General features: G+C 37.2%; 1 protein-coding gene across 4 annotated transcripts; it reads left to right on the top strand.

Moving 5' to 3' along the window:
- The first annotated feature begins 24,300 nt into the window (after nucleotides 1–24,300).
- On the top strand, nucleotides 24,301–133,630 carry axo (axotactin). 4 transcript variants are annotated; one of them, XM_089237144.1, is made up of 34 exons: nucleotides 24,301–24,433; nucleotides 80,821–81,011; nucleotides 84,082–84,242; nucleotides 85,903–86,073; nucleotides 86,455–86,721; nucleotides 87,949–88,055; nucleotides 88,178–88,335; nucleotides 89,345–89,496; nucleotides 89,619–89,923; nucleotides 94,311–94,453; nucleotides 94,856–94,968; nucleotides 102,952–102,996; nucleotides 104,098–104,328; nucleotides 104,681–104,856; nucleotides 106,835–106,977; nucleotides 107,090–107,373; nucleotides 108,897–109,070; nucleotides 109,177–109,399; nucleotides 109,765–109,869; nucleotides 113,538–113,680; nucleotides 115,876–116,127; nucleotides 116,963–117,115; nucleotides 118,351–118,545; nucleotides 118,647–118,787; nucleotides 119,419–119,572; nucleotides 121,097–121,164; nucleotides 121,579–121,673; nucleotides 127,355–127,502; nucleotides 128,212–128,393; nucleotides 129,556–129,664; nucleotides 129,815–129,967; nucleotides 130,099–130,284; nucleotides 131,282–131,373; nucleotides 133,347–133,630. In XM_089237144.1, exons 1-34 carry the CDS (start codon nucleotides 24,317–24,319, stop codon nucleotides 133,500–133,502), a joined length of 5,493 nt encoding a protein of 1,830 aa, XP_089093270.1. In that variant the 5' UTR covers nucleotides 24,301–24,316; the 3' UTR covers nucleotides 133,503–133,630. The 4 variants fall into 4 exon arrangements, with proteins under 4 accessions (XP_089093270.1, XP_089093278.1, XP_089093293.1 ...); XM_089237158.1 differs by lacking the exon at nucleotides 24,301–24,433 and adding an exon at nucleotides 37,222–37,293; XM_089237152.1 differs by lacking the exon at nucleotides 102,952–102,996.
- Nucleotides 133,631–140,316: the final 6,686 nt, after the last annotated feature.

The following is a 140,316-nucleotide window of genomic DNA, read 5'->3' as shown; positions in this document are numbered from 1 at the left end:
TCATTTCTTTCATTTATTCTGGATTTTATCAAGTCTATGGGGTTTTTTTCCTTATACCCATTTACATTACATTTCCATTTCTTTTCTCTTCAATTTTAGAAGAAAATATTGAGATTGATACGAATTTTTTTTCTTTGCAATTGATTTGCGTTGAAATGGAGTATTTTTCCATCATTTTTGAAAAATCTCTCTTTTGAGTTCTTACTCTTCAAATGGCATTGAAATTAACCTAAACGATTATAGTAACATATAAAGGTATATAATCATAGGAAATTTTAATTTTTTTTAAATATTTTTTGCATAGAAAAATAATGTTTTTTCGTCTGGGAGGGCATTTTGATGGCAAGATGAGGTCAAAAAGGGCTAAAAAGTTGCTGACGTAATACTGAACGGCCCATTATAGTGTAAATCCAACTCAAAAGTACCTTCGAATTTCTCTCCAAACACCTCCTTGCATTCCATTGCTTTTAACGCATCTCCACCTGCAGCCATCTTGAATTTTGTACTCTTTATAAAATATGCGATTTTCGTACCTATTAATTTACCGTCCTTTTTTTTTTCCACTGTATATAACTTTAATTTTTCAAACGTAGGTAAAGCATTACACACAGAACACTTAAAAATGAATATGCGGGAAGCTATGTCTAGTACATACTACAGTCAAACCTCGTTAGTCCGTCACCGGGTTAACGCGTCACTCCGCTTACCGGATCACTTTTTGAAGTCCCAATTATCCTCAGGCAGGAATAGGCACAGCTATGGCCTAATCCGTTTAACGAGTCACTCCGCTAATCAAGTCATATTTTTGCTCTAAGATTAGGTTCGAGGAACCCCCCCCCCCCTTTCCCCGCTCAACCCATCTGATAAGAAGGGAGTCCAGCGCAACTGACCCTCGTCCGACGAATCCCCTCAAAAAAAAGATAGCAGAATAATAATATGCTCTTCAAAACATCGTCACTAAAGAGACCACCAAAAAAAATATTTGGGCCCTGAAAATTGTGAAGACAACCCTCTGGCCCACTAATATTTTCTCACCAAGCCCTGTTGAGGGCAGCCATGTTTTCTAAAATGGAATCATGAATGATGACCGAAGAGGTGGGAGAAGGGGAATCGGACGTCGAGATGGCCTTTGAGTGATGGTCAATATGTTATCGTGCGTGGGTGGCCATTCACTTTTTTCTTGCTGCATCCATCATCCCTCGTCTGCATGGCAGGTGCCCATAAGTCACGAAATTGTCCTTAGTCAGTTAGTGACTACACAATTCTTAAGGACCAGACGTTATGGTGCATTTTTAATAACCGGCTCGGCACCACGACTCGCAAGACGTGAAAGAAAAAAATTACATTTTCATTCTTCTTGTTATTGAATTAATTTCGCTTGATTGTGGTTTTCGGAATGAATATGACTCCCACTGCGAGACGTATTTTCCGACGCAGTTTTGATTATGGGTTACCGTATATCCGTTAAACGTTTCAAGTATTCCGTCAGCAAATTTTCAGCCATTTTTGAACCCCCCTCCCCCCCTTGTCAGCAAAAGTCAGTAATACTCAATGCTATTTGAAGGCTAACTCTCAAAGCCATATATATGGTAGACCCCCCCCCTTTACCCGCAGAACAAATGTTGCTCTCGGGGTTATGCGATGTGGCCTTCCCCCCCCCTCAAACCTAATTTTGCGGCACATTTATAGATCGCTTAAGTGACCCCGTGACACAATTCCAGAGCATTTAAACGGCTCGTAGCACATTTCTGATCACTCAAGTAGCCCGTGGCACATTCACAGATCACAGATGGTACAGTTTTAGAGCACATAAGCGGCCTCCAGTGTGGTTCTACATCCCTCAAGTTACCAGCGGCACATTTCCAGATTACTTAAGTGATCCGCGGCATAATTATGGATCACTTGAGTGATGCGTGGCACAGTTCCATAGCACTTGGATCCACGAAACATTTAGGGGGGTTAACAGAACGCCAGGAGACCTTCTTAAGAAGGAAACCGAGCGTTCTATTCGATTTTTTTTTGACCACCGCTGAACAATGTTCAGAAAACTTACGCCGCTCGTCAATAAGAATTCCCAAATCGGTCACCCTAGTTGCACATCTGGGATATAGTTTTCCCATTTCACTCGTAAGTGAATCGTGGGTTGTTCGAACAAAAATGAACGACCATGCACCTGTCAATGCTCAAGGTGATGTCTAGGCTGCGAACCTATTTAGGTTGACCTCGAGCAGCTCTCTATCGCCTTGATTCCCAACTACACCCATTAATTTAACGTCATCCGCGAATTTACTAACGACCCCATCAATTCCCTGATCGAATTTGTCGATAAAAATTGAAAAGAGTATGGGTCCAAGGCGCTACCCTGAGGAACTCCACTAGCGACGCCTGTCCAATCAGAAAATTCCCGGTTGACCATAACCCGCTGCGACCTATCAACCCCGATTCTATCCAGTTCAATATGTTGCCCCCGATCCCAATCTCCTGTGAACGCTTCAAGAGTTTGCCATGTTGGACCCGATCAAATGCCTTCAGGAAATCATGATAAACGACATCGATGCTTTTGCCATTTATGCCTTAGTCACGTGATCATAGAAGCAAAGCAGGTTAGTTACACACGACTTCTCCTTCCTGAACTCATGCTGATTATCCGATAATACGTTAAATAATTAAAATTATAAAAATATAAAGATATGTGGCGGATGTGAAATTTCTACTAGACCAACAGCTAAACCTGATACAGTTTTTAAGGTATGGAACTATGTGATTTTATGAAGTACAGGGTGTCCCATAAATAGCTTTAAAATAGTTTGTAAATAGTTTAAAAATTAATAAAAACTAAAGGAATTAGTATATTTATTTGATTGCGGTTTGCAAATGAGTGATTCTCACGAAGGGATTTTTTTGGTGCAAAAAAAAAAAAAGTTCCAATTTTTGTCGATAGAAGGCCTGCCAAAGTGATTGGACCTGAACCTTTCTTCAATCTCGTCTGTATCCGAAACTTTCCAAAAGCTTCAGCTGGTGATTCGTGGCTGCGGCAAAACAACTTCACCAACAGTGGTTGTTGGTGAATGTCAACATCAATGTCAACATCCTTATGTAAGTGCAAGTGGCAGGAGAATTCAGAAATGAGTTAATAATCGTATACCTTGCATTTTATAGGACTCTGATTTAAATATTCCCAGTGATTTTGCTTTCGTGCAGTGCCCCGTATAGACAGAAATTTGAACTAATTTTTCTTTCTTCCTGTACCAAAAAAAAAAAGTGTGAGAATATCTTTTTCCGCAAACCGCATTCAAATTGGCCAATTCCTTCTATTTTTACGAATTTTTAAACTATTTACGAACTTATGGGACAGTCTGTATATATACGATCGATTTAACGATACTTACATAATGAAAAATTCAGGCACGCTCTATTCTTCCTTCAAAATATGTAAGACAAATCTCAGCACCAGCAGAAAATGAAACATGCATAGCTCTGCAACACAAAACACTTTAGGGCCACCGAGAACACACGTTCCAGCATGTACCGATTCAAGATTCATTGAAGGACTGATTATTTGTGGAGATTACAAGGAAGAAAAATTCATCACTGCCCCCACGGGGACTCGAACCCCGGTCTCTCGCTTGCCGGACGGGTGCTCTACCATCTAAGCTATGGAAACAGACAGAATGCTGCAACCTTGGTGCGTATATATATGTTGAAAGGCTACTTACATAGACTGCGGCAGCAATCAACTAATAGCTCGTGAATGACATAGGCCACCAGATAGCCACATGCATATAGAAATGTCCTCTCTACTTGTTAATACAAGGTTCATTGAAAGGCTGATTATTTGTGAAGATTACAAAGAAAAAAATTCATCACGGCCCCTACGGGGACTCGAACCCCGGTCTCTCGCTTGCCGGACTGGTGCTCTACCATCTAAGCTATGGAAACAGATATATTTCACCGATATATTTCACAGATATATATTTCACCCTTGGAGTTGATATATTCTATCTATTAGTTTGATTTATTCTAAGCTATTAGTTGATTGCTGCCGCCGTCCATGTACGGAGCCTTTCAACATATATATACGCTGCAAGGTTGAAGTATTCGATCTGCTTCCGTAGCTTAGATGGTAGAACACTCGTCCGGCAAGCGAGAGACCGGGATTCGAGTCCCCGTGGGGACAGTGATGAATTTTTCTTCCTTGTAACCTTCATCTCCACAAATATCCAGTATTTAAATGAATCCTGTATTTAACAAGTGGAGAGGACATTTCTACATGAATGTACCAATTCATTAGAAATTCCTCAGAAAAATGTTTACGAGGTGCGCGTGTACGAAAGAGTTATTAGTAGTACGATATTCGCATGCTTTTACCAAATCACGACAATGTGAATTTTTTTTGCAATTTCTGGTAAAGGTGTCATTCAAAATTAACAAAAATATATCGTGCTGATAGATTGGTAGATAATTATTGAGAATTATTATTATTATTATTATTATTATTATTATTATTATTATTATTATTATTATTATATATATATATATTGTGGAGATCCTTATCGGGTCTCCCCGATCAGTTTTTGGTAAAAATAAAGAAACACAAGCTGCTTAGTTTCACGAAAATGGCGAGCAAGTAAACACTCAATCAAAACACCAGCCAGTTAATCACCTTAAAAGATGAAGGAAAAACAATTATTATTATTATTATGTGTACAGTGTTGGAGAAGGATGGGGGGGGGGGGGGGGGTGGGGGCTTTTCTCCCGGAACACATGCACACCCACTTAGACGTCATAATAAAACGAATTATTTCTCGAGCAGATGTTGGAGATCACGATCTTCTTGAGATTATTCCACGAGTCATTTTCTTTCTCGTAGAAAACATCCTCTCTCTCTGTTCGTCTTCCTTAAACAATTTTGAACATTGGAAGATATTTCGAGCCCCCAAAGGGGTTCAATCACCCAACTGTAAAGGCCAATGCCGGTCGGGTATGCAATGTTATAGAACAATGCATGCTCAACCCATGGCCCGCTGGCCAAATGAGGGTCCTCGGAGTCATCTGATGTGATCCGCGACATCAAACCTAATTTTGTAAAAATAAACTATATCAGAGGCACGTTCCAGATCACTTAAGGGACCAGTAGCGCATTTACAGCCCGAGTAGCATAGCGGTAAGGTGACGGTTACTGTCATATATAACATCAAACATGGCCCACGCTCTCTCCCTTGCGGGATATAAGCGGATTACCTTGCGGCTGGCCCATGGCATCTCTCCTGGCATCTGGGCCCGACGAACATCCCCCCGACTCACTAGCCCCCGCCGGGACCCTACTCCATTGCAAGCAGCAGATGGTTTTTGCCGTTCGTTCCCAGGTCCGAACCGGGAGAAGAATATAGACCACAAGATATTTTCCTTAACGAGCTTGATGCGACCACCGATATAGATGGAACCTTCATTTCCTACCCAACTCGTTAATGGTAGTAAGCAATGGTAGTTGCAATATAGCGATATGGCCCTAGTTAGTGTTTGATGAAGTAGTAGCACATTTATACAAATCACTTAAGTGATCTGCAGTGCAGTTTCACATCACTCAAGTAGACCGCAGCGCATTCCCAAATCACCTTAAGTGACCAACAGCACATTTCCAGATCACCTAAGTGATCCTCGGCACGTCTACAGAAAACTTGAGTGATCCGCGACAAGTTTAAAGATCACTCAAATACTCTGCGGCACATTTACAGATCACTCAGGGGATCCACACGACGCTGTTCCAGATCACGTAAGTGGCCCGCACTCTCCTGAATGTTGAGCACCCTTGTTATTGAATACGCGCCTCGTGTCCCTTGAAGTCCCAGAAACTAAAAGTCATCGGTTCTCTTTTCTGATTGTTTTTGACAACTAAAGAACTTTTTCGCGCTGGCGGTTGCGTGACACAACATGGAGATTTGTGATCACGAATTCCTAGAAAAACGATCGAGTAGTCTCCATGCTTCGAATTGCCACTACAATGACCGCGGGTGATGCCCATAAAATCGTCATTCTATTTAATTAGGAGAAAAATGAAGTAACAACCTGTGCGGCACTCCCGGGACAGAAACGTGGGTTGTTCGAACCAAAATGAGAGACCTATGCACTTTGTCAACGCCAAATGTTGCTCATTCTCCAATCCTGTTTAAGTTGCTCTAGAGCGACTCCCTATCGCTATGATTCCCGACTACCCCCATTAGCTTCACGTCATCTTGCGAATTTGTTAACATTCCCGGCGACACCCTGATCGAGTTTATCGATAAAAATTTGAAAAAAAAAGTATGGGGGGCCAAGGACACTTCCTTCAGGGACTCCACTCGTGATTCCTGTTTAACGATGCCGTCATAATGCATGGGCCCACCCGTGCACTCCCCGGGGGGCCTCAAGAGAAGAGGAGGCCTGGCAAAACTAAGATGAGGTTGGAATTTTCAAGAATTTACCTGGTAGGGCCTCAGAAAAATTCTTTGGCCAGGAAACCCATGATGCTCTTAAGACGGCCCTGCTGTCCAATCAGAAAATTCCCCGTTGATCATAACCAGCTGTGATCCATCCCTCAACCATACGATTCCATCCAATTCATTAAGTTGCCTCCAATACCTATCTCTTGTAAACGCTTCAAGAGTTTACCATGTTAAACTCGATCGAATGGCCTCTTAGATAGCAAGGGACCATGTCAGTGAGTGACCTGGAGAGTTTGAAAGCATGTCAGTGATCAAGAGTGGTCTAGACAGCGTGCAAGCATATGAATGATCAGAACAGTTACCTAGAGAGTGAGGGGACTAGGCCAGTGAGTGATGTAAGAGTGACGAAAAAAATTTGCTAGCATATGATTGATCCAAAGAGTAACTTGGAGACAAGATATGGGGGTGCCAAGCCAACACCATCTACAGCAGAAGGCCTCCACGTGAAGCTCATGGCGTTACTGAAGAAGTTATTTCGCCTGTAGCCATTGGATATAACAGAATGACGCATGAGATATCTTTACCCTTTTTTGCAAATATATCCAATGACTATAGGTCGAACCCCCCTCCCAGACTTTATTTTTTACACGACCGAATCTCTATTGACATCCCCCACCACAACTCATCTGCTTCTCGGAACTTTATCACACAATCAGTCATTCTGCGGAACCGGTTTTGAGAAAAAAGAAAGCGTTCCACTTCCTGTGACAAATTTGCTTTCCTCTCACAAAATTTCGCTACTTAAGTCCCTAAAGAAGTTTCAACTATCACATCCAGGGAGGACTGAGTCTTTAACATTGTCTCTATGGGAGAAATTTTGGTTAAGAAGGATATTATCTTTATAAGCTGCGGTATCCGTTACCCGATAATAGAATTGCAGGGCCGAGAGACTGTAATTCTATTTCATTGGATCTTCGATGCTGAAGAAAAAACCGGGCCATATACAGTCGCCCCGAAAGTTTTTTCGGGACAGTGCGAAAATCTGGGCACCTAAGGAATGAGCAGTTCACAAAATTCGACTGGAATGGATGAATTCGTGTTACCCACAGGCGGCAAGACCATAAATATATGCATTTGTCTATATCAAAACATTTCGTAAAATTAAAATTTTTCATTAAGGGACCATTCAAGTATTACGTAAGCAGATTTTCAGCCATTTTTGACCTCCTTCCCCCCCCCCCCTCTTGTCAGCAAAATTTCGTCAGCAGCTTAGAATATTTCAAGTCTTCAAAAAGGGGTGGTTGATGACGTAAGCAACCTTGAAACCCCCCCCCCCCCCTTGTCATCAAAAGTCAGCAAATCTGAAACCCCCCCCGATGCTGACGTAATACTTGAATGACCCCTAAATGAAGAATGTATGATATTAAAGGGGACCTTTATAAGAAAATTGAGAGCATTGAAGGATTTCTATGCCCAGACGCTAACGCGGGAAAATACAGGGTGTCCTACGAATTCATGAATAGTTTAAAAATTAATAAAAATTGGAGAAATTGGTATATTTGAATGCAGTTCACGAAAACGTTATCGTCACGAAGGGGAATTTTTTTCATACCGGAAAAAAACAATTTTGATTCAAATTTTTGTCGATAATGGGCACTGCACGGAAGCAAGTCACCTGAAATACGCAAATCAGAGTCCCACAAAATGCACGATGTGTGATTATAATATAACGGCTCATTTCTGAATATTTCTGCCTCTGTTACCAAGGTTTTGATTGTGGTGCTAACATCGGTGGATATTACACTATTGGTGAAATTGTGTTTTACATCAGCCACGAATAAGCCGCAGAATCTTTACGAACGTTTCGGACACAGAAGAGACTGAAGAAAGGTCCGGGTTCCAATTAAGCCTGCCGGACGTTCGCGCAGCACCCTCTATCAACAAAAACTTGAACTAAATTGTTTTTCTCGTATCACAAAAAAAAAATCCCCCTTCCGTGAGAATAACTTTTTCGCAAATCGCATTCAAATGCAGTAGAATCCAATTTTAACGAAATACCGTTATAGCGAAAAAAATCTCGTTTTAACGAACACTTTTCTAATCCCTCAGGTAAGTTTACATAAGGACATTTGTAAAATAACCTGAAATTCCTTTATAACGGAATTTCGTTAAAACGAAGTGATTTCTACGGTCTATTGGAATTCGTTATAACCGGATCCGACTGTATACCAATTCTTCCAATTTCTATGATAAATTTTCAAACTGTGTAAGAGTTTATGAGACACCCTGCAAAATGCTTCGCATTCCACCACACGACTAACAACCCAGCGTTCAAAAAACGGTTACGAAACCGACAAGAAAAAAGAAATGTGATGCATGCGAAAGGAGTGGTATGTACAGTATCATCCACAAAACGAAGAAAAAAGAGTGAAGAAAATCACCAAAAAAAAAAGCGAAAAGGGCATTTTTTCCCCGAAAATTCACATATGCTCAGCTTATGTATACGCACGTGCACGCTCGGTGTCGAATCGGACAGCCGTGATCAGAGTCACGCTTCTCCAGTGAGAATGAAATACGTGCTTATTCAATCATTTTTGTGCGGTGAGGTAGGTGGTGTCTGGTCGTTTCGATTCCGTTTGCAGTGCGAAAACAGGTGCCCCGCCAGTGTCTGCGCAATAAATATTTCCCATATGCTTAAAATGAAGAAAAAATAACACGCGATTTGTGAGTCAAATCCTACTGCACCCTCGAAAAAACAGAAAGAATCAATCAAAAATTTCTAACACATTTCATCATCAATTAGCCCCGTTCGTGTACGAACATTCCTCCCACGCGTAGGCCTACCTAGTTATGATCATTTACCACATTAACCCTTTCAAACCCTGGTGCCACTAATGTTCGGGTTGCTTTTTTCTCCTATAGAAAATTTTATTTCAACCTTAAGAAGTTGAGCTCTGACTTGAAGGATTGTGTAAATTTTGAGTCAAAATATGATGAATACGTGAACTTTTTGGGGGCTTTCATCAGATGGCAGCACTCAGAGTTGAACTTTCAGGGACTTTTTAAGATGGCTTCCAGGAAAAAAAATGATTTATTGTGTAAAATTTAGCAATAAAATTCAAGGAAAAGCATTATATGTGAAAATGAATGTGCCCTGCATCATCTTGGCTGAAGAAATCTGAACGAAGTGAACTATTTCTTAACGGGGAAAAAAAATTAATAAAAATTAAAAAAATGAAGATTTGCTGACATTTGTGTTCTAATATTTTTGAATAAAATGAAAGAAATGATTCCAGAAAACTGAGGAAAATTTAGAATGAACGGAATAAATGAAAGATGTTGATCATTTTTGTCGCACCACGGTCATTTTCTGCACACAAGGGTTAATTAGACCCCGGGACCTACAATTTATTGCCGATTCTGAACGGCAGGCTTGTTTTTATACTCATCGAGAGATTGGTAGCGCTAACCCCTTCGATGGGGGACTCCCTGCGGTAGCAATTTTTCTGCGGTCATGTCGCCGTTTCTGTTGTACCCCAGGAAAGTTTTCTGACAAGGACGAACCGGGTATCGAACTCGCGACACCTCTAAACATCCTTTGGTACTTTAGGCGAGTATCTTATCGACCTGGGCTACCGCGACCAATGAAGGGTATACTTCAAGAATTGATGAAAATTCAGAATGCACAAAATAAATATTTCTAGAATGGTGAAAATTTTTTCAATGCATGGAAGAGAGAGAGAGAGAAATAATTCCAGACCTGATGAAAATTGAGAATAAACAGAATAAATGAAAGAAATACTTCAAAAGAATATCAAGAATTCCAGAACTGATGAATATCCGAAATTGATGAAAATTCCAGAATTGATACAAATTCCACAGAACTGATGCAAATTCAAAATTCCTGAATTGATAAAAATTCCACAGAATTGATAAAAATTCCACAGAATTGATAAAAATTCCACAGAATTGATAAAAATTCCACCGAATTGATAAAAATTCCACAGAATTGATAAAAATTCCACAGAATTGATAAAATTTATTGTTTTTAAAAGAGCAACACACAATTCTGAATTGAATTTTCTCGAGGGATACTTCATCAGAACATGCCAGAATTTCCTCGTTAATGATGGAAGAAACACGCCACCTATTTCGTCAGCTTGGACAAGCTTTATTAACCTCAGTCGTGACAAAAATTTCAACACTTTGCAACAGATGGCTCCCCAATTCGCATCCAAAGACCACTCGGACGCAGCAAATACAAAGGTGAACTCTTCGGACGACCAGACGTAAACATCACCCCTCCACGACTGATTCGTGTGAATTCAGACCTCGAGGTCCTGATGACGGCTCTCCATTGAAGAGCCGAAACGCGTCGACCATTCGACCAATTGAATTTATTTGTCTTGAAAACGTGGCAATTTTTGTATAAATTCCAGAATTGACAGATCAGATGAAAATTTAGAATAAACAGAATAAATGAAATATTTCTAGAACTGATGAAAATTTTCTGCATAAATGAAAGAAATACTTCCATGATTGATGAAAAATTTCAGAATTCCAGAATTCACGAAAATTCAGACTTTACGAAAGAAATTATCATTACCGTAAGTGCGGTTCCCGGTGCTACCGCACCTGTCTCATACCCCCCCCCCCCTCCATGGACGACCTTGCGTTATATAGAGACTCGACTGTATAATATTTTACTCGCATGACACCGCGAGCGACGGTGGTGTAATGCCTCGATGTCTCCAGCAGTGACTTTTCAAACGACTCTTTTACAGCTTCAATAAATTACCGGCATTTCAATGAGCACCAGGAAGAGGTCGAAATCAAATGCAATTTCGAAACGTAATTAGAATAGTGGGTAAATGGGGCAAATATTGGGAAGTCGGTAAAGAATGAATGGCTCCTTTTACATCATCACTCCATCCGTGTGGCGCCCAACAGATGCCATTCGGTTTGGCAACGTTATACGTGAACATTTTATGACACCTTCTAATTTAGATAAATTTGAAACGTCTCACTATACTTTTAAAATTCCGTAATACATTGAAGTGCAACTTAATTATGTTTACCCCCATTTGGAACGAAATAATCTCTAGTCTAGAGAACGACTGCCACGCGACGAGTAATGGATTCAAAAACGTATAGAAATAGCGCATTTGCCACCACAAGATGCCTATTCAGAGTCAGGCAAGGTCGTTGATATGAGATGTGTGGCCAATACTGTACCTTCACTTCTATATAAAGTGTGTCAATGGGGATGAAGTGCGAGTTTCTGGAAGAAAATACATTTCAAAGAGGGCGTGTGACGTTCTAAATGAATGCGCGAGTGTCATTCGGAATGATAGAAAGGCGTAAATGAATTTACCTGTGACGTTCGGAATGACCGAAAGGTGTTAATGAATGAACCTGTGACGTTCGGAATGAACGGCAAGCGTAAATGAATGCACATTTGACGTTCACAAAGGAGTAAAAAGCGTAAATGAATACACGCATGACTTTCGGAATAAATAGAGACGCAAATAAATCCACGTGTGATGCGGCCTTGAGCAGGATCCATGGTCTCATGATTCGTAGTCTCAAGTTTAGTAGTAATGGTCTCATGATTCGCTCCCCCCCCCCCATATTCTTACGTATGTAAGGCAAAGGCGCCTCTTCGTAGGCTTACTCGCTTTGACTTTTGGGCCTCCTCATATGGGGTTACTGAAGTCTAGCGACTGATAGCAGCAGGGCCGCAACTAGATGCTTCGTCACCCGGGGCATACGCGCATTTTGACGTCCCCTTGTAATGTTGAAGGAGACGTTTCAGAATGAAATTAACGCCCCTCGGGTCTAGCACCCAGGGCACGAGACCCGTCTGCTCCCCTCTAGTTGTGGCCCTGGATAAGAGATTCGGTTTCCAAAGTGATCCAACACGTATTTTCCTGTGGTGTTACTCACGCGAGGATATTGGCTTATTGGCGACGACATATTCTACATAACGGAGTCACTGGTGACTTGGCGTGCTAGTCGAACAAAGCATTTGTAGCGCGACTCTATAATATTTCTCCATGTTTTCGTTGGTCTAGGTTGTAGATGGGTGACCACGCGTTGTAACGGCTATTTTCTCCCTGCTCCCTGATTCAGCCCCCCCCCCCATAAGCTCCCTCGTCCGGAATGAGTGTAATGTAAATATAGATCATGTACACACGCGTGTGTGGGATGATATAGCGAAAATGTAACAACATGGTCTTTTTATCGAATTAAAGCTTCATTTTATAGAACTACCCACTCGCACAAAATAATGGACATTTACTCTACGTGGATTTTACTTACCATTAAGTAATCGCTCATTTATCAGGGCTGATACACTCCGTGAATTGTGATGTCTCTTTAGTGCAGGTATGTCAGGAGTTAATTCAAGGTATTGTTTCTCATTTCCTGATTACGTAAAATGCGACGGAAGCGCCCTCTTAACGCATGGATCCAACCGGGCACGGTCCGGGGGGTGGAGGAACTCATGAAAATGAAATATGGGTCAAATTTTCGAAAGTTAACATGTTTATTTGAAGGCAGGCATTTCTAGCCAGGTGGGGGGGGGGGGAGAGAGAAGCGTCAGAATGATCACTTTACCCAAGAGCCCACGATGCTTTTAAGACGGGCCTGTGCGGAAACAAAAAGTCTACAATGAATAATTATTTCAATGTATGGATGTACCTGTATAATTTGTTTTATTTCGCATTTTATAGCGGAGATAATGGTGTAGGAAAATAATTATTTATAATATAATCATAATCATATCACCTTCATCACTGCCAGAATCGACAGAAATTTGATTTTTTTTCTATCCCGGTTTATGAGGTACAGGAAGATAAGTAGGAGAACTAAACACTGTGTCGTTTTTACTTATTTTTCCGGGATTTCAGATTTCTTTTTTTCAGTCGTGCCGTGTTAGGGAGAAACTCGTTCAAGTCAACTCGATTCTCCAGTCGAGGTTAAACGAGATCGATTGGAGAACCCCCCTTGTGAGGAGGCCCTTTAGTTAGTTCCCGTGGGAGGAGGCCGTGTCAGCAGGGATTTCCCAAGGGAATTTCAGGGAATTCGCAAATTCACTGTGCGCTTTTTGCTTTTTCTCCCCCACACGCAACCCGGTTTCGACTGCAGCCGTGGCTATAGAAAGCCAGAGACGTAACTCAAGTTCTTTGAGGAATCCATCGTCGGTGGGTCATCCCAAGTTTGACGTTCGCCTAGTGCACTTTGCTTTTCTCACGATGTAATATTTCGTGACAGCCATGCACACGGATGGAAAATCTCAGCAAACCATTCAAGGACAGCACACATCACGCGCATATAGACGCGACATTATCCTCTCATTGGTTTGGTGTAGTTGGAAAACTGGAATCATCATTCCATGTTATTTGCATCCAATCGTCAATGGTCAGTTCGCTGTGTTTTCGTGAAGAAGTAAGTTCTGGAAGTTTTCAACTCTGACTCGACAGTATTCAAATCACGTTTTATATTTTCGATCGCTCGTTGATGACATAAGCAACAACACTCTTACTCAACACTCCTACTGACACATTAGCGTTTGCTGCGGAATATTTCCTGGTTAGTTCCGTAATGAGTTACAGGCATTCAGCTGAATGCCTCTGGGTCCAGCTATATCTTGTTGAATATGTATTGTAATATCAACGGTGATAAATTCGGTCCAGATGTTTATGCACAGTAACGCGTGCTTACATACGAGTAATAACGAAGGACTCGTGGGGATAGTTTGCGTGTCGGGCTTTAAAAAACCTTGCGTCATTGGATCAATGTCTTTTTATTCTTATTTTTTCCTCAAGATATGCTTAGTCATTTTGAGCATATTGCCTTTGTTTGTTTCTGGTGGAATTTTTCGTGTTGACGTCAGATATTGTTCCGACGGATGTGAAATATTCCTTCACATGGAAGAATATTTCACATCCGTCGGAGCAATATCAGATGTAAACACGGAAAATTGTGTGCAGACGAAGAATAACACAACTATTCTTTCTCTAGTATTCCCAGCACGAGGACTGTCGACGTAGACATAAAAATGAACTAATTGTATTCAAAAAGGAATGCAAGGCAGGGAACATCAAACAAAAGAATTAGGGGTGGAAACCACTAATTTTCTCTTATTCTCTTATCACTTCTTCCGCGAAAGAATTCCTGTCGATTCTTCTTACTCTATCAATAATTCTCTAATCAACGAGGCTTCCTATTATAAATAACTGGGTGTAATTATTTCTGCCGGCCTCCGTTGCAACCTCCACGTTGAAATCGTCTTACATAAGTTTCTCCAAAAACTCTTCTTTCTTCGTTGAAACCTTAAAAACTCCACCCGTCAGTCACATCAGACATCTATATTTTCAAGCCTATATCCTTCCTGTACTCTATGAGAAATCTGGGACCCCCCCCCCTCCCCCATATTCTCTCCAATTTAGACAAACTTGAATCTATTCAAAATAAATCCGCCCGCTTCATTTTAAACTGTTGATCATCCTCCGTCTCCGTTACTGAACTCAAGCGCCAACTCAATATTCAACCGCCTTCCACCCGTAGACATATCTCTCGATTAACTTTTCTTTTCAAAGTCCTTCATGGCCATTTTCATATTGACACTTCCAATTTTTTATAACTCCAGCTTCATACTTTTCCAATATAATTAACCATTCCCAAAAATTGAAACCCATCTTTGCATCCACTGATTGTTTGAAATTTATGACATGAATGTCGCTCTCCACTTGTTAATACAAGATATACAGAAGACTGGATGTTGTGAAGATATTTATTATTTGAGATGTTAATTTTTTAAGGAAGGAAAAAACTCATCTCTGCCTCTACCGGGAGTCGAACCCGGGTCCCTCGATTGCCGGACGAGTGCTCTGACCACTAAGCTACATCTCTATCTCCTCTGTAGCTTAGTGGTCAGAGCACTCGTCCGGCAATCGAGGGACCCGGGTTCGACTCCCGGTAGAGGCAGAGATGAGTTTTTTCCTTCCTTAAAAAATTAACATCTCAAATAATAAATATCTTCACAACATCCAGTCTTCTGTATATCTTGTTTGAAATTTAGTTCCTTTCCTCGAACAATAACCGATTGGAACAATCTCCCGCCGAACATTATTGATTGCACAACAGTCTCCGGTTTCTTTTGTAACATCAACCGTCTTTTCTGTCACTTTAACACCGCATTCCCTTGTACAGGGATACAATCGGCCAAGCAATATTGAATAAATAAATAAATAAAATAATGGAAACAAAAAAGTGTGCCTACTGATCATGGGTGGAGATAGGGAGGGGGCGTGGGGGGAAGCATTGCCACCCCCCCCCCCACAGCGTCAAAGGTGGAGTCGGCTGATCTAATGTATATATGAATTTACATCATTATCATCATCATCGTGTCCCCCAGCAATAATGGCCGTGCCCCCCCCCAGACTTCTAAGTCTATCTCCCCCTATGCTACTGATGTCTCAGCAACATCATCATAGTCCCGAGGGTAAAATAAAACAAGACTTAGGCAACACCACTTCATATGCATATTTATTGTCCTAAATCATTGTTCCAGATCTTATCGTGGAAGCCCCGTGCAACGATGAGGTCCCCGCATCGCCCACACAAGGACGCTCTGTACTTATTTATAACTAATGAGAGGGCCTCGGATGCATAGGAGTGTCTCATGATTATTTAAGATTCGGTAGTATGATTTTCAATAGAAAGTATGTAAAACTGGTACGCTGTGAATTTCAACCAGATAGGGGCACCTGTACAATACTCGTTTGGGATGATCTCTTAATGTAGCTCTTAAGATAGCCCTAAAATCAATTCGTAGCTATGAGCCCTATGAGCATTTGATATCTCGATAGCTGTGAGAAATGACAACACAACATGCTACCTTATACAATATAGGGACGTAATTTATCTCTGCTCGCAAAAAAAAAAACTCTGTGTACATGGAAGCATTCTCAGTCATTTTCAGACTCTAAACGTCCATACTTTGTAAACTTATTCACCAAGAAAAAAATGGTGCCTTTCTTTGTTACTTCTGCCCATAACCAATGGACGAGAAAAAATAAAATATTATAAGTAAAAATTAGGACTTCTAGAAAGTATTGAAAATAAATACTGCAGAACAATATTATATCACATGTGAGAAATTAACTAAAACCCTTCTGCCACCTAATCAATAATAAAAATTTTACAATTCTTCGATTGAAATTGATGACTAGTTTTTGATTGATGTGCCGCATAAAAAAATTGTATGATATTAGTAAATATTTTATAAGAAATAATGTTTATTGCTTATGAAATATCATCCATACATTCATACTTGTTATGGGCATCTTTTTCTCAGCCACCTCGTTGGGCATTTTGCCTGTTGTGGCAAAAATTATTAAATTAGTTAAAAATGAATATTACAAGCAACAGTTTATGAAATGCGATACTAATAAAAAGAAATGGGAATTTATTAACAGTATTGTGAAAAAACAAAATAAAGCTATTGTGTTGCCAGATTCTACGGATACTCTAGAACTTGCAAATCAATTCAACACCCACTTTGATCATATAAGCCACGATACGTCTTTATTTGGTAACAATGATGATTTTAAAAAATACCTTGCGCCTACCATAAATTCCTTTGCCTTTTTTGATGTAGTCGATCTTGAGGTACATAGCACTTTAAATTCTTTTTCTAAAACTAATTCGTATGATTACGATGGAATTAATATTTACTTGATTAAAGAGTTTGCTGCAAATAATGTCGTATTTATCACAAAGTTCATAAATACATCATTTCAACTTACTGTATTTCCTGAGTCACTGAAACGAGCTACTATCACTCCTGTTTTTAAAGCTGGCGATAAAAATTCTCTGCTGAATTATAGGCCTATCTCAATTGTACCGGTTTTTTCTAAATTTATTGAAAAAATTCTTTCAATTAGAATATATAATTTTTTGTATTCTGTGAATTTTTTTGCTAAAAACCAATTTGGTTTTCTAAAGGGACGAGGTGCTGAAAATGCCCTTTTGGCCTTTTCGAAATTTATTTATAATGGCATTGACAAGAAAAAATTTACTGTTGCAATATTTTTAGATATTTCAAAGGCTTTTGACAATGTGAACCATTATATTCTCATTCAAAAACTTAATTCAGCTGGTATTCGGGGTCATATTTTAAATTGATTCACTTCATATTTATATAATAGAGAACAAAGAGTCAAAATACAAGGTAATTTGAGTAATTATGCCCATATAAATAGAGGAGTCCCACAAGGATCTATATTGGGTCCTTTACTTTTTCTGATTTTCATTAATGATCTTTGTAATTTAGAATTTGACGGTTCCATGATCACTTATGCCGATGATTCTGTTTTAATGTATTCATGTGATGATCTTGACAGCCTTAAGAATCATATTAACCACGATCTAATATTAATTCAAAAATTGTTCTATGCTAATGATTTAAAATGAAATTTACAGAAGACAAAATACGTTAATTTCAATCTCATGCAATCTGATTTGCATCTTAATCTAAAATTTCACACCCTCGCTTGTGATTTTCAACCTCATTGTCATTGCGATGCAATTCAAGAAGTTAATAGTATTAAATACTTGGGTTTAAATGTAGACAGCAATTTAAAATGGAAATCTCATGTTCATGAACTACTTAAAAAACTTCGTTTTGTTTTATATAATTTTTATAATATAAGTAAGAAAGTTTCCGCTAATTTCCTAAAAGATCTATACTATTCTTAGTTTTATTCACTTATAAATTATGGTACAATTATATGGGGCGGTGATTATAAAACTAATTTATTGCCTTTATTTTCAATACAAAAAATGGTTTTCAAAATTTTGAATCGGGGTCAGTTTCATTCTTCTACAATTTTTAGAAATCTTAATCTACTTCCTTTACGCCATAATGCTCTTTTTCGTATTATTCTGTTCTTAAACCGTAATAAAGGCTATTATGCAGTTTAAAAGATAATATTTCCCAGCGAAGACCTCATATGATTTACCGTATTCCTAGTTTTAGGAAAGGAATTTTTCGTAAACATTTTTATTATTTAGCTCCGAAATTATATAATTCACTAACACTAGAAATACGAAATATACCCACACACGCGGCATTTAAAAAAATCATTATTCAAATTATTAATTTCAATAGACGATGTAGACTCTTATTTTGACCTTTAGGAGGAGCAATAAAATTTATTCAATTTAGCTTTGCCACTTTAATTATGTGTATTTTTTCAATTAAAAGAAAAATTGTTTGTGTTTGTCTATGCATGTGCGAGTTTCATTTTTTTCCTCATATATTTTTTATCTATAATGTTTTGTTTTATTTTACATTTCTCGCCATGCATTAAGAACTTTGTCTTTTTTTGTGTTGTGTACGTTTTTTCGTTCTTGATTTTTTTTTTTTTATCTTTACGTATTTTTTTATTTGACAGTGATAATTTTGTCTCTTTTATGTTGTATATCTGTCTCTTTTTTTTTTCTTTAATGTTTCTGTTCATGTCGTATGTTTTTAGATATTTTATTCATTAATTATGTAAATTTTCAATCATCCGTACAGGCATCAGAGCCTCTGGATGATAAATATGTTTTGTTTTGTTTAAACTAATCTAAATCTCTGTATGTTGTAAATGAATAAATTGATTTGATTTGAAAAATTCGAATATTTTCCATAGTAGTGAAATAAACCAATTAGTTATTCGCGTGGAAATGCTTTGAGGAATGAATATATTCTCGGGCCGCGGCCCGGCGGTTGAGAAACACTGTTCTAGAGCAAGCTTTAGAAGGTATTGGTCTGAACCAGTGATGGTAACCTCGTCAAGCAAAATTTCCCTCGAAAATTTCCTTTTTGACTAAATTTTTCCCAAACATTCCGAAATTTGTGCTGCCATCTATCGGTGGAAATATGTAGTCAATTATTTTACACTAGAGAAGCATTTGTGTGTGTTGTGTTTTGCATTTATGTACAGGGTGATTACAAAAAACTATGCCGACATATGGGCCCCTAACTATCATACCATTCACAGAAACTGAATGAAATTTTGGCATAAGGTATTTTGATGTATGCGCTCAAGAATGATATGGAAAACAACAGTGTCACTCTAACAGTTACGGTTACAAAATTTCGAAAATATCAAATGGCAACACCAAGTTTTTTGTATTGGAATGTGATCTCCATTGTGAAAAACCCTAAATAGCGTTCGAACGGCAACTGTAGCATGAAAATCACCGGCGGTAGATAGGCTAAAAGTGAGGACAACCAATAAGGACAGAGAAGCAGCATAAAATAAAGCATTTTATTGTGTTTCACAAATTTTCCACATGACCATGTGGAGGACTAATCAGGCTGGGATCTCAGCCGAAGAAACGGTGTGACGAATGAAACGAACATTAATGCTCTGGTGCACGGCAAAGTCCTTTTTCCTTGCCTAGCTCCGGGGATTTTCGTGCTACAGGTGCCATTCCAACGCTATTTAGTGTTTTTCAGTATGGAGATCGCATTCCAATACAAAGAACTTGGCGTTGCCATTTGATATTTTCGAAATTTTCTCACCGTAACTGTTAGAGTGACACTGTTGTTTTCCATATCATTCTTGAGCGCATACATCAAAATACCTTATGCCAAAATTTCATTCAGTTTCTGTGAATGGTATGATAGTTAGGGGCCCATATGTCGGGATAGTTTTTTTATAATCACCCCGTATATTTTTCAACAAAAATTCTTTTGTTTGATGACCTCCCAAAATTTCCCATGTGGTCCAATTTTGGCCAATTTTTCCCACGAATATGGAAAATTTCCCACGAGTTACCATCACTGGTCTGAATCCGTTTCCTGTCTTGCTACGTCCGAAATATGCTCTTGTGTGACCAGGGGGTAGAAGCTGCTCGAAAACAGGTTCGCGTCCAGCGGGAAAACTCTCCCGTGTGTCCGTAGCCTTATAGGCGGGAAAAAACTACAACACCAAGAAGGCCAGAATGAAGCAGTATTCATCATGAAATCATATTCATTTTAACACTTTCGCTGCTAATGACGCATCATGAAGGACTTGTGCTAGGGGGCTCATGACGCCAATGTACAAAACTAGTTTTAATCTGAGCTACAAAAGCTAGCAGTAGGGATAGAGAGTTATCTATATTAGGTCCCGCAGTGTGAACGTGTTAAATGAAAAGTTATAAGCAGAGGGTGCACTTGGACGCTCACACTCATGAACTTCTATTCCCCCCCCCCCCGATTTAGAAGAATAGATTACAAAGAAATAATTGATTCACATCAGTGGTATCATTTCTGCATCGGCCTAGATATACAACCTCTGACAATAAAGTTCGGTGAATAGTCCTGTAACATTAACGTAGATGAAATGTTAACGAAAGTTACCTTACTGTCCTTCGAAACAGTCACCTCCCATGACTATGCACCGCTGAGATATCCTATACATGTCCTGGAAACTTTGCAAGAAGTCTTCTTTTGGGATGGAGTTCAAAAGCCTCGTAACGTTTCGTTGGATGTCAGGAATATCGTCAAATCTCTTTCCTTTCAAAGCGAGTTTGAGTCGTGGGAATAGGAAGAAGTCTGGAGGATTGAGATCTGGCGAGTATGGTGGATGTTCAATTTGCACCACCCCTTTTTTTTTTGCTAGGAACTGTTTGACGATATTGGCTGTGTGAGGGCGAGCATTGTCGTGAACAAGAAACCATGAACCTTGTTGTGCGTACTGAGGTCGTACCCTGCGTAGACGTTTCATGAAACGGGTCAAAATTTCAATGTACCTTGCAGTCGTTCGTCGTTCCCTCAGGTAGAAATTCCTTGTGGATAATGCTTTGACTATTGTCAGAAACGTTGTCAGAAGCACTTTCCCGGCCTTCTCTAAAACGGGCGAACCACTCGTACACACACTTCATAGACAGTGCTTGATCTTCATAAACACGCACCAGCATCGCGTGAGTTTCTTTCGGTGTCTTGCCAAGCTTAAAACAAAACTTTAAATTGATCTTTTGTTCGTTGATTTTCCTGTTCTCAGTTTAGAACCAACGCACTAAACAAGCACTTTGTAAAACAAGTCTTTCACGGAACACAAACGACGCTCAACTGAACAACGGTGGCGGCAGATGGTCAACACCTGCCTCTACGCATGTGCAGCGTTTTGCTTCGCCAGTGTTGCCAGATCGGCCGTTCTGACTTCATTCACCGAACTTTATTGTCAGAGGTTGTATATAAGAAAAACATACCGGCAGAGAAGCAGCATTCTTTGTCTTTCGCATCTTGGGAGCCCGTCAGTGTGTAGGGGGTTTTCTTCGATGTCTTCTTTGCTCCAGGAAAGCAGAAGCATTATTTTGTTCCTCCTCATTCGGAAGTTCAACCTCCAGAGGGGAGCTGACGTCACTACCTCCTATATACAGGAGGAGGTAGTGTATATTAAGACGCCTTTTCATATACAAGGGGTGTATACGTGGCCCCCCTCAAAGGGGGGGGGGCTGACAGGGCTCTAGCCCTGTGGCCCGGGATAGTTCTCATCATTTTTGATCTTTCACGCTATAAATAAACTACAGAAGGGGCCCGTAAAAAGTCTGACCTGGGGGGCCTGCGAAAGATCCCAGCCTAGGGGCCCCGCTCCAGGATGTGGGGGCCATGGGAGTATATATATAGGAAGTAGTGCTGACGTTGACTAGCTGAGGTGCAGTAAGATCAGATCCCACTGTTGGAGTAGGTGAATATGCTCTGGTGGCATATATATAAGTGGAAGGAGCACTAGTGTTCTCTCCTTCTCTTTTGCTTTTATTGTCCCAGTTGAATGGGACAATATTCTTAGCCCCTTTGCTTCTTGGCGGGGGGACGAAATTACCCCTACTAAGCTGATGGAGGAATTGACTCCTCCTCCAGAAGATCTACGGGGATTGTCATGCGACTTCCTCTGGCACAGCGGTTCTCAACCGGTGCTCCGTGTGCATTTCCCAGGGGCTCCGCGGTCGCTCGAGGAAAATATAAAAAAAAGTAAATTCGAAGAAAAGAATTATTATAAATATTTTTTATTCACAAAAATAAATCAGTAAATTTGATGAATAAATAAAAAATAGGCCATTGCGTCATAAAAATTATATACCAGAAAGGGCTCGCGAGTCAAAGAAGGTTGGGAACCGCTGCTCTGAGTTGTATCTTCGATCGCCTTTCTCAAAGCAAGCAACTGTTCTTCTATTCTGGAGATGCTGTTGAGTACATGAACTGCGGGAAGATTGCGCGCAGCGAAATTAGGAACGAATCCCTTATCCAAAGCGTCTTTAATACGCTTTGCCCTTATCCATTACAAGCCTAAGCGTGACGATGATGTCTTTTCCATCTCATGCACTGAACGAGGGTTAGTTGACGAACCACGAAGATTCACATTTTTGGATGTAAAATCATCAGGAAGATGATCCATCATCTCAATTTTTGTCGCATGTATGGCGTCATCATTATAGACATTAAGGCACATATGTGCAAGTTCGTCATTTGGCATGGAACGAATATGAGAACAAACAAAACAGAGAAGCTCATCTTGGCTGTGATATCGAAGAAAAAACTTCATGAGTAAGCCTTCTGGTTCAATGAGAGTTTTCGTATGTAGGAGAGTGGGGGAGGGGGGGGGGTTGCAGTGCCTTCTCAACAACATAGGCCCGTGGTCAAAAAGATGTTCTGGAGCCCCCTTACTTTAGCTCGAAGCAACGACTTATATTTACCTATCCTCGCAAATCATGGTACCAGATCTCTTCCTGGTAGCAGACTCACTATTGGCATCAGGCTCAGGACCATGCCTGCATGGGGGGCCCCCAAGTGTTAATATGGCCCTGGTTCTATGCAGTGTGATTTTAGCAACATATAGCCTCCCCCCCCCCTCCCGACTTGGTTGGGAGTACCTTTATATACTAGCATACTTATTCCCGAAGGAACCTGTGTCAAATCTCATTATCGTGGGGTCCTCCTACGCACTCAAGGTCCCAGACTGTGTCCGGTTGGATGCATTTGCTAAGACGACCCTGGTTTTATGGCCAGTTCTGCTTCATTCTGATAGTCGCAATTTTTCCCCCACCATATATTTCACTCGAAACTTCATTTCTTTACATCTGAATTTTTTTTTTCCACGGTGCTTTGTCAACAGTTGCCCTTTAGCTGCCTGTCGTGACTCCCTATTAACTTTATTTTCACCCTTGCCCCCCCCCCCCCCCTTCCTCTCGAAGTATCTCAGGACCACAAGGGATGGCTCCCAGAACTCCGAAACTTTAAATGTCTCAAAAAAAGCTTCCAGGAATCTCAAAATCTTGAAAGCATTGATTTGACATTCAGCGCCAACACAGAAATCTTTCGAGTCCATAAATTCCAAGAGTCATCATTATCCTCCGAAAAAGGACTCTAATATGTGCTTTGTTTCTTTGTACTAAACACCAACAACACAACTGGAATCGTATGTAGGTAGGTTGGACCCCGGGGATTTAACGAAGTGCGTCATAGCCATCTAGCATTTGGGAGCAAGATACGAGTCCGCCTGCCAAAATGACTTCTTGCCAAACTAAATCGTAAAAAAGAAAATAAAAATGTAGAGCAAGGTAGAGATGTAAAAGAACCTTAAAACAAAACAAAACGAAAAAAAAGTAGAATGGCATCAGCTGAAGGAATAGAAAGAAAAAAAAAATAGCCACAAACTTGAAATAAAACCTTTTCTTTCGCCTTTTCTTATAGCGGACAATGTCGAGAGAGAGAGAGACAGAGACACACACACACACACACACCGTAAAGATGGTGGGAAAAGTGTGCGTGTCCGCTCTTTTTCTGGCTTCGAGGCCATGTTAGCTATTAACAAGACACAGTATGTAGACTTTTTTTGTTCCAAGATCAAATGCGCTTCTGTACGGATACATACCCAAGTTGCTCGCTATTAATATTATACGTTAATTATGTCTTTACCCTGATGCTCGAATCATCGTGTTTGAAGCATGACTTCAGATACTTAAAGGTAAATTTGGCAATTTTCTTTGACAATCGTCAATAGGGTTTCGGTATCCATTCGGTATACGTTGAAAACATCATTTTTGAGAAGAAAATACCGATTTTATTATTTTTATTTTTTATGAAAACCTCATTTTTTTCCCAAAACATGGCTTTTGTTTTGTTTATATGACGCTTAGAACCGAAGTTATTCTTGCTTTAGTGTTGCGTTGTTACATTAAATTAACATGTGAATAAAGAACTTTGAACGCGTTTTAGGAAGAATGCTATTTTTGACATTTTACTTGAGTTTGATTTCTCTGAAAATGTATTGATTGTATCATTACAAATTTTTATTGATATTTTGCCGTATATTCTTAAGATTATGAACCAAAATCTAAAGCCGGTATTACACTATAAAAGTTTGATAAAAATTATTTTATAAAACTTGAAAAAAAAAACTTTAACCAATAAGCACATCTGTTACATTCGAGCGAACTTAACTGATCCACCAATTGGTTGCATTTTTGAAGTTTTATACGCGAACATTTATCAAACTTTTATAGCGTAATGCCGGCCTAAGATCTATCACTTTTATTAGTGTAAGGCTGTGATTACAAAATAAAAGTTTGATAAAATTTCTTTTATAAAATTTCAAAAATGCAACCAATAAACGTCTCTGTAACATTCGCTCGAATTGAATCAATAGGCTTATTGGTGTTTTTTTGAAGTATTGTAAAAGATCTTTTATCAGGCTTTTATAGTGTAATTCCGGCCTTATTGCCGAGATTATACTATAAAAGTTTTTTAAAAGTGCTTGTATGAAACTTGAAAAATGCAATCAATAAACTGATCGATTGAATTTGCTCGAATGTAATCGATCAGCTTATTGGTTGCATTTTTCAAGTTTCATAAAAGCACTTTTACAAAAGTTTTATAGCGTAATGCCGGCTTTTATACACGATATGCAAAATTAAATTTCGAAAAATTTACACCTCAACAGATTTTGGTGTAACTTATAAGCTTATTATACAATCCGTCAAATTTTATTACCAAGCAAACCTGCATGGTCGCTAAATATACTGTGAAAATGGCAAGACATTTCATTCGTATAAATTATTTGCAATCATGTTTCAAAAATATTGCATGAGTTGTGCTTAAAATTTGACATAAAAGTGATTTTTTTTCATGGAAAATGTCATAAGTAGCCCAAAATTTATTTATTTTTTCACTATTTCGAAACACTTTCTGTCAAAAAATGTTGTTAAAGCTCACTTCATTTTATAGAAAAAGTGAAACGGTAAGGCGAAAAGGGCAATCGAATACCTAAAATGACAACTATGTCTTTGTGATTAAGCTAAATTTTCATTTCTATTATTTAAGATTGCTATTTTAATTGTGTGTTTTTACGGTCGATTGCGATGTGTGTCGGATTATAGGACAGCCCCCCCCCCCTTTTTTTCATGTTTCCCAATTTCTTAGTTTTTAGTCGTTTTCCGGGGCCACCTAGATGGTCGTGGACGTTACTGTAAGGTAAGGCCATATCGCTTTGCTATTTGCATGCTTTTGTATGTTATCATCAGTCAGGGCAGTCTTCATAGCAAGCATTCCTGTCAAAACAAAAGGTGATCTGGAGCACCATTGAAAATATTGTCGTCAGACTGCCTCAATTTACACACTAATCGCCATAACAATATCGCGAATAGTTTCAAATAGGCCTTTCCCAGAGGAGCCCAAAACAGCCTTGTTTGTAAAAATTTTATGCATTTTTAATAGATAGTCGAACCAGTTTAGCTTATTTTACTCTCCAATTATGAAATTAGATTTTCTTCTATTCACACGTGATTGCTAAAATCCGTGGTTCCCGGATGGGGGGACTTGGAACACTGTGGAACAGTGCTGGACAAATCTCCAATAATTTGTATATCCCTAGTCGGGCACGTGACTTGAAACAATACATCCCCGAATCAATATTTTACATGCTTGAAAAATATTAGTAAACATATATATACTAGATTTACTTATTAGTTCATTGTAAAAATCATTCTCATCGTTGGAAAATAACTCACAAAACAGTTTCGTGTAATAGTTATTTGCATAATCTTTTTCTTCAAAAAAAATCGTAACGAATGCACAAATATTTTTAATATAAAGCATCATCTGAATCTGAGTTATCACTACTGTGACTGTTGATATGATTAAAACAGAGTTTCCCAATCTTATTAGACTCAATCCAATCTTATCATCCAATTATTGTTATTATTATTATTAGATCCCGGAAGTTCAGGCAAAATGCCATAAATACCTTTTCTTCCTATTTTTAAACTTTTGTTTGTAAAAAATTCCTTTTTTTTTAACTTTTGCTGCAGTAAATGCCTATTTTTACATAGTTCTAAGTTTATTAATGAATTTCAGAGGCCATAATCTGCAAAACTTGGATATTTTGAACATTGAGAACAAAAGGATTGCTTTTTTCTTTTTTAATTTTCAAACTCTTAGCATTAATTATCATCAGAAAACCCCATTTAAACGCAAATAAGTGATCTGAGAGGTAGGGACCTTTTGGTTGTTGCCATGCATTAACTTTGCTTTGATCGGATGTTGTTAGATCAGCACCTCTCTTAGGCCGGGATTACACTATAAAAGTTTGATAAAAGTCCTTTTATACAACTTGAAAAAGACTACCAATAAGATCATCGGTTGCGTTTTCTAGAATGTAACCAATAATCTTATTGGTGGCATTTTTCAGGTTTTATACAAATACTTTTATAAAACTTTTATAGTTTAATCCCGGCCCTAGAGATAGAAGGCCTCCGCACGGGTTGCCAAGTTTATCTGAACGTCATGAGAGTAGTCTGGTAAGACTACTTACCAAGTATGCCACATTTTGAACCACAGCATCTTATTTCATTTCTTCTTATTTTGCCGTAGAAACTTCCGGGTTGGCTCACAAATACCTCACGGTTATTGGATGTGGGGCATAGAAATCGCCAACTCTGTGCGCGATCGTTTCTTTTCCACACAACGATGATACTAGCACGTGCATCGGAATTTTTTTCTCTGAATATTTTGAGTGAGGATGGACTACTTGTGTTTGACGTCACTAGCAGCATGCGGAGGCCTTCTATCCATGGGTGGAGATACGGGTGGGGGAGCGTGGGGCATGGCCCCCACAATTGGTGGGCTAACAAGGCTCCAACCCTGGGGCCCGGTGTGATTTTAATCATTTTTTTTGTTTTTTCACACTATAAATTCATCATAAAGGAGCCCCGTGAAAGTCTGGTATCGGGGGCCCGTCAAAGATCCCAGCCTAGGGGCCCTGCTTCAAAATGTGGGGGCCATGGCGTGGGGGCATTGCCCCCACAGCATCAAAGGGGAAGTCGACTGATATAATGCATATATGTATAGATGAATTGACATCATCATCGTGTCCCCCCCAGCAATAATGACCGTGCCCCCCCCCAGACTTCTAAGTCTATCTCCGCCTATGCTTCTATCTCTAGGAGGTGCTGGTTAGACCTGAATGATTTGTTTCAGATGAACACAGCCCCTGTTAGAAACGCAAAGAAAAATTAGAAATTTGTTTCTCCGTATGCTTCACATAACATGTCTCGCTCAGGCAAAGATATTGTCATTGTACAAAAATTTCTGTATTGTACTGTATATAATATATATATTTAGCTGACCGATTGACCGATGACAGTCCCAAGAGGTCATCAGTTGACGTCATGTCTCACACAAAGCGGAATAGAAACAGACTGGAACCCAGAAAGACGCCATACAGCAGACAGGGCTCTTGGGGGGGGGGGGGGCATGTTGTTTTGATTTTATTTTTTACACCATAAATGCACTGCAAACAACTATGACTATTTATTTTACATGCACATTTAGTATTCGATTAAACTGACCAGAGTCGCCCTCAGGGGTGTGAGGCAGATGAGGCCACACAGAGTCCCGCATATGTGGCGATGTAAAAAACAAGTTAAATTTTTTTCACAACATAAGAACAAATTAGCTATGTTTCTACTATAGAAATAATAATGATTATTCCGAATAAAATTATTATTATTATTATTATTATTAACGAATAAACGAGAAAATTATTCACAACTCAGAAAAGAGCCCCCATAGGTCATTTTCTTTACTGGCTTCGCGACTGGTAATGGTGACCCTGGAATTGACCTAACCGTGATGAGTCAGTCCACAAACAGTTTGTTTTGGACTTGAAATAAATTTAACTTGGATAATAATGTAGTTAATATAAACTATAATTGAAAATGTAGATGGATTAAGTGCAACCAATTTTTCAGCTAGTTGTTGAACCATGGGTGGAGATACGGGGGAGCGTGGGGGGGCCCCCAGCGTCAAAGGTGGAGTCGACTGATCTAATGCATATATGTATATACGAATTGACATCATCATCATCTTGCCCACCCTCCAGCAGTAATGATCGTGCCCCCCCCCCAGACTTCCAAGTCTATCCCCGCCTATGTGTTGAGAACCCTTATAATACCATAGTTTTTAGTTATATTTTCTTCCCTCTATGAATTATAGATTTTTTTATAGCGCCTATTTTAGGCATTTTTAGTGCCTTTTTGCCCGTCTATTTCGACCATTTTAAGTGCCTAAACTTCCGGGCTCTAATTATCACAGTCTCTCCCAATCTTATTATCACCCCCCCCCCCTTCCCCGTTAACAAATTCGCATCGGGCTATTTTTCCTAAAACTTATATACCCAAGTTTCATATCTACTGAGGGGCCATTCAAGTATTACGTAAGCAAAAAGTTTTAGCCATTTTTTACCCCCCCCCCCACCCTCCTTGTCAGCAAAATTTCGTCATCAGCTCTGCCCCTCTGAATCCTAACTCATATTTTCATAAAGGGTGGTTGATGACGTAAGCATTATCCAAACCCCCCCCTCCCCCCTTGTCATCAAAAGTCAGCAAATCGGAAACCCCCCCCCCCCCCCATCGATGATGACATAATACTTGAACGGTCCCCTAATGTGCGATTATTAATAATTATTATTTCTACTACTACAGTGGAATCTTCCCCCTAACGGACACCTCCCGTTAGCGGACACTTTCTGATCCCCGGTCCAGTGGAATAGGGTTTCAATGTATTTGCTCCCCGTTAGCGGACATTCTCGATAGCGGACAGTAAAATCATTACTTTTTGGTCATAAACCGAGAATTTATCGCATTCAACTTAGATTATGTTTAATCCCAAGCTCGTGTTGGTAAGTGTGATAAATTGTCAATTAATTACTTGAATTAACCGAACACGACTATTGTCCAGGATGGTGTGAACTCGAATGCTAATGTTGGTTTCGTTTGTTAATACGTGTGAAGCCAACATTGCAATATTGGTAATGTTACCATATGATTGTTTTTATCTTCTTCCTCCTTATTTAAATTAAATTTAATTTAATTTTTAGTGCAAAATATGTGCAGTGCGCACATCATGTGCGGGTGAAAATGATTCATTGCATGAATTTTCATAAATTTTATATATAAATTTTTCCATATTTATCAGACTTTCAAACTTCATTTGGGAATTATTCATAATCGTTGGTAAATGTATTATAAATGTAGTGAAATTTTATCAAACTTTCTTTATATCAAGACGATTGGTGATTAGGGGCCGTTCAAGTATTACATAAGAAAATTTTTAGCCATTTTTGACCCCTTGTCAGCAAAAGTCAGCAAAACTCTGACCCCTCCCCCCTTGTCAACAAAATTTCGTCATCAGTTCTGACACTCTGAATCCTAACGCGTATTGGTGGGATCAAAGACGTACATAGGTGGGGGAGGGGTATAGGGGGCTCGTTCACCCCGACGATCAAAAATTTATTTTTTCAATGCAAAAATATACTTTTTTTAATTGAAATTTCGGAAGAAAATACCTATATATGATTATGTTCAATTTCTATTAATTTCAATGCCATTTTGAAGGCTATGAACTCAAAATTTATCTTTAATAAATTAATTTCGACCCACCCTCTAAGCCATATAATGATAAATCGCATAAAGGCCCTTGGCCCGCGGACCAAATATGGCCCTGGGGGATATCTGATGCGACCTACCCTCCTCAAACCTAATTTTGTAAAAATGAACTAAGCGGCACATTTGCAAATCGCTTAAGTGTTCCGTGGTACAATTCCAGAGCATTTAAACGGCCCGTGGCACATTTTCTGATCACTTAAATGACCTGGGACACAGTTTCAGAACACTTAAGAGATCCGTGACACATTTAGAGATCCCTTGCGTGACATGTGATGCAGTTTTAGAACACTTAAGTGGCCCCCAGTGCGGTTCTACATCACTCATGTTACCCGCGGCGCATTCTTAGTGTATTTAAGTGATCGGTATATAATTACGGATCACTTGAGTGATGCGTGGCACAGTACCAGAACACTTAACCGGCCCAGACACATTTCCAGATCACTTGGATCCGCGAAACATTTAGAGATCACTAAAGTGGCTCTGTAGGGCGCTTATCAATAGGGGGAAATGTTACTTCAAGTGCCCACAAACTAGAGAAAGATTTTCCTCGTTTTTGGAGCACCGAGTAAGATGCCATATTAAGAATATTTCATATTTTCATGAGGGGGGGGGGGGGGTTGATGACGTAAGCATTATCCCTACCCCCTACCCCCCTTGTCATCAAAAGTCAGCAAATCGGAAACCCCCCCCCCCCATCGATGCTGACTTAATACTTGAATGGTCCCATGGGTGTCCGTTATATCGGGAGGTTCTGCTGTACTTAAATTTATCAATTTTCGGACTATATGTGATGCATGCGCGACACCTACGATGAATTGCTTCGAGTACATTTTAGCAAATCATGATGTCTGGAATTTCGCTGATATCAGCACTGGAAAAGGTGATTCACACCGTGACGCGCACATTTCAGAGACCGTTTTGTACACGAGGACGAAGGTACCAACCAGTACCATAATGAAGGAAATTCCTAGTCGCCTTCGAATGGAATTTACGGTCATGCTTCCTTATGTGAAAAAATTGCTGATTCTTATATCCTCCCCAACATAGGCGAAGACAGACTTGGAAGTTTGGGGGGGGGGGGTGGGAGCGTATCTCCGTCCATGCTTCCCAACGCATAATTTTTACATGTAGTTATGTACTACTCCGTGTATGCAATCCAGATAACATTGAACGTTCAAGATCCTTCAATAGCAAGAGTGCTCAGCTAGGAGAGGGTGGGCCGCTTCATAGGTTTGAAAACGTGTCGCGGGTCACGTGTGATGTCGAACACCGTGGGTCACTCAAGTAATCTGGAAATGTGCAGCGAGCCATTTGATTGATCTGAAACTAAGTCGCGGGTCATTTAAGTAATCTGAGAATTTGTCGTAGGCCTCTTGAGTGACCTGGAAATGAACCGCAGATCGTTCAAGTGCTCTGGAAGTATTTCGCGGCGAGCTGCAAATACACCGCAGGTCAATTAACTTATCTGAGAATGGCCGCGGGACACTTAAGTGATCTGGATATGTTCCGCTTAATTTATTTTTACAAAATTAGGTGTGATGACACGGGCCACATCAGATTACTCCAAGGGCCCGCGGACCATGGGTTGAACATGTATGCTCTATAGTAGTGGTTCTTAACCTTTGGAAGCCCGCGGCCCGGTGGATTTATTTTATGTGAGTGGAGAAGGTCATGCCATATGCTCGCCTAATGGAGGTATAAATGGGTAAAAATGAATCGGCGAGCTATTCACGACCTGGTTTGACTGGTGTCAGGGCCGCTACCGGGCCGCGGCCGGGTGTTGAGAAACACTGCTCCATAGTCTATAGTTTCTAGCATCGAATTCGTTTCGACTTGAATGGACGACGACGGAAATATATATTTTGGCTCATAAAAGGAGAAGAACAGGGAGGAATAAAACGAAGGTGCAGTTCACGAAAGCGTTTTATTGACTCAGTTGCGCATATTTGCGACAATAAGATAAGACGGATGGGAGAAAGGAAAAAAATAGACTCTCTCTTATCTTCTTTTACAGTTCGTTTACAGAGGAAACTTCCGATTACGTAGATGCAGTCGGCAGCAACAACATAATACACATCCATCCAATGCCCTCTATATTCCTCACCAACGTCCCGCTCAAAACTGATAACAAACGCACAGAGAGAAAACCGAACGCCATCTGTATGATTAAAATTTGTTTACGTAATTAAAAAACCAGCCTGAAGTGATTTCTTCATCGCCATCTGTTCAAACATAAATACGCGAGTTGCTAATAAATTGTCCAACATGAGGACACGGATCCTATTAGCTACGATAATTATGGCGTTGATGGATGGCAATGACACCACGATGCGATTCCCAAGACATCCAAGATGGACAACGTGATGAGTTTGGAAATCGTATACATATTTCTCTATCATACAGGCCCGTACCTCGAGCCGAATGGGGATGAGGGGAGGAGAGTGCCCATAAAAAATGCACACTTGTTTTGCATAGTAAAAACTTCCAAAAGGCCTCAAGAAAAGATCTGCCCGAGGGTTAGATCCCCTAGGCTGGGATCTTTTCCGAGCCCCCGGTTAGACTTTTCACGGGTCCCTTCTGTAGTTAATTTATAGCGTGAAAAAGCAAAAAATGATGAGAACTGTCCAGGGCTACAGCCCTGTCAGCCCCCCTTTGTGGGGGCCATGGTCAGGAGCAGGCATGCTACGGCTCTGCTATCACAGTTATTCAAAATTTCAACGTAGAATTGATTTTTCATTTAATTTTCTATACTAATAAATCAAAAATTTTCTGAATCAGTGTAAAAATTAATTTTGTGTGTGTCGTTTGAATGAAGTAATACGCATTCAATTATACGTCATAAAAAGCCTTGAGTATTGGGAATATGCAGGGTGCCCCATAAATAGTTAAAAAATTCGTACAAGTTGAAGGACTTGGTGCATTTCAAGGCAGTTTGCGAAAAAAATTGATCTCACGAAGGGGGGATTTCTATCGGTAATGAGTTGTTAATCGCACAGCCTGCATTATATAGGACTCTGATTTGCATATTTTCCGTGATGTGTTTTCATGCAGCGCCCTCTATGTACAAAACTCGGAACAATTTTTTTTCCTGTCCCAAAAAAGAAAATCCCCCCCCCCCATCGTGAGATCAATTTTTTCGCAAACTGCCTTGAAATGTACCAAGTCCTTCAACTTTCACGAATTTTTAAACTATTTATCAATTTATGGGGCGTTGCTTTATCTCAACCTCGAATCCCCGGCTGAATCTTTACGAACGTTTCGGACACAGAAGTGATTGAAGATTGATTCTGGTCCAATCGGTCCTGATTTGCAGCGTACTCTACCGACAAAAATTTGAACTAATTTTTTTTTTCTGTACCAAAAAGCAAATCTACCTTCGTGTGAGAATTACTTTTTTGCTGACCGCATTCAAATATACCAATTCTTCAAACTTTTATGAATTTTCAAACCATTCACGAATTTATGTAGGCACTCTGTAATTTTTTAAAAAATTAGTGTCAGATATTTCTAGCAAAATGCTGGTTGAGTTTAATTTCACATCAAAGTATTTGACTATGTGCGGTCATTACCTTTCCGTTGATAACTTTTGAGGCTTTCAAAAAAAATTTGTGTAAGACACATATATGGGTCCGTTCAAGTGTTACGTCAGCAAATTTTCAGCCATTTTTGATCCTTTCCCCCCCCCCCCCTTGTAAGCAAAATTTCGTCCTCAGCTCTGCCTCCTAACGCGTATCAAAAATTATATATTTAAATTAAAATTTCGGAAGAATAATACCTTTATCTGTTATTATAGTTAATTTCAATGCCATTTGAAAAACTCAAAATTTATTTTGAAGAAATTCATTGCGACCCACCCTCTAAGCCATGTAAACCCTTGTCCATTTTCAGGTCACTCAAGTAGGGCCGTAACACGTTCATATGTCACTCAAGTAGGGCCGTGGCACATTCACAGGTCACTCAAGTAGGGCCGTGGCACATTCACAGGTCACTTAAGTGACCCGTGGCACAGTTACAGAACACTTAAGCTATCCGCTTAAGTGTTCACTCAAGATCCCTTAGGTTCACTCAAGATCCCTTAGGTTCACTCAAGATCCCTTAGGTTCACTCAAGATCCCTTAGGTTCACTCAAGATCCCTTAGGTTCACTCAAGATCCCTTGAGTGACATGTGGCATGGTTTCGGAGCACTTAAACGGCACCCAGCACGGTTTTACATCTCACTCAAGTTACCCGCGGCCCATTCCCAGATTACTTAAGTGATCCGTAACATAATTACGGATCACTTGAGTGATGCGTGGCACAGTTCCAGAGCACTTAAGCGGCCCGGACACATTTTAAGAGCACTTGAAGGATTCGTGGGACATTTAGAGATCACTAAAGTGGCTCTGTAGGGGACTTATCAATGGAGGAATTTTAGTTCAGGTGCCCACAAATTATCGTAAGGTTTTTCTCGTTTTTGGCGCACCGAATAAGATGCTATTAAAAATATTTCGTATTTTCATAAAGGGTGGTTAATGACGTAAGCATCATTCAATCCCCCCCCCTCCCGTCAGCAAACCCGAAACCCCCTCCCTCCCATAGATGCTGACGTAATATTTGAATGACCCCTATATAGTACTAAATACTATGGTTGTGTATATAAAACAATTTAAAGTTTGTAAAAAAGTTGTGAAATATATAAGGAGTCATTCAAGTATTACGTCATCATCGAGGGGGTTTCGGATTTGCTGACTTTGGATGACCGAGGGTTTGAAGGTTGCTTACGTCATCAACCACCCCTTTTTGAAGATATGAAATATTCTAAGCTGCTGATGAAATTTTGATGACAAGGGGGCGAGGGGGGTGTCAAAAATGGCTGAAAATGTGCTTACGTAAAAACACTAAAGTGAAAATCTGCAGAGACTTTTTGTGTAGTAAAAGTCTGTGGGAAATATGTGTATGTGTAGTCTTGTAGAGGCCTTTTAACAATTGAGGGAAATAGTGAAACGAAAATTTCTAGAGATTTTTCAAATAATTGTGGGGGAAATATGCTGTATGTGAAGCAAAAATATGTAGACGCCTTTCGAAAAATTTGTAGAAAATCAGAGGAGTGAAAATCTCTAGAGGTCTTTCAAAAAAAATTGTGGCTCATATCTGCATTAAGCAAAAATCTCTCTGAAGAAGCTGTCGAAAATAGATTTGTGAGGAGGACCGTACTAACAGCATCGTGGGGCTCACGGCCCAAGTTACTTTCCGGGAAGGGCCCTACCAGATGGAAAAATTTTGAGAATTAAGTGAATCAAAAATCTCTTTTAAGGGCATTGAAAAGATTCGAATCTCAATTTTCGATACAGAAAATTGTGTATGATGTCTCACGCAAGCATTTCTAGAAGCCGTTCTCAAAAATTTCTGACGGATATTTGGAGGCGGGGAAAATTTCTAAACTTGTCTGCAGAAAACTTTTTACAAGTAAAATGTTTATGATTGTTTCCAGAAATTTTTTATAAGATATAAAATTTTTTAGGACCTTCTAAAAATTTATTGTTATGAAATAAAATAAGAAAGTATTCAGAGGCTTCCCGAAAAGGTCGCGTTCTATGTTCACAGCTGAGTACTTTATACAAAAATTTTAGAGGCTTTTAGAAAATATGTACACGTTATTTAGTTTTAGGGCTTACAAAAAATGCTCACGTTGTTTCATCTGAGGAGGTTTTCTGAAAATATGAACATGATGCAGTATTTTGTTTAGAGGCATATTTGCATTTGTTATTTATACAAAAATTTTAGATTCTTTCAGAAAGTATGTGTATATGGTAGGTAGTTTCAGAGGCTTACAAAATGTACGTATATGTGTTTTTATAAAAAAGTTTTAGAGGCATTCAAAAACTATGTGCATGTTATTTAGTTGTAGAGCAGTGTTTCCCAATGTGTGCGTCCCGGGTCCTCGCCAACCTTCGTCAGGGGCATAGCGGCGAGCTGATCGATATTGATTTGAGTGTCTATTTATGCTTTGAAGTGGTTCTTTTATATTAAAATATATATGCGCCCCAAACTATTCTGGGGAGCCGCAGGTGTGAAAAATTTGAGAACCACTGTTTTAGAGGCTTAAAAAAAAATGTCGCATTCATTATTTACTTTTTATACAAAAAGCTTTCAGGAAATATGCGCATGTTATTTAGTTTTTAGAGGCTTACAAAAAATGAGCAATTTTTGCATAAAAATTCTAGAAGCTTTCAAAAAAATGTTATTTCATGCAAAGAAATCTCAAAAAAACGCTATACTTTTTTTTTAAACTAAAATTCCTCCAGAGGCCCCCTAAAAAAAATAAAACCAGCACAGACGAGTTCTGAACGCTCCACTAATCATCAGGTGCTTACACCCCACAAATGAATAAACACTAGTCCCACTGATCGCACCCACGATCGAAGAAATAAATAAAAACGATTCTTCACCCATCAGAGCACCTGCTGCTGCTCCGACGAGCACCTATCCGTGCGAAACACACACACACTCAAAAAAAATATAAAAAACTTTCTCTAGGAAAAAAAAACTCTTTTTTCACCCTCAATGTCGAGTTCTCACAACTTCTTGTCCGACAACCCCCCGTATCGTATTGGTTAAACAACGCCCGGATGATAATGGACCCTCCCGTCCTTCAACAGGTGGAAAAAGTGCTGCGGCGTGTGCGAGAGAAGACACTCATCGCACAGCAGCGACCGAACGAGCAACAAGTTCTTTTCTTTTTTTTGTTGTTTCATCGTTTCACTTAGTAGCCAGCAGCAGCCTTGCGATGAAGCGTATTCGGTCGTCGTCTTTCACGTGGCCATGCCGACTATAAAGCGTCAAAGAACTTAAATAATAAAATATATCATCGTAGAGTTCTGTGTTCAAGGGATAACGATGAAGGTAAGGGGAGAATTAATTCTTTTTTATTGTGACGTGTGTTTGTGTAGCTATTTCCTCAATAATTTACTCGGCATCCTGTTACATCACTGTTGTTTGTGCAGATGTTTCTTGTTCTTCTCTCCGCGATGTCTTGCGGTTTTTTGTTCTGCCGTGCGTCTTCGGTGCTAAAAGAAACTCGACTTTTCGTTACGTCCATTGTTGTCGTATCCCGCAACACTGAGAATGTTTATCCAGTGGTGTATATGATGCATATAAGTTGTCTGTTCTTCCTCTAATAAATTCGGTTGCCGTGTGTTGAATCGCGCCTCCCGTGTTGAAAAGCCCGGTTTTCATTGTTGCTCAGCTGCCGCATTGTTGTCGTATCCTACAACTCTCAGAATGTTTATCCAGTGGCGTATGTAATCTCTTGATCTTGTTCTCTCTGCAATGTCTTGTGGTTTATTCTATCGCGTCTTCAGTGCTAAAAAGCCCAATTTTCATTGTTGCTCAGCTGCCGCATTGTTGTATCCTACACCACTTTATCCGGTGGCTTATGTAATCTCTTGATCTTGTTCCTCTCTCTGCAATGCCTTGTGGTTTATTTTATCGCGTCTATGAAAGTCGAGCTTTTTTAACTCTGGAGACATGATAGAATAAACCGCAAGACATTGCGAAGAAGATTATACACAACAGTGGATAAACATTCTCAGTGTTGTAAGATACGACAACAAGCCCAATTTTCATTGTTGCTGTAAAGTCCAACTTCCATTGTTGTATCCCACAACAGAATGTTTATCCAGTGGCGTGTGATGTATATAAATTGTTTTCTCTTGTAAAATTCGATTGCCGTTTGTTGAATCGCGCCTCCCGTGTTGAAAAGCTCAATTTTCCTTGTTGTTCAGCGGCCGCATTGTTGTCGTATCCGACAACTCTCAGAATGTCTATCCAGTGGCATATGTAATCTCTTGATCTTGTTCTCTCTGCAATGTCTTGTGGTTTATCCTATCGTGTCTTCAGTGCTAAAAAGCCCAATTTTCATTGTTGCTCAGCTGCCGCATTGTTTTTGTATCCTACAACATTCAGTATGTTTATCCAGGGGCGTATGTCATCCCTTGATCTTGTTCCTCTCTGCAATGTCCTGTGGTTTATTCTATCACGTCTCCAGTGCTGCAAAGCCCAACTTTCATTCTTCCGTATCCCCAACACTAAGAATGTTTATCCAGTGGCGTATATAATGTATATAAACTGTCTTTTCTTCTAAAATTCGATTGTGGTTTGTTCAATCGCGCCTCCAGTGTTGAAAGAGCCCAATTTTCATTGTAGTACAGCTGCGACATTGTTGTAGTATCCTACAGCAGAGAAAATGTTTATCCAGTGGTATATGTTTACCCTGCTGTACATAAATCGTCTTTTCTTATGGATTTCGGTTGTGATGTGTTCGTGTCTCCTGCCTCCTCCCAACTTTCATTATTGTCGGTCGCATCCTACAACACTGAGAATGTTTATTACCTTGTTCTTCTGTCTCGCTGTTTCTTCTATCGCGTCTATATGGAATACCTTACCCCCGGGGGTAGTAAATTCCAACACAATGGACACGTTTAAAAAGAAATGCGCATGTTGGAGTAAATCGAGAAGCCATCCATACTTAAAATAAGACAACCATGTGTATTCTTTATGGTCATTGTATTATACTTTATCATGTGTATATATATATATATATATATATATATATAGTCTTTAGTTTTTATGATTGCATTTTTAATTGGGTTGCTGTATTTTAGAAACATAAGACATCCATATTTGTTATGGGCATCTTTTTCTCAGCCACCTCGTTGGGCATTTTGTCTGTTGTGGCGTTGTATTTGTATTTACAGTGCTAAACAGACCATCTTTCATTGTTGTCGTATCCTACAACACTGAGAATGCTTATCCAGTGTTGTGTATAATCTCTTGATCTTCTTCGCTCCGCAATGTCTTGCGGTTTATTCTATCACGTCTCCAGCGTTAAAAAATCTCGACTTTCATTATTGTCTGTCTCATTGTTGTTCATTGTAATTCAACGCTCAAAATGTTTATTCAGTGGCGCGTATAATGTTGTATATAAATTGTTTTTCTAAAATTCGATTGCAGTTTGTTCAATCGCGTCTCCAATGTTAAAAATGTCTAGTTTTCATTGTTGTCCAACTGTCGCATTGTTGCCGTATCCTACAACACTGAAAATGCTTATCCAGTGACGTATGTAATCTCTTGATCGGTGTGTACTCAAATTTTTTTTTTTCTGAAATTCGATTGCGGTTTATTCAGTCGCGTGTCCAGTGCTAAAAAATCCCAATACTTATTTTTGTCCACCTGTCGCATTGTTGTTGTTGTATCCTACAACACAGAGAATGTTTATCCAGTGATCATAGGAGGAGATAGACTTGTAAGTCTGGGTGGGGGGGCGCGATGATGATGATGTCAATTCATATATACATTTAAACATTAGATCAGTCGTCCCCACCTTTGTCGCTGGGTGGGGGGGGGGGCAATTCCCCCCACGCCCCCCCCCCCCCCCGTATCACCGCCCATGCCAGTGATATATAAATTTTTCTGGGTACTTTTAAGAGTAAGTGATCTATAATGTGAGAAACTTTTGTAACATGTCGTGGAATAATTCTTTTTCAAATTTAGAATGCAGTACAGTATATGGAGCTTTCTTTATTTGTCGACTCATTTTTGTGTAAAGTATTGTAAATTATAGAATCTATAAATAGAGAAATTTTTTTTTAAAAGTATTTCAAAATTTTTTTAGAAGTGCTTTGGAAGTTCCAAGCGTAGTTTCTCATTTTAAATTTAGTCAACCTGGATTTCAAGAAGAGAATCTATTTAGATTAGGCTCATAACCATTGTTAATTCAACAGTCTGCGATGAATAATTTGAGTTCGTAAATTTTCTTTCCTCCTAAAGATTCAAATTTTTAAATCATTACTGTCAAACCAGTCGGTGATAATTAGTAGTGCTTGTTCAACTCGATTTTTGAATTGTTTCAGTCATCACAGCAGCAAAAATACAACCCAGTCATCGGCGTACGTCAGAATTTTATCTTTGAGTTTCATCAAACAAAATTCATTGATAAAGTTTATTATAAAGTATCGGACCGAGTGTATAACCCTGAGGAACTCCTTTAGTTACAGTTGAATACGCATTGGAGAAACTGGAAAAATCGCGAGACACCCAGGCTTTATCGCAAGAAGTAAGCACTTCGACCACCGGGACAGGCGGGGGACCCCCGGGCATCTCCAGCCGAACCAGAATTTATTGATACGTCAAAGAATGCATATAATAATGCATAGTGCATCGTAATTAAAATTATGTGAATCGAAGAATCAAATGAATCAAGTTAAGTACAGTGTGTGTCTCAATCTCATCAGTCATTGTCAAATGCTTTCAGGGTATCCAGAAATGTAGCTAGAGTTTGTTTAACGGTTTCGGTGCTTTTATATCGACCAATTTACAGAACTTAATTAAACACCTTCCGTAATTACCATGTGTTTTTGCTTAGTAAAGGCTACGACCTACTGAAAAAATTAACGTCTCGCAATTCGATGTGAAATAACTTTTTATTTCATAGTTGGAGATATCAGTCGAAATTGGATTAAAAAAACAGTTGCTAGTATTTGAAGGATTCTAGAAATTGTATGTCCTCCCTATGCCTATACTTCTTGGAGGCGATACATTTTCCATGGATGGATTATAAGATATTATAAGCCGATACATTTTCCACCTTCGATAGCATGAAATCCTCTTGGCCGGATTCAAGCAGTAGAAAATGTCTCTCGGGAGCGTATTCGCGCTGTCCATGATTCTATAATAATTGATGATTTGTTTGGCAGTGTGAGAAATTAATGTCAGCTCACCTGCAATGTCAAGTCCGTAACTGATTCGACGGAAGGATGTTCAAATTGAGTCCTTCACACTTCTCCTTTTCTATGCATCATTGGTCTTAGTGGAATGTTAATGTTATTGATCAGCATATTCCAACAGTGATGAATTTTCTTCCTTGTAATCTTCATCCCCACAAATAACCAGTCTTTCAATGAATCTTGTATTCCAAACTATCGACACGAGTGAGGAATTTAAATGTATATGACCGCTTACAATTATTATTACATGATAGGGCCTATACATTTAAAAATAAGCAAAAATATCAAAAAAGAAATCAAAGTCAGTACTGAAGTTTCCGAAGACCGATACACTGGAGCTGTGGGAGGGTCTAAAAAAATATATGACGTCCGGAAACATTAATCATCGTAATTACAACAATTTATCGATCTTCAGAGTTGATATTTTTGTTTTGATTGTAGTAGCCGTCAATCGTTTATTGATGTCTTCTTAATGTAGTGATGAACTTGAATCGAATAAATGGCTTTAGAGCGTTAGACAATATAATGAATACCCTTTTTCAGCAGTGTTCTTGAGATGTCTGTTTCCCAGGATGATCCAACCGGAACCTTTATTTGATCGATTGATAAAACAAGAAAATGTTGCTCAAAATACGCACCAATTTCGTAATTCATGATCACGATTTTCCAGAGAGAGAGTCACAAACAATAAACCGAACAAAAAAATCTTCAAATCGATTTAAAAAAAAAAGGAAGAGATGTCAAGGAGAAGGTTGTAATAGTGCTTGCAAATAATGTTTTGTTACGAGAAGTTCACTGATGCATTAGGATTTTGAAGCCATCCACGGTTTACTGATTAGTAGAGCCCGGAAGTTCAGGCACTAAAAATAGTCGAAATAGGCAGGCAAAAAGGCACTCAAAATGCCTAAAATAGGCACTAAAAAAGGCATTTATAATTTATGGATGGAAGGAAGTATAATTAAAAACTAAGGTGTTACGGGGTCCAAAAACTATCTGAAAAATTGGTTGTTCATAATCCGTCTACTGTTTCAATTACAGTTTATAATAACCACATTATTATCCAAGTTAAATTGATTTCAAGCCTAAAACAAAGTGTTTCAGGCCCTTCGGGATTAGGTCAATTTCAGGGCCACTATTGCTGGATATGGAGCCCGAAAAGAAAATCGTCCGTGGAGCTCCTTAGTCGCGAATAATATTTGTTTATTTAATGTGTTATTTACAATAACCATTATCATTTCTATAGTTGGAACATAGCTACCTCTTGTTCTATGATGATGTATGTGTGTTTGGGGTAAATCGAGAAGCTATCCATTCTTAGAATAAGACAACCATAAGTATTCTTTATGGTCATTGTATAATATTTTATCATGTGTATATATTGATAAAAATTGTTTTTTCGGGTTCGAAGACCGTCGTCCGTTTGAGTTTGTTCTCAACGTTTCCCCAACACTAGTGGTTGGCATCATCAGGAGAATTGATAAACTGGATCAAAGTCAAGTTTTCCGGAGTCTCAGGTTGTATTTATGCACATAAGTGGCTTGAACTACACTATTGTTTTGCGATTGGTCAGTTGATTCTATGGCTGGCAGCGTATTGTAAACAGTTGTTATGCTGGTAGAACCTGATTGGCCGGGAGATGTGGAGTTATCTGATTGGCTGTTGTCATCATTCTGTTGCTGGACCTTGAAGGGGAAGGTTCTTGTTCTTCTGAGAGCTGGTGTCCAGGATCTGCTCAATTTCAAAGTTTCTTCTCTTAACGTTGAGAACAAACTCAAACGGACGACGGTCTTCGAACCCGAAAAAACAATTTTTATCAAATGATGGCCGTGAAAACCTTATAGACTATGTGTATATATTGTTTATAATTTGTGTTAATTGCATTTTTAATGGGGTTGCTGTATTTTTGAAACATATGACATCCATATTTTTATGGGCATCTTTTTATCAGCCACCTCGTTAGGCATTTTGCCTGTTGTGGCGTTGTATTTGTATTTGTATAAAAAAATGAAATCACAGTAACATGGGCCATAGAGCTCTGTCCGCTCCTACCCCGTCTAAGCGTGACCTACGTGAGTGACTTTCGAAGGTCACGGTCTAAGACGCCTTCATATACGAGCGGAACCATCAGGCATTCTGGTCCTCGCCGAAGGGTTGCTGCACGAAATCGTCGCTTTGGAAATGACCGCCAAACAGAGGGGAAAAAAAATCGCGTCGGTAAATCTGGCATAGCAACCTAACAGAATTCCCCGCGCGCTAAAAATGCTTGGCAAAAGCGTATGGAAAATTCAATTTGTGGGAGAAACGAGGAATTTCAAGGAACGGATTTACTATGGGAAATAAACCACGTTTCACGAAATTATGATTAATCACGAAATTATTGGTAAACAACAGGTTGAATTCGTAACAGTTCGTGTTATGACGATCAAGTAATTAATCTTAAACACAAAAGTATATAGCAAAAAAAAAAAAAATTCTTCAGTTTTTTAATGAAAATAAAATATTCCTATATATCCCTTACCCCGATCCTTAATTTCCGGATAAAAGTGGCATACAAAAATATATATAGTCAATTTAGATTACATTAAGAAAATTTCTTCTGGATATTAAATGATTGTGTGAAGTTAAGGATTTGATAAACGACTGCCTCTAGATATTGGAAATTTAGTAAAAACTTTCTTAAATATTTTGGGAGCATTTATTTTATCAGAATTTTCTTCAGTAAATTACAAATTCTGAATAGCACACACAGGTTCAATAATGTAAATTGACGAGCTCAATGAGTGAATAAATTTATTTATTAAAAAAATATTCAAACATAATGTACATAACTGATGAAAACAAGATTTTACAAATATCATTCACAATTTCACATATTTTTCTACACCATGTAATCAATTATTACGCTGCTTTAGAGTACCAGTAAACTTTGGGAATTACAAAAAAAATATGCTTAAATAATAGAAATATAGTTCTTTTCTTGAAACTGCGTGACCCAACAGCAATTAATCTGGAAAAAAAATATATATATATATTCAAAAGCAATACTTTACGAGAGCCAAGATAAAAACTCTACTGAAAATTGAAAATTACAATTATGGCAAAAAAATAGTCTACGCGTACATGGTAAATACCATATTTCGTTATCTTTGACCCTAGTAATAGGTCAATACAGGGACGCAACAAAATACTTTGTCCCCCGGGCAAGCCAGAATTTTGGTACCCCCTTGCATGTAGAAACAGTTAAAGGGTGAATTCTGCACCCCTTCTGGGGCACCAGACCCACATGCCCCCCCCCCCCCCCCGGTTGCAGCCATGGGCCAATAATAAGCCAATCTTAAAATCCTAATAAATGTATAAAAGCATCACTACATTAGGATAGATAATCACCAATAAAATACACACATTGATTCCTTTTAATAAATATATTTGCCTGTAGCTAGTATCCTCCGAACCAAGCTTTCTCTCCTCATCTAAAAAGTAAACAAATAAGCAATGACGAGTAAAAATGAAACACAAACTTTTCTTAAAAATATAAAGACACTGAGGCTCTATAACATTATTAGTGTAAGTGCATAATGTAATTTTTTCTGACACCACACAGTAATTCATTGTGTACAATAGATAGATGCCGATACGTATAGCAAACTATTTTCAGAATTTTACCATTACTCATCCAATAATTTAAAAGAATAACATAGAAATTGCAGGTGACTAAAAGATGAAAAAGACAAATTTATGTAAAGATATTCAGATAAATTACACTTAGTTTTAGAATCTTTCAAATTTCTCGTATTCAGAGGAATGAATGTGTGAAATGATGTTGGCAGAGTGATAAATAGTTACACCTGCGCACTCACTAAAGTGGGGGAGCCTATTTTATAACTTCAGTACCTAGATTGACTATATATATAGCTTAGTTACCATATAGCAGGTATTATATTTCTTAAGATAGTTTACTAGACCCAATAATTAAGAATGTCTTTCATTATATATTGGTCATATCAACAAAATATGACAAAAATATTTAAAAAAAAAAAAGTTATCCATATATAGGATGCATGCTTAAATGCATTTTTCTCAAATTGATTACTGGCGAATGATTTGGCATCGTTATGCAATTTTTCACACTTACTAAGCTATTATAGGGATATAGATAGAATTTTTGAGATTCATTGAAAATTTTAAAAATGTTTAAATTTAAGAAAAATTATAAAAATGTCTAAAATTTAAAAAAAATAGAAATTTTAAATTCCGAATTTGAAAAAATTACTTTCCATCATACTTTCTTGAAACCCCAAAGAAATTGGAATGTATTATTCTTGAGAAAGAAGAAAAACCAGTTTTTGCATGGGCAAAATTTAATCCATGAGGTATTTGTTTCAAAACTCATGCATGTAGTGCGAGGGAAAAAATTTAAAAACCTTTTTCCAAGCAAGATAATGATTTAAGCTGAACATGCAATTAATTTAGCGATAAATCGCCAAACTAAGAGCCGAGAAAGTGAGCATTCCACGATAAATTCATAAATAATTTGAATTTAAATTAGTTCTCTTGGTCAAAATTATGTACCTATGCATCTTTTCTCTTAAATCAAACGGAACAAAAAACCGGGAAAATGATTGAAAATCACCATAACTTTTATATCTAAACACAACACGTGAGCAATGGCGCCAAATATCGTCTGCTACCTCCAAACGATTTATTTTTTCATATAGTTCTCATTTAAAATCATTATCACAAATACGATTTTGAAAAAATGAAATTCACACAGAATAATTAAATTTAACTCACTTCACACAGGCGAGTTCCGTTTCCTGGTATGAAATCGTCTCTCCTGGAGTTCACGATCCACTTCTCGCGTCGTTCTTTTTCCGCCGGAAATCTAAACATTCTAAAACCATTTTTGTCGGAATTGGAACACTTTGGAGCCGAACAACAAGGCATTTCTGAAGTTATTTCACGAAAAAAATCGATAAAAACAACTAAAAACACAATAAATTTAACTAATATATAGGAGCGTTAAAAGGACCCTACAATGCGATGATAGTAAGCAGTGCTACAAAAAGGACCAGAATGCCGCATGCGCCAGCCTGTGTATTAAGGAGTTCTAACCCCGTCTTGTGCGAGCCATGACGTCAACTGATGACTTCTTCTGGTAGTCGTCGGTCAGCTATGCATATACAATGCCTGAACGAGACATACAGGGTGATTCAGGAAAGATGGGAAAAAACTAAGTGATCTCAGACACCAATACAAACAATTGTCATCAAAGAATGCATGGTCCAACTTAAAAGGCAAACGCGCTTGCGCGTTTCGAAACGGCCGCTCCGCAAACGTTGAAACGGCATTCCTGTTGAAATTTATCGGGAGAAAAAGAACACCACATGCATGCAAATGTAACCTGGGGAAGAAGAAGAAATTGTATGCAAATCTGCGTCACAGTGAATAAAAGGTGCGTGCGCCAGTTCTGTGATGTTATTCCAGCGTGCAACCGTTCTAACAGTTGTAACGTACGGGATGGCGTCCGTGCCTTTTATTCACTGTGACGCATATTTGCATACGGTTTCCTCTTCTTTCCCAGGTTACATTTGCATGCATTGTATATTTCTTTTTCTCCCAATAAATTTCAACAGGAATGCCGTTTTAACGTTTGCGGAGCGGCCGTTTCGAAACGCGCAAGCGCGTTTGCCTTTTAAGTTAGACCATGCATTTTTTGATGATAGTTGTTTCACTTCTTAAAGTTTCTGAATCACCCTGTATAATGTGAAGCATGTGGAGAAACATATCTCTGATTTTTCTCATAACATAGCTGCGTTCATCTGAAACAAAATCATTCATATCTAACACCATCCGTTCAAAGAAAAGTTAATTCATGACAAAGCTAAGTTCCCTATCTGTCAGATCGCTCATTCGCGTTTCAATGGGGACTTTTGATGAAAATTAATACTAAAAGCTGGTAAAAAAATTTCAAAAACCAATCCTTTTCGTTCTCAATGCTCAAAATATCCAAGTTTTGCAGATTATGGCTTCTGAAATTTAATTATAAACTTAAAATTACGTTAAACGTAGGCACTTTTACAAAAAAAAAAAAGCTGGAAAATAGGCAAAAAAGGGACATCTGGGATTTTGCCTGAACTTCGGGGTTCTAGTGAGAAAAATCAGAATATCCATTAATTGATTCATTCTATGAATACCTATGAGAGAGTACCTATGAGTACCTGATTCACACACACACGCATGCACTCGGAAATGAAAGAAAAATTATAAGTTGGTTTTTTTTTTTTAATTATTTTCACCAACAACAGTGGGATATCGTCATGGACGCAATTGAATAATTTTACTTTCAATGAAGAGACTTGTATCGGAATATTTAACCCATATATGCTAAACCCATGGCCTGAGGGGCAAATAAGGCCTCACGACCTCAAATCACAGCATATCATTTGAGTAACTTGTGGCACAGTTTCGGAGCCCCTGGGCAGCCTGCGGCACATTTCTTAATCACTTTAGTAGCCTTCGGTGAGTTTCCAGATCCCTCAAGTGGCCCACGGCACATTTTCAGATCACTTAAATGACCCGTATAGCACATTTACAAATCACCAAACTGAGCTGCGGCAGATCACTGAAGTGACCCGAACCACAGTTTCAGTCACTGAAGCCGCCAGCGGCACATCTACAGATTGCCTAAGTGACTCGCGGTACATTTAAAGATCACTTAAGGGACCAGCGATTCAGTTCCATCTCATTAAAGATGCCCACGGCACATTTCCAGGTCTCATAAGTGACCGCAGCACATTTTCAGATCCATCTGAGTAACCTGCAGCGCTCTCCCAGATCACTTAATCAATTAGCCGTATTTCAAACTCAGCCACCTCGTTGGGCATTTTGCCTGTTGTGGCGTTGTATTTGTATTTGTATTTATAAACGAACCAAAAGTGCTCCGCACTCTTTCCTAAAGAATGAGCACCCTTGATTTAACCGCTTAAATACAGGTTTCTCGGCAACTAATTTGGATAGTGTACTATTGAAGTACAAGCGAAAAATCTCATAAAAACTGGTATTACGGTTGACATTTAGAAAACAAGGAGAAGGAAAAAAAAAAAAGATGAGTCGAGCAGGTTTTTTTACATTCTTTCCCGTTCTCTCACCAACCCTTGCCCATACGTACATGATATATATTTTTTTAATAAGTGTGGTGTGAGATATTTAATTTCAAAAATAGCAACAAAGTTAGGTAAGAATAGCAAAAACCAACGGACAAAACTCTATTCTATTATTTAGGCTGTTCTTTCCCAACTTTCCTCCGAATTTGTGAATTAAAATATCCCGGCGAATATTGCATTTAGAAACGTAGTTTTTTTTTACTTGTCTCAGGGAAGACGGGACAACAACTTTCTAATTTTGTCTTTTGAGGACAGGGTGTCCGTTTAAAAAGTTAATATATTTTTTTTAATTTTAATAACTACGCTTGCAACATGAATGACGTATCCGAGGTCTAACGTTATTTGGATACTTTTCGTAATTGGAAGTTTGCTCTCTAGGATCAACGGTTCGCCAGTAAAATGCGGTCAAGGGGAATAAAGTAATCACCCTTTAGAATCGATATAACGGGCCCAGCTAAGTGTGAGATCTCACTGAACAATGCATCGCATCATCCGACTCATTAAATTCGCTCCATTTAAATTTCTTCGAAATTCTCCATTAAAATTATGATCCTACAAAAATCCATGACAATCATCCCCTGATGTTGGTATTGCCAAAAGTCACTAAATGGGTTTTTTTAGCCTTCAGACTAGCTAATTTCTTCAAAGACAGAATTCGAATATCAGCACTTGAAGATAATATATTCGAACATTCGAAATATATCTTGAAGTGCTGAAAGAAAAACTGGAGGATATTCCGAAAAATGTGATCTTAATCGTCTTAAGGAAAACCTTCAAGACATCTTAATAATTCATATTATTAGTCCAAGTTCAAGGGAGATTGAGTCCAGATAAAGTCACTCTCGCTCTTCAAAAAAATAAAAATAAATAATAATAATAATAATTGCAATAATCCATTCACAAAAAAACAAAAAAAACCATCCCACCGTAATTTCTCGAGTGTCACATTCGCTATCATCATCAGCTCGGTAGTCGACACATCAAATAGACGAGACACCCGAAACACGTGATTGTATTTTCGCCATCAGTGAGCGCTATCCTACGTAGTCTTGGTATATTGGCACTTTTTAAATGGTTCCCAACTTCGAGGTACGAATGCGAGATCCGATCTTCCCGTAAAAGAAAGCCTCTTCGCAGAGATCAACAAACCTACTACGGTAGAAAATGTTCGATCATTACACTTCACTCACAATTTCAAATACCAGATGCCAACACCAAACATTCACACACACACACACACAACACCAGATTCGCATTCAGACTATTAAGTAAAAAATAGATACACACACTTCCAGTTCAATTTTATCGGTAGTAAATTTGTCAATGGCAATTATAGACTGGAGTTGTGCTCGGTCTTAAAGACAAAAAAAATTGTAGAGATGTTTGCCATGGCTCCAAATAGCGAAGGTTGACAGAGCTAAAAAATTAGCATTGGGACTCGGCGAAGAGACATTGTATCGCTTCTTCTGTCTTCAATTAATTAAAGACATATTCAATTTAATTCCGTCTTGTTTAATTGAAAGGGGCCGTAAGCAAATTTTTAGCCATTTTTGACCCCCCTATCCTCTTGTCAGCAAAACTTTGTCATCACTGCCCCCTACCTCCTAACGCATATTGGTGGGATCAGAAACGTACGCGGGAGGGGACATAGGGAGCTCGTGTACCCCCCCCCCCTTCCCGCTCAAACCAAATTAATTTTTTAATGCAAGAAATATTTAAAATAAATTACAATTTCGAAAGAAAATACCTTTATATGTTACTATAATCGATTTCTATTAATTTAAAGGCTAAGAAGTCAAAATTTCTTTTTATAAGCGATTCATGGCAACACACCCTGACATAATACTTGAATGACCCCAGATTTTCCATTGGAATTATGTGGAAAATCATTCCCATACATTCTGTGCATTCGTGCTGCCTCTGTGGTACTTACGTTTGCAGCTCCGTAAATGAAATGTATGTCTGCTTTTTCAGTATTACTAATGTGCGCCATTATCCTGTACGTTACAACTGATAGAACGGTTGTATGGTGGAATAACTTCACAGGGCTGATGTCTACTCCTTTTACATACTGTGAGGCAGATTTGCATACGGTTTCTTCTTCTCTAGCTTACATTTGTATGTATGGTGGTCTTTTTCTCTCTATAAATCAATAGGAATGCCGTTTTAACGTTTGCGGAGCAGCCGTTTCGAACCGCGCTAGCGCGTTTGCATTTCATGTTAGACCGTGCATTCTTCGATGACAATATAGGTATTGTCAAAAGTCCCTAAATGGCATTTTTGCCTTCAGACTAGCTAATTTCTTCAAAAACAGAATTTCAAAAACATTCAAAGAATATCTTCTAGCGCTGAAGGGAAAAACTGGAGTCTACTGCGAAGACCAGGTGATCTTAATCATCTTAAGGAAAACACTCAGAACCTTCAAGACATACTAATAGTTCATATTATTAGTCCAAGTTCAAGGGAGATTGAATACAGATAAAGTCACTCTCACTCTTCACATAAAAAATTAATCGTAATAATCCATTCATGTCTCAAAAAAAAAACCAAAACTCCAAGGTCGTAATTTCTCGAATGTGTCACATTCGCCATCATCGGCTCGGTCGTCGACACATCAAATAGACGAGACACCTCAAACACATGACTGTACTTTTCGCCATCAGCTAACGCTATCGTACGTAGTCGTCTTTAATGGCGGCTATTGAAAACTACTTTTTTTGCTTAGCTTTCTTTTTCTGTTTTAATATTATGATTATTATTTTTTTTTTTTTCGTATCCAGGCTACATTACGAGTGTCAAGTTTATTGTCATTAGAATAAATGATATGGAAGGGAAGTAAGTTAGAGAGAGGGAGAAAAAGAAAATGGCCTCCGTCATTGCTCCGTGTGAAATTAAAGATGATGCTTCAGGAAGAGGCAAAAGAGAAATCAAAAGCGGAACAGTTGGCTTCAGTCCCAAAAGATTCGTATTTACTGTGAGCATCTGACAACACCGGCCACAAGTCATTATATATTTTAGAAAAGAAAAGGAATAAAAACTCATTCTCCTAAAGTTCACACTGGCAATAGCCCGGTTATTCCTTCTCTCATGGCTTGAGAATATTTCTTAATTGTAGCATCATCGTCTTAAATGAGCTTTGAATTTGTTACTTCTATTACTTTGAAGGCGCTTGAAAACAATAGTAAGTGGGATTTTCAGGGTCTCTTCCTCTGCGATATTATCACTTACTTTAAGGTTATTACAGTACATTGCTTTTATTAAGTACTAGCTGTAATACCGGGTTTTCTCCCGTAGTCTTGGCGGCATCAAAGAAGTGACAAACCATTGTATAGGATAACCATGTCTGAAACGTATTGTTTATCGTCCGTAAACACATTCCGGAAAAAAAAAAAACATTGTTGAGGTGGAGAAAGCAGTGTTGTTCGTAATTTTTTTGCCCATTTCGTGTATTTGTCCAGATCTAACGAAATTTTTAAAGTAGTCTATCATTCAAGTCGGTTCCTGTTTGGTATACTGTATATGCAAAATTTGGCACCTAATGAAATTGTAGATTTGTAAAGATAACCATAGGCGTACGCAGGATTTTCTCGGGGGGGGCTTCAATTTTTTTTCTTCTCAAAGGTGGGGGGGGTAACGTTTTTTTTCTCCAAAATAGCACTATAATCTCGGTTTGAGATTATAGTGCTATTTTGGAGAAAATTAGGCTATTAGTGCTATTTTATTACCTCTTTGCGTACGCCAATGCAGATAACATACAAATAGACACACACACACACACACACAGATAATCAACTATATATACATGCATTGTTTAACTCCTCCACTTACGTACAGAATCTGTTCCGAGCATCATTCGTAAGTCGATTCTTGTTACTTTAGCAGTTTGAAATTTCCAACAAAGCTCCCAAAACTTAGTGGTTTCCAACGAGGCTCCCAAAAAACTCCAGGGTTTCCAACATTATCTTCCAACTTTGCGAGTCTCTCTCGTAATATCGAGTTTATCAGCAACTTCCTTGAAAGTTTGGATCTTACAACAATGCTCTCATTTTTTTTTTTTTTTTTTGGTTTTTAACAATGCTATCGGAACAATTGAATTTCATTAATTCTCTAAAATCTCTGGGGTTTCCAACAATGCTATCAGAATTATTGGGTTTCAACAATTTTATCGAAATTTGAAGCTTTTGAACAATGCTGTGCTGTTTTTAAACAATGCTATAAACTATGGTTTTTAAACAATGCTATAAACTATGGTTTTTAAACAATGCTATAAACTATGGTTTTTAAACAATGCTATAAACTATGGTTTTTAAGCAATGCTATAAACTATGGTTTTTAAACAATGCTATAAACTATGGTTTTTAAACAATGCTATAAACTATGGTTTTTAAACAATGCTATAAACTATGGTGTTTTCAACTATGCTATCAAAACTATGGTGTTTCCAACTATGCTATCAAAACTAGGTGTTTCCAAAAATGCTATCGAAATTCGGGGTTTTCAACAATGCTATCTCAATTTCCGGTCTTCAACAATATTGTCAAAATCTTGGGGGTTTCCAACAATGATCTCAAAACGTATTGCATGTCTCTTGCGACTTTGAGTCTAGCAATAACATTTTAGGTTTCACAGCAGCGTCCTCATGTTTCTAATAATACTTGTGCAAGTTAAAAGTTTCCAAAATGATCTCAAAATTGTGCGGGTTTTTCAACGACGCTATGAAAAGTCTAGGGTTTCCAACAATGATCTCGTAACATTTCGTACATGTCTTGCGTCTTCGCATTATTGTTATATTTTCGTAATTTTGAATTTTAGAGCAGTGCTCTCGTAATTCTGCGCTTCTAACAATACTTTTGCAACTTCAAGGTCTCCAGTAAGCACTCAAGAAATATACAGGTTTTGAACAATGCTTAAGCAACTGAAAGACAACAACATATTCTTGATTTAAAAAAAACAATTGATTATTTTTCTTATAAGCATTGTTTCTAACAATACTTAGTTCCTGCGACTATTTACAAAGCTTCGGAATATACAATTCTAAACAACGAATATTAATTTTTGGCCATAAAGTGACCAAAATTTCCATCAAAAACAAAATAAATCAAACGATTTTTGCTTACTGTTACCTCGAAACATAAATTTGTTGTGCATTTTAATGAAAAGTTCAATCTGACTGGACGGTCGCCCTCAACGAAATGCTCAGTCCGTTGGACTTCGAATTTATGCATGAGGTCACTCCGTTTATAAAGACATTTTTGTTAATGTATTTTCTGGAGTAACCTCGCAACGAAGTTTGTCAAATCTCAAAAATCGTAGCAGCTGTTCTCGCGTTATATTAGGCTTCTCCCGACTTTCTCAATAGATAAATAAATCGGAGTGGTTTCATTTGCATTTCCGTCGAATCAGTAATTAGTTGTTCAACAGGTCTTTTTCGATTTCTCGTCTCTACTTTGACGTCACTTTGGAGCATTGAATAGAAAATTTCTCGTGCACAGACCTTTCAGGACCGGTTCCCACGCGACAGCAGGCGCAGTAGGACCAGAACTGATAAGGCGTTGGCGTAATTTTGCAACAACAACAAAAAAAAAGAAATCTTATCATGTATTTAGTGAACATCACTTAAAAGTGGAGTTGCAATAGAACTGTAATTAAACACTGAAAACTCCCAATAAATATCGTTTTGCCGCATGTTATTCCAACTTCATAGTTAACTAGCAAAAAATCACCCGCCGTTGAATGAGAAAAGTGGCAACTGCAGACTACGGTATTTCCACTGAGTAATCAATTTATCACTACCACCTCCTCAGTACTTCGTGGGACCACATTTTGCCTATGTGAGTAGCACTTCCCAGTAATGTGAGGTTTGATTTCTGTGGATCCAACTGGCGCATTTACAGATGGGAGGAGCTTAGTGGCAGTGCCGTCTTAAGGCATGGGCCCACCCGAGCACGGCCCGGGGGCCTCACAAAAATTAGATCTGGTTGAGATTTTCGAAAATTTGCCTGGTAGGGCCTCAGAAAAAACATTTGGCCCGGGTGCCCATGATGCTCTTAAGACGGCCCTGCTTAGTGGGCTATACCCCATGGCGACAAGTTCAGAGAAGTGGAAAATTTGAAGAAAAAGAGTTTTCGCAAAATTTTTATAGCTCACAGGTGTTTAAAACTGTAAAGCTGCCTCAGCTTAGAGAGTGAGGGACTGGCTCAGTGAATTACCAAACAAGTATGACCAAGAAAGTTTGCAAGTACAGTATATGAGTGAACAAAAGGGCGTGCAGGCATGTTGATGACCAAAAGAGTGACCTAGAGAGTGAGGGACCTTGTCAGCGATCGGCTTTCATCATTTCTTTACTGACTCGGTGAGGCGACGGCTCAAGTCTAGCGCCAAGTACAACGTCGGTTCCCAAGGGGGAGGCCTCCACTGCGCAACCCGCTCCGAGGACAGATTCAGCTGGGGAGTTTAACTGAAGCCATACATCTGTCAAACAGGTCAGCGAGCCGCCAAAAGAGTAACTTAGAGCCTGTGCAAGCATGTGAGAACGAAAAAAATAACTTAGAGAGCAAAGGACCAGGTCAGAGAGCGGCCAGAAGAGTGATCTGGATATCGAAGGACCAGGTTAGAGAAAGACGAGAAGAGTGACCTAGAGAGTTAGGGACCTAGTCAATAAGTGACACAACGAGTGACCTAGAGAGTTCACAACCATATGAGTGAACAGAAGAATATACAAGCAAGTGGATGACCAAAAGAGTGACCTAGAAAGCTAGGGACCAGGTCAGTGAGTGACCAAATGTGTAACTTGGGGCATGTGCAAGCATGTGAGTGACCTGAAGAGCGAAGGACCAGGTCTGAGAATGACCAGAAGAGAGCGAGTGAATGAATGACCAGAAGAGTGACCTATAGAGTGCTAGGGACCAAATAAATAAGTGACACGACGAATGGCCTAGAGTGTTTGCGAGCATATGAGTGAGCAGAAGGGTGAGCAAGCATGTGAGTGACCAAATGGCCAAAAAAAGTGACATAGAGAGCGAAGGACCAGCTCAGAGAGTGGCTAGAACAGTGAGGAGCGTGTGCAAGCGCATGTAAGTTTAAACAAAATAGTGTGCACGCACATGAGTGACAAAAATATTACACAAGCATATGAGTGACCAAAAGAGTGACTTAGAGACACAGCCGTATTTATGGAAAAATTAGGACCAAGCGGGTTGTAGTATAGGGAGGTGAATCAGAGGAATCTAATGGTCATGAAAATTAGACTAGAAAGGAAGGTGCATATACGGTGTTGTAGTAGTAGTAGTGGTGGTGGTGGTGGGCAGAAAGGTTGTTCGAACAGGCCTTTTGGGCTTCCATATCCCGTGCGATGCAATGTATGGCGGAAAAAAACAATAGCTCTTTTTAGTATATTCTAAATTGAAATGCATTCAAAAAGTTCCTTCGAACAAAGATAAAGCTTAAAGAGTTAACGAACTCATGAACAATATTATACAGGGTAGATACTATCGACCACCCAATAATTACACACCTGATTCCTAGTGAAAAACTAATATGGAAAATTGTTTTAAGTTTTTTTCGATTTGACAAATAATTATGGAGTTACAACGCATTAAAAATTTATGACGTCACTTTCGAATTCTATCAAATTCATCGAACTTGCACCAAACGTATAACTTGGCGTTTTTAAGCTGGTAGCAATGCTGGTAGACCCTGACAGTAATCCCGAAAGCTAATGCTGTCCAAACCAGTTTTTTTTCCCGTGAAATAAAATTTATTTAACAGTGAAGGAAAAAAAATTACCGCATTTTTTTTTGGCAAAAAACAGTTTTGATTTTGAGAAAACAATTTTTCAAAATGGAGTCATTTGGCTAACACTTTACAAATCTGGTAACAAATTTGCCAATCGTGGGGGCGAAGGTGACTTGCAATAACAAGGTTAACCACACGAGGAGGGGAGAGTGCCAATCGTGAAAGAAAATAACTAAACTTGTAGTTTCTAACGGGATTTAATATTGCAGTTCATTTTAAATCAACCCGCTCTACATGGGGAAAATTTTTTTCGTAGGGTGTTTGGTGAGTAACTGGCCTTTACAAAATTTCGTAACGTTATAACTCCCTTAATATTCGTCCTATCCTAAAACGGAAAATACTTTTCTGTATTAGTTTTTCACAAGGAATCACGTGTGTAAAATTATTGGACGGTCGATAGTTACCACCCTGTCGATAGTTACCACTCCAAAAATTAATATACTCGGTCGGGCATGTGGAATAGATACCCAAGAAATGAAATAATAAAGATGCCCGAATCAATACTTTGCATGCCCGAAAAAACATTATCAGTAGATTTACTTACTTTAAAAAGAATTTTGAAAACAAATCGATTTTATTTGCATAAAAAATATTGAAAATGACATAATTTTTCTTCAATTCGAAATATTGAAAGAAATGTAAAAATTCGGAAGGAATGTAATTATCAATCAAAAATCTGACGGCAGGCGCTGGCCTAGGATAGGGCGGGCAGATAATGCGACCGAGAAACTGGGACAAATCCTGATAAAAACCAGCACATGTTGGAAAAAAAAAAAATTCTCAAATACAAATGCAAGGCCACAACAGGCAAAATGCCCAACAAGGTGGCTGAGAAAAAGATGCCCACTACAAATATGAATGTCATATATTTAAAAAAGAATTATCGTAAATTGTTTGGCAATGGATGAAATCACCAATTGGCACTAAAAGCCTAGGCCTTGTACGGTTTATTTCAGAGTGTTTTTCGATCTTTTTCACGTCGTAGACCGCTGAAATTAAGTGAAAATTTTGGTGAACCGGCATAAATGAGAGAAATAATTCGTAAACCGGTGAAGCGAAAGAAAAAAAAAAGAGGAAACTTTCCTAAAACCTTCTCCGACTTATACTTCCTATTTTTATATTTTGCTATAAATACGAGAAGCCGCTTTAAGCTAGGTCACCTATTGAATAAAATCGCAATTCTCTGTTAAGATATTCAAAATAAAATGGTTGTTGGTTTCAACCTGATGTGCAGAATGAAAATGAATAACATGCGGTGTGATAATATAATATTTTTTTTTATTCTGCGATACCCCGGTGTAAATTTTATGCACCAAAATAGCAGTTACTACGTTTTTTTTTACGTTTAAAAAATTTATCTAGGGGGCAACATGAAAACATATTAACCTTTTAATGGCCAATGTTCCCACTTGGGAACATCGCTTTTTTTTATTTAAACGAACCAACAACAAATTACAATATACAAATATACAATATACAAATGCAAATATATAATATAATATACAAATATAAGTTACACAAAGACAGCGACACAAAACACACACACATATTACATGCGCTGTGTAGCCTCAAGGGACTGCATGGTCCTTCCAGCAGGCCTATATATAATTTTTATTAAATGATTTTCTCTTCTTCAGCAACAGCTCTGTTCTTCATTAGATGCACTTTAGTATATATATAATTAATATGCATTGGTGCAATAATTTATTTCAAAGTACTGCATTAATATATATATCTGTGTTTTTGATCATATTAAAGATATCGTAATCTGTATTTTTATTACTATTTGTGTAATCACTAGAGTAGATGAAGTTCATTGTTTTTGGTGCAGTGTAACGAAAACTTTTCTGAAATGATGTTTTTTGTTACTTTTAGGCATATGATAAATATTTCTATACCTATTCAATATGTTCTATTTTCATTTTTTACTAATCATTCTTCGTTTTTGATGATAAATTTATAAATTCTGTACATGTAATTCTGTCTCGGTGTTAATATGTGGCACTGCATCCTTTTATTATTTATAGGAACATTTATTAGTTCTTTTAATTTATTATACAGATTGTCCAATATGTTTGTGCGTATGTTTTTACAAATTAGAAACAAATATTTTTCTTACATTGAAGCACTAGATTTTTTCCCCATTCCTATGAAGGTGTGAGATTCCAAATTTAGTTCACAAAACAAAAATTTCATTCCTTTCAGCATTTATGCCATAAATTTAATTTTTTTTAAATCACCCGTGTCTAAGGAACAATAAATTTTTTTTTGTTTCAAATTTTAATGTTGTTTCTATAGCTATTGGGTAGTCCAGAAAACATTCTAGAAATTTTTTTTTTCATGAACTTTTTGAATGATATCTTTAAACTAAAGTATCAGAAGAGGAAATCAAAGAAAGAAAATTAGAAAAATCAATCTAATTCTTTATTCGGCCGGTAATAGGTTAAAGGGTGTTTTGGCGCATAGAATTTATACCGGTATACAGCATAAAAACAAATAGTATGCGGCAGGGGTGACCAACGCAATGGTCAGATGCAGTTTCGCGGTCCGCACCGAGGACAAAAACTCCGGCGTATACAGGAGTAAGGCAAGCCGCAAGGGAAGAGAATTCCGGAATATAAGCCTCACCAGTATGAAGTCCTCACTGGATAGAATTTTTACAAAGTTCAAAAGTTCTTTTCAAAGTCGGGAGATCCACTTCGTAGACCACAAAACTGGACTTGGAAATTTTTTGACAAATCTGATTTTTTTTTTCTCAACTCATTAGATTCAGCGAAGTCGGTGGATCCTTTATGTGCGGTCTTACAAAAATTTCCACTGATGACTGGATTTTGGACTTTACTTTGTTCGTTGTTGCGAAACTTTTTCCCCCAAAGCACTCCGTGATAGAAATGTGGTGTTGGTGTACCTTTTCTCTGATTTTTTTCCGAGCGTCGTGAACTTAATCTTCTCCTGCGGTTTTTCTGTATGGGGGGGGGGGGTTTCAGTGCTCGACTTGATACTATTAGGACATACAGTGGAACCTCGATAACTCGACACCGCAAAAGTATTGATGAGCATGTCGACTTAAGCGGATGTCAAGTTTAGCGAAGTTTCATTTGATCTCACCCTCCGAGTTTTTAAATATCATTTATGTCATGTACATGTACTTACATACAGGGTGATTATAAAAAAACTATACCAACATATGGGCCCCTAACTATCATACCATTCACAGAAACTGAATGAAATTTTGGCATAAGGTATTTTGATGTATGCGCTCAAGAATGATATGGAAAACAACAGTGTCACTCTAACAGTTACAGTGAGAAAATTTCGAAATATCAAATGGCAACACCAAGTTTTTTGTATTGGAATGTGATCTCCATTGTTAAAAACCCTAAATAGCTTTCGAACGGCAACTGTAGCATGAAAATCACCGGCGGTAGATAGGCTAAAAGTGAGGACAACCAATAAGGACAGAGAAGCAGCATAAAATAAAGCATTTTATTGTGTTTCACAAATTTTCCACATGACCTTGGAGGACTAATCAGGCTGGGATCTCAGCCGAAGAAACGGTGTGACGAATGAAACGAACATTAATGCTCTGGTGCACGGCAAAGTCCTTTTTCCTTGCCTAGCTCCGGGGATTTTCGTGCTACAGGTGCCATTCCAACGCTATTTAGTGTTTTTCAGTATGGAGATCGCATTCGAATACAAAAAACTTGGTGTTGCCATTTGATATTTTCTCACTGTAACCGTAACTGTTAGAGTGACACTGTTGTTTTCCATATCATTCTTGAGCGCATATCTCAAAATACCTTATGCCAAAATTTCATTCAGTTTCTGTGAATGGTATGATAGTTAGGGGCCCATATGTCGGGATAATTTTTTTATAATCCCCCCGTATATAGTTGGACAATTCCATTCGATCATCTATAAATTAACAAGAAAAAAATTATCTGTAAGTTTCCAAATAATCACGAATTATGGCGAAAACAAGCGTGATTGTATCGAAATATCTGTTATTTACGAACAAGCAGTGCAATTGCCAAAAGTTAGGAAAACTAATTTTTTTTAATTTAGAAATTTCGATCTAAAAAAAATTATTTTTTAGCTTATCCAAACATCTCTCGCTCAAAAATTGTTGATATTCGGGCTTATCTGAAGCCTACTTGAATATTTATTCTTTATTGAAGTCAAAGATTTAAATTATTTTTCAACTCATAAATTATGGTATGATAATTACAACTATATATGAGAATATTAATCTCCCACATTTGTCTTGGTGAACGTTTTTTTTTTTTTTTTTTTCGTGGAATTCATTTTAATCCACTGCAATTTGTAATAATGCTTCATTTCCCGCCATTGTGATTTTTTTGTAACTTTAGCAATATTTGGCAACTTTGTTCGGTTTTGGCGATATAATTGGCGATGTCCCGTATTTTCCCGTATCTGGAATCGCAATTTCCCGTATTTCTCTCGAGGAAATATGATCAGCCTAACTACACATGGATTTTACTGTGTATTGCGAATAAGGCCGGGATATTAATTGGACCGGGATCCTGAAAAATGAATCTAGATTATACCTTAGAAATAACAATATATCTTTGACAAAGCTTTCCTTATCTTTGATGGAGCACGGTCATATTCTACGAACGGGGATGAGCCCTAGAACCAAACTGCTACACGAGTACTGTACATCAACGTTCAAACTGAAATTCGAGCTCGCATAAATAACTCTGTTAATATAATGGAAGTTACCGCCTATAATAAATAAAGGTGAGGCCACGAATTTTCAACTATGAAAGTCACCTACTGCTGCTATACATTGTGTTATAAAAAAAGACGGATGTGTTGGCCATAGTGTATATATGAGGTCTCTGCAAAGGGCATAAGATTGAATAAGAAAACTAGAGATAAAAGAGAAGCACGTGTTATGTACTTACGGAGAGATGGCGATAAAGAGACGAGATGCACCTAAAAGGAACACGTATTATAAGGTATAGGTGGGCATTTTTTTTTTAAATATTATTTGCCATGTAGGTTTTTTTTTTCTTTTGGTAGTTCTTTCTTCGTGGAATTGAGCAAACACTACTTCTCTGATATTGTAGCAGGACTTTGATCGCTGGAGAAGTAACTGCAGCTGATTACATTTTGTCTGTGTGTTTGTCCCTGAAGTACTAAATCCTTTAAAAAATGAAAGGAAAAAAATTTTTACTGGTGCTCGTTTGGTCTCTTTCCTCTCGCCATGTTTCATTTTTCTTGCATTTCTTTCATATTTGAAAGGGAAAAAAAATTCAAGAGAAAACTATGTCAGATATAACCATACCCGTTAGCGTGTATTGTAAGGAATAAAACAAACATTCAACAATATAATTCGACGTTGGGCAAATGGTTTGGCTTCTAAGGGTACATAACCCCGTTTTATTTGCCTTAACCGTGGGATTTTCAGACACACACACACACACGCACAAAAAAGGACACACGCAGACATTCCTATTTTCAATGAAATATCAAAAAAGTTTGTGCGTTTTATACTTTTGAAGCTTTACATGAGTTGTTACCGAAACACCATTTCAAACGGGAAATGGGTAAACCTTGACCTTTTGTATTTGCAACTGTGACCTTCATGCCCCCCCCCCCTCCCACAAGGGTAGGACTGACAAGGCTCCAGCCGGAAGACCCAAGACGAATCTTATCTTTTTTTTTTTACGCTTCTATTTGAATTTACTATAGAAAGGACGTAAAAAATAAAGGGGTTCCTCCAGAGATCCTAGTCTAGGGATATCACATCCACCCCATCACATCCTGCTGCGGGATGTGATGGGGGGGGGGGACATAGAGACCTTTCTTATAGGATATACATAATACTATTTCAATTTTTCATTACTTGTCTTCACGTATACATCCAGTTCTTTTTGATAGTTAAGTCATGTCACGTCTGAAGTTGGTTTTCTGTGGTTGTGACTTCGAGGCGCGAATGAGAGCCGATCTCCCCAATAAAAAGTCCCGCCACAGAGAGAAACGGGCCTAGAAACGGTACAAAAATTCAATCATTACTCTTCACTACTGAAATATAGATGGAAACACTGAAAAAATCAGACACAATACTAGATATGCACACACACTCACACTTCCGGCACAACTCACTCGATAGTAAACTGCCCATGGCGATAGACTGGAGTTATGCTCGGTTTGAAAGAAAGGAAGTTGTGTCTAAAATTATAAGCATTATACAATTCAGTAAAAATCCGATTCTTTACTACGAATACGGGAATCTTGCTATTTCGAGTGATTTGCAATATGCCGTCAATGAGCTGACATTAAAGATGCTGTATAGCAAAAACTATGCGTTTATATTGCTAGTACAGCGCACGCCTCTTAATGTGATCTCATCTGGACTAGGGATTTCTGATAACAATAACGGATTGAGAACTATATCCAAAAAAATCCTCGGTTGTAGGAACGCTGACCATATGCTCCGTTTGGTAGAGCGGGACGTATGAAAACGGGACAACTCAGTTGTTCTTTCCAACGCAACAGGTTTGAAAATGCCGGATATATCGTGCACTTTTTTTTAAATTATTCTGAACAATATTTTTTTTCCTGTTTTTTAATTCAGAAATAGTGAGGAATTAAAAGGGATCTGTTCAATAGTTTGCCATAGTGGGCAGTATCGCTCCCTGGGGGCGATGGAATGTTCCGAGGAGGCAGCAGCGGTTAAGCAATATTTTCTAAAGGGAGAGGGGAGGGTGATGGAACAAAAGGTTTCTGGAAAACTGGTCTAATGTTTATTACGAATTATGATACTTTTTGAAGTGAAACTTCTTTAGAGACGATGCGAATTTTCAGATCCACGTCAGAAAAAGTGGAACGGGGGAACGGAAATGACGTAACCTTTACTTTCCTTCAATAGCAAAAGTGAAACGGAGGAACACGGAAATAATTTAAGCTTTCCTTTTCTTTACAAACGGTTGCCTAAACCGTTTTGCAGTTTGTGCCGGACATAGACAGTTTATTGCCTTTCCCTACCCCCTGTGACGCCTCTGGAGTCGTAGAACGTCCCCTTTGGGGGGCCCTTTCACGCGGATGCGGGTCCGGAAGAACTTTTAACAGTTGGTATATGTGGAGCCTTTCAGACGAGTACGCCCGCACCTTTCGAAGTGTTCATGCGGGTCCGGATGTCATCCTCATATGTCAAAACCTAAGTGCGAGCTTCGCATCCGCACATACAGGGTTTTGTACATTGGATTATTCGGAGCTATTCACACGACGCGGGTCCGGGTGGAATTCGTTCGCATCTTTGGCTTCTTTTAAAGATGATTTTTCACGGAAGTTTCTTAATTATTTGCCATAAATACCCTTAAAAACACCATATGAAGGTTCCTGTTCATCAAATGGGATGTACCCACATACGTCTATCTCTCCGTTTCCTTCTGAGATGAAGGATATATAGCAACTTTAACTGCCTTTTGCCCGTACTTTACAATTTTATACAATAAAACCTGCCAGCAACGGCCACTGACGGAACCAAAATTATAAGCCGTTCTGTAATTCATTTACTTTTAAATTTAATTAAAAAGTAGCAATTTTTTTCTTTTTAAATTCTTAAAATTATTCAAAAAATTTAAATATTTCAAGCTATTTTAAATATTTATTTTTTTATTTTTAAATATTTATTTTTTTATTTTTAAATATTTATTTTTTTATTTTTAAATATTTATTTTTTTATTTTTAAATATTTATTTTTTTATTTTTAAATTTTTTATCTTTTAATTTTTTGTAAACTTTTAAAACTAAATACTTTTATTAATGGACGTACGGCGTTCACTCAGGGCCGGATTAAGACGTTTGAAAGCCCTAAGCACTTGTATAGTTTTACGCCCCCCCCCCCCCCCCCCCCGCGATACCTACATATATATTTTGCACGATATTGAGTCTATAAACTTAAAACCCCCAAAGCAGAATGTTTAGCACTGTTCTGCAACTAGCCCTTGGCTGACTGGAAATGTTCTGCGGTAAAAATCCCCATATATGTAATAGTGTTTTTTGCACTTTTTCTTAAAATTCTTCCGAATTGTTCTTGAAATTTTATACTTCAGAAGTAACTAATCTAAGGATGGGATTTCATTCTAAGAGGTTTATGAAAGTTATTTTATAAAACTTAAAGAAAGCAACCAATAAATTTATCGGTCACATTCGAGGAAATGCAGCAGATCAGCTTATTGGTTGCATTTGTAAAAGAATTATTATAAAATTTTTATACTGTAATCCGGGCTTAAGACAGAATTGTGATGTGAATATTTCTAAGCACAGACATTTTTAACGTCTCCACCCCCTCCCCCTTTTTTCTACTTTGCAGTCTTTGATATTTCATGAATTTTTTTTTTTTTTTTTGGAGCATCATTGGATGTTTTTGGAATTTTTCTTTCATATTTTCCAAAAAAAGACAGATCTTAGATTTTTTTTTTTTTTTAAATCCTTTGAAAATATTTTAAGATATTTTCTCTCATCCGCTACTTGTGAGGATCGAACTGAAGGCATCTTTATACCCATATTCTATGGGGGCTCTAGGCTGCCTATGAGCACTGAATCGGGGGTGTAGGAGAAAAATAATTACAAAAATTTAAAAAAAAATACTATTTATGCACGAATTTCATTTCAAACTGGTGTATAAGTTTCAAGTGCTCGTGTGAAAGGGCATGCGGATCCAGACCTGCATCCGCTCCGTGTGAAATGAGCCTTAGAGATGGCAGGATGGGCCAACACTAGCTAAAGCAAAGCTCTTGGGAAATAAATTGCTCTTTAAAGCAATTTGGGAAAAAAAATTGGGTTAGGGTGGAATGGGAAGGAGTGTGTGTTCCCACGCGCTTCGATATTTTGTGACCAGTGAAAGATAGATGTGAGGCGAGGTGAATCTAGTTATATGTCAAATCAGATTCTCACGCAGATTTTTTTCTAAACGTACGATACATTCCACAGAATTCCCTGCGAAAGTCTTGCGGCCGAAAACTGTAAATGTGGTCATTTGAAAAGAACCTGGCCATGAACTGAAGAAAGGGGCATTTTTCTTACCATACGCATGCCTTCACTATAGGAAAGCCATTGCAAAACCAACTCCAGATGTACGTGGATCATAGCGGCTATTACGGCACGATTAGGGGAACGTGAACCCTGAGTACGGAAATTTTTGCTAATAAAGAAGCCTTCTGATCTTCTACACAGTCTTGCAGATCGGTATACGGGTATTAAGTGGGGTTCAACCTTAGTTTACAAATGTGCAATACGGAAAGAAAAAAAATGGTAACATAAGCCAAAGTCCCGAGAACAATAAACGAATTTTCTCTCATGATATTGTGGGATTGGTCCGTTCCATACTTAGCGAAAGTGATAACAATACCCTAATAATATCTCCCGTAATTCTAATAAGCGGTGTCTACTGTAGATGCAAAAATCAAGAATCATTCGTTACATTATCAACAAAAATTCTTGAAGAAAATCGAGTTTTCTTTCCCTCTCTGCACGATATCCCGTTTTTGTTTGCATGATATCAACAAGTTGTTAATAGTAATGATCAGCTTGGATTCCTTTGTTATCAGGTTTTTATTTCCTTCTTCAAACTGGTAATTCCATTCAAGATGCAACAAAAAGAGAAATATCCTGTTTTTAAGCTGTAATATTGGAACGAAATGATCTGAAAGGGTTTTAATGACGCAGATAAAGCTAGAATCTCGTACGATTTATCTTGATGGAGAAAAAAAAATTGAAATTAGATTATAACTGGAAGTCCGTCATACCGACAATTTTTCCAGCTATAGCGAGCTCTCATTATAACGTTTTCTGTATTTCGTTACACCCAAAAATGGGTCTAATTTGACTCTGTAATTTTAGAACCCGGGAACTGGGGTTTTGTACTGTTAGAGATGTGAGGTGAGAATATTCTGAGGAGAATATTTCTCGAGGAACGAGAATATTCTCCCGGATGTAAAAATTGGAGAATAATCGAGAATATTCATTTTTCTTTTAAATAATTTAAATTTTTTTACTAATTTTGTTTATATTGTGAAATATAAATCAATTTTCATTGCCTGAAACATTTACAATAAAACAGTTTTTGGTATAATCACCCTCCAATGACAACTTTTAGTTCGAGGTCATGATGAGAGGTTTTAAAAGTTTGGTTATGAAGATTTTTTAGAAACCATTAGATTACAACCTTAAAAAATTATTTTAAAATCAGATAAATTTTCAGAAATATGTTCACAACAAAAGAAATTAAATCAAAGTTGATTGATAAAGGAAGCAATTATTATACAATCACCTTCATTCTAAGAAGATACAGAACTGTTGTTTTTTCAATGCACATACACTTAAATTTTTTGTATCAGTCAAATTTCTTCAAAAGTTGTGCAATTCAGCCAGCCATGTTGGTTTAATTTTCTTGCTTTCAGACTTTAATCTTGTGGTCTACAAACTTCAATATTCTCATCTTGACGGGAAGGGAGACGGGGACAGAGAATAATCTTGCCCGGGTTTTCTTCAATGAGGCTTTTTTGGATCACGTGATATCTCCCTTTCTTTGAGGGACATGCAAACCGTGTCTAAGTTCACCAATATGGTGACTTCCTGCGCGATTCATGAAAGAAACAAATCTAGATTTAAAGAAACGTAAAAATAAATATATTTTTTTTTCTTTTTTTAAAGGGTGCTAGGTATTTCGATTCCCTTCCCTCCCATGAACTTCAAATTATCTATCTCTGCCTGTTTCTGCTTCAAAAAATGCTTAATTAAAGCTGTGGAATTTTTTCGATGTACTTTTTACGGGCCCATAATTAATTTTAAAGCAACCTAAACTATATGAATTTATGCAGTTCAATATTAAAAGACATTAATTTTCATGCTTGAGAAGATATAAATAAAAAGTTGAAATCAATGTTATTGCATGAATGTCCAACTCAAAAGTAGGTCCGGCTAATTACTTCCTATCTAATTTTCTGGGCTTTGTATATCTCTAAGCGAACTCAATATTTCAAAAATCGAATATTGAGTACAATTTTTAAAATTATTGATGTGACAGAAAACCCCAACAAATTTCCGCATTTCTACATTAAAATCGGCAATTTTAGCACTGATTTCTATGAGGATCACCCTTTTCCTGACCATCAAAGCGATGATGGTGATGATTATAACGTCTATTCAAAAAGCCTCATTACTGAGAGTATTGAAAATGTGGCAAACCATTATAAAGGAGGCATAAACTATTATACATAACTGGCAGCATTAAAGAAGTGACAAACCATTGTAAAGACATAAACACTTCTGAAACTCATCGCTAGGGAACCACGGTAACCAAAGTAAACGTTCGGAAAGTGATTGTTGAGGCCCAAAAACCATTGTTGCCGGACAGTTTTTTGCCCGTTTGGGGCATTTGCCCTGGTCTGACGAAATTTTAAAGTAGCCTATCGTTCAAGTCGGACCCCATTTGGTATATATGCAAAATTTGGCGACGATCGATCTAAAATTGTAGATTTGTATAGAGAACACACACACACACACGGGAAATCAATTTTATATATATAGATAGACTAGCTGATACCCGGCGACGTTGCCCGCCCCGTAAAAAAAAATGTATAGCTTATTAATTATTTCTTAATCAAAAAAAATTCTGCATCAAGTAAGAAAAAATTACTTTTATTTTAAAATATTTTAATTAAAAACTTCAAGCAGTCGCTTGTGGATACACAATATTTCTTGTTTTTCCATCTGGTGTGTAGATGCCAAATTTTTGGGATTACCAACACGCGACGTAAAGCTGTCCGTGTGAAAAACGGGGCTCAAGTAGGTTGATTCCTGCCACTGCTAATAACTGGCCTTGCGCTTTGTTGATTGTCATGGCAAAAGCTAAATGAATCAGGAACTGTAATCGCTTGAAAGTGAATGGCATTTCTTCAGTGATAATAGGGATGAGTGGAATGAACACGTTTCTCCTTTGGCACATCCAGAATCGGTGCTTCGATGATGTAATTGTGCAATTTCTTCACGCAGAGTCTGCTGCCATTGCAGAGTCTCGGTGTCTCCAAATTCCTTAAAAGCATTACCGGTGCTCTGACTTTGGGGGTCAAGTTGTGTGGTGGCACACCCGGAATATCCAAAGAGTTCAGAAATTCTGCAGGATACAGAACTGTCTGCTTTGTGTCTGTCAAAGTGTCAACCGATTTGTAAGATGTCCCGGAATAATTTTTAGGATTTTTTCGTTGATCTTGTTCACACTGTCATTTTTCGGTGCCAGAATCGCTCTCACAAAGCCACTCATGGTTTCGATGATTTTGTTGAATGTTTGGGAAGACTTTGTCTGCAAGTTCTGGAACTGAGTTTAACAATTCGCAAAATCTATTTGGGAACGTAATGAGCCCAGTGCTTGGGTCTCTACGGGAATTCTTCCATTGCCAAGTTTGATCAATTGACGTGAAAATGATAGCAGTGCTGAGTCATTTTGCAGTTGAACTCGCATGTTGGCGGATAATGATAATTTTTTAACTTCGTGCCAGAGTGCTGATGATTTGAGGCAAGAATTGAGTTCATCAGTTGGCGTTGAACTTTTTTATTCCCAGTTTTGTCGTCGTAGTTGTTGTTCTCTTGTTAGCATTGGCGTACGGCGGGGGTTTGGGGTTCTAACTTCCTCCCCCCTTGAACCAAGATTACAGTGTTGTTTCGCAGGAAAAAACATACCCCCCCCCCCCAGATGGAAAAAAAATCAGAAACCTCCTCGAAAAAATGAGATAAAGGCTGCATTAGCAGTTACAGAACACCCTGTATATAGGCTAGCAGAAATACCCGGCGCTTCCTGGGTTTTCTTCAATTACTGGGAGGATTGGAAAAGTGACACACCGTTATAAAGGAATAAACTGTTATAATAACAGAATTAAAGGTGTGACAAACCATTGTAAAGGCATACATTCACGTCTGAAACGCATTGTTGGAAACCACGATAACCAAAGTAAACGTTCCGAAAGTAATTGTTGAGGCCCCAATACAATTGTTTCCCGACAGTTGTTTTGCCCATTTCGGGCATTTGCCCAGCTCTGACGAAGTTTTAAAGTAGCCTACGGTTCAATCCCGGGCCTGTTTGGTATATATGCAAAATCTGGCGACGATCGGTCTAAAACTGTAGATTTGTATAAAGAACATTCACACATACATACATACTTTCACATTTATATATAAGACTAGCTATAATACCCGGCGTTGCCCGGGTTTTCTTCACTGAGGCTTTATGAACCACGTGATATCTCCCTCTTTCTTTGAGGGACATGCAAACCGTGTCTAAAGAAAACCAATATGGCGACGTCCTGCGCGACTTATGAAATAAACAAATCTAAATTTAAAGAAACATAGAAATGAATAGTCCCCCTCCCCCTTTTTTTTTGATGGGTGCTAGGTATTTCGATTCCCTCCCCCTGAACTTCAAGTTATCCATCTCTGCCTGTTTCAGCTTCCAAAAATGCTTAATTAAAGCTGTGGAATTTTTTCGATGCACTTTACGGGGCCCCATAACTAATTTTGAAAACATCCTAAACTATATGTGAATTTATGCAAATAAATATCAAAAGACAATACGGAGACATTAATTTTCATGCTTGAGAAGATATAAATAAAAAGTTGAAATCAATGTTATTGCATGCATATCCAACTCAAAAGTAGGTCTGGCTAATTACTTCATACTTAATTTTCTGGGCTTCGTTTCTCCAAGCGAATTCAATATTTCAAAAATCGAGAATTCAATTTCATTTTTAAAGTTATTGATGTGGCAGGAAACCCTCCCCGCCTCACTAAATTTCCGTATTTATGCAGTTAAATCGGCAATTTTGATACTGATTTCTATGAGGATCACCCTTTTCCTGACCATCAAAGCGATGATGGTGATGATTATAACGTCTATTCAAAAAGCCTCATTACTGAGAGTATTGAAAATGTGGCAAACCATTATAAAGGAGGCATAAACTATTATACATAACTGGCAGCATTAAAGAAGTGACAAACCATTGTAAAGACATAAACACTTCTGAAACTCATCGCTAGGGAACCACGGTAACCAAAGTAAACGTTCGGAAAGTGATTGTTGAGGCCCAAAAACCATTGTTGCCGGACAGTTTTTTGCCCGTTTGGGGCATTTGCCCTGGTCTGACGAAATTTTAAAGTAGCCTATCGTTCAAGTCGGACCCCATTTGGTATATATGCAAAATTTGGCGACGATCGATCTAAAATTGTAGATTTGTATAGAGAACACACACACACACACAGACAGACAGAAAATCAATTTTATATACGGGGTGATTATAAAAAAAACTATCCCGACATATGGGCCCCTAACTATCATACCATTCACAGAAACTGAATGAAATTTTGGCATAAGGTATTTTGATGTATGCGCTCAAGAATGATATGGAAAACAACAGTGTCACTCTAACAGTTACGGTTACAGTGAGAAAATTTCGAAAATATCAAATGGCAACACCAAGTTCTTTGTATTGGAATGCGATCTCCATACTGAAAAACACTAAATAGCGTTGGAATGGCACCTGTAGCACGAAAATCCCCGGAGCTAGGCAAGGAAAAAGGACTTTGCCGTGCACCAGAGCATTAATGTTCGTTTCATTCGTCACACCGTTTCTTCGGCTGAGATGCCAGCCTGATTAGTCCTCCACATGGTCATGTGGAAAATTTGTGAAACACAATAAAATGCTTTATTTTATGCTGCTTCTCTGTCCTTATTGGTTGTCCTCACTTTTAGCCTATCTACCGCCGGTGATTTTCATGCTACAGTTGCCGTTCCAACGCTATTTAGGGTTTTTCACAATGGAGATCACATTCCAATACAAAAAACTTGGTGTTGCCATTTGATATTTTCGAAATTTTTTCACTGTAACCGTAACTGTTAGAGTGACACTGTTGTTTTCCATATCATTCTTGAGCGCATACATCAAAATACCTTATGCCAAAATTTCATTCAGTTTCTGTGAATGGTATGATAGTTAGGGGCCCATATGTCGGGATTGTTTTTTTATAATCACCCTGTATATAGATAATACATGTTATTACATATATTCTTGATAATACTCTCTGGAAATATTTCGGTAACTGAAGAATATTCTCATCCAGGAGAATATTCGAGAACATTCTCTGGAAAGACTATTATTAACAACTTTAGAATAATTCTCATTATTTTCTATATGAATATTCCCAGTAATTTGTGAAAGTAGTCCTTCCAGAGAATATTCTCAAGGATATTATATGTAACTATATTATAAATAAGAGGAGAATATTCTCATCAAGAACTTATAAGAATATTCTGAAGTTATTTATAATAGTAGTCTTAGCAGAGAATATTCTCCTCGATGCGAGTATTCTCAAGAATATTATCGAGAATAATCAATAATCTTTCGAAGAATATTCTCGAGAATTTTGCATCTCTAAGTACTGTCTAGAACAGGGGCTCTTAATGGATCGTGACCCAAACTTGGGTCGTAGAACCTGCTGAGACTAGTCGTTCGAATCCACTCACAGCCAGGGATTCTTGAGCTTTGGGTTACGACCCAAACCTGAATCGCAGGGGCTTCCGAGAGGGGTCGTTCAAATCCATCAACAGCCAGGACAGTTGTTCTCAAACATTTGTCACCTGCGGCTCCCTTGCCCAATTCATGGTACGTCTGCGGCTCTCCAGAATGGCAGAGTAGTTTAGTAGATATTTCCACCTATAAAAGAACCACTTGAAAGTATGAATAAGCACACATAATCAATATATGAAGCTCACTGCGACGACCTTGAGAAAGGTTGGTGATCCACCTAGGAGCCGCAACACACACACTTTGAGAAACATTGAGCCAAGGACTCTTGAGCTATGGATCCCCACCCAGACTTGATTCGCAGAACCTTCCTAGTTGAGCCTCACAAATCCACTTACATTCTTGTCTGGGGGTGTCCACGAGTCTTGTTATAAATGCAGTTATTGCATCACTGGTTTCACTAATTTCGGAAAACTAACAGTGTCGCGGGTCGAGAAGCTGATATATTGTTGCTGATTTTGGGTCGCTACTAAAAACAATTAAGAATCCCTGGTCTGAAACTTAATTCCTCCTCTTAGCGAATTTTCTTTTTGAAAACCTTTGTAATATCGAAAAATCACGAAAATTCGATTCACAAATATCCTCTGTACTTCTCAATTATTTAGTATCATTCATCACTTGTTCGGTAATATTGATCAGTTGCACACCATTCGGTCGGTATTCAGTGTATTCGTCAATTATTTATTCTGTATCATTCGTCAGCATTCAGTGTAGTCGTCAATTGTCGCGTTGACATGGGGAAAGCAAGTAGGTCACAAAAAAACGAAATTTTTCTTGGATAATATAGTAAGAACCCATGACACACAGAGTGGTACGTTGAAGCGAGTTATGTCACTAAAAAAATATGGTTTAGTTTCTACAGCTCTCTCTCTAAAGATGGCGTTATCAACGAGTATTTATGGCTTTGGCACAGAGACTATGACTTGTCCTGTAAAATTTGATTTTTGTGACTTTCATGCTCTCCATGTCAACGCGACAATTATTCAATCTCATTCGATTATGATTGAAACGTTGGGAGTGCCGTCTGAACGCATGGGCCCGGGGCCTCAAGAAAAAGAGGGCCTCACAAAAATGAGAACCGGTTGAAATTTTCGAGTATTTGCCAATTAAAAGCCTCAGAAAAATCACTTGCACCGGGGATCCATGAAGCTTTTAAGACGGTCTTGGCGAAAGTTAGAAACGAAGTTCATCGGGATTACGAATGTCCAGTAAAAAAAATTTAGGAACCATTGTTTTAGGTAAGGCTTTGACAAATCGAAAAAATATTTAGGCCAATTTCATAGGAGCCAAGAATGGTATTTTGCTGAAGAAAACGGTCCTAATATGTTTCCTTTTGCTTTTTCCATGTTAAAAAACGTAGCGTAATGAAATCAGAAAACTTTGTGCCATCCTTAGACTACAATTTAGAAATTTGCTCCAATTTAGCAACCACATTTACAAAATTTTGATCACCGATACCAATTTTCTAGTCGACATGGCGCCTGGGATTTGTCCAGCCCTGGTTTTAGGGAACGTATCTAAATTGAAGGGCAAAGTATATTATACAATCCTGATGCTAAAAATAGGTTAGTTTGAATACTACGGACGTGAAATTGTTCTTCTGGAAGCGGTTGGCGGAAATATTTTGGCAGTTGCAAAGATAGTTGTTGTGAAGTTGTTGTTTTCTTCTCTCCTACTGATAAGAGCTGTGTGAAAGAAGCTTCCGTGTTCTCATCACCGACCGAGTTTTATCCAGAGTTTTAATTTTGTCTGAATTCTGAGTCTGTTTCGAAACATTTACGTTAAGCAAACGAGAATTTTTTTTTTTCCTATTTGTTTTGTCTGTTGAGACTAATTGGTTTTTGATTCGCCCAAAAGTCACGCGCACTTTCTCTACTAACTGCACTCTGGGGGGAAATTTGCTTGGATCATGCTGAATGATGGAAAGAATCGTGCCCATTCAGCATCATTGCCTAATTTTTTTTTTTAAATCTGACAGAAAAAGTTTGTGTTTTTTCCCTTCCTTCTCTCATTGATGTTTTGGTTCGTCTTGAAATAGAATTTGAGAACATTCCTGACTAATTCATTCGCTTTGCGTAACACGAATAAATCAAAAACTGTCACTACCATGAGCGAAACACTTAACTCTGCGATATCGCCTGTTGGTGGTGGTACACGCGTACTCCTCCACCAAGGACAAAATGTTATACGTAGTGAAACCTCCCATGACGTTAATGGACACTTTTTTTTTTATCGAGAGCTTCCACTGTGTTACAGTCTGCCTTTTCATATTCTATTTAATAGGGTTGCAAGACTTGCAACGGATACCCATTGCTGACCCTATCTCCTCGAAACGAAAGTATGAAATACATTCAATAATCACCGATTGGTAGAGAAATATGTCCTCTCCACTTGTTGATACAAGATTCCTCGAAAGACTGGATTGTATTTGGAGATGATAATTTTAGGAAAAAAATTTCATTTTTGCTTCCACGGGAACTCGAAAACCTCGGTCTCTTGTTTTGCCGGGTGAGTGCTCTACCCCAAAGCTACGGAAACAAATGGAATATTTCGGCGTTGGAGCGTATATACCCGTATATGTTGAATGGCTCAGTAGATGGAATCTTGTATCATTGATTGGTGCTTATTACTTTAATTTCAGGGGTGTCGCGACCCTTGAAGTCGAATTTTCAAATATGACTTCAAAAAATATTTCATTCAATTTCTAATGAAATGCAAAAAATTCATGTCAATCGGTTAATTTGTTTTTTTTCATAATAAAAGAAAAAGTAATGAATTATAGTGTAAACGTATGCAAGAGAGAAAAAATGCTTTGAACGCGATTTTCTCCAATTTCAGTTTTTGAGCTCATCCGTAAGATTTAAAAAGCACTAACTGCCCCAAAAATTCTCAAATTTTACAGAAATATTTATTCGACATGTGTTAGCAAAATGAACCTCGGATTTAGCAATTGACTAATGGGAAGTATTTAAAAAAAATGAATTTAGTTTTTTGAAATTTATATATTTTTTCAAGCTTTAAAAATTCATAAAATTCTAACGAATGATCAGATATCCAAGTTCGAGGTCCATTTTACTAACACATATCGAATAAACACTTGTGTAAAATTTCAAAATTTTTGAAGCAGTAGTGTTTTTTTAAATCTTACGGATGAGCTCAAAAACTGATAATCTGAGAAAATCACGTTAAAAGCGTTTTTTCTTGCATACGTTTACACAATAATTCATTATTTCTTTCTTCTATTATGAAAAAACAAATTAACCGATTGACATGAAATTTTTTGCATTTTATTAGCAATTGAATGAAATATTTCTTCAGAGTCATTTTTGAAAATTCGACTTCAGGGGTCGTGACACCCTCTTAATGCAATTGCGTCACGAAAGCGATCGTCAAATCGTAAGGAAAACGGAACCCATGTGTGCACAACCAACCTATTTTCTTCTAAAGATAGAGAGAGAGTCACAGAATCTCTTTATATTTCTTAGCGTCATATAATATTATAATTCTTAAGGTGACCCCCGTACAGGTGCCTTTTATTTTTACAGCCCCAAAAATAATCCCATACTAAAAAGTAAAATATCTCCATATTCAGCCGTTCCGAAATTTTACATTAAAAAGCCCCATTTTTTCGACAACACTTGCTTGTATTTACCTTAATAAAAATCGTTAATGAATATAATTTAAATAACATTTGTGTTATCATAATTATCATTATATACAGGTTGATTACTCCAGCTCCTTGACCGCATTCTACTGGAGAACCGTTGATCCTAGAGAGGCATACTTCCAATTAGAAAAAGTATCCTAATAGAGTATGTAAAACCCAGATACGTCATTCATGTTGCAAATGGACGTATAGTTATTAAAAAAGAATAGTTAACTTTTTATACGGACACCCTGTCCTGAAAACCCAATCAGAAAGTTGTCGGCCTACGCCCTGATGCCAAAAAAAAATTTACCACATTTCTAAGTCACAGTATTTGCTGAGATATTTGAATTCAAAAAACGCTGAAAAAGAAGGAAAAGTACAGCATAGTCAACTTGTCAGTTAGTTTATGCGATTCTTTTTTTTTTTCACTTTCAGGGATTTTCGAACTCAAATATCGCCGCGAATTAAAAACACGGATTTTTTTTAAAGTTATTTTTTTTTCATAACTATACAACCCCTTGAAATATGAATGACACATCTGAGCGCTACACGTTATTTGGATACTTTTTCTAATTCTAATTGGAAGTGTGCCTCTAGGATCAACGGTTCCCCAGTAATTTGCGGCCAAAGGAGCTATAGTTTTCACCCTGTATATCTTATACTTGTACGTCTCGCATATATTTTCATGTTCAATGTTTTTGCGTGAAGTCCATTCTAATTAACAGTGTGATTTGCAATAGCACTTTTTTCCCTCCCGTTGGCAATTTGTTTTAGCAAAAATTAACAATTTTACCAGCAAGTGCAAATTTTTTACTGCAATTGGCGATGTTTTATTTTTGAGAATAAGTTCTACTACTATTCCTTAAGGCGCGTATACACTAGCGAGCCAATCTTGCAACGCACGACCCCCTGCAGCGGTTCTAATCCGCTCGTGGGTACACAAATTCCCTTTATGTTCCTTTCTTTGTGTTCGTTGAAAAACCGATTCCAGGTGGGTCAAGTGAAAACAGCTCAAGAATCGTTCACAACACCGTACAAATTACTGAACAACCAATTTGCGAATGCTTTCATTGCATGATCCGCGCGCTAGTGTATACGCGCCTATAAACGAAAATGCGCCCCGTACACACTCCTCTATAGAATTTCTAACGAATCGACAAATGCCGGAATGTGTGTTCTGAGTATGCTTGGCCCTAACGAATTTATGTTGTCGAGTTGCGCGTGTTTCGTATTCATGCTGCCATCTGGCTTCCATTTTCTGAAGTAACGATGGAAATGCTTTAATTTTCATGTTTTGTCAGCATTGTGTTGTAGGCCTGCCTGCTCTCTGCGGAGAGACTTTTACAAATGGGAGACTGGCTCACACACATTCGTGCCCGAGAATAAGTGCTGTTTAAAACGTATCAAGTCGTATAAAAGATGTGTGAATTGAGTATGCATGTACATCTTTTTAACTTTACCTATATTTCAAGCTCTACTCATTCTTATTATCGATACATGTATCTAGTCATGATGTCATAAATAGTTATAGATCCAGTCAGTGAATTTTTTTAGGTTCTGATCACCCCCCCCCCCCGCCTTAAATTAATTCGCCGGAGAAAGGGGAAAAAGAAAGCATTTATTACTCAGGACTCCATAATTTGAACAATACATTGCATTCATGCACCCAATCCGTAGCTCGTGACCTTCACCTTAATTTTGTAAAAATGAACTAAGCATCGCATTTACAGATAATTTATGTGAGCCGTGGCACATTCTCAGATCACTTGAGTGACCCGCAGCACATTCCTAGATCACTTGAGTGACCCGTAGCACATTCCTAGATCACTTGAGTGACCCGCTGCATATTTACTGACCACTTGAGTGACCCGCAATATGTTTTCAAACTAATGAAGTGGCCTGCACTCTCCTAAAGGTTGCGTACCTTTGATATACTGTACGCTGTAGTGATCGAGTGATCATGGTGACGGTCCGGCGCCACAGTGTCGTTATCTGCTGAAGTTGGTTTTCTGTGTTTTCCAACTTCTAGGCGCGAATGCCAGCCGATATCTCTCTGTTGAAAATTCTCGCCATCAAGAGCAACAGGCTTACAACGGTACAAATATTCAACTAATACACTTCACTGAGAATTTTAAATATAGATGGCAACACTGAAAAATCCGACACAACGCTAGATTCGCACTCAGTCAAAATGCACCTCGTCCATATTCCTCTGCGGAACTTCTAACGAATCGGTACGTGTTGGAATGTGTGTGTATGTGTTGTGAACCTGACGTGAAGTTTTTTTCTGAGTAATGCTTATTGTGTGTAGTGCTGTCATCAACTTTTCTTGGGCTCGCGGTAGCCCAGATCGGTAAGATACTCGCCTAAAGTACCAAAGGATGTTTAGAGGTGTCGCGAGTTCGATGCCCGGTTCGTCCTTGTCAGAAAACTTTCCTGACACAGGGGTGCAACAAAAAATGGTGACATGACCGCAGAAAAAATTGCTACCGCAGGGAGTCCCCCCATCGAGGGGTTAGCGCACCAACCTCTCGATGAGTATAAAAAAACAATCCTGCTGTTCGGAATCGGCAATAAATTGTAGATCCCGGTCTAATTAACCCCCGTGTGCAGAAAATGACCGTGGTGCGACAAAAATTATCAACTTTTCTGACGATGACTGGTGACCGATCATGGTGACGGTCCGGCGCCACAGTGTCGTTATCTGCTGAAGTTGGTTTTCTGTGTTTTCCAACTTCTAGGCGCGAATGCCAGCCGATATCTCTCTGTTGAAAATTCTCGCCATCAAGAGCAACAGGCTTACAACGGTACAAATATTCAACTAATACACTTCACTGAGAATTTTAAATATAGATGGCAACACCGAAATATCCGACACACTGAAGTGTAATGATTGAATAATTTTATCGTCGTAGGCTTGTTGCTCTGAGTGGCGAGACTTTTTAACGGGGAGATCTGCTCGCATTCGCACCTCGAATTTGGGAACCACGGAAAACCACTTCAGCCGACCACCACTGTGGCGACGGTGAGATTTGAACCCGGATCCTAGCGAGTCAAGTCCGTCGCTATGACCACTCGACCACCACAGCGTGGGATAAAGGCAAGAATTGCGAGAAAAGGGTATATTGGTCAAACTAGATCTTAATATTCGAGTTCTCTAACACCGAAAGCATATAGTTTTTAAAATCGTGATTTTCCGCGTTTGTGTTGCTGTTATGTTATGTTGCGTAGCATGAAGTTGTTTTTCCTTTCTTTTTATTTATACGTTGCAACAAAATATTCTAGCGAAGTAACAGCCCTGAGATGATGTGTTTGGGACCAGAGGAGTAGTACGCAGGAGAGAACATAGGGAGCCCCGGGCCCTCTCCAAGACGATCAAAAATTAAAAATAATCGGAATCGAACTGATGAACCTTCATAGTGAAAGACGAGCATCTTACCACTCGGGCACAATGTCCCTGGGCTGGGATCTTTAGAGGGCACCCCACAAGCTAGATTTCATAGGCCCTTCTACAGTGAATTTATAGAATGGAAAAGCAAAAAAATTATGGTAACTCTCCCACGCCTCAAGGCTGGAGCCCTGTCAGCCCCACCCTTCTGGGGGAGCCCATGCATACTTGCTTACAGTTTTTGGCTCTCTCGCATGGCCCTAACTAGGATGGAACTGACAGGACTCTAGCCCTGGGAGATAGTTAGCATCATTTTTTTTTCCATACTATATAAATTCACTATAGAAGAGTTAGTGATAAGTGTAGCTTGAAAATGGGGGGGGGGGGTGGGGAGGACCTCGCCTGCAATCCCAACTTAAGGGGCCCCGCTCCATGATGTAGGGTCATGCAAGCATGTGAGTGACCAAAAGAGTGACTTAGAGATGCAGGCGTGCTAACAATGGTGGGGGAGCTAAGCGGGTTTTTTGCAGAGGGAGACGAAGGAATGTAGTGGAGTAGTCAAGAAAATCAGACTGGAATGAGGGAATAGTGGCAAAGTTCGTGTAGCCCAGAGGCAGCAAAACCATAAATGTGCCTCGCTACCAGCCCCCCCCCCCCCACACCACCACATAACATGGCTCCAGCCCTCTACGATTCTCGTCATCCCCCCCCCTTTTTCACGCTATGAATTCACTACAGAGGGGGGTGGCCCATGAAAAGTGTGACCCCCGGGCCGTGCTCCAGGATGTGAGGGGGCCATGAGTAAGGTCATATTGAAATAATAGTCCATCTTTGCCTCTTTATGCACGGGCTCATCCAGGAATGGTTCAGAAGCCTCTTGGTGTGGGGGGGCTTTAATGACCCCTTTGCACCGTGATTAACATAAAATTTGTTAGACTTGTGGGGACTTCCATTGATTGCTTGCCTGTTTGCGTACGTGTGTGTGTGGATGGCATAAGCAGGTACAGACTCTTCGAGTGCGGGGGAGTGGTTGTATAATGAACGAAAGGGGAGGATTTTCCATCTCCACCCTCCTGTATATGCTAATAATACAAATTTTTGGGCAGGGAGAGGTGGTTCCCCCCCCCCCCCCGGAGATTATGTAAATTATGGTTTTGCCAGAGATGCCCGGGTCCGTTGCGACAAAGCTTGGGTGTCTCACAGTTTCTCCTGTCACCTACTCCGCCCTCCCCCTGTGTCCATTTATGTTGCTTAGCCTGAGTGGGCTGTTAAGATGGCCCTGATATCCCATCCATACTAGAGCTGAAAGAGCTCAATTTTGGGGACCCAAGAACCATATACATATTTTTATAATTTTTTACACTATTGAGTATAAAAAAAATTAATTAAGTGGGTATAAAAGGATTACCCTTATTCAGTGGATATCCTGTGTAACGATTTCTCTATAATGATAATCCTCTGTATCAGTGATTCCCAACGTGGGCATTAATACCCTTGGGGAGCGGTAGAAGCTACAAGTATAACATAGGATCCTATGGGTTCGATTGCATTTGGGGTGGTGAGAGAAAAAAATATTCTGGAGAAGGGGGGCGATGGGACAAAATAGGTTGGGAAAAATGCAGTGTCCAGTCCATCTTTGCGGCAAATGTTTTCAAAATGCCAATTCCAAAAAATAACAATTTTTTATCAAGCATGGAAGGATTTCCATCTCTTCATTTAGTCCATGAAGAGCTGATGCCACATGTGTTGTGGTAATTAACACTAATAATTGTCATAATTATGAACATAGTAACTTAACCTTCTAAGGGACATAGCAAAAATCCATTTCTTTTGTAAAACCAAGATTAATTAAATTTAGTTTAATAAAGTTTTAATTTTTTTCATAGCTTTACTTGTAGCTTTCCTTTGCCTTCTTTTTTTAAATAAACTTCAAAAAGCACTGCTCATCTCATTAACAAAGCCAATAGCTGAAATTGTCAATTGGCAAAACAGCCTGGACTGCATTCGATTTTATAAGTTTAATGAATGCTATGCTTCATTTTTCCAGGTATTTCCCTATCATGTTGTGGTCCGAGCATTCCTAGTATCATGTATTTTGATTGGTCTATCATGGGCATCATCATCCCAATCAACTCTTCTTTCCAGTCAGCTGTTCACTTTTGCCCGACCTCAGTCATTCCTTCGCCTTCAACCAGAGTGGACTCTACCTGCCATCAGAGAAGTCACTTTCCAGTTCAGGTATTTTCAGTATTTGTGCTTTCTTAAAATTAGATTATAGTTATGAGCATAGCTTAATCCTTTGAGGAGGGCATGGCAGAAATCACTATTACCCCCCCCCTCCCCTTGTGAAGTTAGCTTTCTCAAGATTTCCAGAGGTGAAAAGTAAGGGGGAATAGGAAAATTAAAAATGGGAAATTCATTGAGAAAGGAACTTTATGAAATATATATGGGCTTGTCATTGCCAAAATAAGAGGCTCTTAAGAAAGTGAGGTATCTCCTCAATGCCGCGTAACCCTAAATTTTAGAAATTATATTTTTTTTTAAGTCAGGGCCACTAGAGCTCACCTGCCGCTCGGGTGCAAAGCCTCGTGTGTTCCTCGTGAGAGGCTGTAAGGGCCTTGGGGACTTTGGGGGTAAACCTGATTTTTTATTCGTCCAAAGCCTCACACCATTGAATATCAAACAAAATAGACTTGATCGTATGTCCTACTTTTGGTTTAGAGTTATTTCAACATTCTTAACAGATAATCTTTTTCAGTTCTTTTTGATGAGCCATCATATTTTCTTTTCTTTCGGGTGAAATTTTTTTAATTTAGCTCAAATCTTTAACATAGAGTTGAACATTGTTAATGCCAACATACCTACTCCAAAATTCCTAGGGTCCCTGAAAAGACAGAAACTAGGCCATTTTGGTGCTACTACAAGCTCTGGCAAGTGAGAATCCTAATTCTTTCTTTGCCTGTATTTGATTGCTCCCTTAGGCACCAAAATGCACACTTGCCCCACGCGATACAGTCCATTCTTGTTTCTGGTATTACGTCCCCAGGCCCTGTCTGTGAAGAATTTTTCTAACACATTAACTGGTAGGGTTTTTGGCCCACCAGTAAGGAGAGAAAATGTTCACTGGTGGGCTATGACCTATTGTTTTTGTCAATTATTATGATATCCTGTGCACTGTTGGATGCCCTTTTTTTTGTCAAAGTTGCCCAACAATTTCTTATAAAATAGCCTGCGCTGTGTTCTCTCAATATCTTCATTTTCAAGTTGTGGCTCAAGAGGAACAGCACACGTGATGTCTTGTGAATTTTTATTATTTCAAAATTAAAAAAATTTATGAATCTAAACAAATGCCCAAGCTGCCACCCCTTACAACCTGCCATCCAGGTGCGCCGCACCCCTTGCACCCTCACTTAAGCCGCCCTGTTTGAAGCCATAAACAAAGAAGAATATGTCAGTGAAACCTCTCTGAAGGGAAGGGTCCTCCAATAGGACCATTTTTTTTTTCTAATGCATTGATTAACTCCCATTAAGAGGCCATCTTATGTTGCGGGGGGAGGGTACAGTACTTCTAAGAACAAGGAAGGAAGGCCCTCTCTGAGAAGATTCATTGTATTTCAATTTAAAGAAAAATTTCTATGCCAGTAGGCAAGGTCGTAACTAGGCAGGTACAACAGGTGCACCCGCAAAGGGACTACCTGGAGGAGGGGGGTAAAAATGGACCAGAAGTGGCTTAAATTCAAATTCTTGCACAAGGCACAGGAATGCCTAGCTATGGCCCTACCAGTGGAGCATGAAAATTTGTGGGGGGTGTGGGGGGGGGACAAAACAAATATAGACTTAGGTTTGTGAAGAAGAACCATTCTTTTTCTTTATATAATTCTTATGCTGTTTTATGAGTTGGGTTGAATGAATGCCAGACCTCCTTTTATAATAAGGCTAGGATTTCATTTTCTCACGATTTTGCATATTTTGCTATTTTTACACAATAGAGAATTTTTTCATATTTTTCTAGCATTGTTTAAAAGTATTCTTTTCCTTGCCATCTCATTACTGAAAGACATTAGAAATTTAAGTAGAAAAAAATTTGGATCTTGGTATTCATCCTAGTGATATTACTGATTCCTTCTCCCCTTTCTTAAAGCTACAATTAAATGTTCGGGAGCAGCCTGTTGTATTCCAGTCTTGTCTTCGCTGTTGCCTGGCAGTCTCTCAAAGTCCCTTTCCACTATCTTTTTTACCCCTCCCCCAATAATATTGTTGCTGTAAATTGATTCATTGTACAATCAATTCCATCCACATCACATATACAATAAGGCCTCAATATTAAAATTGGTTTACAAACAAAGTCATAGCCCTGTGGAATAGTGCCCATCCCCATTGACTTCACTTTTGTTGTATATTGATTCTGTGATATTCATGTGGTCCAAAGATGCTGTCGCTCTTCACTATCCATAAGAAGGTTTTTGACAGCTGGCTGATGAATTTAGGAAAGAAAGAAAATTCAACAGCCCTTGTGGTGAATCAAACTCACTGCATGAGTTAGGTCTGACCATCCATGTACAGACCCGTTCAGTGCTCACGAGCTCCAAGGAAAGATTGAGATTCGTTGCTTTTGTAGTCTAGGATGCTCAACTGGCAAGGACGGGGGTTCAATTCCCCGTAAGGGCAATTCAATTTTCTTTCTTACCTAAATTTGTCTTCGCATAAGCCAGCTGTTAAAAATCTTTGTATTCATATATATTGTGCTTAATAAACTGAAGAATTTCAGTGAAAGCAACAACTATTTTTTTTTAAATAGTATCAGTTGCATTAACACACCTCATTTGCACATTATTTTCTTAAAATTAATGTTGCCAAAGTAGGAAAACTTTAGGGGTTTTTTTGCTCTATAGGGCTGTCATTTAGTTTTTTTATGGCGTGTTTTTACTTTTTTTAGGGCATATTTTCAGCGTTTCTAAAGCATAAATGCATTTTTTATAGAGCATTTTCAAGCAGTTTAGGTCATAAAAATCCTCTCCTTATTTATGAGCAATCAAATGTTTTATTTCCATTGATACAATCATTGATTTAAAATATATATCGGCTACAATAGATTCCATTTAAGAAACGCCCCACTTCAGACACTTTACATTTTAAGGTAACTTCTTTCCTGATTGCTTTTCTTATATGTTAAAAGCATTTCCTGTTCAAGAAATTTTTTTTGCTCCTTATACATTCATATTGTATGGTTTCACTGAGGATATATTGAATGGTATTTCTCCTGTTTTGAGTAATGTTAATTAAAATTATGGTTTTTTTTTCTATTCAGGACAGACCGTCCACATGGTTTGCTTTTATATCATGGTTCAACAGCTAATGTTAGTGATTTTCCATTTTATGAACTTTATGTCATGTTAGAAAATGGAAAACTAAAAATCATACATTGCTATCATAATGATGGCCAAGATGAAACATTCTCCATTGGGAAAGGTAAACACTTTTTTATTTTTCTCTTCTCTTATTTCTCGTTTTATTTGTAAGAAAGAAAATGTCCCTCTCAGTGTTTTCATAATAATAAAATTTATATTTCTATTGAGTCTCCAAACAATACGTTGCACTAATTAAAATGGTGAAATAAAAAATTTTCTAGATGAAAAGTGCTTCCGATTTCCGTCAACAAACTTTAAAAATCGCACCAATCTAATACCAACATCTTTCATGCTGGTATTGGGAGAAATTAGGACCCTTTTTGTCTGACACTAAAGAAAAAATAATAAGAGCATAGGCAGATACAGACGAGGGTGCAATGAAGGTGAACACCCCTTCCCCCTCCCCCAATTTTTTTTTTACTACAGTTGAATCCCATTTTAACAAATGTCAGTATAGCAAAAATCTCATTTTAATGAGCACTTTTCTTATCCCCCAGATAAGTTTACATAGGAACTTTGCAAAAACCTTGAATTCTTTTATAACGAAATTTTGTTATAACAAAGTGATTTCTTCTGTCTCTTGGAGTTCGTTATAACCGGATTCGACTGTATTAGCATAAGCAGGAGCGTGGAGGTGGAAAATCCCCTGTCCACACTCTGTGTAATCCGCTTTTTCCCGTGGTCGAAGAGTCTGTTTTTGTGAAAGGCAATAATTAGCGCTTAGTGCTTTGCCTATGCCGAATGTGATAGTGGTTTTATTTATTTATCCTCTAGACCAGATCAGGGCTGCAACTGGGTGGGGAGACAGCCCAGGCACTGGAATAGATTGGGTGCTGAATTCACCCTTTAACTACTCCTTCATTACAGGAGGGGGGGGGGGGTGTCATAATATGTGTGCTTGCTCGGGCAGACAAAGTATCTAGTTGTGACCCTGAACAAGCATGGAGTATATTCAAAGGTAAAGCCAACTGATCTAATGTATTTGTGTATATATGAATTGACATCACACATCATCATGCCCCCCCCCCAGACTTTCAAGTCTATCTCTGCCTATGTGAACAAAACACCCATAATGTGTTGAAATATGCTAGGATTCTCTCCTTCTCTCATGGTTTTTCCTTGCTATTGCATTGCTTTTTCTTTATTGTGCATGTCAGTATTGTCACTCAGTGTTTCTGTCACAAATAATGTGAAGAAAAAATGTCATCCTTCATTTGACAAGTGTCACTGGTCTGTTTCATGAAGCTTATATTACTACAGGGAGCCACTGCAAGGATATCATGTGACGTGTTTAATGCATAGTTTGTGCCAGGCTATTTCCCCATTGAAATGCATGGTTCAGTCTCTAAATATTGCAAGTAAATGTCTCCTGTTAGATTAAAAAAAGGATAGAGAACTCTTCTAAAGATAAAAAAGATTAAATTATTTCTTTCATTAATTATAGAATTATATCGTTCATCAATGCTGAACATATCTCTTCCATTTATTATTTCAAACTTCTTTAAACTCCTATGGATGCCATAAAAAAATAACAGAGATTTCACTGACATTAAACACGTTCACATAATCTTCCAACGAATTATGTTTAGGACACCGTTACTAGCACTGCCGAGGCGGAGTAACCACTGATGTCATTCTCCCTCCAGTAATATAAGCTTGATGGTCTGTTTAGTCATGTTTAAGTCTATACCTGTCTAAATGCTGTAATTTTTTCATCATAGGTTTAAATCGTGATAAATGGCATCATGTAACATTCCGCATAAATCCTGGTACTGCTCATGTGTCTGTGATTGTGGACAAAAATGAAATGACGGTACCCCTTCCATCTTTATCACATTCGCCAAGTTATAATTTGATAGATAATCATCCAGAGACAGTCTTATATTTTGGAGGTGAGTCCCCCCGCCCCCCGTATCTCAATAATCATTTTATAATAATTATTATTATTTATTTTAAAATTGCATTAGAATTCATATCTACGTTTCTATTCTCCGGTTAAATTAATGCTTTTTGTATCTTATACATTAGCTTTTTCACCTGCATATCACTTGTTATATCTAGATTCTCTTTATGAGCTGTACTTGTTATATCAGACTTTTACTGCATTTCAGTTGCCAGCCTTGTTTATGTTTCATTTGAACAACTCATATATAATATTACTATTAGATATCTTAAACATTTTTTTTCACTGCATCCAGAAATTTGTATTTCAGATTTTGATAGACTTTCCTGATATAAAATATTTAGACAAGCTTTCGAACATTTGTTTCTAGGTTTAGATCCAAACAACTACGAAACAAATCAGAAGTACAATTACGTTCGCTTCATCGGTTGCCTTGGTAACATCATGTTCAGTCAGCTCGGTCATCCACTCACCCCAACAAAAGTCATTGCAGCTAATCAACTGTATCCAAGATATGTTGACTTATGTAAGAAGTCAAATCCATGTCTCTACAAAGGTCATTGCATCAACCATTACACTCATACATCCTGTGATTGCTTTGGTACTGGTCATGAAGACAGCATTTGTTTCCATTCAGGTAATATGGGAAGAAAGTTTATTTTTCTTGATAGGCCAGCTGAATTTATGTTTGGGATTTTCCCATTTATGATGCTTATTTCTTCACTTTTGATGAATGTTTTGCTTGAATGTTATTCGTTTCAATTTTTTTTTTCCAAATGTCAATCTATGTAAGTATCAGCCTAATGAATTTTTAGTTACACTAATATTTCAATGTTTTAATCTTGTGTTTAATATATGCTGTGTTCTAATTTGAATTTTACTGTGAAAGAATTTACTCATATATAAATTGAGATTAATAGGCTATATTTTTTCAATATACAGTGTGGACGAGAAGTTGTGGACACATTTTAAAAATTAATAACAAATTAATAAATTGACATGAAAAGGTGTGGTTTGGGCTAAAATACTTATCATGGCCTAGAGTTATTTATTTATTTTTTGGTAAATTAAAAAAGTTGAAATTTCACTCACACAGATGGCACTGTAAAACAAAAAACTCGACACAACACATGAAATGCAGTACAGTGTATAATTTATGTTTGTGATAATTTGCATTACATAAAACTACCTCATTCCAACATGAATGCCCTTTCACAGATTTAAATGTAGCCCAAGTTAAAATGGGTGCTCATACTGAGAAATATGATAGTTTTATGTTATGCACACAAAACATTAATTTATGCACTGAGTGTGTTGCATTTTATGTGTTATATCGAGTTTTTGTTTTACAGAACCACCCGTGAGTAAAATTTCAATTTATTTTTTATTATTTATCAAAATTCTCTTGTCCATGATAAGTATTTTAGTGCAAACTGTGCACCATTTTATGTCAATTGCTTGATTTCTTATTAATTTATAAAATATGTCCAGGACTTCTCGTCCGTCCTGTAAGTTTTTTTTCATTTGTTTTATTTTATGATGAACCAGGTCTTGACAAACAGGGAAAAAAACTTGGTGCATCCGAATTTCTTAAGAGTTACACTTTTTTTTCTGAGAAAATTGGTCCAAAATAATTTCTTTTCCTTCTTTTTAAAACTTTTTTGAGACCTTTTTCATGTTTATGTATATGCTGATATAAAGTCAAAAAATGTTGTTTTGTCATCAGACTCTAATTGTGTAATCACACACACTTGAAAATCTCAGGCACAAATTTTTTTAGCCTCCATGACTCTTTAGTGACATCCATTAATTTGAATTTTATGTTTTCAATGTTTTATTCAGTTCTTGAAAATGTGAATTTCAGATCCGGTCACTGTCACATTAAGGGGTTATTCCTACATTACTTACAGAGTATATGACTGGCGGGATAGAGTCCATTCAGAAGTCACTAGAATAAGCTTTACTTTTCGGGTAAGTTGTAATGTATAGAGCGTCTATAATTAAAGTTGCCAATGTTCTGAGCCGTCTACTATCTATAGACTTTTTTTCTTCACTGCTTTCAATTTGTTTGATTATATAAAATTTCTTTATAGACTTACTTTGAGAATTCCTGTTTGGTTTATGCTTCTGGAAAGCATCCAGACTACAGTTATGTAGCAATTAGCTTGTATAAAGGTCAACTACACTTTGAAATTGACTTTGGTGACGGTCCCTTGAATGCCACCATAGGTGTTTCATTAAATGATGACGCGTAAGTTTTTTGTTCTATCTCATGATTTTCTTTTGATGAGAAAAAATAAATATAGCACCATATTACTGTTGAATTTTATTAAATGAGTCGTTCAATTGCAAAACTAGGTATAAGTGCCATCCATATCTTTTTACAGAAAGGGACGAAAACTTTTCTAGCGTGTATTTTTTGAGCTGATCTCTTGTTAAAATGTTAATATTATGCCGTTAAAGTGCTAAGTTTCAAGCAGTCAGCTCAAAAAATACACTTTTCAAAAATCACTTTCTGTGAAAAAAATCTGGATGCACACATGTGGCACTTAACGAGTTGTGCAACTGTACATTTTGTGCATTTATTTTATGTGCAGTTTTTGAAACTTTGAATGTCTTTAGTAAGGCCCTTTATAAGCAGTACAATTAAATTTGAAATAGACTTTTCAAAATGATTTTACCAGCTTTCAATGCAAGTCATTAACTTTAGAAAAATTATCAATTTGAAAAAAAATAATTGTGCATTAAAGGTTAATCATATGCAAGATTTTCTCGTGGGGGGGGGGGGCTCGTCATTTTTTTCTTCCTAGTAGAGGAGGCTGTTTTTTTTACTGCAAAAAACATTAAAATCTTGGCTCAGAAGGGGGGGAGGGGGTTCGAACAACCTCCCCCTCCTCCTCCTCCTCCTATGTATGCCACTGATTTTGGATACAAAATGTTCTAGTTGTACATGTGCTGACATTAGAAAAGTATTGGCTATGTTGTAAAATTCATCAGTTGATATGTTGTCAAGGCTGCAACTAGATACTTTGTAATGTATATATACATATATACATATTTGTATGTTACTCAGTGCAAGCAAATATTTCAGTGTCCTTGTGTAATGTAGAAGGAGCAGTTAAAGGATGAATTTGGTGGACCTCTAGTCCAGCACCACGGTCACCAGACCCACCTGCCCCCCTCCTCCCATAGTGTGTAGTTATCATAAATTTTATTCTGAAACACAAAATTTGCTCCTACATGCTATTTATTTCTCGCAGATGGCACACATTTACTCTTCAACATCATGGCAAACACATTTCCTTGCAGCTTGATACCAAGTGGCAAGCTTCTCTGCTGGCAACTGAACTTTTTCATCATCTTCATCTTGACCCTGAAATATACATAGGTGCGGCCCCTAGAGGAGCTCAAGGTAAAATAAAAATCTGTATAGGTCGAAATAACGAACTTTATCACAGGGAAAAATACCTTATTTTTTAAGTATTCCGTGCGGACATATTTTCTGAAATCAAAACTTCTGCACTTCATTTGCAGGATTAAAATCTAGGGAGAAATTTATTGGCTGCCTGAAGAATGTGTATTTCAATGACAAAAGCATTCTATACGATTTATTCAATGGTGAGAATACCGCCCGTTATTACAGCATCTTTGGTGTTGAGTATGGCTGTGATCCTACTAATGTAATACCTGTAACATTTCCTCTTGCGGAATCAAAACTTGTTCTCAAAATGCCTAGCTCAAAGAGACTACAGCTGTCAGTAGAATTCAAGACATCAAGGGAAAATTGTGTTCTAGCTTCTGGTGAGATAAAAACTGAAAGCGGCATCGGGAACTGGGAGGTAAGATGATGTAAGTTTACTTCAATTTGATATTTTTTAACTAAATGAATAGACTTGTTGACATTTAGTTTGAAAATTCAGCTTGAACTGTTCGTCTAGTTTTTCAGATACATTTGAAATTAAAATTATTCATTCCTAATCAATGATTGGAATTATTTCTGGGGAATCAGGTTCAAGGTATCCTGAATGTTTAAAGAAACACTCAATAATGATACAATTGAAAGCTGACGTAGATGAATCCAAAATTGCAAAAGAACCACGGCTATACGCGTTTCAAAAATGAATTTATTTAAATTCGACTCTTTCATCCACAACAGTGAGTAACTCACGCTATAAGAAGTTTTTCTTCTTTGTTTCTGCTACTGATGAAGGAATTTCATAGTTCTGAAACGCGTGTAGCCGTGGTTCTTTAGTAATTTTGGGTTCATGTACGTCGGCTTTCAATTGTATTATCTAACCACAAAGGTAATTCATTTCTACCCAATAATGATTCAGGTTAAGACTTATAATTTAAACTCCTTTTAAAAAGTAGAAAAAAGAATGCGATGTGATGATTGCGTGTGTGGAGCCAATGTCTGAAATTTTGACTTTCTACAAAAGAACTGACCATCTAGCATATTCTGCCAGATTTCTGACTTAGCAATGACATACGCATGTAGATATAACTAGTTGAAGCTCCCCATTGCTTTAGAGAAAAAATAATTATTATCCAAACCAAAATCATGATACAAGATATACTGAAAAACTGGCTGTTTATGTAGTGATACTGATTTTTGGAAAAATTTCATGTCTGCCCTACTGGGACTCAAACACGGGTCCCTCAGATGCTGACTGAGTGCTCTACCAACTAAGCCAGGCATCTTCAACCTGTTTCTCACGAGCACCACTGTGCCCTCTGAAGCACCCAGATGACTCGATACTCGTCTCTGATTTCGTGCTCGCGAGCACTTGATCAACGTCTCAATTGAATACCTTTTATAAATTACATTCAAGGATTAAAATCATCCTAACTTCATGCATCAGCATATGTCAAACTTGTCGTAAGGACTTCTTCTGATGATGGTTACAAGCAGTGCTTGCGACTAGAAAAAGATTGAATACCTCTGAACCATAGTGACAGATAGATTGTTTTTAGGCACCCAATTAAACGAAAACTATTTTTTTCTTAAAAATTTATAAATACTTTTTATAGCAGCAATTTCAAATTTTCACTTATATTAAGATTTTTACTATTTTGTTTCAGTTGGGTGAGTTGATATGGTGTATTATGTTGCTATATACTGATATAATTTTGCTACTTTCGATTACGTTGATTATAAAAAAAATTTACAGGTGTTGCTTAAATATTAACATTCATTTCACTTACATATTTATGTAAATTTATTTACGCATGTTCAATTGATTATTTATATTTTGTAAATCAGATTATAATGTGACCTACGTGGTGATTAGTTTCTAAACATTTTATCTTTAAAAACTCTCATCTGCAAAGAGATTTTCTTATAGGAAAAGAATCTGAGAACACATAAATTCATTCCATGCTTGTAAAATATTATTACTCATAAAAAACTTAAATAAGCAAATGCAAAGTAACCTACATTGTATTCTGTGTAAATTAAAATTAATAGCCTATAGCTTACACAGAGTCTTACGTTGCTGTTGGCTTTAACTTTTAAGAAGCAGCTGTGCTTTAATTTGTTAAATGAAGACTTCTACATTCCATGCTGCTAAGTTTGGTATTCTTTAAAAGTCTGAGCATTTTTTCTTTCTTTTTGGAAATTTTTTACTTGTAAATTAAGTTTCTGGCAAACCACAAAAATGGAAGAGTGTTCTTATAAGTATTGAGCTATATCTATATATATAAAATTGATTTTCTGTCTGTGTGTGTGTATGTTCTCTATACAAATCTACAATTTTAGATCGATCGTCGCCAAATTTTGCATATATACCAAATGGGACCCGACTTGAACGATAGGCTACTTTAAAATTTTGTCAGAGCAGGGCAAATGCCCCAAATGGGCAAAAAACCGTAGGGCAACAATGGTTTTTGGGCCTCAACAATCACTTTCCGAACGTTTATTTTGGTTACCGTGGTTCCCTAGCAATGCATTTAAGACGTGTATATGCCTTTACAATGGTTTCTCATTTCTTCAATGCTATACGTATATGTATAATAGTTTATGACTTTATAATGGTTTGCCACTTTATTCAATCCTCCCAGTAATGAGAGCTTTTTGAATAGACACCATCATCAGCATCACTTTGAGGGTAAGGCAAAAGATGATCCCCCCAGTGTTAAAATTGCCGATTTTAATGTAGAAATGCGGAAATTTGGTGGGGTTTTTTCTGTCACATCAATAATTTTAAAAATTGTATTAAATACTTCATTTTTGAAATATTGAGTTCGCTTAGAGATATACGAAGCCCAGGAGATTAAATATGAAGTAATTAGCCAGACCTATATATATATATACTTTTGAGTTGGATATCCATGTAATAACATTGATTTCAACTTTTTATTTGTATCTTCTCAAGCATGAAAATTAATGTCTCCGTATTGTCTTTTGATATTTAACTGCATAAATTCACATATAGTTTAGGTTGCTTTAAAATTAATTATGGCCCCGTAAAAAGTACATCGAAAAAATTCCACAGCTTTAATTAGGCATTTTTTGAAGCAGAAACAGGCAGAGATGGATAACTTGAAGTTCAAAGGGGGGGAATCAAAATACCTAGCACCCTTTGAAAAAAGAAAAAAAATATTTTTTTTTTACGTTTCTTTAAATCTAGATTTGTTTCTTTCATGAGTCACGTAGGAAGTCGCCATATTGGTGAACTTGGACACGGTTTGCATGTCCCTCAAAGAAAGAGAAGAGGGAGATATCAGGTGATCCAAAAAAGCCTCATTGAAAAAAGCCCGGGCAACGCCGGGTATTATAGCTAGTAAATTATAAAACTGTAGTTGAAGGAAACAAAACAAAAGGTAAAATAATTATCTGGCCATAGTATAAGCACAGCTTATGAACCATCAGGTTTTGTTGGAAATTATCAATTCAGTTATTTTACTAAATGAAAGTGAATATTCTAATGAACAGAAAAGAACAAAAACTCAAAAACATTTTAAAAAAATGGAGCTGTTTGGTACACCTGGTTCTTCAATTGTACTAACCTATTTTTTTGCTAAAACATAATTAAAAAGTAAAAATTTATTGGTACCAGGGTAGGTGGCTTGAGCGAGAGTGCAAGGGGTGCTGTGCATCTTGGCAGCAGGTGGTTTGGGATAGCAGCTTAGGCTCAAGTCAGACACAAAAATTTTCATAAACTTCCAATAGTAAAAATTCAAATGATATCACACTTGTGAGCCATACCTTGATGCCGAAGATGCTGAGAAAACTTACGGGAACAAACTAGGTCTGATCGTAATACCAGAAACAATAATGTACTCTGTCACAAGTAGAGCAAGTGTACATTTTGGTGCAACCACCAAGTAATTTTTATGGAGTGGTAAAATATAGGCAAAGGAAAAATCTGGCTTCTTACTTGTGCAGTTCCAGAGCATCAGAAATTAATTTGAATAAATTTATTAATGAAACTCATCTCGTTATACTTCCTGTTCACCGGCAGTGGCATCGGAGCCAGGGATGCTGGTGACAGGAATTTATGACTCGAGTCTGAGCATCCCCAGAAGTAGCTATATCGAAATTTTATAAACAAAGCTTAAAACGAGCATCCACAGGTACTAAATACTTCCGACACCTATTTACGGGATAAGTTTACATAATGATCATGGGGTCCTCCCCTCCCTCCATCACAAGGGTATATGGCTTCAGCCCTTGCCAATCCTGATTTTTTTTTTTTTTTCTTTTTTACACGCTATAAATTTTCTATAGAAGAGGCCCACCAAAGGTCCTAGCCTAGGGGCTCTGCTGCAGGTTGTGGGGGCATGGTAATGATGCTCATCAATAAAAGTTGTAATGTGTATCATGTTATCTGGTGTAATTAAGAATGGTTAAATAATCCTGGTCTTAAATGTGGGCCATATGGTCACAGACATGTTGTTTGGTAAGCAATGGTGTGTGGTTTTTTACTAAAAAAATCATGTTTATCATGGGGTGAACTAGGCTAAAGCCCTGTCATGCCAAGCTCTTCTTTAAAGGCGGCACTTGAGGTTTTGCACCTAAGTGGCAGGTAAGCTTGAGCTGCCTCCTGACTGAACATAAACACACATTTAAATATTTAATTTTTTTTTTTTAATTTATCACAAAGCTTTTCGAAACCTTGTCATCTACTTATGTTTTGATGAGATTGTTTCAATTCATTCATCACCTGATAATTTGAGCGTTTCATCTTAATGATTTGTGCTGATGTTTTTAAATTGTGAAATCAGGTGTTATTGCAAAAAGGAGTTGCAGCTTTTGTCATTGATGCTGGGACCAAAGGTGGCAATAACTGGATGTTAAAGGATGAAAAATCTGGTAAACAACTAGCAGATGACCAATGGCATCAAGTTGGAGCTACCTATGATAGCGGGTATTCATTATATTTGTTTTGTCATATTTTGGAAATTATGTAATTTACCCCCTCTTCACAGATCTCAGTAGGTGGTATGTCACCTGATTATTTTTTTTAAATAACCACAGTAAAGTTTTTATTGAATAGAGTAGGCATTTTACTATAATAACATAACTCTTTTTAACAATTTTATAATCAAAATTGGCAAAGGTAAAAATTATTTTCAGCAATGCTGCAAGAGAAGTTCAATTTTTTTTAAATTTAAGTGCTACAAATTGGGCCTTGGCATTTAAATTTCTGAACTGACTTGAAGGGTTAAGAGTTATACATCTTCACAAATCCTTAGTTGGCACTGTATGTGTAGATTAATAACTGATACCTTGATAAATGAGTTATTAATATTTCTTGTCTTGTTTCTAGTGAAGTTAAATTGGTAGTTGACTATAAGCACTCATCGAAAAGTACATTTACTGATCCATTGGAATTCTTGAGGGAAATGATTGTTACAACAAGCTCAGTCAATGCTAAAAGAGGTTGGTGTTGAATAATGCCTTGTATATATATTTTTTAAATATTTTGTTTGAATTTGATGTGTATAGTAGACTCGGGGTAATTTGGCACTCGCAGGACAAGGGATTTGTCAGATAATTAAAAACTATTAATTGACTCGGAGATACAATATCAATGATATTTTCTCTATGTACAAACATTAAACTCTCTGAGTAATACAAATAAAATAGTGAACTACTGTATCAGTAGTAAAAGTTCGAAAATAACATGAATGGGATGAGACCTGGACTAATAGCAATCACAAAATAAGTTTTTAAATAGTAGAGGAGTGTCAGTCAACTAAGTCAATTGGATAATTGAGTGTTGTATAACATAGAATCAACTATGTATGTCTTTAAAGTGTTCTGATGTTAAAAACATATGTAATATAACCATGCAAAAGATACATCCATCTTCAGAAGGGGTTTTAAAAAAATCTGCAAAATATATGAAATTGGTATAAAAGAAATCTCCAGCAAAACCTGTGTATAATGAAAACTTATGTATAACAAAAACTGTCTATAACAAACGATATTTTCTTTGGTTCGAGTGAAATTCCTATTCAATAGGAAATAGTGCAAATGCTCAAACTGTCTGCAACGTTACCCTGTGTATAACAACAATATTTTTTGTAAGTCCCTACAACATCGTTATAGGCAGGTTTTATTAGACAGGCATAGCATTCATCTAATTAAGGTTTGACGCACAGGGTCATCTTATAAGAGCATAAAAGGCTTCCAGGCGAAGTGATTTTTCTGATCCTCTCTCCCCCCCCCCCCAAATTTACATACTTATTCTCAAAATCATTATTAGATCTTATTATCATGAGACCCCATAGGCGGAGGTAGACTTGGAATTCTGGGGGAGCATGGTCATTAGGTCATTAATGCTGGGGGGCACAATGATGATGATGTCAACAATTCATATATACACATATACATTAGATTAGTTGACTCCACCTTTGACGCTGGGGAGGGGACAATGTCCCCCCCCCCTCCTGTATCTCCACCCATGTGCTAACATAACAGATACTCAACTCATTGAAATTTGACTTACCGAAAATTGGTTGTATATACAAGGTAGGTGGACGATAACTCACTCGAAAGAAGTGGACTGTAAACACTTTTAATAAATTTACGATAATTTTAATTCACAAATATAACAAATTAACTCGCACGAAATCCCGATCGAGGGAATCGTTGTACAATTGACCAGCTCGAGGTCTCAACTCATACTCCCTCACACACACACTGTCACACACTCATAAAAACACTTTTTTCTCTCTCTCTCTCTCCCTGGGGACGGGAGGGGAGCTCTCATCACCTTTTGACCTCTGCTCTCTCCTTACTTTTCTTCTTCTTCTTTTTTACTATTATTATTATTACGCAGCAACATACCGCCGGGCGTTGCAATGTTCTTCGAACATTCAACCAATTGCAATTATAATGTAATAATATATAAAACTGATCGTTTCAAAACCTGAACAAATACAAATTTTAACTAAATACACAGAATAAAGAAAATTGACACACTCAATTACATTATAAATCAACACCTTTCGATACATAATAAAGCATAATATACGATATTTACATTAATTTTCCATAGGTAAAATACACAATTTTGAAATAGGTCGCTTATATGTGCCTGAAGCCGTTTTCACAGCAACCACTCTAATCTTGTTATCCTGTTTGCCAGGATATGTTTCCGTAATTCGACCTATAAACCATTTACAAGGAGGTAAATTATCCTCTTTAACAATAACCATGTCACCTATTTCTACGTTTTCCTTTTCGAAGAACCACTTATTCCGTTGCTGTAATGTACTCAAATAGTCTCGATGCCACCTTTTCCAAATGACTTGTACGAATTTCGTTGTTTGTTGCCATCGGTTAAGCCGATTTTCTGGCACCGAAGTCAACTCTGGTTCTGGAAGTGAAGTGATCGGCCTTCCAATAAGAAAATGACCAGGTGTTAGGGCCTCCAAGTCATTTGGGTCTTCTGACATGGCAGATATTGGTCTAGAATTTAGGACTCCTTCTATTTGAGTCAAAACAGTAAGAAATTCTTCGTAAGTGAGCCTTGTCTGGCCGATGGTTCGTTTTAAGTGGTATTTGCAAGATTTCACTCCTGCTTCCCAGAGACCACCGAAGTTTGGTGTTCGGGGAGGAATGAATTTCCAATCTATGCCATCCGAGGATAAATAGCCAGCAAGGTCCTCATCTGGTTGAGCTACAAGGTTGTATAAGTTTTTGAGCTCAACATTTGCTCCCACAAAATTTTTTGCATTATCTGAATACAACTTAACACACTTTCCTCTTCGAGAAGTGAACCTTTTAAGAGTTGCAATAAATGCAGCAGTGGTAAGATCAGTAACAATATCCAGATGGATCGCTTTCGTCACTAAACATACAAAAATACACACATATATTTTATTCAAGGTACCCTTTCTTTGATTTTTGTACTTTATAGAAAAGGGTCCACAAAAATCAACACCAGAAATGTTGAATGCAAAATCTCTCGTTACCCGATCCTTAGGTAAAACACCCATAATTTGTTGAGCCGTTATAGGTTTAGCTTTAAAGCACACAATGCAATCATGAACAATTTTTCTACATACACTTTTACCATTTATAACCCAAAACTTTTGTCTGAGTTGATTCAATAATGCTTGTGGCCCTAAATGTAGATACTTATTATGATAATGTACAACAATCAACTTGGTTAATCGGTGTTTTGTGGGCAATAGAATAGGAAACTTCTGATTATAGCCCAGTGTACTATTATTTAATCGGCCACCAACTCTCAGATTCCTTTTTCGTCCACAAAAGGATTCAAACTTTTTATCGGACTGTCGAAAGGGACCTTACCTTTTCTTTCAGACCTTTGAGTTCTGGTTTGAACTCCTCACCTTGAATCAATTTCACGAGATGCAGCTCAGCATTATTGATTTCTTCAGCATCTAAAGGACTATATTTTTTCTTGTTTTTACAATTATTAAGAAACCTAAAAATGAAACTCAAAATACGAACAATCTTAATATACACATTACTAAGATTCAAAAAATCACTGATAAATGGTCAAACTGAAACACTAAAAGTTTGTATATCACAAATATTGTCACTAATACTGCAAATTTTGAATTCACGCTGAAAGTCATCTTGTATGACCGCTGACGGGATCGTTCTGTTTGGGTATTCACTGTCCATAAGAAACTTTGGACCGTTCCACCATAAGACACTTTGTTCCAGTCTCTCTGGAGCTAGACCTCTGGAAGTGAGATCTGCAGGATTTTCTTCGGATGAAACATGTCTCTATTGTTGCACAGTTGTTAGTTCCTGTATTGTAGCTACACGATTTGCCAAGAACGTTTTCAGAAGATGTGGTTCTTTCTGGATCCAAGACAGCACAATCATAGAATCACTCCACAAATACACTGCTGAAACGTCGATCTTCAGTGAAGCTTTTATACTCTTCATCAACTTAGCTAGTAACACTGCCGCGCACAGTTCCAACCGCGGAATAGTTGTACGTTTAATTGGAGCTACTCTTGATTTGCTCGAAACCATTTTTACTCTCACGCGTCCGGTAGATGAAGTAGACTTGCAATAGATAACAGCCCCGTATGCAGATTCAGAGGCATCTGCAAACCCATGAATCTCGATCGTAGTTGGCTCAGATATCAAAATACATCTATCTATTTTTAGGTTATTTATAGACAGAAGAGATTCGATGAACTCGTGCCACTCTTGTGCCTCCTTTGCTGGAAGTGGATCATTCCAGTCAATTTTCAGAAGCCACAGTTTCTGCATGAAAATTTTTGCTTTTGATACCACAGGTCCTATCAATCCCAGTGGATCAAAAAGTCTTGCGATGGTAGATAGAACATTCCGTTTGGTGAATACTGTATTGCTGTCAGCTTTCACACTGAAAGAAAAGCAATCTTCACTTGGCTTCCAGGAAATTCCCAGAGCCTTTATTTCACTTGGGTCGGAAAAGGTATAATCACAATCTGAAAATAATTTTGGGATGAGCGCTGGATTATTTCCGCACCACTTATGCAGCTTCATGCCTGCAGTATTGAGGATGCCTATCAGTTGCTGTTGGAGCTCTTTCGCTTCCAGCAAGGTTGGTGCCCCGGATAGGACGTCATCCATATAAAAATCACTGGTTAGGACAGAAGCCGCTAGAGGAAAATTGTTTCCTTCATCCTGTGCGAGTTGTTTCAAGGTTCTCATGGCGAGAAACGGTGCGCTCACTGTCCCGTAAGTTACAGTTGATAACTCATAAATTTTTATGGGCTCGTTCTTGCCTTCCTTCCACAAAATTCTTTGAAGATTTTTTTGACTCGGATGAATTTTTATCATTCGGTACATCTTTTCGATGTCCGCAATGAAAGCAAACTCGTGCTTCCTAAATCGGATCATTATTGAAAAAAGATCCTCTTGGATCACTCCTCCGTTATACTGAAGAGAATTCAAAGAATTGCCCTTTGTGGTAATCGTGGAAGCATTAAAAACAGTTCGTAGTTTTGTTGTCGTTTTATCAGGACGGTATACACCGTGATGGGGCATGTAATATGTGACTTTTGGCTCTGTGGTCTCATTCACCTCACTCATATGCCCAAGTTCTAGATATTCTTTGAGAAAATCTTTGTATAATGCCTGATAATTTTTGTCTCTCTCTAACCGATTCCACAGAGAGTTTAGTTGTTTTAACGCCATACTCTTGGACTCTCCAAGGCACCCGGGATCCTCCTTGAGAGGCATGGTGATTATATACTGCCCCTTATTGTCTCTCATATGAGTCTCCTCGTAATGGGTTTCACAAATTTCGTTGTCCTTTGATACCACTGGCTTTTCTCCAACACTTTCAATTTCCCAAAATTTTTGCATTGTTTTATTCAAGTTCTTTTGTTGAACTAGTCCACAATGTATTGTTTGTTTCTCTTTAGTGGATAATGCGCCACTTACAACGTACCCGAATATTGTATTTTGTAGAATTAAATCGGTGCCACTAGGAGACATTTGTCCTGTCAATAATAGTTCATAAAATATTTCAGCTCCCAACAATATATCTATCTGTCCTGGTTTGTTAAATTCTGGATCAGCTAAATTTACGTCCCTCACCCCCTCAATAGACACTTCTAACTTTTGGGAGGGAGTGCTATTTGTTATTTTCTCCACTATCAAGAAGTCCAATTCCCTCTCATAGTCCTTTCTTTTATTAGCGAGAGAGGCTCTCACGCATCCCTTGATTGGCATTGACGCCCCGTTTAAGCAAGATACAACAAGATTTATTTTTTCTTTCTTCAACTCAAGTTTCTCTGCAAACTTTCTGGTTACAAAGTTCGACATAGAGCCCCCATCTAGCAGCGCTCTACCATTGTGGTATTGACCATCCTTATCTTTTACAAGGCATCTCGCTGTACTAAGTAAAACTGTCTTTTTTTGTTTGTTTCCCATGCAGCTGGTGGCTGTTATGGGGTTGGCATTGTGCTGTTTCGGCGTCGTTATATTGCTCGGGGGAGAATGTGTCATCTCCGTTCTTCCTGCAGGAGCAGCAGCAACAGTTTCTTCTTCGCGGGGGAAATGCAGGGTCACGTGGTGTCTTTTATTGCACTTGGGGCAAGAGAACCTCGACCTGCATTTTTTCACCCCATGGGAAGATGACAGACAATTGAAGCACAAATTATTACTTTTTACAATTTTAATTCTCTCGTCCACTGATTTGCTTCTGTAATCAGAACACTTGTACAATGCGTGAGTTTCAATTCCGCATTGTACGCATAATGAGTCTTTTGAATCCGAGAGAAACACCTTTGACACATTTTTATTATTTTTTAAGTGGAAATTTCCTCGTTGTTTTTGAAACCCACTATTGCTCTCAGTGAGAGATCTACCTCGTGAAGCAAAATATATGTCGCTCTCTTTAGCTAATTCAAGCGGTCGAAACCATTTTTCTCCTTGCCTCACACTAATATGAGAAGCAGTTTCTCTATCTAATGTCTCAAACAACTTATCTGCAACAATGAGGTCTTTTAATGTGTCAAAATCTGACACTCTTCTGAGCTTCAGATAGTAATCGAAACTCGTTTTTAACCTCGACGCAAATTGCACATGTGTTTCATTATTACGATGAGCCCTTCGAAAATTCTCTAGACAAACCTGCGGTGTAGGCTCGTACTCTCGTAAAATAATTTCTTTTACCTTATCATAATTTGACAGTTCTTTATCGCTTATGTGAGACAAAACGTTGGTTGCCTTTTCACCCAACAAATTCAATAAAATTTCTGACTTAAATTTCTCTGGCACTTTTTTTGTGTTAAATGCTCTTTCAAGTGATGCGAAGAAATACCCCCAACCTTCCGGCTGATTGGGTACTCTAACAGTTAGAGTTCTCACACTTTTAATGAGAGATTCAATTGTGTCTTCCTTTACTTCTGTTTTGTTATGTTCGATGCCGTCACAATTTAATTTTACACGTACTCTAACTAACTCTAATTCTGTTTTGACGCGCTCTAATTTCATGCGTTCTAATTCAACCTCTCTTAGTTCCTCTGACTTTCTATCTGCTATTATTGTGGCTAGATAATCTTTTACAAAGTCGGGATCTTTTACACAAGCTTGATTTTGCAAAATAAGTTCTTTTAACTCACTCACCTTCGCATTCTCGATGACTATTTCTCCAAGGTCCTGAGCAACTTGGATTAAGTCCTGCTTTTTTGCTCCAGCGAACATTTTGACGATGAAAGTTACGTATTCCGAATTATGTTAGCACCACTCACAATTCTTTCGTGGTCACACAAGAACTCAACAAAAACAAACTCGCTCCACAGACGTCTTCTCCGATTTGAACGACATTTTTCACAGTTAGTCTCAGTATGAGACGGACCAGATGGACGATAACTCACTCGAAAGAAGTGGACTGTAAACACTTTTAATAAATTTACGATAATTTTAATTCACAAATATAACAAATTAACTCGCACGAAATCCCGATCGAGGGAATCGTTGTACAATTGACCAGCTCGAGGTCTCAACTCATACTCCCTCACACACACACTGTCACACACTCATAAAAACACTTTTTTCTCTCTCTCTCTCTCCCTGGGGACGGGAGGGGAGCTCTCATCACCTTTTGACCTCTGCTCTCTCCTTACTTTTCTTCTTCTTCTTTTTTACTATTATTATTATTACGCAGCAACAGTAGGTTCTGTAAGAACCAAGAGTAAAATCTTACAAAAATCAAGAAATATAAATGCAGCAAAAAATTATTAATTCTTTTTCTAAGTATCTTCCCTCAGTTGATACGATTGTTTGATCCACTTTTGAAAACTAGTAGAGTAGGCTTTTTCCGGAAGCTGCCTCAGTGAACTCTACACAGCTGAAATAACTAATCATTTTTTCACTAAGCTTCTCCTTCAATGTTGGAAGCAGTCACAAATCGCATGCTGTGAGGTGCAGACTGGAAGGGAGTTGTGTCACGATTTCAATATTGCATTTAGATACTATGTTTCAGTTTTGAAAAGTTTGAGACAACACATATAGAGAAAGCGTCCTGAACTGGTTGGAAATTTGACTCTACTTCCTAATAACGCCCTTCCACGTATCACTCACAGTGTATTTATCAGGGTTGCATAAATCTCAAAAAACTTACATTCCAGAGAGAAGAGAGAATCAGGCATGTAATTCAAAGAAATACATTCCCAAATCAGTATTTTTATGCTATTCTCAGGCATGTGGTAGCAAAAAATGCACACGCACATGCCTGGTCTGTCAAACTTTTTACATGCACTGGGCTACAGATTCATCCATTCCTGATGCTTACACAAAAAACATTTTCTTTGGTGCCTACAATCACATTAATAAACATTAATTTTTATATTTTGTTACAGTATAAATAACTTTAAATGTTGCTTCAGATTTTTTAAATTAACATTAATGTAATGAAACTTATGTTTTTAGTGAAAAAACATTCAGCATTTTCTGAGTTTGTTTTGGATGCAAAGGGTAAGTATTACAAAGCGCACCATTGGTATAATTTTGCATGGTCTTTGTTGATATGAGGCACGCATGCCTGTTTTAGCATGGGATGTCACAGGTCCCCTGCTTGTCTTTTTCACTGGTTCTGTTATTGCACTAAAACCACAGACCAAGCTTTTTGGGTTTGATATAGATATGTGTCACATTACTAACATTATTTGCATGTGGATCAGATGTGACTGAATTATTAAATTTGAAATACTTATAAAGGTTATCATTCGATTCAAGAGTAAAAGCATTTGAGTGTGTGTATAAATCCAGGTTGAAAGTGTGGATTTTAAACAAATTTTTTGCATTTTCTAACGCAGTCAAGTTTTTATTATATTTTTATGCATGATTTCTGTTGGTTTTTATTAATTTCAGCAATTTCTCTAATCAAAAAAAATGCAGCCTAAGGAAAGAAAGGCTTATTCAAATTGATGAGCTGTTTTATGTGACATTGGTGAATGGACACTTGTTATTTGGCACATTCAATCTTGTATTTGAACAATCATGAAAGATCATTTTATTATCGCTTACCGGGAATATTATATTATTACAGTACACCGGGATGGCCTGAATTGAATTCAGACAGAACTTTGAGATTAGTTACAAAGTTCATTAACAGATGGTGTCATAGTCTAGAAGAAAAAAACTTCATTTTCAAAATCCCGGCCTTGAATTTTGTTATGAAAATACACCATGTTGTTGCTGCAAATGATGGATATTTCAAAAATATTGTATTTTTCCAGATTGTTACAATAACATGTAACTAATTATGAAATTTTTTCTGATTGAAAATTTACTGTTTGTTGAAAAGTTACTGCACAATGCAACAAATGGTGCATTTCAACCGCTTTTTATTCTTTTTTTTATTCATTTTTCAAATACGCCTGTTAATTTCGGAACATCATGTGCGTATTTTTATTCTGTTATGTTGGAAGTGCAGACATACAGATTTTTGTTGGTTTGCTATAATAGTCTCTAGTGGTTTAAAACTGTCACATTGAAAAAAATGATATTCAAGAAGAAAATCAGGATAATATTCTTGAATGTCTAAGTTTTCTGTATTTTGCTTGCGTTGTTTAGGTTTCATTGGATGCATCAGGGATATCTATCTGTCTGGGGAATGGATTGATCCGAGAACATTTGTAGACACCGGTCAAGTGTCTGGTAAAGTTTCTCTGGACAGCTGTGAACTAGTGAACTTATGCAACAATCCTTTTGCTTGTGAACATGGAGGTCGTTGCTATGTGCAGAATGGTGAAACATACTGTAAATGTGATGGCACAGGATATACAGGACGGACATGCCACTTTTGTGAGTATATGCTTTTGTAAGTACAAGTGTCATATTGTCTTTCAATTTAATTTTGAACCAAATGTCAAATGCTTTAAATTCATAAAGAAAAGTAGTTTTATTTTTGTGTGATTTTTGTTTTATTTTAGCAAATTTTCAGAAACAAAGCTTTTATAAGCTTCGTTTAGTTTTGGATTATCTAGGAATTTTAAAATGAATGAATTTTTTCAGTGTTTTTCCTAATTTTCCCTTCTTAATTAAGAGAATCAAAGAAATATTCTTTTTAATCATGTTCATTTGAAAAGTTTTACAGTGTGCGCTTGAAAAGAATAATTTCATTAAAATTGTGAAACTATTTCTGGTTCAATTTCAGCTCTCTACAAACGCACATGCGAAGAGCTTTATCTAGTTGGTTACAGGAAGAAAGGTATCTACACCATCGACATTGATCGTAATGGACCCCTTCCTCCTGCACACGTCCACTGTGATATGGGAGAAGAGAGTGGAATGATAGCGACAAGGGTAGAGAACAACATGCAACCAGAAATGGTGAGAAATATTTCAAGATTTTTGTTAAAATTGTATTTTAAAAAAATGTGTCTTATAAGGTTGAAAAATTCTGACCATAAAGAAAGACTTTCCAAAATCACATAATGATCTCGTAGATATATTTTACTTTCATACAAGTATCTTACAATAATAACATTTGCAACATTTTAGTCTTAATTACTTCTTGGTAAACCATCTGAGAATAACAACCATACAATGTTTCAGAAGTAACTGCAAGAGCATAATTTGAATTGGATGCTACTTTTCACCGATTGGATGAAAAGTGTCACTATTGGCAGTGTGTAGTACAGCTGCCATGCAGTCGTGTGGGCATCGATTGAACTCTCATCATGAAGATTCCGGTTAAACCCTAATGGTGGCTCAGTAGCAGTCGATTGAAGTTTGTTTTCTGCTATTTTCCAACTTCAAGGTGTGAATGCAAGCCAGTCTTGCATTCAAAAAGGTCTCTTTGCAGAGAGCAGGCAGGCCTTCCACTTAATACTTACATATTATAAAAATTCATGCGTTTGCCATTTCCACTTCAAAATGTGGAAGGCACCAGTGTTATGCAAAAGGGCACACTGGTAAGAGACCACTTCTTATGTTTGCCACTGTGAGGTTGTGTTGTTGTAGTGACGGGTTCATATTACGAGGACCTAATTTCAAACCCTACTAACGACACAGTGGTGGTCGGCTGAAGCTGATTTTCTGTGGTTCCCAACTTCGAGATGCGAATGTGAGCCGATCTGCACTTTAAAAAGTCTCACCAGAGAGAAAATCAGGCCTAAAAATGGTACAGATATTCAATCATTCACAATGAGAAATATTGTGATATTTTATATATTATATATATAATATGATAAAATATTTACCAGAATGGGTCATTTTTTTGATTGACTCCTTGGTAAATTTTCTCATAATTTTTTCGTACTTTTATATGATAACAATAAATTTATTTTGATTTTAAAAAAAAATGTAGATGGCAGAACTAAAAATTCACACACAATACTAGATACTCACTTAGACTGGTAGGTGTATACACACACTTTCAGTATAACTCACACTTAGTAATAAATTGTTCATGGCGATAGACTGCAATTGTGCTCAATTTGAAAAATAAAGTGGTGAGGTGCTCATCTACCACCATGAAGGATATCACCAGGTCTGCTGGTTCATCCAAGGAGAGGGCATAGATAAGTTCTTTTCCTACCAGACCTGAGGTGATCACCGACAAATACCGCCTTCTCAATATGTCCTCACAGTCCCCTCCATGCTCAAGATCAGTACAGAAGTATATTATGACTTTCTCCAGAGAGAAAGATTTTCAACCCAACTGGATCGGTAGTAAATTGCTGTATGGTGATATGACCGGAGTTTGTCTGCAGTAAAGTAGTAGTATAATGCAAAACAAGCATAACTCTAACAACATAAATATATAGTTAATGATTAATTAAAAAGTAGCCTAAATAAATATATTACTAATTTTATTAATTTTCTGGACAATAGCAACTAATTAGTCGGTTAACTTCTCATCTAAATGTTTTCTAGCATGTAATATTTCATTGGTTCGCATGCATGGCATTATAGTGCAGCAAAAATAACTGTGAAAATATGAGGGTAAATCAAATATGAACTAGTATACTATTTTATATCGTATTCCCTTGCATTAGCTGGCATGCAGTAAAACTCCAAGGACCGCTGTTTTTTTATTGCTGGGGTCTGGTCTGACCTCAGCAATTTAATTGAATTGACCCTTTTGAATTCAGCCAATCCAATGATTTTTTAGAATAAAGGTGTTTAAGAGTTCTTCAGAATCCCAGACTTGAATTTCCCGGCATTCTAGTCTCCCTCATTGTTTCCCAGCATTCCAGCTAATGTGGGGGAATATGGTAATATTTTTTTGAAGGAATAGAAAGGTACTTCTTGGTTTTGCATGTCATTCTGCTACTGATGATTTCTTTTTCTTCTAACTCTCTAGGTTGTTAGACAAGCACATCTGCCATCATTCTACTTTGATGTAACTTATAGAGAGTTCACTCCTGCAATGTTGCAATCATTAGTAAAGCACTCAAAACATTGCTTCCAACATATAAAGTATGAATGCTTCAAGGCCCCTCTCGGGTAAGCTTATCGTTTTTAAAACACGTAAACTGCTTCTGTGGTAATCTGGATCCCTTTCTCGGACAATGTAATTTTTCTTCTCCTAAAGCAAGTTTTTCCTTATTATTTCTAGACTCAGAACCTATACATGGATGAAATCATCTGGCAGCAATGATTATATAACGAGCATTGGCAGCAGATCAGAAGGTTGCAAATGTGCAGAGACCAAGTCGTGTGCAAATGAATCTTTACTTTGTAACTGTGATGTAGCAGATGACAGGTGGAGAGTCGACGAGGGTGAATACACTGATCCTAAGCATCTTGGAATCACAAGAATATATATTCTTCAACCAAAAGATCTCAAAACGGATTCTGAAGGGCGCTTCACTCTTGGTCCATTGGAATGTGTTGAAACAGGTTATATAGAATTATGATTTTTTTTGGGAGATATTGCTTTCATATTCCTTAATTACATTGTATTTTATGCATACACATCATTTTAATGTGATTTTTCCGTGTTGAATTATAAATAGTTTTTCTTACTAACAAGACATGCAAAAACATTCATTTCTGAACAATTTAGTAATTCTTTTGAGCAGAATCAGATGTTTTGTCTGTGACATGATAACAGCAATCAAAAATCTAATTAATAATACAGTTGATGCTCTTTGATTCCCCCACCGAGCACAAAAAATGAACGTTGTATTGGATGGTCATTATATCAAAAGTTTTAGAGACAAATTAAATTTAGCTTTGAAAATTCCATATTCGGACGGAATAAAAAAATTACATCATCCATTTTGCTATAATGTAAGCAGTAGTGTGATCAGGTTAGAAAATAATAACATTTATATACACATGATTTCACATTGCTTTTTATTTGAGACGTCCATGTTGAACAAAAGTAGCAAGAAAGAATTTATTTTCTGCAGAAAAATGAAAGTTGACTAGTCTGTATTTTCTCCCCTTATCTGAAGAAAAATGATTCATTATGTGTGAATGCCTATTGGACCACATGTCATTCATGATCAGAAACGTTTAAAAACTAATCTCTAGAAACAGAAGGAAAGGCATTTGCAGTCATTCGTGTGTTATCAGACATCTCTCTGTTACATCTCTCTCCATAACAAACAGATTAGTTAATAGTCTATAATGGACATATTCTCTTAATTTCTTTGTATAAAAACAGAACAAGGCGGAGCTGAGTTCAGACCAGGGCTCCAACTTGTCCTATTTTTCCTACTCTTTGGTAAAATGTCCTACTTTCTAGTTTTTGCCCTACTTTTTTTACCAAATCCTATCAACAAAATTTGTGTAATTGATTTTAATTGAGCAAGGAATCATTAATATATTGTCAAATATTACAAATGTTGTAGATTGCAATTAATGATTCTGCCAAAGCAGAAATTGTATCGTTTTTAAGGTTATTTGTGGGATGTATGTGGACCATTTGGTTTATTAAAATTTCATTTGCTTAGTTTGAGGGTTCAACAAGTAGAGTAGTCATTAAAAACTTGTTCTTTAATGGAATGTTTCACCTATTTCTCTGATTTTATGCAATGGGAGATGCCATGTGTTGTTAAATCTGGATTCACCTTCTTTTGTATTGCTCATGACATAGGTCAATTTAAAAGGTCATTGAATTTTGGAGGCGTGTTTCTGAGTTAGTATTGCATATTATCCTTGTTCCAGAAATGTACAAGGTATGGCATTTCACTTAATATGAAATCAGAGAGAAAAGAGGTGATCATTTTAAATAAGAAGAAGAAATACTAGTATTTAAATTTACTGCTATCCCCACTGAATAAGTCTGAAATGGCTGTAAATGAAATGTCTAGTTTGATTCTGTTCTAAATTTTGGGCCCCAGTTTTAAAGCCCAGAAGAACAATTAAATTGCTACTTGGCTACCCTTTTCTTACTGGAAAATTTTTTCTTCCAGATACTCAAGAATATGTGATCACATTCAAAACACCAAATTCGTACATCGAAGTACCAGGTTGGCGTAGAGGAGACATAGCATTTAGCTTCAGGACATCGAACAACCAAGCTGTTCTCATATACCAGGCATCTATCCATATAACGCACGGATACTTGAGAGTTTTACTAGTCAATGGTAAGATATTTGTTTAATCATGTTTCAAAATACCTTTTATTTACCTGTCTTATGATGTCCAAGTAATTTTCTAAGTTTAAAAAAAAAAATTTTTTCTTATTTACAGATCATGAGCTTTCATTTGAATTCACTGTAAATAACAATCCTCATCATGTCCGAGTACCGTCTCGAAGAAAACTCAATTCAGGGGAGTGGCAACAAGTTTGGGTAGACCATGATCGATATCATATGCGCTTCACGGTCAACTTAGACTCTGCAATGATCGACTATGGTGAAGCTCATGGCGTTGGTCCATTTGAAGGACCATTATATGTAGGAGGTGTTCCTGAGTAAGTGCAGTCAAAACTCATTATATCGACCATTCCTTTACAATGACCGATAGGATAAGTTCCAAGAGTTTTCAAAGAATGACTATCATGTTTTACTTTCTGTGTAATGACCCTCCCAATATAACGTCCATTTTCGATGGAACGAAGTGAATCGTTATATCAAATAATAGACTATTATTTTTTTGTCTCTTTCCTTAAAAATAATTTACTTATACGAGTCTTTAGTTTAATTTTCTAACATTTTTATGGAACTTATATTTATTCAGTGACAACAAAAGTGATTGCTAAAATATATATTTTTATATATATTTCTATATATGTTGTATGTGTATTTTGAAAATTATCACATATTATTGATGCATTAGGCATGACGCTGGTGATTCTGCTATCAAAGAAGGTTTCATTGGCTGCTTCAGAGGTTTAGTCATCAATGATAAAGTTGTTGACCTGTACAAGCATATGACAAGGAGGTAAACTTTGAAATAATATTATTTTTAAAAAAAATTGTAAAATTTGTTACTTAATTTTTTTGTACTGTATATGATCGGATATTTGTTAACATGCCTGACATTCTCATTATAAGTTTACTGTTTTGCGGATTTAACCAATTATTATTATTTTTTACAGCAACATAGAACAAATTGAAATTTCTAGTTTATAAACTATTTGCACATTTTCAGTTTAATTTACTTTATTGATACAATTATGAAGAGTGATTATTCAATCATTGTTTATCAAAAAATTATGTTTTTGACACATCATAGACCTGTGAAAGAAATCAATACTCAGTTCCAGCACATTATTGGTGTATGGTGGAATCTTGTTGTTTTGGAACAAAATATACAGTATTTGCATTGCAGCCCTCAATATTTCCACCACCTTTGTACCACACATTTTATTGAAGTTAATTTATGTGGGTAAACCATGGTTCGGTCTGAGTTTACTGCCATCTGTGTTAGGAAAAGGTGCCATTTTTCATTACTTAATTGCCCATAATCAACATTTGGTATATGAGAAACATTGTTGCCTATTTCTTTTTTCAACGATGTCTAGTTAACATTTACCATCAAGAATGCGAAACAGGTCCTGCTGAAAACTGAAAATGGAACACTTCTGTGTGAAATAGTTACATTTAAGGCAGAGGTCTGTCCAGCCAAAATTTGGGTCCGTTTCCTTAACCCTTTGCAGAATTCTGTATCTGTAAAAGGGATCCTTCACAAAAATCTGGATCTGAACCCTGCACACAATGCTGGATCTGAAAAAGGACTTTCACAAAATAAAAGTTAATGAAACCAAATTTTGGTTTCATTAACTTTTGCGATAAATTGACTCGAGATTATTCATTTAATTATTCATAAATTATTCGATTTCTTCCCACAAAAATTCTTAGTTTTCACAAAAATGAAGAAAAGTTTCACAAAAAAAAACCCTGCAAAAAAATCTGGACAGACCATTGATATTCATAAATAGGATTTCCTCAAGAAGGTTTAATTTTTTACTGCAAATAAAAATACCCCCAACCTGCTAACACCAGTGCATCTAAGCAGCCACTGTGGTGGTCGAGTGGTCATAGTGATGGACTTGCATTGCGAAGACCCGGTTTGAAGTTCAAACCCTACCTAGTGGTGGCTGGCTGAAGTTGGTTTTCTGTGGTTCCCAACTTTGACATTAGAAAGTCTTGCCACAGAGAGCAACAGACCTACAACGGTACAATTATTCAATCATTACACTTCGCTCATAGTTAGAAAAGTTGATGGCAGTTGTCAGCACTATACATAACAAGCATTACACAGAAACAATCTTCATGTTAGCTTCACAACACATACACACCCATTCCAGCATGTACTAGTTCGTTAGAAATTCCTCAGGGGAATATGTATGAGGTGTAGGTACGGTTAAGTGGTAGTAGTACATCTAAGCAAACTTTCAAATTCTTCAAATTTCCCATTTATTATCATTATATCAGTACAAAAAAAATATAGAAAAAAAAATTTACTAAGGAATGAAGTTAAAAAATTACCCATTCTGGTAAATGCTAGTAAAAATTATCATGGAAAACAGAATGTTGAACAGATAAAACTGAATATATAGTGCTGTATATATATATATATATAAATTCATGGCAACAAAGAAGTGTATTTTAAAAACCAAACCGTTTTACATGCTGAAACAAATTTAGAATGAAAAACAAAAACAACTAGATGCAGCATGTAAATAAATTCAAATGTTACGTTATTTAAGAATTACACACAGAAAAACATTAAAACAAGTTTTCTATACCATCAAGTGAGAATATGTATTGCTTGACACATTTTTTAAAGGATGATAAATTAGTATCGTGAGTGATTTCTGGTGGTAATGTATTGCAGAATTTTGGAAAAAGATATAAGTAAAATATTTCTTCAAAAGTGTTTTATGAGATAATGGAAGTAAATACTTTAATCACAATTCCCATCTGTGTTACACTGCTCAAAACAATTAGGGGAGCACATGGTTTTAACAAAATTACGCAAAGATGTATACTGATAAGTAACATAAAATGAATCATCCATAATTTAAAGCCTAGCAGGAAACGGAAGAAGAAAACTTCATATGCAAATCAAAGTTCATGACGTCAAAAACCAAAAAAAGGAGATAAGGGCAGAAATCAGGATGTTGCAGAAATGTCTGTTTTACTGCCGTAACTGTGAAATTTGATTGCGCAGTATTTTTTTTTGAGACAAGGTGACTTGAGGATGTCTCAACAACGTGATTTACCGGAATCCATGGCACGGCGTGTTATAGGCACAGTGGAATCCGGGCAAACACAACATAGTGTCGCGGACGCTGTTGGAGTCGCCAGAAGTGTTGTTGCAAGGCTGTGGAATCGATTCCAAAAAACAGAAAATGTTAGACGTCGACCAGGGCAAGGTCGGCCATGCGCCACTACAGCAACTGATGACCGGTATATACGGTTAACAGCCCGTCGAAACAGAACATAGAATGCTACGCAGCTGCAAAGACAGTTGCTCTTGGCAACAGGACGAAGGGTGTCCAGCCAAACAATACGTAATCGGCTTCATGAGGGAGGGCTCTATGCACGTAGGCCAATGGTCTGCATTCCGTTGACCCCACGCCACCGTGCGGCCCGAAGAAGATGGGCTGCTGAACATCGAGTTTGGGAGCAACATGATTGGAGCCAAGTGCTGTTTACAGACGAGTCCCGATTCAGTCTGGAGTGTGACACCCGACGTGTTCTGGTATGGAGGGACAGGGGCACTCGAAATAACCCCGCATTCGTTCGTGAAAGGTCACAATACAGACTAGCTGGTTGGATGGTATGGGGTGGAATCAGCATAGGCGGACGTACGGACCTGCATATCATTCGGAATGGCACTTTGACGGCCCGAAGGTATACAGACGAGATACTGCGACCTCATGTCATCCCTTACGCTGGAGCCATTGGAGATTCCTTTGTTTTCCAGGATGATAATGCCCGACCGCATATAGCTCGTCTGGTGGAGAACATGCTTGAAGCTGAAACAATACAGCGTATGGAATGGCCAGCGTGCTCTGCTGACCTGAATCCAATCGAGCATGTTTGGGACATGCTCGGACGATGCATTGCTGCGCGACCAAGGCCGCCTGTTACTGTCCGAGACTTGCAGATTGCACTTCTTGAGGAGTGGAACAGTATTCCCCAAAGTCTGATCGATAACCTCATCGCATCCATGGCAAACAGGTGTGCAGCAGTCTTAGCTGTTCGAGGAGACCACACGCCCTATTAAAACTCATGCATCATGTCTAAACAGTACTTTTTTTTATCGTTTACATGTAACCAAATTGTTGCCCTAAATCATCTTTTCATGTTTTTTCTATATTTTCACAGAATTAAAGCTTAATTCCAAATTTTTTTTACGTCTTTTTTCTGTATTGCACATTGATACGCGTGTACTATCCATTGTATGCCAATACGTGGCTGTCTCGCAAGGTTTTCTTCACTTTTTTGCTTGCTCCCCTAATTGTTTTGAGCAGTGTATTAAACCTTGATCACGGTGAATAAATTCCCCATTGAAATTTATTTATTTACAGTTTATAATGATTCTCAACTGATTTTACTGTGCGTGAAGTGTTTCTAAAGCTGCTAACTTTTAAACAGTGAATCTGCCATAGTTCTTGGTTGTCAGCCTTCCTGTGCCTCAAATCCATGCCAGAACGGCGCCACTTGCCATGAATACTGGGGTTCGTACATGTGTGAGTGCATAAATCCATATGCACATTCTGGAAAAAATTGTGAAGTCAGTAAGTGATTGTACTGGTTTTTTTCCTAACAAATTGGATAAAATTAAATTTTCAAGAGAAGTACAAGCATGAAATGTGTTTTATTTGTATAATTCTGTTTTTTCTCCAAATAATATTGTTTGCAGATATGCCAACATTGGCTTAAAGCTTGTCAGTAGTGATGAATGTTCAGCTTTGCCATGGGAGTACCCCCAAGAACAATATAATCACAGTACAATAAAAACTAATCACAGAAAAATTCATTTTTTTTTAAATTTTAATTGAAAGTTCATTAAATCCAGCACCTCATTGGCACTGGAACCGAAAAAGCTCAGGCCACATGAGTCCCGAAGCAACTTTCTGAGGTCGCGGAGGCTCTCAGTAATTCATGAATATTCAATACAATTAAAACCTGCATATGCCTTGTAGGCCGTATATACGGACATCTAACAACCCTAGACCCCCCATCCCCGGTTACATTGTATCAGAGTTCCTACAGCACCTACGATGAAGCATTCTTTCTGACACAAGTTCTGCGAGCTCTACTATGCATTATGCAAATAAAGCCTGGTTTGTGTAATTTTTTATCATTGCAATACACAAGAGAGATATAAATAACAATCTTTTTTTAGTGGAACATCCAAAACTATACTTTAGGGCAGTGGTTCTCAAAGTGTGCATAACCAACTTCAGGCAATATTGATGTGTGTCAGTACAGTCTTTGAAACAGTTGTTTGTTAGACTATTCTTGGGAGCCGCAGAACACTTGATGACTAAGGCAAGGAAGTCCCCAGACCATTAATGAAATTGTATTACAACTTAGTTGTGTGTAAAATATGTGGCTTTTTGTGGAGATGCTGATTTTAGAAAGAAAAAATTAAAAAAATTGAAAAATAAACGATGACATGAACCCACTCTCTCGAATGCTGGACAAGTGCTCTATCACTAAGCTATGAAGATTGGTAGAGTATTTCTTCCTTGAAGCATACATATGCTGAACAGCATCATGGAATGAACAGTGATATCAATCATCTAATTGCTCACAAATGACATCGGGTCATCAGATAGTGAGATGATGTAGAGAAAGATACCCTCTTTAGTCGTTAATAACAAGATATATGGGGAAACTGACTATATGTAGAAATGCTATCCTCATTGAGGCACAGATGATTTCTTCTTTCCGAAAAGTCAGTATCTCTACATATAGCCAGATTTCCATATATCTTGCACTAAAAAGCAAAAAGCAGAGAAAAGACATCTTTCTATACATAATTCAATTGTGGTTCCTTTTTCATTATATTTGGGAAATAAAGCAGCTGTTTTAAAACTTTTGTTTACAAAAACACTGATTTGCAGCATTTTGAGCCCATTATATAGCCTTCAGATGGGAAAAATATATAAGCTGCACCATTGTATAGCCAGCACTTGTGGTTTATACCTATTCTTTTGGAGTGAGGTGGGTGTGCATGGATGGAAATGGAATATAAAATATTCATAAAACAAAAACCATTTCCATAGTCCCTACATAAATTAGGCTGACAGCACTCCATCCCCATAGATCATTAGTGATCTCATTATTTATCAGTTTGAATTTTAAATTTACTAGAAAGGGGTGTGGTGGCAAGTGTGTGTATGTGTTGGCACTATTATTATTGTGTACCTCCCAACACATTGCACGCTCTCTCTCTCTTCTTTTCCCTCTTCCGTGGTTAGAGAGAAGGCTTTCATTTATTGTAGGGTCAAGTTATTTCTGTAGCCCGGTTTACATGTGCAATATTGAGGTAGCATTGGGAGTTCTGACACCTGTTTGATGACTTCTTTCCCTCATAAGCTTAAGATTTTGAATTATATTTTTTATCTTTAGGAGTTTTGATTAGGGAAAAAGTTAGGGAAAATGAAGCTGATTTTTTTGCTGGGAACCCCCCCCCCCCACTTTAAAATGTCCATAAACCTGTTTCTAAGTCACGAGATGAGTAAAAATTTAACAATGTTCCTGAATTGAAGTGTTTCTTCAGTGCCTGGAAGAAAGGTTTTCTTCTTGCTTTTGAACCAACAAAATGTTTGTGTATGGATCATCCAGGGGGTTGTCAAACTGTGAGTTGCTCTTTCCTAAAGAGGCACAAAATTTTGAAACTACTCGTATTGTGCAAATTGGTAGTGTCAATATCTATGGAAAAAATATTGCCATTCTGAATGTGTTTGTTTCTTATTTACAGATGTGAACACCAATGGCATGACAGTGATAACACCCCAGTCCTATTATCATCACAAGACTGAAGGTAGCACGGTTCATCCGGTTTTGGAAAAAAATCTTCTCATGAGTTTCAGGACTTTTGAAAGAGAGGGTCTTCTGCTGTATGCTTTCGACCATTTCAATAACTTTGTCCAATTACATTTCAAGGACAGGAAGTTTTTCTTCACATTCAACTCTGACAGATCTGTTTATCGTATTTTCGTAGATGTTCCAGGTAATTGTTTTCAGATTTATATTCACCAATGTTCCACATTAACTAAGTTGACATAATATTAAAAATAATTAAGCATTACGTCATTACAGCTCGATTTTACAAACTGATACATGTCATGTCTTAACTTTTAAATTTTTCGTCGGTTGAGTTTGTAAAAGTGGTGTTGATTGTACAAAATGCTTGAATATTTTTCTTCTTTAAATGGTGTTCATAAAGGGGTTGATTATTTTTTTTTTAACTACTTATTTACTACAGACATGGAATATACAGTTCAACGAAATACATATCTTCAATGTACTTAGCAGTTAAATGTATGTGAAATGTTTTAGCAACATCTCAGGAGTTACTGTGTATTGTTAGTATACAACAGCTCTTACAATTTCCCCTATTATTGTCTCCATCAATAATTTCATGCATTTCCCCCTATCATCATCTCCATCAATGATTCCATGCAATTTCTCCTACCAGAAATTGTATTAAATTTCTCGAATCAAAAGTAGTATTCCCACCTCTAGAACTAATGATCGCAGAAAAGTTTTCCTGGAACCAGTATATTCTACTGAATCTATTGATTTTGCAAAGGGAGTGGGCTAGTGCTTGAAGAATCTTGGCTACAACTCTGTTCTGCAGCTTATGCCGCATTGTAGTTCCTCTATCTTCAGGATTAGGTTGAAGTTTCATGGCATTTCTACAGCAGTGTGGCCACTATAAAAAAGACATTCACATATTCAATAGAAATAAAAGACTTCTTGTCAACTATTATTTAACAATAATTGTGTGAGATCTAAAACAAATCATTTTTTTTATCAACATGCTTTTGCATTTTTAACTGCAGAGATATCGAGGGGTTTCCCAGTTCAAGTGAAAGTGGAGCGTCAGCTGCAGCGTACATCTCTTACCGTCAATGACAAGACAGTTTCAACAGATGTGAAAATGAAATTTGTTGACAGGTATTTCAGAGAACCATGGAAGCAAGGCCAAGATCTAGGTAAAAGTCAGCTTCTTTTACTTCGTTTGAGAATTCGTTCAGTAAGATGCAAAGTGAGAAAAAAAATTATTTTTCACAGGAGATAACCTGTATAACAGGGTTCGGAACTAGAGGGGAGCAGTTGCCCCAGGCAGAAAAATTTAGAGGGTGCCAAATTTTAGGTGAAGACAGAATATTGTTGTAAAATTATTTAATTTTGAATTAGCGAGGGCTCGCAAAATCATATTTACCCCAGACGTCAAGATAATACAAAAGTCTTATATGACATGAATGTCGCTCTCCACTTGTTAATACAAGATATACAGTTGACTGGATGTTGTGAAGATATTTATTATTTTAGATGTTAATTTTTTAAGGAAGGAAAAAACTCATCTCTGCCTCTACCGGGAGTCGAACCCGGGTCCCTCGATTGCCGGACGAGTGCTCTGACCACTAAGCTACAGAGGAGATAGAGATTTTCCTTCGCTAGAGCGTATATATGCCGAACGGAACCGTGCAATGGACGGTGAAAGCCATCTGGTGGCTCGTCGTCCATGAGCTATTAGCTGATCGGTTTCACCGTCCATTGCACGGTTCCGTTCGGCATATATACGCTCTAGCGAAGGAAAATCTCTATCTCCTCTGTAGCTTAGTGGTCAGAGCACTCGTCCGGCAATCGAGGGACCCGGGTTCGACTCCCGGTAGAGGCAGAGATGAGTTTTTTCCTTCCTTAAAAAAATTAACATCTAAAATAATAAATATCTTCACAACATCCAGTCAACTGTATATCTTGTACAAAAGTCTTAGTTACGGCCCTGCTGCATAAGAAAAAAAGTAAATTGAATTCGCCTTAATAGAAGTCTATTACTCGTGTTTGCTATTTTCAAACAAGTAGATTCCATGAAAGTGAATATGAAGTAGTAATCAGAGCTGGACAAATCGGAAAAAAAAAATAGATGCCAGAACAATTTTGTAGGTGCCAAAAAAAATTTTTACCTGATGAAAAAAGTCCAAAATTCTGCTTCTTTTGTCTTCTCCAGGGCATAATGACCCTTTCATGGTGGCAGATATGCTGCTGTACATTCCAAACATTTTGTGCTACTCTCAGCCTGTGATTTAGTAACCACACAAAGAAAATTTTAGGCACTGATACCAATTTTTAGTTGTCATTGGCACCTGGGATTTGTTCAGCCCTGGTAATAATTGAAATTAAAAGGATCCTTGTTTAAAATTTTTTTATCAATTTCTTCTGTCAGAAATTGTATTTCCACCTCGAGGAGCTTACAGAACTATCGACCACAGCGAAATGTTCTTAGGACATGTAGGAAGCGGAACAACTACAAATTTTACAAAAAGAGGATTTGTTGGATGTATCCAGGGCTTGAAAGTTGGTGAAGAAATTTTCGATTTGGAGGCTGCGGCTGAAAGTACAGCTCAGGATGCAATTTTTGGTATTATTTTTATCTGTTGTTTGATAATGCCCTATTCAGAATATTCCAACAATAGTTGATAATTTTAGAATACTTTCTTTTCTTAATCTTTTTGTGTGTAGGCAACATAAGGCCTGGTTGCTTTATGCTTTGCGACAGTCAGCCATGCCAAAACCATGGACTCTGTATCGAACACTGGGAGGAGAATACAACTTCATGCGACTGCACTCTAACATCTTATACAGGAGAGCTGTGCCAGAAAGGTAATGATTGTTTGAAGTATAATTTTTTTCAATCAAATTGAGCAATTCTTTTGATAAATAGTCCCGCCCCCCCCCCCCATATTTTCTGATTTTGTTTAAAATGGAGCAGAGATACTCCTAGACGAGATCAAGAAGTTTCGTCTCCGACATTGCACCCTTGGTATGTTTCGTCCTGATACATTCCACCTGCCCTGAACATATGAGTAACTGAGTGAGTGACTGACTGCGTGAGTATGTGAGGGACCATATGAATTTATGACCTCATAGTTGAGTAAATGATTTCATGAATAATCAAGTAAGTGACCTTCACTCACTTGGTCAGTCATATATCATGCACTCATACTGTCACTCTGCCACTCACACGGTCGGGGGGGGGGGGAATGTGCTGGGTCCAAACAGCAGAAGCGAAATTTTGGGGACAATTTTTCCGTAAACCACTCCTGGAGATTTCTTACTCTTGCAAGCAGAATGTTGATATTATGTGAAGATTTGTATGACAAAACAGCCTGAAATTCTTCCATAATTATACTTATGATGGTAATAGAAGTGGCATATGTTTCATCAGAATAAATTTTGATTCTTAATACTCTAACCACAATTTTGTTTATACACCAATTTCTTTCAATTATAGACATTGGGAGCAATTTTGACGGAAAATCAATATTGATGTATTCTTTTGATGATAAAAGCATAGAAACGAAACCTGTTGCCATACGTCTTGCATTTTCTACAGATTACAAGAGTCCTTTCCATCAAATTTTGATTCTTGTTCAGTTTGCCAAAACGTAAGTGATTTGAATGTAACGTTATGTGTGTTCTAAAACCCAAACAGCATGACAAAAATCGAAGTGACTTTGAAGTTTTGTATATTGTCAATACAGTGCATTCTGGACTATCTGGCCTAAATGTGGAGGCAGAATAGGCCGGATAACAAAAAAAGCCAGATAGGCCAAAGTTCTACAGATGCTCACTTCCTACCCCCCCCCCCTCCTACCATTAAAAAGCACCTTTTTATTTCGGAAACCACTCTTATTCGCATATTCTGACCTCTGAATAGGCCCGTCATTTGAGGGGGGACCCAGACCCTGGCTTTAAAACAATACATTAGAAATTATATACAGGGTGATTACAAAAAAACTATCCCGACATCATGGCCCCTAACTATCATACCATTCACAGAAACTGAATGAAATTTTGATGTATGCGCTCAAGAATGATATGGAAAACAACAGTGTCACTCTAACAGTTACAGTTACAAAATTTCGAAAATATCAAATGGCAACACTAAGTTTTTTGTATTGGAATGTGATCTCCATTGTGAAAAACCCTAAATAGCGTTCGAATGGCAACTGTAGCATGAAAATCACCGGCGGTAGATAGGCTAAAAGTGAGGACAACCAATAAGGACAGAGAAGCAGCATAAAATAAAGCATTTTATTGTGTTTCACAAATTTTCCACATGACCTTGTGGAGGACTAATCAGGCTGGGATGTCAGCCGAAGAAATGGTGTGACGAATGAAACGAACATTAATGCTTTGGTGCATGGCAAACTCCTTTTTACTTGCCTAGCTCCGGGGATTTTCGTGTACAGGTGCCATTCCAACGCTATTTAGTGTTTTTCAGTATGGAGATCACATTCCAATACAAAAAACTTGGTGTTGCCATTTGATATTTTCGAAATTTTTTCACTGTAACCGTAACTGTTAGAGTGACACTGTTGTTTTCCATATCATTCTTGAGCGCATACCTCAAAATACCTTATGCCAAAATTTCATTCAGTTTCTGTGAATGGTATGATAGTTAGGGGCCCATATGTCGGGATAGTTTTTTTTATAATCATCCCGTATATACATACAATGATTCGGTGCAGTTCTCAAAAAGTGCATTTTTCGGTGGTACTAACTATGCCAATTTAGAAAAGATGCCAATAGAAGCATAAATTTGATGGCACTTGATAATGACGTTGCCTCTCTGTATAATGATAATCCCTCAATATCCTCAACAATATTTTTTCTTAGTCCGCAATATGTTGTTATATCGAGTTTTAACTGTATTAATGTAGACTTAATTCTTACAAAAATTATTTAAACATATTTCACTGTTCATTGAAAAATGATTGCACAAATTTAATGCCTTGGCACGAGGAAAAATGCATGGAATGAATTGGCAAAGTAAATTATTCTTCATTTTCATTACAGAGAATTATTGTTACTTAACTAGACCGGATAGTCGCAAGCCAGATAGTTGAGAGTCTACTGTATAGTGTGTTTTAGTTGCACTAAAATATCTATATTTTTCTGAATTTCAGCAAATATGTTCTAATCGGAATAACGGAAGATAATTCATTGTTTGTTGAAGAGAGTATTGGGGAAAATGGTAAATGGAAACTGTTCTATTTATATTGATTGTAATTCATACCTGTCACATTTGACTTCATATACCATGAACTCCCAATTTAATTATTATTATTATTATGGGACAAGAGAAAGTAATTTTTAAATCAAGGTTTTTAAGTCATCATGTGATGAGTGTGTTGATGAGCATAAATAATACCTTATAATAGTTAATAGCTCTCTAAGAAAATTTTTTTTCAGCATGCTTTACAAGCTAAATGTATTGATGTAAAAGTTTTCATAACATGAGAAGTTTTCAGGAACAAATTTAACTTTCCGTTTTAAGCACCATTCTTTCTTTTTTTTTTCACTCAAACGGTGTATCATTATCGCTTTATTTGTGTATGAGTTTCGTGACTGCAATTTCTACTAATCAAATTTTTCTTTCTTTGTATAGTTGTCAAGAGAATTGCTAGAACTAAAAACACTTGGTCAGATGGCAACAGGCACTGGGTCTACTTTTCAAGACATCTTGAAGATATTACTTTCATAGTGAGTAAATGATGTTTTTTATGTGTGAGTGTGATGATGACTGTCATAGTGAGTAGTAGTGTATCGAAGTAAAAATTATACGATTCATTTCCAGTAGCATTCATGTAATATTCCAGTTTAATAACATACTATGTATTTTTTTAAAAAATGCTTTCTCTTTGTTTCTGGTTAGAAGTTATTATTCCTGTGTTTGCTTAACCTGAATAATTATGAAAATGATTATTATTTCCCCTCAAACTTTGCTTTTGTGGTAAGGGGGCACTGATATTTATGATTTGGTCATTTACCATTGAGTGACTGGAATATTGAAACTAACTTAGTTTTAAACTAATTGAACGATTAAAACTAACTAATAAATCAGTTTAAAGCAAGTTCAGGAACAACTTGTTACTTGCTTTAACAAGTTCAGCAACTAACTTTCAGAGAATATAAGTAATCTAGAGGTTTCACAGGAAATAAAATAAGTATTTAAATAAACGTTTAAATTAAAAAAAAAGATGGGATTTTTTCCATCTTTATTCTCACACATATTTGAATAAGCTCTATCTCCTCTGTAGCTTAGTGGTCAGAGCACTCGTCCGGCAATCGAGGGACCCAGGTTCGACTCCCGGTAGAGGCAGAGATAAGTTTTTCCTTCCTTAAAAAAAAAACTAACATCTCAAATAATAAATATCTTCACAACATCCAGTCTTCCGTATATCTTGTATTAACAAGTGAAGAGCGACATTCATGTCATAAATTCATATAGTTTAACATTAATTATGAATCCGTAAAATACATCGAAGAAATTCCACAGCTTTAACTAATCATTTTTGGAATAACTTTTAACTCAGGTAAATAACTTGAAGTTCAAGGTGGGGGGGGGGGGATCGAAATATCTAGCGCCCCTTAAAAAAAGGAAAACAACTATTTTCATTTCTACATTTTTTAAATCTAGATTTGTTTATTTCATGAGTCGCACAGGAAGTTGCCACATTGGTTAACTTGGACACAGTTTATATGTCCCTTAGAGAAAGAGGGAGATATGTGATCCAAATAGCCTCATTAAAGAAAACCCGGGCAGCGCCGGGTGTTATAGCTAGTGCTGAATAAAAAGAGGCTGTAACTGATTATACTATGGTCACTGATATGATTGGTATCACTTGTATGAAGGTGATGTGCTGACACTTCAATTCAAATAGCGACTTATCCATTGGTAGCTCAAATTTGACTCCATAAAATATTGATGATTCCAGGTAACGGCTAAATATACAGTTTATTAATTAGAAGAAACACACGGTACGTTAACACACATATATGAAACAAGAAATACACGGACACATAAAAATGACATCTTGACTCTGCAAGAAACGAAAGCCTTCTGTCTCAAAAACAGCGAAAGAGAGGTAAAGAAAAGGCGCGCTCAAGAAAACAATGTGTTGACAGATTTATAATATTGGAATGCCAACACCCACGCACTCTTGCCTACAGCACTGCCACAATACCATTATGTTATATCATACCATTATATATGATTATACCATTTGATATGCATCTGCAGTTTTTGGTCTCAAATCAGCTATTTTTTGTTTGGCTCTTAACTTAGGTTTTAATAATCATTGACGATTCAGACTGTAAGTCACCCTTGGATATATATACGATTTGTAAGATCTATAACTGGTAACTCTGGGTAGTAATAACTGTCATTTTTGAGGATGACGTCACTCTCCGCTATCCATACAAATGTTATTAACAGCTGGCTGATGAGAAGATATATTTTTTGGAAAATTCAACTGCCCTGCAGGGAATCGAATCCATGTCCTATTGAGATGTTTGTTACCTCTGTAGTCTAGTGGTCTAGGGCCCGGAAAGTGAAAGGACATGGGTTGGATTTTTCCTGCAGGGGCAGTTGAATTTTCTCTCTTTCTAAAAAATATATCTTCGCATCAGCCAGCTGTTAATAACCTTTGTATAACTATTTATTTGCATAATATTTCTGTGATACTTCTTCCTTTTAAAAAATTTTCATAAATTCAAAAACCATGTTGAAAACAGAAAATTGTTATTTTCTGCCCCTTTTAGTAGTAATGGATTTGGAAATGAGGCTGGTTAGCCAGGAACCAGGGCCACCTTAAGAGCATCATGGGCTCCCAGGCCAAGTGATTTTTCTTAGGCCCTACCTCGCAAATTCTCAAAAAATTCAACTGCTTCTTATTTTTCTGAGGCCTCTCTTTTCTTGAGGCCCGGGTAGGCCCATGCATTAAGACGGCACCACCAGGAACAAAAAAAATTGTATACTTAGTGTAATGAATTACAAATGCCACTCTCACTTAAGAATGTATTTATATTAAAATAATCTATTCTCAGTCTATAATAATAATGAATGATGCACACTTAAGGTATCAGCCTAATGTAATCAAGGAATTTCTTGAGATTTTGTATGTTTGAAACTTGCTCAATTCTTATCGAAATATTTCTTGACCACGGGTTCTCTTTTTACTCTCATAATTGGTATGTTACCAAGACAAATGCAAAAGGATCTGCCTCTTAACCCTTACAATGGCAATGAAGAGATAGATATCTTGCCTAACTTGATGCCTTTTATTTCAGCGGACACATCTTGTGTCTTTAAAACCCTCTCAGCTGGCTCCATACAGAGAGCTTTGTTTGCAAACAGGTTTTCTATTCCCCCCACATCAACCTGTCAGGTCAAATCAACTGCCAATGGTCAGAGTCAGATTTTGCTCAAAGTTTGTTTTTTTTTTCATAATTATTCTCAGTGTTTAAGGAAAGGGGTGAAAGCACTTATCAAGTGCACAAAATCTGATAAAAATATTCTCCTGGGAAATGTGTGTTATTTTGCAGAGGGCTTAGTGATGCCTACTGTGGCAGTTATAATGTGAATCAGTGAAATTTTGAAAACCGCTTAAAGGGTAAATTAATATATTTGTGCTCTCCATATACGTCTGGGTAAGAGACAAGAACCAAAAGATATTTGGAATCAGCAGATCCAGTTCCGATCTAACCCCATCAGGATAAAATGTCTACGACGTGACAAAAATGGCGAAAGGATATTTAATATTACATCTGATTATACAGTAAAACTTCTCTTTTGCGGACACTGGTGAAAAAATCCTCTATAAATGAGGGTTGACAGTTAATCAGGGGTTTGAAGTGCATAATTTTATTATACCAGGGAAAATTATTATTTGGCCGTAAAAGAGGGATGACCGCATCTGAGGGGTGTCCATTAAGAGGGGTGTTAATGTATTTGATGCTCCAAAACTTGTACTGATTTTTCTGATATACTGCTATCTACAGGGGTTGGACAAAATAATATGAACATCTGTGAAATGAGACAAAATCTTTATTAATAGGCTGTTGGCCCTCCTTTTTCATTAATTACAACTTGTATCCATCATGGGATGGACAAATACAACTCATGCACAACAGTCACATGAATGAATGAACGCCAGGGTCTCTGCCACCGGACTTATCCCGTTGCCGAGATCTCTTCCAACCCAGCTTTGTGGCAGAGTCTGGAACAAAGTGAGTGTGTGCACCTAACAGTCTGAGTGTGTAGCTAGTGTTGTGTATGATATTTCAGTGCTGCCATCTATACTTCAAATTGTGAGTGAAGTGTAATGATTGAATATTTGTAACGTTGTAGGCCTGTTGCTCTCTGTGGCGAGACTTTTTAACGGGGAGATCCGCTCGCATTCGTGCCTTGAAGTTGGGAACCACAGAAAACCAACTTCAGCCGACCACCACTGTGGGGTTCGAACCTGGAGCCTCGCATCGCCAGTCCGTCACTATAACCACTCGACCACCACAGCGGCGCACAACAGTCGCAGGGATACGTAACCATTCCTTTGCAAAAAGGTCACTAATTCAGAAAATGTCTTTGGAGGTAGAAACCTACTGCACATTTTGGCCTGCAAAATAACCCACAAAGGTTCAATTATATGAAGATAAGGGGACCGAGGTGTTGCAGCTCATCATGGTGTTCATCAAGTCAGTCTCAGACAATTCCAGCAGTGTGAACAGGCGAATTATCTTCTTGGAACTCAGGTCAAGAATCAGGGAACAAATATTGCACCATTGGATGAAGATGGTCGACCAGAATACACACATAAACCGCTGCATTAACCCGCCCATCCAGAACAACAAGTGGGCCGACACCACAGTGAGACATCGTGCCTCACAGCATCACTGATACCCCTCCATGCTTCACAGTAGAAAGGAGGCAATCAACGTCATAGGCTTGTGCTGGCATTCTACAAACGTAAACACGTCCGTTAACCAGTCAAGTGGTTACGATGGCATTTGCCGTTGCTGCCATTCGTAATGTTGGTGCCTACGACTGCATTTGCAGACGCGCAGACTTTTTTCGTCTTTTTCACCAGTCAAGTGGTTAAGACGGCATTTGCCGTCGCTGATATACGCAATGATGTTGCCTACGACTGCATTTGCAGACACACAGACTTTTCTGTCTTTTTCACATAGATATGATGAAATAATTTGTCATACATGTGCTGCCATCTCTGTACAGCCACCCTTCTACTTCATTATCTCATCACTAGATGGAGTTGACAATTATATTTCAAGGTCTGAGATTATTATTACTATTATCTTTGTCATGCTTTGCAAAGCTGCATCCCCATTGTTTTTGTTTCAATTTCCAACTCCCTTGTGAAGATGCATCTGTTTTATTACTCATATATCTTTTAGCAAAGGTTCAACTACTATGGTTCCACATAAATCCATCAACAGCATTTCTTTTAGTCACAGGACATTATGACCGCCCCTCCCCACTTTTGGGGTGTCATATTATGTCTCGACACATTCGAGCTATAAAAAAACATACTATAAAAAAAGTATTTTAATATTTCAAACTTCCAAGAAAAGGGAAAAAGCGTGCGCATCTTCAAAAAAAAGTGGGCACTGCGAGTAACGCCCGGAGAAATTAATTGGACAGTTGACTGGTTAATATAGAATAATGTGAACGATGATTCGTCTGACCAGATGACATTCTCCCATTGTTGTTGTGTCCAATTCTTATGTTTGTGACACCATGTTCGTCCTTTCAAGGCATTGCATGGTGTCATCAATGATTTTGGAATAGTTGCTCTACCTTGTATGTTTGCTGCATGCAGTTCACGGCAGATAGTTTTTGTCGATACACCTTCCTGTAGATGTGTGTTCATCTCAGATGTTATCTGGGATGCTGTTGTCTTGTGCTTTCTGGCCATAATCTACTTCAAACCCCTTCTGGGTCTATCAGCCATCTTCGACTTTCGGCCACTGTTATGCTTGGTAGATGATGTCTTTCCATGTTTTGCTATAGGCTGTCATTACCATCAACACAGTACTTCTCCCGACACCAACAAGGGTGGCCGTTTTCATTACAGTGGCCCCGGCGAGACGGCTCCAACAATCATGCCTCTTTCGAAATCTGTGAGATCAGCCATAACGAAGTTTTAACGCCCCAATATACATCACATTGAACGCTATCACTGCTATGACTAAATTGATGTGTGCACATTATCATCCACTAAGTGGAACTCTTCCACACTAGAGGGTGGGCATATACGATAGGTTCCCTTGAGTGTTGTTTTTTGCACAGGTGTTCACATTATTTTGTCCAACCCCTGTATATAATTTTGAATTTTCAATTAAAAATGTTACTTCTTTATTTTTAGGTTGATGGCCAATCATACAATCCATACGTAGAAGTTATTGAAGCATCTAAAAAATTTGAAGGACCATTTAACGTTCTGTATATATCTGGACTTCCTGAGTCAATAGACACAGCAGGGCAATATGTCAACTTCAATGGGTGTATCTCTAGTAGGCATACATTAATTTCTAAAAACTTTAAAAAAATGTATATGTAGGTAGCGTTTTTTTAGATTGAAAGGCATGTTATATGAAATTCAGAGGTTGAAGTTAAAGTAACATGATTTTTAAACTTCTCAGTAGCAATTACGAGATATCTTGCTTTCTTAAAACTCATTTATTTCAGCAATGACGATCCCAGAGAGGTGAAAATGTCTTTTTTCCACACTCGGAACATGTTTTAATTATTCTCCTCCCCCAACCTGTCAATCAATTGCCAGTAAGCAGAGCCAGCTTTTGTCTGTATTTTGGTATAAGAAGAAAAGAGGCAGGATTCGAAATATACTTTTTCCCCTTCACTTTGGAACTATAGGAATATGCATATATTATAAATGATAGAGAAAAATACAGTATTTTTCTTCCTCAGTTCATTGCTCTTGGGGGTAAGCATTATCACGTACAAAATCTGAAAGAGTCATCTCGAAAAAAAAAACCCGGCATTTAAATTGGGTTTGGTGTTTGGTTATTTCCACTGTGGCAGTTATAATGGGGATCAGATTTATGAAACTGTGGAAATGATTAAATCACTTGTGATTATAAAATCTTCCATATGTGCGCCATCACTAAATTATTTATATCATTATAGATTCATTATATTTCATTCACCATCTTATTTCTTTTTCAGAATTTACCAAAATTATTGGTTTTTTTTTTGTTTCAGATGTGAAGGTGGAATTTGGCAAACATATCGGAATCATGCCTCTGGAAACAGCTTTTGGTTACATGAAAGGAGCACTAACGAAAATAAATGTTGTTGGTTCAGTCAATGAAAGGAAATGTGCGTCTTTCGCACAAATGTCTCCACTTTTAGCACAGACACTACCTTCTGAATCTCCTCCTGAAGTAAGAACAAATTTTTTCTGAAAATATTTCAATCATTTGCCCGTGGTTGAAAACAAATCTTAGTTTTGGAAGGGGGGGGATAATTCTCAATGAATTTGCCGGGGAAAAGTCTGTTGCCTGTACATGTATTGTTTTTTTTTTAATGTCACTCATGCAAAATTATGGAGAAATGTTTCATTTTAGCAAGGAAAAGACATAATTCCCCAAACAGCCAACCTGTTCGGCATTTCCACACTCGAATCAGCGAGGTTACTCACATCCTAAAAGATCGCGTATTCTGTACTGGTTTTTTTTTTTTATTGTGATTTTCTGTTGATGTGATTTTGATTTAAGTGTAGTAATAATAGGAGATTTACCCTGTTTGGTGATTAGCGACTCTGTTCTAATTGGTAATGTCCCATTTTTTTCAAAGGGAAAAATACTTACAATTTTACTTTCATTGATGAAAAGTCTCACTTTGTTTTTTAAAATAAATCCCTTTCATATTTTGCTTGTTTATAGTTTTTGTGCATAATTCGGATCTGCCTAATTCTCCAAAGTTTGCAGCTGTGATATATCATGGTTTTTTTTTTTGTATCCTGTGTATATAATATGGCACGTGTAAGATAACAGATGAGGTGGCATGTGGCCCCCTCCAATTGCTTTTAAAATATACTTCCATCCTAATATGCATACATTCAACCATCTTAACGAAACCCTGAAACTTTTCTCCAACTCCCAACCCCATCTCGTCTGTAATCAGCACAAAATTTCTTAATCGTGATTACATCCAATTGTCCGGGGAAAATAAGTTGTAAAAAAAAATTTTGACACGAAATAAAGTGTTCCAGACTCTGCCACGATGCTGTGCTGGAAGAGATCTCGGCAGCGGGATAAGTCCAGATGCAAAGCTCTAGCATTCATTCATTCATTCAGCTTTGATATATATATATATATATACAACCTCTTTCAGTGGGTTAATTTTCCAGTCATGATTTGTTTATGAAATACATGCTGCAGACAATACTCACATGAAAATATCACAAAATTTTCGACGCATTCTAATATAATGGAAATTTGATTTCACATACTCTTAGTTTATTTAAAAAAACTGCACAACTACATATGAATCCTGATGCAAATGAATCATTATTATTTATTATGGATGCATTTTTCTTGGTAGGTTCATGGGCAGGAATGGTTCAAAGAGCCGCCAGTGATGGTTCAATATGAAAATGATTTTGGAAGAACCACAGCGAATTCTCTGAAAAGTGTAATCAAGATAAGCAACCGTAAATATTTATATCATTTATGGTGATAGAGAGAACGCTATAAATTTTTTTACTTGATTTCTTTCATGTGAAAGTATTGTCCATTGCCTTAAGTTCCATTGTCAATGACTAGACTTAATTTCATGTTTTATGGTTTGATTTTCACTCAAGGAGTTGCGGCCGTCCTGGGAGTGCTGCTGATCTTGGTTGTCCTTGGTTTACTATTTTACATATATCGAATTCAGTATCGTCACAAAAGAGCTAAAATGGGTGAAGACTATGAGGTATATAAGGGAAAAAGAAGAACAGCTAGCGGAAATAAAGGTATGCTAGTCAGAAATTTAAAACTCTAGAAATAACTTCATTTCAAACGAGAGCTTTACAAATTTTGAAGACAAAGTTAGATTTTTCTTTTCTTAGCTTTGTTGAAAAGCATCTCTCATTTTTCTGCGTAGCTGTAAGTTTCTCACCAGCTGAAGAAAACAGAGAGGAAGAGTGTGACTCAGAAGTACAGCCTCTGACATGGTTACCAACACCGGCACCTACTTCATTTTCATCTGCCCCTGACTTCAAGAGAAATTCTGTGAAACCACCTGCGATGATGAATGATAGGAAGAACAGCGTATATCCTCGCTCAAATGGTAATAAAAATAGAGTGCTACCTCAGCTAACGAACACCTCGGCTTACAAATTTTTCAGCTTACAAATATTTTTTCCTGTGATTTTTCAGCTTTAGCTGATGAATATGGATTTAGCTGAATGACATTTCCGTTGATATGGATGTGCATACTAACCTAACCACGTTGCCAACACCCACGTTGCGATCTGAATTTTCTTGGTAATCATCACCAGCATTACTGTTGATTGAGACCGATTAACTCATGTCCACCTCAGAATCTTTCTCTGGATGTACCTTCGCTTCGCTTTTAAAGTTTTGAACCATTTTATGTTAAATGAAAGATTCAGATGATAGAAAATGTATTTTAAAAAAAGGAGCCTATGTTTTCAGAGTGCGCGTTCTATCATCAATCAATGCAAAGCTCTTCACATCAAACTGAACAGTCTGGACATTCTAGGAGCTTATCTTTTCGCATCTGCGTGTACGAGACATTGAAATGAGCTGATCAAATCATAAATGGATGGGGACACCTATGAACTCAACTGAGTTATTTCAACATCAGCTTAAGCAGACCAGGGCTGGCTGTTGATTGTGTAAAATAAAAAGATCTTCAGTATCTTCCATGAATTCTCGTTTATTGAATTTTGAAGCTGTTCTTTTTAGCCCTGAGTCAGTTTTGTCTTTTTCATAGAGCTTTTTGGTGTTTTAAAAAACTCATCTTCAAATTTTTGGCCCTACATGGAACAAATTAAACTATTTTACATAGAAACCTATGGTAATCATGTTTTTACAAACAAAGATTTCGGCTAACCAATGTGATTCTGGAAGAAATTACCTTTGTTAGACAAAGTATCAATATAATCGGTACAGCCTTTCAAGCTGACATTATGCAACTTCTGGTTGATCAAAATTTGCTTTTCACTATTTATGCAAAAAAATACATATTTCTTATCGATTAAATGTTCATTTAGTCTTATTTATTTCAATATTCATATTTAATTGTGATATTGTTTTATCAGACCTGAATGTAATGGAGCTGGCTCCACTTAGGTCAACATCTTCTCAAGAACTTGAATGGGATCCTGCAGGTGCTCAACTAGTCAGCAATGCTGTAAGTTTAACTTTCAAGTTCTGATCAGTAAAATTGTTACACATTTAAATTTTTCTTTTCAGGTTTTGAACACATAAAAACACAAATAAAGTTATACTAGCATTTACATGGAAGCTACAGACAAAAATATATGGGTTTAACTATGCCCCAAAGAATGCTATAGTTATAGAGGCTGGGAAAATTAAATGTTCACCCAAGACCCGAGCTTATGAGGAACAGGCCCTGGCCTCGGCAAATACCTGATAAGACATGATGGTGATAAAACTCGTGTCATAATCAAATTTATTAGCAATATAGATTTTGTTAGTTACATATTAATATAGAACAATAAATTTGAGATCTGCTAAATCATAAAATCAAGCCAAAAAGTAACAGCACGCCATAATCTTGAATTATACCTCACTAATTAATATTGGTGGCAGTTAATTATTATGCTGAAATATTATCATAAATAGTGAAATTTTTAAAAATATATATGTATTTAATCATAAAATCCACTTTAAAAAAAATCTAGCTTTTTATGCGTGCATAAACTTCTGAAATCCCGCTCAAGTGCAGTACAACAAATACTAACATAAACAAGAAGAGTGTGGTGCAGGGTAAATCAGCTTTATTTTAAATCATGATTTAAAATCTTGTTTTTTCTTTACATAACTTCAATGATATTGAAGTAAAAAGTAACCCCTGGTATGGTATGAATGTTACTGATATATGACAAAGTTCATGATTAAAAGAAATATAGAAGATGTTTGGGGTAAATATAGATGTGAACTTTATCCCTAGATACCGTGCAGAAAGAAAACTGCTCTATTTCTAAATTTTATGCATGGAAAAAATTGCAGAAAAAATATAGGGAGCTAAACAGAGCTATTTTCAATGCATTGCAATGTAGCACTAGGGTTCCCCTGATTAAAAAACTGAGGAATTATTTTTTGTGAAAAGCTTTGAATTCTATGCCATAATTGCTACATGTTGTACCAACATAAATATTATTAGGCTTTTGACTTTACTTTTCATATTAAAATTTTGAGTTTGCTCGTTTTTTTACCAAAACTCATTGAATCTGTGAAAGAATAAAAATGTGTAAACTATTAAGCAACATTATGCAAGTCGGAAACACATCCACCAATTGTGCAAAAAACAAACTTGTCAATAGAATTTGTTTCTTTAGTTGATGCTGAATGGCCCTGTAGTTGTATATCCAGTGAATGTAGATGTCTGCACAAAATGTATGATACTGAGTTGCCATCAAGCATTCACTTTAATGGGAGGGAAGTCTTCATGAATAGAAGCACTTTTCCCTACAAGAAAAATGTTAATCCATGATGCTAATTTGGGCTAAATGACCTTTCATGTTACATAAACATAGATTTTAGGTGTGCATATTTTTCTCGTGTAGTTCATTTGTAGTTTATTCATTGATGCTGAATTAAATTTGAACAATAAGAAGAAAAAACGGGTGATATGAAAATATAAATTCTTAATGCTTAACAGGATTTGTTTTAATTAATAAGCAGTTAATTTGAATTAAAAAAATCTGATTTAAATTGTTTAAAAAATCATGATTTTTTCATACCCTGGTGTGATGCCAGTGCCACCAAAAGTATCTTAAATGCATGCCGGTGATTGGTCTGATGAAAAATACTAGAGGGTAAAATTTATATTTCCTTCAATTTTCCTCCTTTCATGTCACTTGGTCTGAAGCATCGAAAAATTGTTATTTTTTAAACATTATCTGTGAGACCATCGTTGAGAACCAGTCCTCGAATCCTCGAATTATTCTTTATAAGTATTACAGGCTTATAGGTCCCTTGGCCCTACTAGCCCACCCATTAAAACTCTAATGGTATCACTACAAAATATAACTTTTTGATGATTTTTAGCATTATTTCGAAATTCAAAATATTTGTAGAAATTAGTGAGATCAATATATGTAATAAGCAAGTGTTTTTTTTCCCTTCTTCAAAATTTAGACATTAGATTCCATGAACCCAAGTGAAACATCGGAAACCGAACAGAGGGAAGCGGAAGACGTAGATGCACCTTTGCCAAACCTCAAAACGCAAGTAGCACCTCTGGCCAGTGCTAGTGAGGTAACAATCAACAGACTCAGTCAAAGCTTTGTTTGATGCAAGTTTCCGAGGATATTTAAAATGAATTATAGGTTATATAAATGAAGGAAGGAAAAATCCCTTTTGTAGAAGAATCAAGTAGTCGATGACATGAAGAGAAAAAAATCTTCGCTTTCATTTTTGTAGTTTTAACTTATATGCACAGAACTTAACTATCATCAAGTATTATTCCAGAGAAAGCTCATATCTCATAGTTTTATGATAAATAATTTTAAGTGCACGAGTCATTATCCCAGTATTATTATTCAATCAAACTTTTACGACTCAAAGTAATTCCAATTTCTGGAAGAATTTCAAGTTTTTGAAATTTGAATATTTTGCTACATTCTTTTCACTAATAAATACATACAGTTGATATACAATATAATTAACCTATCAATAAGTCAAATGGCTAAATTTGCCTAAAAATGTTATTCCCAATATTTTGGAGCTTAAAGAAAACCCTATTCTTAATTATTCTCTGGTGCCATATTATGAGATACGCCACTGATTGCCCGGTGAACATGTGTAGCGAAACTCTTGTGATGGATGAAGTTCTCAATGTGTACCACTGCAGCTTATTTTTGTAAATATAACTCACTGGGCAAACCCATTTTGTCAAAGTAAATAGTCAAGAACTTAGTGAAGTTTTGGTACCAATTGAAATAATAATGATCTTTGACTTTGTCACAGAATCAAAATCTTGACTCCAGCAATGTTCTTGGATGATATAAAATAGAAATTTTGTTTTCAACTGTTGATGGATTTCCGTGTGCAGCTATAAAATGCGCCAGTACATTGACACTTAACTTTGTCAAAAAGGTTTATTCTTAGTGTTTCAAAAACCTTTCCTTTAGGCTGGCATTACCAAAACATTCAAACATACAAAACTGTATATATATAGATGGCTTCTTTCTCAGCCAGAGATATCAAGGAAACAGTTATTTTCCGGATATTATGCTGAGGGGAGCTCGGAAAGAAAAGTCATCACGTCTCCGCCGGGACTCGCACCCAGGCCCTCTTGCATACCAAGCAAGCATGCTACCATCTACACCACTGGAGACATGATGACTTTTCTTTCCGAGCTCACCTCAGCATAATATCCGGAAAATAACTGTTCACTGTATATATAATTAATAAAGAAGGACCTCCAAAGCGTTTTAAGTGAGTACATCGAGAAAAACCATGCCAGACACTAACAGAAAGGGGAAAAAAGTAACTGAGCCAGCACTAACCTAAACTGAGCTAGAAAAACAGTAAATCTAAAACACTCGAGTTTTATTTATTGTCTACGAGATGGAACCTGTCTTGAACTTAATCAAAAGATAGCTCCATTGATGATTAACTCCTTAATGAACACAGATGAGATATCTCGTCCAAACGCAAATGGAAGAAATTTATTCCAGCTCTTCCTTTTTTTTTACCTCTTTCCTTATCATCCCAAAGCTTTATTGGTGCCATAATATGGCACTAATAAAGTCTGATGAACTCTATGACGGGAGTTGGATTTTTCCCTCCCCCATTCTTTCTTTACTCCTGCTTAATGATTTTCCCTCCATACAATGTATCTTTCGATTACATATTTATAAGAGAGAGAAGGAGGGCAAACAGAAGCGGGTGGAAAAGAGAAGGTGAAGGTAAAAATGAAATCTATACTTCACTAATCTTTTTTCCCCCTCTTATTTCTAACATGCAAACAAGAAAACCAGGTTTACCACAGATACTTCAAATTAAGATCAAATTCGCTACCAATAGCCTGTGCGTAAAATGGTTAATACTTTAGTGTGGATGTTAATAAAATTAAAGCCTGTCTAAAACGGAAAATTATTTCAGTCTTTGATGTTCTGTTTCATACAAGTTTCACTGTATTCAAGGTTTGCATCTTTATTTATTCCCAATGTCTCAGGGTTAGACACAGAGTAAAAACTTCCCTCTCTTGGTTATTTTCAGTAAAAAGACTAGCTTGTAATGTGTTGAGCACAAACTGAAGCTGGTAAATAATTTTCAAGCAAAGTTTATACAAATAGGTTCTTATTAGTATGTAATTTTCATCACATTTGATCACTAATTACTACTTCGATAAGATATACACAGCCTACCAATCAATTATCTGGAAACTTACATACAGGTTGCTCACTCCTACCATTTTCCACTAGCAGATTAATTGTTAGTCTTGGAGCAAAAAAAACGATTACAAAAATTACCCGATGTCAGGGCTGCAACTAGATGTTTGGTCAGCTGGGAGAAGTACGTTTAACAGAAATTGGTTTAAATAAGCATATAAAAGATATTTCCTTTCGATGTATTAATTTTTTTGCCGAAATATTAAAGTCTTTTCTTATTTTTGACTGGCTTGGGGGAACGGGCCCTTCATGCTCCCTCTCATCCTCCCTTAGGCCTCGGGATAAAAGAAATGAGTTTTAAAAACTCAATTAAGCAGCCAAAATATATATATGTACCACAATAGCAATAAGCTTAGTGAAGTTATTCCTGTGATGTTAGGCTTATTACAACTTCATGAGTTTTGGCTTAATCTGAATAAAGCTGGTTTCATTGAAGTTAAGTTAAAAATTGCCTTTCTCTTTTGCTCTCGAGGAGAAAGTTCTTAAATTCTCTTCTTTGACAGTGAGATAAATTGATCCCAGAATGATGTGTGAGAATTGACCACACTTTTCCAATTTAGAAATCAAGAACTTGTTATTGACACGTACTTAACAAACATATATCATTGTAACATACTTGAACATTATATATTATAAAGTATTAGTAATTATTATACCGGTGCAAACCTAAGTTCAATCTTTACAGAAAAGATTGCGATATCGAATGGATGGCCGAACAGGAAGTGTTGTGTTTGATGATACACCATATTCTTGAAAAAAAAACTATTTTGCAGAATGTGCTATTATTTTGCGCAATAGTTCCTTCATTGTCTTCATAATTTATGTACAAGAGTAGACTTATGAAAACAAATGTAATAAAATTCCATGATTTTTATCACTCATTTTTATATATAATCGATTAATTCATTTCATAGTACATAGATACTTTTTTCCATGTTGCATTTCAACTAGTCAAAATGTGGATTGTAACTTTTTTTTTTTTGGTACAGTGGTTAATTTGAATAAAGTAGTTTTCTACCAACGTCTTCTCTCTCTCCTTTTTTTTTTGCCAGTGTTCTTGCATCATAATCATAAATTTTATTACGATAAAATTTATCTATCCATATCACTGAAATTAATCCGGTTTTCAATTTACAGTTCTGTTTACAAAAAAAAACAATGCACCAAGAAAGAACTGTCTAACCATTAAGAAAATTGGCAAGTCGTTATATTACAAGTAGTTATGCAAATGATTAGGTTGCGAAAGAATTATGCAAATATTCCTGCCACCAGAAGGCATGAAAGTGTTTCTCCCATTCCCATTGGTCTTCAAAAAAGCCTCAGAGAGTGCATTCACATATTGTACCTGTTTTCATTATGAAGATGCCTCTAAGACACATTCAAGGACTTTATATACAACTGTGGGACTCTGAACGAGATTGTATCTTTGGGCTGAACCAAGCAGGGTGGATAAATTGACGTTTTGCCCTCAGCTTGACCGTTCTGACCAGGCTTTAGGTTCTACTGTACCACTACGTCATTCAGAACATTTACTTTTCTTTGCAGTATCGAGTTTTGGAATTTTGTAGCTGTGTTGGCTAACATCACTTATTAAAAGATCTTTCCTTCAATATGGGGAAGGGGGTGTGTACTGACTGGCCTCAAAGCAGAATGTTTTGGATAGTTCTGCAACGAGCAATCGGCTGACTGAAAATGTTCTGCTGTAAAAATTTCTTTATATTGTTTTCTATGCGGAAGAGTCTTTTTTCTCAAAATTCTTTCCTACATTGTTCTGCGCAGTATTGTTATGTCACAGTTTTCAGCATATTCAGCTTTGGGACTAGCTGGATGTGATTACTGTGTTGTCAGTCACATGAATTCTGACTTCTTCACTTTGCAACAGAATGGCATACAGATCCATCCTTGATGCATTTTAAAATGGTTTTGACATTGGTTTATGGATGGATATATCTACGAGAAGCAACGTCATAAAAGTGCACATAATTTTTTCCCAAATATCGTGGAAATGGGACAATGCTGTAATATGTAGAAAAATAAACTGTAAAACTTCTGATTTGGTTTTGAACTGGATTTTCCATGAATTTCATTCTGTTTCTCAATAATCTGCTTATTCTAATGTTCTTCCAACAGTTTCTTTTACAGTAATCCAAATTGATTAGAACTGTTGTTACAGACTTAGACCAGTGGTTCTCAACCGGTGCTCCGTAGAGCCCTGGGGCTCCTTGTGCTCTCCCCAGGAGCTCCACGGCCGCTCGAGGAAAATAAAATAAACAGTAATTTGAAAAAAATAATTATAATTACTTTAGAATAATAAAAATAAATCAGTAATTTTTCGCTGAATAAGTAAAAAAATAGGTCTACAGGGCTCCGCCATAGAAAATTATATGCCAAAAAGGGCTCTGTGAGTCGAAAAAGGTTGAGAACCACTGACTTAGACTATTGAGAGCTCTACAGTATTAATATTTCTGGAGCATGGAATATATATATTAATATTCTTCTTTACCTTTATGGGAAAAATAGCTTTAAGATACCAGTTTTTCAAGATGTAACTTTCAAGAACAAATGAATCTATTTATATATATAATTAAGGTACCACTATACTTTTAATTAAATATGGCATATCACAAACATCAAATTATACTTACAAAAACCATTTTCTTGAAAACTTTGGAGTGAATTGTTACAGAAATACATACTCTGTTGATCATCTTGCTGATTAACTTCCGGGTTGTTACCACTGCATCACTGCAATACCCAGTCTTTTTGCTCATTGTTACAGCTAATACTGTCAACAGTAATTTTTCTGGACAATTTATTGTTGTGGAAACCTTTAGTAAGCTTCCTCTCTTTCGTAGAGGTACTGCCCATTGTAACACAAAAAGGGTGGAAACAATTTCTTAAAGGTTATTGTAGCTATCAAATCAAGAGTAATCCTATAAAAAATAAGCAAGATATGAAATCAAACCAGACATTTTATAGCACACTGAATGTTCTCAAGTTTTGAAGTACTGCTATAGACATATTCTTCCAACTCCGAATGTCACCTGGCAGCCAAATGGTTAGTATTTCAACCAACCATTAATTCAATGGGTCTGGGTTTAAATCTCAGAAATGGTGTTGGAAAATAGCCAAAATCAGCCTTAAATTATAGAGTCCCATCTAATTAGTTCTTGTGCATATGAAGTGTCTTTAGTATAATGAAGATTCTATTTCTGAATATACAAAAAAATATCTCGATAATGACATCAATTGCAAAACAACAGTGCAGATCATCCGACAGAATTTCCATGCATGACATATATATGTTATGATAAATGAATTATTATTCATACTTACCAGTCATCTTGGTAAGTTTCATAAATTTATCACTTTTACCGGCAAGTATGCATAATACCCAAGCATTGTTGGTAAATTTGATGAATATGAAAAAAAATTCCGATTTAGTATGTGTAATGAATATAGTCAGCCCCCGATAAAATGATAAATTTTGCACTCTTATCTCGATATAATGTTAAAATCCATGTATGATTTATCATGTTTAGCAACAACGTGACAGTTGGGTATTATGCAGAATTCCCGGCAAAAGTAATTAATTTAGGGAAATTTATCAAACTTACCAAACTCTTGGTAAGTATGGGTAATTACCGGTCACTATGTATAATAATTACATTTATCATATTTACCAAAACATATACATACTATATCCAATATATGTACTCTTTTTAATTGGACTGAACACAACACATAAAACATACAATCAAAACAACTGAGAAAAGCAAAAAAACCCCACAAAAAATGACATAATGATGACTCAGGCACTGTGACCCCAAGGGACTTAAAGCCCTTCCAGTGGGTCAATATAAACTAGATTATGCAACAGCCTTATTAAAGTACTAATCGGTTAATATTTCATAAAGTCATATATATAATAATAATATCTTTATTGTGCATTAGGCCGGAGCCCACAATGCAAAAAAGCTATTACAAAAAAGAAACGCTTGCTTGGAGAACACAGACGAACACCCAGATGCAGAATGTAATATAAACGCTTAAAAATAGTAAAGTAAAATAAATTTTAAAAAATACAGGGCAGAAGGGGAAAAAATCAGAATATGAGATGAACCATTGATATTTTTCATTTCGTGGCAAGTTTTAGTAAACTTAATTAAGGTTACATAAAAAAAAGAACTGAAACAACAAATTTAATCTTGTAAAATATTGGATAAATCACATAACGATAATGACCGAGAGCCAAAAACTGTGAGACGTTGGCCAGCAAAATTACTGCAGTTTACAAAGAAGTGTATGAAATCAATTTCCCCACGATAATCACACCATTGACATCGGTTAGAAAAATGATTTAGCCCCCTAATAAAATTACAACGAGCTTGTAGTAAAATAATCTGATATACAGGATTCCTTTGAAAATTCAAGTACTCCGCGGGAAGAAAGAAACTTTTAATATGTTTATAATATGGGTGAAAATTGCTTTCTTCAATGCTATTTCGAAAACTGTCAACAAAATTTTCCGTGATTTATAAAGTCATATATATATTTTAAGGTTTTTAATAACTTATTTTCCTTGATAACTCTTTGCTAACGGTTATCAAATTTCTTATACTATTTCATAAGAAAAAAAAAAGGTGTTCAAATGAAATTCAATAAAATTCAAATTTCCAAGGAACCAACCCCATTGCAGTTAATAGAGA

Source organism: Pholcus phalangioides, unplaced genomic scaffold, assembly GCF_987345545.1.
Source record: "Pholcus phalangioides strain wild (caught in Gottingen) unplaced genomic scaffold, Ppha-v1.0 ptg000002l_1, whole genome shotgun sequence".
Classification (NCBI taxonomy): domain Eukaryota; kingdom Metazoa; phylum Arthropoda; class Arachnida; order Araneae; family Pholcidae; genus Pholcus; species Pholcus phalangioides.
The sequence above is the reverse complement of the archived record's forward strand: the minus strand, read 5'-3'. Positions and strand labels throughout refer to the sequence as shown.

What these genes read in the sequence shown, in the direction of transcription:
- axo (XM_089237144.1), top strand. Translation starts at nt 24,317, where the DNA reads ATGCGCTTCTGTACGGATACATACCCAAGTTGCTCGCTATTAATATTA. An exon ending in GAATAAGCTTTACTTTTCGG is followed by an intron (nt 88,056 to 88,177) that starts GTAAGTTGTAAT and finishes ATTTCTTTATAG; the next exon opens with ACTTACTTTGAGAATTCCTG. An exon ending in AACAGCTAGCGGAAATAAAG is followed by an intron (nt 129,968 to 130,098) that starts GTATGCTAGTCA and finishes TTTTCTGCGTAG; the next exon opens with CTGTAAGTTTCTCACCAGCT.